Source organism: Coturnix japonica, chromosome W, assembly GCF_054131305.1.
Source record: "Coturnix japonica strain WE chromosome W, WE-NBRP24, whole genome shotgun sequence".
In the NCBI taxonomy this organism is placed as follows: Eukaryota; Metazoa; Chordata; class Aves; order Galliformes; family Phasianidae; genus Coturnix; species Coturnix japonica.
In genome coordinates, this window is record NC_140701.1 from 2,896,685 (window position 1) to 3,038,008 (window position 141,324).

General features: G+C 43.8%; 6 protein-coding genes, 4 long non-coding RNA genes and 2 pseudogenes across 15 annotated transcripts; 8 read left to right on the top strand and 4 right to left on the bottom strand.

Annotated features, from left to right (window-relative positions):
• The first annotated feature begins 4,537 nt into the window (after positions 1-4,537).
• LOC146754226 (myosin-binding protein C, fast-type-like) lies at positions 4,538-14,788 on the top strand. The gene is made up of 3 exons (XM_085527488.1): positions 4,538-4,541; positions 13,305-13,439; positions 14,340-14,788. Exons 1-3 carry the CDS (start codon positions 4,538-4,540, stop codon positions 14,729-14,731), a joined length of 531 nt encoding a protein of 176 aa, XP_085383614.1. The 3' UTR covers positions 14,732-14,788.
• A 421-nt stretch (positions 14,789-15,209) lies between these two features.
• Positions 15,210-17,692, top strand: LOC146754227 (immunoglobulin superfamily member 22-like). Its single transcript, XM_085527489.1, has 4 exons — positions 15,210-15,235; positions 15,648-15,934; positions 16,594-16,860; positions 17,507-17,692. The coding sequence occupies exons 1-4, from the start codon at positions 15,210-15,212 to the stop codon at positions 17,521-17,523; spliced, it is 597 nt and encodes a 198-aa protein (XP_085383615.1). The 3' UTR covers positions 17,524-17,692.
• Positions 17,693-18,415: 723 nt separating this feature from the next.
• On the top strand, positions 18,416-107,413 carry LOC146754228 (uncharacterized). The gene is made up of 2 exons (XM_085527490.1): positions 18,416-18,677; positions 107,108-107,413. The coding sequence occupies exons 1-2, from the start codon at positions 18,597-18,599 to the stop codon at positions 107,411-107,413; spliced, it is 387 nt and encodes a 128-aa protein (XP_085383616.1). The 5' UTR covers positions 18,416-18,596.
• On the top strand, positions 36,708-38,240 carry LOC146754229 (uncharacterized). Its single transcript, XR_014938862.1, has 3 exons — positions 36,708-36,730; positions 37,206-37,542; positions 38,103-38,240. It is a non-coding gene; the product is annotated as an uncharacterized LOC146754229 (long non-coding RNA).
• LOC146754230 (uncharacterized) lies at positions 48,757-50,737 on the bottom strand. Its single transcript, XR_014938965.1, has 3 exons — positions 50,559-50,737; positions 49,725-49,919; positions 48,757-49,407 (listed from the first exon to the last, which is right to left on the bottom strand). It is a non-coding gene; the product is annotated as an uncharacterized LOC146754230 (long non-coding RNA).
• Positions 50,937-52,150, top strand: LOC146754231 (maestro heat-like repeat-containing protein family member 7). Its single transcript, XM_085527684.1, has 4 exons — positions 50,937-51,126; positions 51,278-51,379; positions 51,497-51,599; positions 51,838-52,150. Exons 1-4 carry the CDS (start codon positions 51,010-51,012, stop codon positions 51,903-51,905), a joined length of 390 nt encoding a protein of 129 aa, XP_085383810.1. The 5' UTR covers positions 50,937-51,009; the 3' UTR covers positions 51,906-52,150.
• On the top strand, positions 52,203-56,023 carry LOC107307787 (uncharacterized). 3 transcript variants are annotated; one of them, XR_014938967.1, is made up of 4 exons: positions 52,203-53,892; positions 53,975-54,221; positions 54,861-55,055; positions 55,373-56,023. It is a non-coding gene; the product is annotated as an uncharacterized LOC107307787 (long non-coding RNA). The 3 variants fall into 3 exon arrangements; XR_014938966.1 differs by having other exon boundaries at positions 52,203-54,221; XR_014938968.1 differs by having other exon boundaries at positions 52,203-54,221; positions 55,376-56,023.
• LOC146754232 (uncharacterized) lies at positions 64,597-67,854 on the bottom strand. 2 transcript variants are annotated; one of them, XM_085527688.1, is made up of 5 exons: positions 67,432-67,854; positions 67,239-67,340; positions 66,387-66,530; positions 65,529-65,670; positions 64,597-65,343 (listed from the first exon to the last, which is right to left on the bottom strand). In XM_085527688.1, exons 2-5 carry the CDS (start codon positions 67,255-67,257, stop codon positions 65,247-65,249), a joined length of 402 nt encoding a protein of 133 aa, XP_085383814.1. In that variant the 5' UTR covers positions 67,258-67,340; positions 67,432-67,854; the 3' UTR covers positions 64,597-65,246. The 2 variants fall into 2 exon arrangements, with proteins under 2 accessions (XP_085383814.1, XP_085383813.1); XM_085527687.1 differs by lacking the exons at positions 67,239-67,340; positions 67,432-67,854 and having other exon boundaries at positions 66,387-66,694.
• LOC146754233 (uncharacterized) lies at positions 72,789-74,988 on the bottom strand. The gene is made up of 3 exons (XR_014938864.1): positions 74,763-74,988; positions 74,083-74,225; positions 72,789-73,071 (listed from the first exon to the last, which is right to left on the bottom strand). It is a non-coding gene; the product is annotated as an uncharacterized LOC146754233 (long non-coding RNA).
• LOC146754234 (kinesin-like protein KIF20B) lies at positions 84,318-95,750 on the bottom strand (annotated as a pseudogene). Its single transcript, XR_014939036.1, has 13 exons — positions 95,745-95,750; positions 95,602-95,685; positions 93,930-94,016; positions 93,691-93,807; positions 93,360-93,498; positions 91,875-92,059; positions 90,434-90,482; positions 89,607-89,744; positions 88,843-88,954; positions 88,319-88,390; positions 87,710-87,856; positions 85,741-85,903; positions 84,318-84,496 (listed from the first exon to the last, which is right to left on the bottom strand). The product of XR_014939036.1 is annotated as a kinesin-like protein KIF20B (transcript).
• Positions 95,763-106,927, top strand: LOC146754235 (kinesin-like protein KIF20B; annotated as a pseudogene). The gene is made up of 12 exons (XR_014938847.1): positions 95,763-95,772; positions 96,066-96,193; positions 97,780-97,866; positions 97,989-98,105; positions 98,298-98,436; positions 99,741-99,925; positions 101,313-101,361; positions 102,051-102,188; positions 102,841-102,952; positions 103,405-103,476; positions 103,939-104,085; positions 105,789-106,927. The product of XR_014938847.1 is annotated as a kinesin-like protein KIF20B (transcript).
• A 7,101-nt stretch (positions 107,414-114,514) lies between the features above and the next one.
• Positions 114,515-116,226, top strand: LOC146754236 (kinesin-like protein KIF20B). The gene is made up of 3 exons (XM_085527492.1): positions 114,515-114,760; positions 115,199-115,279; positions 116,026-116,226. Exons 1-3 carry the CDS (start codon positions 114,515-114,517, stop codon positions 116,224-116,226), a joined length of 528 nt encoding a protein of 175 aa, XP_085383618.1.
• The last annotated feature ends 25,098 nt before the right edge of the window (positions 116,227-141,324 follow it).

Consider the following 141,324-nt stretch of genomic DNA (forward strand, 5'->3'; position numbering starts at 1 on the left):
GAGGGCATTCCAAACCAGACCAGTTTGGACAGATTAACAACTGCAAGTAGTGGGTTCCAAAATTCCAGACATCTCTCAGTTTTTAGTACACTGTGCATTACAATGGAAACAAGTCTTCACCTACAACTTGGAAGCTAAAGACACGTCTGACAAAACAGACTGCACAAAAATGATGGATAATTAACAGAGCAAATTGCTCTTTCAAAAACTTAGTAATAGAAAGAGATCTCTGAAGCTGCTGTTCTGTAGAGCCCCAAAGCAGTCGCTTGAGGCAGTTCAGGATTAGCCAGAGACAAACCAGCCAGCTGTGTGAACTGAGACCAATTGCACTTTTCTAGTCTGTGGCCACTGACAGCTTCTGAGAGCTACCAAGCAATGCAACCTAGCAGAATTCAGAAGGGAAACCAAGAGAGCCTACCTGAGCTCCACTGCCTTTAAATGCTCTGTGCAGAGGGAAGGGAAAGAGGGGAAAACAAACACCGCTCTACATCCCTCTGAGCCAATAGACGCTTTGCCCTGGATTAGCTCTGGTGCTGCATAAGCTGGGCTTCCACAGCATGTGTTCAGGCGGTAATCAAGGCCTCCCTGGAAGAACACAAAAAAGAGAGAGAAACGTTTGCTTTAACAGAGTTTATGTCTTCTGGTCATAACACTTCAGAAGCCTCAGAGGCTTCTTCTCCTCTGTATATTTTCATTCATCTTAGATTTTGCTTTCATTCAATGTGACCTCACTAAGCAAATATTGTCTAAGACCATGAGCATCACATGAATGTGCAGATCTCAAGCTGCTCACTTATCTAGTACCCTTGGCATGATGCTTTCTTTTCCTCAGCTGATCATCTCGATTGTGCCTGTTGATTGTGCAACAACAGCCTGTTGGTCTCGATTACCTGTGAGAGGCTCTAAATTTGGCCAGGAAAAATCATTTGATGATAAATAATTCTCTTGGAATCAGTAAGGCAGTCTTCCCATTCTTTCTTACCAGCACCCATCTTACATGTTAATAAAGGATTCTGGAAATCAGTTTGAAGATCAAGAAACAATTCAGTTCAAGCATATGCAATCACAGGATTTGTACGTCACCTGCAAAAGTCATTTTATTCTATCCACAATCTCATCCTACATACAGATCCTTAGAAGGTTCCTTAGGCACACCAACCCCATGCTCCTATTACAGACCCTTGCATAACACAGGTGACATACCTACAAGATTATCTACAGCTTAGACTACAAAAACAGGGAGTCTAGCTAGAGAAAATAATCTACCTGTGCTTCTGAGCAATCTGTTAACCACTCTCACACAGTTCAGGCCATTCCAAACAAGATGCAATGACATGTCAGCCACAAAAACAGCTTGATTTTAGGGTGTTTGTTTGGACAAGCCCCTGTTGCATACGGTGGTCAAACATGCATTACTTGGGGGCACATTGTATTTGATTTAACAGATACTCTTACCTTTGGGTTTGCACAGAGTCCAAAGTCTATCAGCTTCAAATTGTCAATCAGCAGATTTTCCCGGTGGATGAGAAAGCAGTCAGGAATGATTTCCACCCAAATGCCCAAGGAAACATCTTTTCTCTTCTCTTATTTCCTGCTGTAGACAGTGGTTCCCAGTCTACTCAAAGCTCGCTCGCTCTCGCTGTCTCAGAGATCTTCACTGACTGCTGGCAAGTTCCCATCTTCCAATATCCCAGGTGGGAAATACTAGCTTGTATCTGTTGGAAAGGACCTGGGGACTAGGAGGACAAGTGGTGAGAGACCACAGGCTGAATGCAAGCCAGCAGTGTGCTCTGACAGAAAAGAAGTACAACAAGATCATCAGCTGCATTAAAAAGCAGCACAACCAGACCAGGACAAGTCATTCCTGCTTCAACACTCATTGCACCACATCTACAATACTGTATCTGGTTTTTGGCCAGGAAGGATAACAACCTGAAACAAACTCTGAAGCAAGTTCTATGGATGACCTCCAGCCTGTGCAGGGGGCTGAAGCTCCCACTCAGAGAAGAGAAGCTGGGGAGAATGATCTTTGTTCAGAGTGCCTTCCAGTAGCCTTAGATAGAGGGATTTCATAAGATGCCTAGGAAAATGCTCGTGCTGTAATGATTTGCTTTACTCCGAGATACCAGCAGCTTACAAAATGCAAAGCTCTAACCTACTGGTGAGGAAATATTCAAGCCTTCTAGTACCTAACCTGTGCTTCAAGTCTTCAGTGACAGAAAATCCATTGGATGGGGCCAGAGGAATGCATCTCACCCCATACCCTCTGTACAGCCACCATTTGTTTAAAGGATCACTCTTCCTTGAGGCACAAAACTAGAGCAGGTTACACAACAGACTGACACCACAAGGGCTTCTCTCGAGATACAAACTGCAGCAAAGAGCATCACAAAAATGTGAAACCAACACTCAGATCAGATCTGTGTCTCTGCTCCGCTCATTAGGAGCATCATGTTTTACTCCCCTTTCAGAGGAAGATACTTCTTCAAGGATAACAAAATCCAGCTCGGCTACAGAACATAGTACCAAATAGCAATAATTACCTCACATTTCCTGTAGGGAAAGAATCCTAAGCACAAGATAATGAAGGATGTCTGAGCTTCAGCTGGGACTGAATTATTTTCTTCACTGTCTGATACAATACAACGTTTTCATTCTAGAGAAACAATGGAGATAGCGCAGTGATGCTTACAGCTGCTGCCAGGCAGCGTTGTACAGAACCACAGTCAATCTCAGCTGAGAGCCCAAGGAAGTGAGAAGAAACAGAACTAGGACAGCTGACTTAAACTGGCCAAAGGATATTCCATACTATATGACATATTGTGGAAGGAGTTTTGAAGGGGGTAGAACTTCATGTAAATCTCTTCCACTACTAGGAGGCTAACTGGACACTGATTGGTAGGTGGTGAGCAATTGCTTTGGCATTCATCATAACTCTGAGGGAAGAAAAGACACATTGCTGACACATTGCAGCCCCACATCCCCCTCTGCAGCCCCACATCCCCCTCTGCAGCCCCACAGCCCCACACCCCCCTGTCCTCCCCGCACTCCCCATCAGCCCATCCCACCTCAGTGCTGCCTCTGTCTCTTCTCTCCTCTCCCCATCCCAGCGCCGGCCTCCCCCGGCCTCCCATTGGGCAGCGGCAGCTCCGCCGGCTCCGATTGGCTGAGCCGCAGTGCGCGGGAGTGGCCATTGTGGGGGGGGCAGAGGGGGATGTGGGGCTGCAATGTGTCAGCGTCAGGAGCACAGGTGAAGGCAGCTGAGCTGTGTGAGCAGTTGTGTTTGAGTCTGGCTGCAGCTCTCTTAGACCCCACTGAAGGGCTGAGTGCCACTGGGAAAGGATCTCTGTGTGGAGATTGCTTCTACTAGAGGTAGTTCTATCAGACTGTTCTATAGAGCTGTGCAGGGGCTGTAAAAGGAGCTGAGGGGGACTGTAGGGGGGATATGGGGCTGTGGTGGGCCATAGGAGGACTAGGGGCTCTAGGGGGCTCTGAGGGTGTGTAGGGGTTGTGGGGAGCTATTGGAGGATATGGGCAGGTCTGGGGCTTTAAGGGGTGGTGTATGGAGAGATAGAGGGTTGTGGGGGCCTTAGGGTGATATGGGGCTACTGGGGGCTGTCGGGGACTGTGGGGAGGAATATGAAGTTGTAGCAGATTGTGGGGGTGTAGGTGTGGTATATATATGTACATCTATGGGAATATACATATGAAAAAGATAGATCCATGTGTGTTCTGGGCTGCACTGAAAAAGGGGTGGCCAGCAGGAGAGGGAGGTGATTGTCCCCTCCTGCTCAGCTCTTGTGAGGCCCTATTTGCAGCACTGTGTCCAGGCCTGGGAAGGATGTGGAGCTGTTGGGGTGGGTCCAAAGGAGGGCCACTGTGATGATCAGACGGAAATTTGGGTGAAGCTGCCTGATTTTATGAAGCTATTCCTGTTATTTTCTTGGTGCTGTGTTTCCCAAATGAGTGGTTTCTGGCTGTGCTGCAGCACCAGTCTGCATGTGAACATCAACTCTATTCACCATCTGGGAAGATCACGACTTCTGTTCTCCCACCAGCACCACTGAATTACAGTTACTCTAAGGAATCCTTAAAGAAGGGTTTATAGCTGTCCTGTTATCTGAAGTGCTTGGGGCATTCTGATGCTATTAAGCTCTATGTATTAACAAGTTCAAAAAGAAAAGGTAGGCATCTGATTGTTGTGCCAGTTTCTAAGTGATTTGGAAAGCTGTACCACCCAACCACTCCTTCTATTTGATGGAGGTGACAAAGCTCAGTTTAATTTCTGACTGCTGTTTAAATTCTGGAGCTCAAGCTGGTTCCTGGAGCAGAAAAAGCTCGGTAGCTGTCCCTCCTAAAAGCAGGCACCTCTGAGCAAAATATGACATCTCAATTTCTGATGGTAAGGTCAGGAGATCTGATTCCAGCGTCTAGCTTTTGGCTTCATGCTATGTTAGTGGGACCTTTGGCATCCAGCACTGACTAACAGCAACTGACAGGCTGGTAACAGTGCACATCAAAGCAGTTATGTGTCAGGATGGGTCAGGAAAATTGTATGGCATTGAGATTTCCTGTCTTTGCACTTTGCAGATCTAACTAGCTGCTGGAAGAATACTGTACGCCATGTTCACACCATTTTCAATGAGCTGGATGAGTCTGTTGTTGGCATTTTAATGCAATTGACCAGGCAGGCAATATGTATGGAGTATTTGGCTCTCTCTACAGTAATGAATATTTCAGTGTCTTCAACGTGTGGCTCATTGCTTCCATTTCAGGCTGCCCAGAGAAGCTGTGGATGCCTGTCCTTGGTGTTGAAGGCGAGGTTGGATGGGTGATGGGCAGCCTGAGCTGGTTAGTGGGCAGCCAGCCCATGGCAGGGTGTTTAGAACTGGATGATCTTGAAGGTTTCTTCCAACCCAAGCCCTCCCGTGATCCTATGATTCTGTGATTTCATTCAGGTTTATTGAGATGAGATGAGTTCTCCTAAATGCGCTGTTCTCCATATGATTATAATTGGAGTCTTAAATTATAATTGGGTGACTTAAAGCAGACACCATACTTTCTGATGGCTAAAATGAAATGAAATCAATCCTTGACTGTGTCAGTAGTCTGTAACTAGAGCCCATCAGGTAATTCCCAGCCTCCTGCCTGTATCAGTGGCTGCACACAGTGAAAAAGTCTGATGGGAATTTAACCTCTAAAATGTTCAGAAGCAACCAGAGGGTGAATATATTCATTATGCAAATACCTGCAGGAATAAGCTTGTCATGTATGTCCTCAGGTAGCACAGTAGTTAATGGTGGGACTCAGTAGGTCATGCTGAAAGTTGAGTCTGCTGATCTTGAAGGTCTTTTCCAGCCTACATGACCTTATGCTAATATTTCTGTATTTCTTTCTGTTCAGCTCCCAGAAAACCTCCCACCCAGCCCCCAGTTGACTCCGTGGTGAAAAATAAAACAGAAACCTCAGTGACGCTGGCATGGTCCCCTCCGAAGATGCAACCCCCATTCCAATCGATGGCTACATTGTGGAACGCAATAAACTAACTGGCTTCACCTGGGTGAGGTGCCACGAGTCTCATGTCCCCGTCCCAGAGTTCATGGTGAGCAATCTTTCTGAAGAGGCTGATGATCAGTTCCAAGTGTCTGCAGTCAATGCGCATGGACAGAGCCCGTCTCTGGAATTCCCAGGGAGCGTGCACCTTGGTAAGCACAAAAGCCCGAATGGAAATGGGTCAGTGTGTGCTGAGCAGCTGTGTTGGTTCCCTAAAGATGTTTCCTTTGACTTGAAGGATAGTAGTGCATTAACACACCAAAGGCTTTCCTTTATTCCTAGTTCTCCTATCTCCTATCAACCTCCAGCTACCACTAAAGTGATACAAGTTATGTTTCTGTGACAGAGACATGAATATTATTATCTTTTGATATCTCACATGTGCAAGAGGCAGAACTTTCTGTAACAGATTTGAAGCATAGAAGTGCTTCTTCCAGCACTCATGCAAAGGGTGAAGTAGAAATGTACCTATGATTTAATCTTCCATCTCTAAATGAGATCCCAGACTTGCATCTAAAGAGCATTAAGACATCCATGTTGTTCTTCCTCAGAACCAGTCCTGGCTGTGAAATCCCCACTAACAACTGGTGAAGCTGTACCTGGAAGGAATGCCATGTTTACTATTGACCTTACAACAACGTGTTGCGGCACTTGGTACATCAATGGTAAAGTCTTACAGGAAAGCGAGACCTGGATCATCAAGAGAACCCAAACTACTCACAGCCTAATGATAAAGAACGTCACCAAGAACGATGATGGAGCAGAAGTGAAATTTGTTGCCAAAAATGTTGATGTCAGCACCAAGATGAAAGTGAGAGGTATTTGCTTTGATCCTTCTCCTTTCCTCTTCCAGTCAAGGCATAGTTGCTGTGATCTGCTGATTAGAACTGGGGCTGCAGGCATTCACTGACTGTACCAAATACCTGAAATTGCATCCCATGGACTGATGTGAGTCCTGGTAATGACCTAAACATGATAGCACTGAGTGTAGGGTAAGCCAATCTACCCAGCTGCTTGGTATCTGAACCAGATTGCTTCATGCCAGCTGATGAATGTCTGCAGTTCACAGCTATTGGCCAGTGCATTCAGTCACCAGGTTTACCACTGCATCACCATAGAGCAGTACTTTCAGCTCCAGGTTCAGACAGCCTTTCTGATTGCACTGGAATAGTTTAGAAGTAGGGGAGCAATCATTCCAATAATATCAATCAGCGTTGCATGACCAAATATAACAAATAAACATTCGTGATGGGAGGAGCTGTTTGTCACTGGGTGGAAACCTCTGCAGAAGCATGTTTAGAGCATTCTTAATCAGTAGAAGGAGATGTTTGGTTGATTTTTACTTAGTAAATCTGGCAAGAAGACCAAATTAAATATCTTGAATTGCTCAGCACTGACATGTAGAAGAGACCTGTGATGAGTCACAGGGATGTTTACTTAGCTGTCATTCCATGGTGGGCTTTTTCTTACACAGATGTAGGGAGAAACTGAACTTTCCCACGCAGGTCTCTGTTTTGCTGCAGGGTTTAGGTCTGATCTCTGAGATCCACACGCTGGGCCTTGATTGCAGTAAATGAGAGCCCTTTGTTTGCTGCAGTGGAAGACTTTCCATTTCTGCAGTACCCTCTGCAGAAGACACAAATGCAAATGCACCTTCTTCCCAGCAACAATTGCCTTGTTCTTTTTTACACTGAGTATGCATGAGGCTCTTCATCATATTCTTCTGGCTTGTCACCCTTGTTGATCCATGGAGAAACAACATAGCCCTAGAGTAGTGTATGCACTTTGGCATTGGAGAGCTTACTTAATTGCTTCTTCTCAATGAACAAACTCCAGAGAGGCATGGAGACAGCTCCAAACAGAATTGAATAACGGGACTAAACTTATGGAGAGCAGAACTTCCTGCCAAGGCTTGTCAGCTAGTCTTAATTTTGCTTTTCTTCTCCCTCTTTGTCACGTTAGCATAATATTTCATACTGGCAGGTCTGCCCTCAGAATTAACTGGCACAGGCTGCTCAGGGAGGTGGTGGGATCCCTGGAGGTGTTCAGGAACTGTGGAGATGTGGCCCTGATGGATGTTATCAGGGGGCATGGTGGGGTGGGTTGGGGTTGGAATCAAAGGAGGACCCCCATGTATTTCAGCAGGAAGCACTACTGGTAATAAGACTTTTGGAGCAAATCCTGGTAGGGCCACGCTCAGCTGGTCCAGTCCGGAGGCTGTTCCTCCTTCCTGCTATATCTGCAGTGAAAACCAGCAGCTGCTTTTGTGTGGCTGGGCTCACATCCAGCAGTGGTGAGGTGACTACAATTATTCCACTGTGTGTTAATAGAGGCCAGTTTCATCATCTAACTTTTGCGCTCCAATTAACTTCCATAAAGGAATTCTGTTTTTCTTTTCAGTCCTAAGTGTTGTCTCCATCTTTTAGGCTCGATTTGTTTTCCAGGGGGTTACAATGCAGTAATAGAACACCCTGCATTTATTTCCTTCTAGTTTGCTTGTTCCAATTCTTTCCTCAGTTTTCCGAGTTTAGACATTTTCTTTAAGCCCTGGGCTTCTTCCTTTGGCTCTGTCCCCTGTACAGTGTATGTCTTTCAACTTGTGGAGATAAGGTAATCTGGTACGTGGTTTATAAAAGCTGCCAATTTGCCAGCTTCTGAATTAGAATCTAGCAATTAGAACTAGGATTAAACGTGTATGTTTGGCCTTATGATAAATGAATGCCTCATGGTCAGCAATGTCCCTGCAGTTCTTTACCATCGTACATATTTTGTGTGCCCATATTTTGTTTCAGCACTGGCAAACTTCATAAACAAAGAGACAACTGGAGTCACGACTTGAGCCCTGACATCTGGGCTTCATTCTTCTAGTTCATGAATTGCCTCAGCACTTACATCATATTTAAACCTATGACTGAAACGGTCCTAAGTTCTTAGCATGGGAATCCAGTCTCCTCTTTTGACAAATTAAACTCCACATTTGGAGAGTTGAGTGTCTCCTGCTGTACCCGAAGGACGTTGTGATCTCTGAGGTGTCTCCCTGAGGTGCTGTAAGCACAGCCATTAGCTCATAGTACAAGTAAAGCACTGTCAGGTCAAGCCTGGAGGAGTAATGCTTGTCACTGACATGTTCCTGTTCAGGGTGGAGCTGGAGGGTAAAATAACACAAGAAATTGTCATTGAAAGTCAATATCTGTGAAATTCAACTGGCTGCATTCACAGAACCTGGCGTTAAGATCTGGTTTCTGGTTTCTATCTTGAACCTCTTTTCCATAACCCAGTCCTCATTTATGAACTGAAGCTCTACTGAAAGCCTTTTGCTGTGTATGCTCATGCTGCAGTGCAGCGCTTGTGACCTTTAACAGCACATTCACGTTCCTCTGATCACAGGCTCCTTAAGGTTGATTAATACCCTCTAGTCCAACTGCTCACCCATCACCACCATGATGCTCACCATCAGCAGGCTAAAAACTCAGCAGAGATGATAGATCAAGCACAACACTGGATTTGGGATGGCTAGAGATTCCTAAGATATTGAAGGGTTGCTTGCAGGTGGTGTTGGCTCAGGTATTCACCCTGCATCCCACCTCCCGTTCTGTTTGGTTGAGAATCATGCATTCTGCAATTTCACTTTGTAATTCAAAGCCCCTTTCTTTATCTGTTGAAAAACTGATCTAAAACAAGCCAAGAAGACTCCGTTGGAACTGGTGGATGCAGAACAAAGGCATCCCCAAAGGACAAGTTGCACTGTTTGATGAACATTATTGGATGAGAGTTTAGCTAAGATTTAAAAAGTTCTGGGGCTGTCTCTGAGCATCAAATCCAGAGGAAGCCTGCATGATTCCCTGAGAATGGATACCTCCTACTTTGGTGTAGGGTGAAGGGAACACTAGCAGTAACTCCTATCACAAAATGTCACGTGGCTCAGACAAAAATGCCATCAAGAGGGCTTAATTAGGAGCACCAAATGGTCACAAGATGGTCTTAGGGCAGGGAAGTAATCTATCTATGTGATACTGATTGATGCTATTAGTTCTTAACAGCTTGACTCTAGAGGGGCTGTTCTTCTTTGGTCACCTAGTTTTAAAAGAAGAGATGGCTCCTGTCTATTACAATTTTTAATGCATTATTTGTTCACTGATGCCATAAATGTGCCTGGCATAGCAATTGGCCACCTAGTTTTAGTCACCTAGTTTTGGTCACCTAGTTTTAAAAGAATAGATGGCTCCTGTCTATTACAATTTTTAATGCATTATTTGTTCACTGATGCCATAAATGTGCCTGGCATAGCAATTGGCCTTGGTATATCCAGTGACTGAAAGCAACAGTTGTTGCTGTAAGAAATGCAATACTAAGCTTGGTCTGCCTGTAGCTGACAGCCATCAGCTTGCTCCTCAGGCAGGTTCTGTCTGGATGGAATGAAGGGCATGAAATACTGATGTGCTCATCAAACGCTGCTTGTTAGCTTAGAGACAAGGTGTTGAATAGGTTTGTTCATGCATTGAAAACACGTTACTTAGCTGCCTTCATTTTAGCTACAGAAGAACACGTGCAGAATACAGAATTGATTAAAAGAAATAAGAACTGTCTGCATAGAACTTACTCTTTCCTTACACAGGAGAATCAAGCACACGTTTGTATGTGAGTATCTCCAGAGGTGAAACTCGATCACCCAAATGTAATGAGCAGAGACATTACAATCAGTTCTAACTGTATCTTCATGCTGTGCTGAATAAGCCTGAGTCAGGATGTAAACCACTTTCTCTTTTTTTCTTCAGATGAAGCCAATAATGTTGTCAACAAGCCCAAAATGACTCCAGAAATATCAGTCAGTCCTTCTGAAGACCTGGAGCTGGTGTGTGAGGTGTCAGCTGCAAGCGGAGCTGTTGTATGGAAGAAAGATCAAACAGAGGTGAAGCAGGACCAGAAGACAACCATCATCTCCCAGGGGACGCACCGCAACCTCATGGTCAAAAATGTGACCCTGAAAGACCAAGGGAGCTACAGCTGTGAAACAAAAGATGACAAAGCAACATTCCAAGTGAAAGTCAGAGGTGAGAAAATGCTTGGAATCCCAGAGATAAAGGAACGCTTCATTTGGTGTGTCTTGCATTTGGAGGATCAACTGACAGCCTCTCTGGTGCAAAACATTTTGGCTCTAGGACTTTCTCTGTCATCTAGTCTCATAGCAACACTTTTCTACATGTGCTTTTCCATCCAGGAATGAATTACTGCAACAAACCATAGGCAAGGAGGGTAACTTGTGCAGCTCTTGTAGTCAGCTGGTGTCTGCAGGGTTACAGTGCAAGAACACACCAGGCATGCAAGGAGTGAGAAAAGGGGAGGTGTTTGAAGAGATCTGGTTACAAAATTTGAGTGACACAATTAGCTGGAAAATGCCAATAATCAGACTCATAAATGGCCTGGGTTGCAAAGGCCCACAGTGCTCATCCAGTTCCAACCCCCTTCTTTCTATGTGCAGGGTTGCCAACCAGCAGCCCAGGCTGCCCAGAACCACATCCAGCCTGGCCTTGAATGCCTGCAGGGATGGAGCATCCACAGTCTCCTTGGGCAACCTGTTCTAGAGGGCCGTTCCCTTCTGATTTACTGGAAATGTAGAGAGACATCAGAAGAAAAAAAGATAAGATAGGAGGTTCAGCAGTGCATGCAGGTGTTCTAAATCTCATGTCCAAATCTGCTATCAGACTGCAAAATGTTTAGCTTTGTGATATGATGTGATATGATATGATATGATATGATGTGATATGATATGATATGACATGAAATGATATGTCTATCATTTCCCAAGGCGAAATAGAGGGGAAAGTATTTTCCTGTCTTAGTGAGGCATCACGATGCTCCCTGTGAAGTGCAAGTATAATGAAAACGGGCAACTGGAGTAAGCTCTGCAGCAGACTACAGCAAAACTGTGTGACTCTTGTGATGTCCCTGCAGAGAAAGAAGACGTGTTTACAGAGAAGGACAAGATACAAAAGGAGATGAAGGCTGCACCAACAGAAAATGCCACGCTGAGCTGCGAGGTGGCCCAGGAGAAGATGGAGGTGAAGTGGTACAAGGAGGGGAAACTGATCACCTGGAGCAAGAAGTTCAAGGTGGAGTCAGAGGGCAAACAGCGTCGGCTGGTGGTGAGCCAGGTGGAGAAGAAAGATGCAGGGGAGTACAGCTGCGAGGCTGCTGGCCTGAAACTCACCTTCAAGATTCATGTCACAGGTAAGACAGGTGTTGTATGAAATACAGCAGAGAACAGTAAAGTAAAATCTAGTTTCTATTATACAGTGATCCAGTTGCAGTAGTCTGTGCTGAGGTTTTTTCCCTAGACTTGATTGCCTGGGTTTGTAGAAAGTATTTGGTTTTAGTATGGCACAAAGACCTGTTTCAGTCTGTCTGTAGAATAATAATTACTGATATATGTACAATGGAAGCAATATTCAAGATATTATTCAAATCTCTCCTGTGCCTGAGATCCCAAACTGTAATTCTTGTTCACCGAAACATTTGACTAAGATAAGTATGTGCAGTGAGGCTGGAGTGCATGTTGTACGTGCAGGCTTTCATGGTAGGAGAAGCAGGAACTTCTCCTAGTAGTACACTGCCTTTTTCCTATGCCTTTATGTTGGAGGCTGCATCTGGATAGGTGAGTCTGCTACTCACAGTAAGAGACCTGGTAGAGCTGACTATTCCCAGAGCTCAAAGTAAAATAGATATCTGCAAATCACACACAAAGAACAAAGGACTGCATTGGTGAGCATATTTCCTTTGTGTCTTTGACAGTCACAGTTGTGGCAATGGTAGAGGCCATGAGGAGTCTGTTCAGGAAGCCAGGAGTACTGTTCTGGGTCATGAAAAGGCAGCCAGTGATTTGACTATCACACGTTTATGTGTTTTGATGTTTCACAGTGGGTCTGAAGTAAAAGGAACTCAGGTTCTGGTTGCCTGCAGGACAGATGTTCTTTTGGGTTCAATATGTTTGCATAGTGACTTGCAACCATGGGACTGGTGTTCAAGGACCCTCTTGGTTCCTTCAGTTCCTAGGTTCTTTCTTGCCTAGATTTGACACTTAGTTTCAACAGAAGAGCTGATATTCTCTAGTGAAGGCTATTAGTTTGGGCACAAGTGGTAACCTAAACCTGTTCCAACCTGTACATACAAACCTGCAAGATGGTCTCATTTCAGTCCCTCAGTCAATACTTTTTCTTTTCTTCCCTCAGAGCCAAAACCTGTGTTTATAAACCAGGAGAAGGTGCAGAAAGAGGTGAGTGCTGCCCTGGCAGCAAGTGCCTCCCTCAGCTGTGAAGTAGCACAGGATCCAATCTAAGTAAAATGATCCAAGGATGGAAGACTGCTTGCCTCCTCCAGAAAGTTCAGAATGGAATCTGTGGGCAAAACACGGCGTCTGGTTGTGGAGCAGCTGGAGAAGAAAGATGCTGGAGAATACATCTGCGAGGCTGCTGGCCAGAAGATGACCTTCAAGTTGGAAACAACTGGTGAGCATTTGCTTTGGGAACACTAAGCAGCTTTGGTGGGATGTGGATGTGGGGGAATGGCTGGTTTCATTGACATGAGAGAACAGGCAGTGATGCTGTGAAACCAGATGGATGATGCTCAGCCTGGCCATGTGCCTCAGAGCTGTTTGCTCAAGGAAGCCAAGTGTAGTTGTGGGTTTGCTCTCAAGAGCACAGTTTGGTAGGGATGAGTTGGCGGTTGGACTAGATGACCTTAGTGGTCTTTTCCAGCCTTAGTGACTCTGTGGTTCTCTGCTTCAGGAAAGACCTACTCGCTGACTTACACACGTGTCCAAGTCAAGGATGCCGCAGAAATAAAATCTGTAGCAGAAAAGGCAGAATCTCGTGCCCATCTTACAGTGAAAGGTAATTATGCTTCTGATGACGATTTTGCTTAAATTATCTTATGTTATAAACCAGCTAACATCCTTTGCTTTAATGTCAAGGAAGTTAAACACCACCATGACCTTTCACAGAAATAAAAGCTCCAACCTACCTGCCTTTCTGCCCACAAAATATCCAGCTTGTCTTTTGGGATTTACTTTGCTAAGTAAAACAGGCGATTTTCTTAGGAAGCTGATTTTCTACCTTTAGACTTCAGATTTGTGTTTGAACGTTGAGGGATAAAAACATTGCTTGAATTTTTCTTCATCTTCTCTGTATGTTTGAAATGAGCACAGGTTGTGTTTTTTTTTTTAATATATACAATGTTAGGGTATATATATGATGTTAAGTGTGGTAAAGAAAAGGGAGACATTTGAGTTAGCACAGTACTCAAGAGTTCAGTCCCCAGCTTTGCCACTGTTACAATTATAAGGGCAAGAACATCCTGGAAAATGAATTTCTCCTAAGTAGAGTCATTACATTTGAGCTACAGAGACCTTTACTAGGAGAAAACTTGTTGTTCAGAGCTACGTTGCTGTATTTAACCAAAGTAATTATCAATGTCTGTGTTTCACTGATCCTCTATTCCATTTCGTAATGCGAGGAGTTTGATATCGAGATGGGAAGGTCATGATTTGATTTGGATGTTGGACTGGGAATCAGAAGATCTGGGCTCTCTTCAGGTTGTCAGTCTTATTGTCTGACTTCTTAACAACTTTCCTTTCTTTCTACTACTTTTTTAATGATGTTTTAAGGCATTTTGAGCTGATAGGTGTAGTGTTCATGTGCAGTAATGCTGACATGAGTAAGTAGGGTGATAATGTATGGGTTTTTTATATTCCTTCTAAATCTCTGCTTTCTCTTGTTCCATCCTTCTTAAAGAGCAATCCATTAATCTAGTAAAGGAGCTGTGTGATGAGGATGTGACTGAGCCTGAAGAAGCCAAATTTGAATGCGAGATATCCATTCCTTCTATGAAACCTCCCAAGTGGTATCTGCGTGAAGAAATCTTACAGGCTGGCAGAAACTTGATTATGCAGCAAGAAGGCACCATCCACCGGCTGACCATACCGAAAACCACCACTGATATGACAGGCACCATTCAGTTCTCAATTGGCAAATCCAAATCCACAGCCAATCTGCTCATCAGAGGTAACGTATCCTGGCTTGATTTACATCATGAAGATGAAGAATTAATTAACGTACAGTCTTCCTTCACTGGAGTCTTTGAAATATTGTGTGTTTTCTGGAGGGTCTGCTCCATTTCCTTTTAAAAGTCGTTGGACACTAAATAAGACAGCTGCATCTCAGTAAAAGATCTGTTTGAATAGTTGTGATGTGCTTACTATTCAGACCTACAGAGCTGAGGTTTTGTCCTTGGCTATACCAAAGAAGTCAAATCCGGTGGAATTAATTGTATTTCTGAACTAGACAAGTTTAAGTTTGGTAGCACCTAAATTTGATGCAGTTTGTCATTGATTTCATCTGAAGGAAACTTCCAGGCTTCTTATCTGCTGTTGTCCCCAGTGTAAGAGTCTCCATTCACATCCTAAAGTACTTGTTATATTTTCAACTCACTCTTATTTGAAAAAAAGCCTCAACTGGGAGCAATTTAATAAGCACAGAACAAGAGCTGGACCTTGCATTTAGTAGATAATATACAGTATTACTTTATAGAAATGTAGTCAATGGCATTCCCTATAGGAAATCGTTTGTTTTATCTTTAGAGTGGTTCAAAGAACAATTGTGAACATGGAATTAATTGGAATGGAATACACGCAAGAGACTTTCCTCTTCTTCCAATTGTCCTCATCCTTTCTTCTCTTCCACCCCTGTTTTGCAGATTACCATTTACAAATCACCAGGAAGTTGGAGGACAAGACAGCTTTGGAACGTCATTCTGTCATCCTGTCCTGTGACTTCAGGCCTTCTCCAAAGGTTGTGAAATGGTTCAAGGGCCACCCACCCATCGAGCCCTCTGAGAAGTACAAGATCAAGAGGGATAAGCATTCAGCAGAGCTCAAGATTCTGAAGCTGAAGCCCGATGATGCTGGTGTGTACAAGTGCAAGGCAGAAATTGCAGAGACTTAGGCCACGCTGACAGCTGAAGGTATGAGCATGGAGGGTGGCCTCTTCCATGTCCTATTTCACCTCAGATTTCTCTTCTTAAGGTTCTTATTTTTGTAACAGTTCACCTTGTTTCCCCACAGCTCGCAATGTAGAAGTGACGAAACACCTGCATGATGTGGAAACTGAAGAAGAGAGCTCTGCTGTCTTCTCCTGCGAGCTGTCCCATGATGACGAGGACGTGGAATGGTTCCTGAATGGCAACCTCCTTTACACCAACAATTACAATGACATCAAGAACGTTGGCAGTTGCTGCACACTGACAATGAGTCAGGTTAAGCCTGAAGATGCTGGCACAGTGACAGTGAAGTCAGACAAGGTGTCAGAAAGCGCGCGCCTGAAGGTGATAGGTGGGTCTGGTCACAACCCTCCTGGATGTAAGAGATGCTAAGGAGCTCCAGTTCATTCTATTGTGAAGCAATCCTGCTTCTAAAGCTCACCTCTCTGGGGTGACAAGTCATCAGGGGCTTTCTTCCAGTGGAAGGTTCCATTGCAGCAGATATCAACGAAGGAGGATGGTTTTGGTGTCCTGCCAAAGCATTCCATTGCTTTTTATCATCATTTTACTTAACACAAGAAGAGTTACAGGAGCAATTTTTTTACTGCTTCAGTGCCATGCAGTGTCAATGCTGTTGTCTCCAAGGATTTATGACTGCAGGGAGAGATCAGCTTATCCTCTTAATCCTGTGGCCTGCTGTATGAGCTCTGCTCCATGTGAGGGCAATGCCAGCTCTCCAGCTTTAGAAGAGCTGCATCCCAATAACTTCATATGATATCAGTCCCACCCAAAGCAATGCAGGCTGTCCCTCCTGTTCCCTGTATTCTCCTACTGATTAGTTCAGAATTCCTTAAAGCGCATTCTGTCAAGAGACATGAAACCGCTTTAGGTTCTATATTGGTGTTGTCAGTACTGGTAAAGATTTATTGATCTCTCCTTAAAAAGCTGAAAGCAACTGGAAATGTCACAACTTCTGTATCACGTTGTTCTGTTTTGCCTGTTTAATTGCAGAGAAGCCTGCTGTCTTCATGAAGTCCTTGGATGATGTTTTTGGTGAGGAGCGGGGTGTGATTAAATTGGAATGTGAAGTCTCTAAAGAGAAGGTCAAACCAGTGAGGAAAAAGGACGGTGATGTGCTCACTTCTGGCAACAAGTATGAGCTGGTACAGTCTGGGAAGACCCTATGTCTCCTTCTCCATGACCTCGAGAAGCCAGATGCAGGTTTCTATACCTGTGATATTGGCACTGATGTTGCCAAGTCAAATGTCGGCGTTCAGGGTAAGTACTGTGGAAAGTGAAGGAGTGCTAAAAGCACATTCAGTGTGGTCACTATGTCTTACACCTATTCCCCCACGAGCCTTAATAGTTTCTACAATAGAACAGTATTTCTGCAATTTAGCGCAGTGATGTCTGGAAAATTCCCATTGCTTTTGAAGTAAATGTATCTCCTTTTGCCATGAAAATCACAAAAAACGTCAAGAATGTCCTGGAAATGTTTCCTTTCTAAACATCCCTAAAATGGAGAAATGGTTTGAACACCAGTAGGGGTAGGATGGTAACAAATTAGCTAATAGAAACATTTAATGTCTTGTCGTAGGCAAAACCCTTTTTCTCACGCAGCATCCTAGAGTTGTCCTCTCTGTTAGGTTTTTCCCTCTGTAGCTCATTGAATCTTCATTGTGCTCCATGGACTGAGCTGCTCTCCTTGTAGTTCTTCCAGAGCAAAGACAAGAGATTCACGTCTCTTTTTTTTTATAGCTTTCTGGTAATTCTGAGTGGAGAATGTCTTAGAGAATACATCAGTGAGGAACGCAGCCATGATCTGCAAATCCTGAGTTCAAACACCAGTACTGCTACTCACATTGGTCACGAATGCCTTTTCTCCATCTAAACCTCATACTAACCTATCTCTTATCTTCCAGAGCTGAATATTGGCATTAGCAAACGGCTGAAAAACAATGAAATCCAGGAGGTAGAAGATTGCACTTTTGAATGCATTCTGTCCCATGAAAGCATTGATGAGTTCAAGTGGACACTGAATGGAAGCAGAGTGGAAAGTGGTGGGCGATTTAAAGCTTCTAACGTGGGTTGGTAAGAGACTCTCCTTATCAAAAGTGTGACTCCTACTGACTCTGGGGAAGTCGTTTTTATTGCCCGTGGTCTAACCTCCAAAGCCTCTCTGTCTGTGAAAGGTAATGAGATGGGAGAGATTCTGGGGTCTGATTCCTTCAACTGTCTTCTGATAAGATTGTCATGAGAGCTAACTCATAATATGGTTAAAGTGAATAGCAACCTTCTACTTGAACCTTGAAGCACTGAGAATTTCTCTTAAAAATAAGTAAAAGGAGGAACCATTTGTCAAAAATGTGAGAACTACCCAAAGCACTGGGGTAGTGTTGGAAATGGGCATCTCACTACAGCTTGTTCCATTAACAGTAAATCAGGAATGATCTGTTGAGGGAACTGTGGGAGCAAATATCCTCTAAGTATAAGCTGAAGGGATGGCCTTCACATCATCTAGCTGTACAACAAATTCCTATCTAGAACATGTGCATCTGAGAGCATCATCTGAGGCTCCCAGTGTGATCAGTGGAGAGAAGGAAGAGGCAGTTTTCAGACATGGTTCATCATCCTCAATGGGGTAGATTTAAGAGAGAATTAATGGTGCCTGGAATTCTATTGTCTGTACTTTACAGATTACTGCTGGCTGTAGGATGGCGTCTGTTGCAAGTGCCTCTCTAACTTATCTCCAGCATGTAGATGCGTGTATTTTGAGAGAGGCATCCTACCCTAAGTGTATGTTACTCAAAAAGCATGTTTTCTTTCAGAAAAACCTACTGAGGTAACAAAACAGCTGGAGGATAAGACAGCAGCAGCAGGGCAGGACATCAGCCTGAGCTGTGAGCTGTCGAAACCAGATGTGAACATCAGGTGGTACAAGGATGGCAAAGCAATCAGAAAAAGCCAGAAGTACGACTTGCAGCAGGAGGGAACTGGGGCCATTCTGATCATCCATGACTCTACCGCCAAGGACAGCGGGGAGTACACCTGTGAGACAGAGGACTCTGAAACAAAAGCCAGGGTCACTGTGCAAGGTGAGTTGAAAAGCACACTGGGGAAGGCATGTAGAGAAGTCGAGGTAAATATCTGCAGCCTGTGGGTGATGTTTTTCTCTTCTGTTTCCTTGAGCGGGATCAATTCTTAGTTTTCAGAAAATATGGTGGATTAAAATATTTTAGTTAAAATAATCTCTAAACTGAATGATAAATGGCATGAGAAAGCAAAGCTGAGAACTAAGCTCCAGAAGAGAAAACAAAGTCAAGTATGGCATATTTAGAGACAGGTGAAGAACCCTTGAGCTCACTGAGGAGTACTAGCATACTCTGGAATGTCTCTTGGGCTCCCTACAGCACACATACTTGCTCTGGGGCATGTCTGGATGTCTGTAGAGCTAATTGCAGGGCCCTGAGAAACCTCTGGGGCACATTAGGGGGCACTGGTTTCCATGTGAGTGTTTCCAGGTTCCCAGAAGTCAACAGGGAAGCCTTTGGAGACCCCTTGGGAAGACTCAGTGGGGCCCTAGAGTGATGTAGCAGCTTGTGTTGGTTGCATCTGCTTGGCAGGGAAGCGAGTTCCCTGGTGGGAGCTGACTGACTGGGAGGTGATTCCCTTGGTTTAATTAATTTAATTACCTGGATTATAATTAAATAACACTGTTCAGCGTTCAATCAAGATTATATTTTTCCAAAGTACTGCAGTCATGCATCTGTAGCAGCTTTCCTAAAATATATCGAGTTTATTCAAAATTCCAGTGATGCTCCTAAAGCACTTGAAGTGCATTTGAGGTGGCGAGTGACAAAACAGCTCTGAGAGAATCATCATCAAATCAGAACATTGGAACGGTAACTAATAGCAGAGATTCTGATAAGAATATTTAAATTTTCAAATTACCTTTTTCTAAAGTTGTATTTCACCAAGTTTCATCAATATGCACACTGAAGAGCTGACTTGCTATGTTTCTTTTTATAAAAAATCATGTGTTACAATTGAGAAAAGAAGGTATAGCATGTAACATCCTCCAAGTAAAGTGCAAAAAACATTTCTTCACAGTTCCAATTAATGTCTTATGTTTTGTTCAGACTCACTAAATGATGTATTTCAGGGTACATCACATGGGAATATAAGAAGACTATTCAGAACAGGAGCTGCAGAGCAAGATGAACAGCATGTGAAGGTAAGGCCGGGAACCAAGGACACAGCTTTTGTGTCACTCAGCCACCTGTGGCAGAGGTCAGGATTTCAGCAGGGATTTCTGCAGACGTTCCTTGAACACCCCCAGGGTGGGTGACTCCACCACCTCCCTGGGCAGTCCATTCCAGTGCCTGGCCACCCTTTCTGAGAAGTAATATTTCCTAATGTCCAGCCTGAACCTCTCCTGCCGCAGCTTGAAAACATTCCCTCTAGTTCTATCAGTAATGACACGAGAGAAGAGGCCGACCCCCAGCTCACTGCAACCTCCCTTCAGGAAGTTATAGAGAGCAATGAGGTTTCCCCTGAGCCACCTCTTCTCCAGGCTGGGCATTCCCATCTCCTGCAGCCTCTCCTCATATGGCCCCATTGTGCTCCAGACCCCTCACCAGCTTTGTTGCCCTTCTTTGAACACGTTCCAATGCCTCAGTTTCTTTTTCTCAGTGAGGGGCCACAAACTGGACGCAGAATTCGAGTTGTGGCCTCACCAGTGCTGAGTACAGGGGGACAGTCACCTCTCTGCTCCTGCTGGCGTCACTGTTTCTGATGCAAAATGTATGTAAGTGTCACATGTGTGACATCCTTTTTGATGGAGTTCTGTGACTGGAGTTCAATGGATTTGAGAGCTGACTTGAAGCCTGTGGGCATCACCCAGGAGTTGGGGTGAGAGGATGAGGCGTAGGAACAGGAACCTCTTTGGTCGTTATTAACTCCCAACTTTTTGGTCAGGAATCTCTGTGTGTTTCTTTATCATGTAAAGAACAGAGTCATTGTGCAGCTTGTGAATGAATTGATTCACGCCTGCTGATTGGTGCTGTTCTCTACAGGGAGCTGCAATGGAAATGGACACTTGTGGTCCACTGTCCAGCCCCCTCCCGTGTTGGATTTTCTGGGCTTTGAGACACGTCTTCCAGATGCACTTTGTGTTATTTCTGATGTGTTGACCTGTTGAGCTCCAGCCCCAAAGGAGGATTCAAGTACTACCATTGGGAATGTAGTATTTCTTGCTAAACAGAATTCGTGTGCACCCTTGTCTTTCATCTGCACAAAGGATCTTGTAATCATCTCTGTCTGTGTTTCTTTTAGAGCCAGAGATGGAGCAGAGAGGAACACAGACTTGGGTGAATCTTCATTCAGGAGCAGGGACACGTCATGCTCATCTGAGGTGTCTGGCTGACAGCAAGAGCAGAGAGGTAAGTTTCATAGGGTCGCGTTCCCATTTTATTTTATTTTTAATTCATGATGCATAGAGGCGTTCCCCAGAGAAAGTGAGCATTTCTCAACTGGACTTTCTAGAAATGAGCTAGGCAGTGAAAATGGGTTTGAAGCATTCCTAAGAGCCCGCAAGAGAATGCTGAGAGTTAATCTGGCACCCTCCTTTGGAAACGTCCGTTGTCTGTCAGCTCTTCAGCTGTGCCCTAACACCTCCCATTGCGCTGCCACACCAGGATAGAATTCCAAGCCCACACTGAGTCCTGGAATGTTGTGGTGCCGTGTTGGAATCAGATGTGACCACGTGGTCTTGGCTCCCCGCCTTGTGGGGGGTCATGGTGGACCAGGCTGTTGGCCGTTGGTGATGTCATAAGCGGCTGGAATGAGGGGAGGAGCGGTGCATTCTGTGTTCCTTTGTGGGTGAGCTAGTGGTCGGAGTGGTTGGTTGTCTTTTTGTTCTTGTGCCTTTTGTGCCGTTAGTTAGTTAGTTTTGTTAGTTAGTGTTGTTAGTTAGCGTTGTTAGTTAGTTACTGTTGTTAGTTAGTGCCGTTAGTTCGTTAGTTCCGTTAGTTAGTTAGTGCCTTTAGTTAGTTAGTGCCGTTAGTTAGTTAGTGCCTTTAGTTAGTGGCTTTAGTTAGTATCTTTAGTGCTTTTTCTTCTCACCGTCGTGTGCAGCAGCTTGTAGGTAAGCTGAGCTGACGTGGGATGGATGGGTGGGCAGTGAGGTGTTGAGAACTGCTGGCTGTTTGAGCTCACAGCACCGTATTGCTTACTCTTGACCATCAGACGTAATTTTCCCCGGTACACACGTTCCAAAGGGGGTATCAGTAAAGTTGGCACCTGTCCCGTGCTTCTTCCATTGTCTTTGCTCAGTAGTGGAAGCATTGTAAAGTTGCTGGGCGGACAGGCATCACGTAGCCTGAGACTCAGCATGTCTTGCAGCAAGTGGGTGGGACAGTTGTGCTGTGTGTGTTATTCCATGACTGTCTTAGCCCTGCTCACTGACCTGCTCTTTCTCTCTCCTCTCCTCACCCTCCGCCCACTGCCTCGGTGCAGCTTTTGCTCTCATTTCATCCGAGCAAAGCGACAAGGAACTGCTGCAGATAGCTTGAGGTGATCTCACTGCCAGGTATGTGCCATGTTTTGTCCCCCCGCATGGTTTTGCCGCAGGGTATGCGCGGGTAGCTCTGAAGAAGTCTGTCCATACTGTGCTGTGTGAATAGAGAAAACAGAAGTGTGTTTCTGCTCTGTTCCAGCTGTTCACACTTGCTGTGATGGGTGCTGCGTGCAGTGGGATCAGCCGTGAGCCTGAGTTGGCGGCGACGGAGGTACAGTATGAAGCTCTGGCCAGTCTTTTTTCCCTGTGTTGAGCCATTAGAAGGAGCTGCAGGTGTACTCTCCTGCAGGAAAGAATGGGCCAAAAAGGGCCTGGCCACCTGTCTGTGCCAGTGCCATTGCTGATTAGTCTGGGTAGAGAGAGATGCATCTTTGCATGGCCTGGCAATGCACGCCAGAAAGGGAAATAACTGTGATGAGACGTGCAGCTCCTTCTGAAGTGCTCCTGATAAGGACGGAGCGCATTTGCTGCAGCTTTCTTTGCAGATGTGCTCCTCACCTTGAAATCCTCCTGGTTTGTCCTCATCTCCTGACCACGGCCTGTGCTCTGTTTTGCAGGCTGATAACATGCGGGAGCCGCAGCTGGTGCGTGCTATGTCATCTTTAAACGTACCAGCGATTGCGGCAGCCCATGTTATTAGGAGCCACGTCGCCCAGGGGCCGGATGAGCTCTCTCTGGAGGTAAGCAGTTCCAGGCGTTCCTTGTTGTTGTGCACAGAATTAGTATAGAGTGTGAACGCCTCGGGAATACTCTCATATTTTGTGTCGTAGAAGAAGGCTTTTGTTTTAGCTGTGCTGAAGCTGGGATTGATGTTTCAATCTTTTGCAGGTTGGAGACATCGTGTGCATTGTTGATATGCCACCAAAGGAGACGAGCCCCTTTTGGAGAGGCAAGCATGGCTTTGAGGTAGGCACACATTTTTGACTAGAGAGCACAGCTTCAGTAGAGTCGGGAATCTCCGGTTGGAGCTGCTCTGCCTGCACAGGATGGCTTCTGGATGCAAACAGTTGCCCTGTGTCGGTGTCAGAGGACCTTCCCTTTGGCTCTGGGCTTGGGCTAATGCCCACCTGTCTTTTTGTTCTTATTACAGGTTGGTTTTTTCCCTGGTGAGTGCGTGGAACTCATCAGGGGAAAGCTGCCCGAGTCCATCCTACATTCATTGCCAAAGCCAGGTGCGTATTTTACATTTGACAATGCGGGTTAGTAAAATGGGGTCTGAACGTGGCTTTCAGGGGGTTCATTAATGCCCGAGTTGAGCAAGCTTAGAAAGAGAACTGCATTAAGCTCCTTGGGCACCTCCAGGGATGGGGAAAATCCGTTCTTGCGTGTCTTTGTTGGGAACATGCTTTCTGTTGTTACGTGTTCTGTTGAATGTGTTGCACTCGGCCTCGTCCAACCGAGCCAGGGCTGAAATGAACTTGTTTTTTTGTTTTGTTGCGCAGAGCCAAAGAAACGGGGCAAGTTCATCTCCTGCCTTCGTTCCCTGTTGAAGGCCTGCCCCAGGAGAGCGAAGCAGCCTGAGCCTCCAACATTCTCGGGATCCATGTCCCTGCTTGACATCGTTGAGAGGTATTTAGCCAACAGGACTTGAGGGCTGAGCTGTAGGAATGGAAGCATCCTCTGCTGTTTGAAACAGAGCGCTTTTCTAAGCTGTGTTTCAGCAGAAACCAGGCATTGCCCGGAACAGGCAACTATTGGCAAGGGTTCGGTGCAGCTCTTCCCTCACCCTGCACCACGACTGACAGCATGCTCTGTTTTCTCTGCAGAATGAGTTCTCCCAGTAAGAGGGCAGAGTCAGCAGCTTGCAGTTGGCGTTCCTGCTTCTGCCTGGGCAAACCATCCCCTGTGGCCAAACGCCAACTGCAGAGCAGTGCCAGGGAGCCCTCTGAAGCTGAAGTCTTGGTCCTGGCAGGTAAGCATGCAAATCCAGCTTTCAAATCACTGCTTGTCAGCAACACAGGTAGAATTCATGCTTTCAGTGGGCTTGTACATCCTTCTGGCATTCAAGCCTGTGCCTGACATCTTCAGTTGACCCCTGTCTTTCCCAAATGAGTCTCTTGTCAACACAAGAGCTGGACCTGCACGAGGATCACTTTCAAGACAGTGACACTGTTGCTAGAAGCCTATTTGCTTCTGCCCACCATCACTGCATAGCCAAATGTCAAGAACCTGTTTCATGATTCATCTTGTGAAACTTTGACACTAACTGCTGTGCGTCTACTCCTTCCTAGGTGACCCGAGCCCTTGTATATCTCCAAGACGCCAGGCATGTTACGATGCAGCATCCTGTGATTCCATCAATGAAGAACTAAGCACAGGATGCTGCAGTTCAGATGAAAGCCTTCCGTATAACATCAGTTATAAAGAGAAGAATGCCATCATCGTTGAAGCTCTCGTTCATCCCATACCTGTTGAAGCTGCTGACCTGAGCCTGCCAGACTCCTCAGGCACCAGCCTGAACCGAGTGCCTTTCGAGGACAGCCCAGCCCAAGCACAGCACGAGTGCCCCGACAGCAGCAAAACCATGCAGGCTCAGGTCAGCATTACAGAGGAGAAGCCAAACATCTTGGAGGGGGAGGTAGAATCAGGCCAAGAGTCCCAGGCTCCGGGCAACAGCACGACTTCTGAGACACTCTCGTCAGACAACAGAGAATGAGTCCCATCTTTCCTCCAGACCTCACACCCCCTCCTTTTTCCTATTGAATAAAGGCACGCTCGTGCTCAATCAACGCCTTGACTGAATTCTGAGTTTTCATTCGCAGAGATTGGGATGAGTACAAGAAACAGCAAGACAGCTCAGCTTGCAACGCTCTGGCTGTGGGGTGCGTGCAGGGACACTGTAACCATACAGGGAAAGGCTTCCACTGCTTCCTCAAGCTGTAGTCCAGCCCTGCTACTGCTCTGTGGCACAAAGCCCTGAGGGATGTTCCATATTGTTAACCTAAGTGAAGCCAGCTTCATGCACTGTGTTTTGTTGTTGCTGGGTGAGAGGGGGATGCACGTTGGTGAGAAGATGAGCATTGCTGGATCTGCCACGAGTGTCCCTTCTGCCTCTAAGAATATGTCCTAAGTAGGATGTGAACACTGCTGGCACTTCCTCATTGCACGTGCTTGGAGGATCTTCAGTTCTTGCACATTCAGGATGTCTGTCAGTGACTACGAGGAAATTCTCAAGTACTAGGAATTCCATGAAACAGTTGGAACGGGTAAGTGTCATCTTTGTACAGAAACAGCACGCCTAACAGTCTGTCTCACCACTCTAGAATTAATCTGAGAATAGATTAACAGCTCTTGTCAGTTCTCTAAGTCAGGTTTCATTTGTATAAATTTGGAATTCGTTTTTTAAACTAGTTGGAAATTGTAATATTATATTAGAGAAGAATTCACACTCAACTTTAAGCATCTGTGTTTTGATTTGTAGGTGGTTTTGCCAAGGTAAAACTCGGGCGGCATCTTCTGTCTGGTGAAAAAGTTGCACTAAAAATCATGGAGAAAGTTACTGTAGGGGTAAGCCAAAAGGCATTTAAATATGATAATATCTTCTGTTGGAGTTGTGGAGTTCTCAAGAACACGGGGGCAGGTGGGATGGTACATACGAATGCAGCCTACTGGTCCCATTGCCTTTTGAAAGATGCTGTAGAGCTGGAAAAAGTTTAACAGAGCACCACAAATCTTGTTGCTGGTTGTTCAGAGGGCAGTATTCTCTGGCTTTAAAATGGAGGAAGTTATTACATCATTACATTACATTACATTATTGTTACATTATTACAGCAACTTTACCAAAATGCCAATGAAAATGCTGAATGTTTTACTTTTCATTTTTCACAGCTCTGTTTCAGAATTTCTATGGGAGTGATGTCAGTCATTGCTGAGTTGATGTTGAATTGTGTACTGTCCCATATGTGCTTGTTCTGTTCCACAGCAGTCAGATGTGGTACCTGGTATGTCACAGTAGTTAGCGATTTCATCGCTTGCTTTTATGGTCTCTTAAGGATGACTTGCCTCATGCTAAAACAGAAATTGATGCCATGAAGAACTGAAGTCATCAACATGTTTGCCCATTGGATCACGTAAGAGAGACATCAAAGAAATATTTATAGTCATAGAGGTAAGAAATAGTTTCTGCTTTCTGTGCTGTCTTTCTTACTTATCTTTCTCTGATACTCTCTAAATGCATTTTCAGATAACCTTATCTTACAGGGAAGCTGTTTGATTGCATTGTTTCTAAGGACCGCCTTTTGGAAGAGGAAGCTCCAGTCTTTTTTTGACAGACTGTTTCAGCAATTGCTTCTGTTCACAGTCAGGGTTATGCCCAGAGACCTCAAACCAGTGAGCCTGAACTGCAGTCAGTCTTCCATAAATAATAATGAATGTGTTTTTATTTTTCTGTTGGCAGAGAGAGTTACAGTACTCCACTCCATTCCAGTGGATTGCAGGAGAGAACTGAAGGGGGGAGAAGTAACACAAAGTAGAACTCATGGGTTGAGATAGAATTATGTACTGAGACAGAGAAAAGGATAATAGTTATGATGAATGCAAAAGCAATTGCTCACCACCTACCAATCAGTGTCCAGTTAGCCTCCTAGTAGTGGAAGAGATTGACATGAAGTTATACCCCTTTCAAAACTCCTTCCACAATATGTCATATAGTATGGAATATCCTTTGGCCAGTTTAAGTCAGCTGTCCTAGTTCTGTTCCTTCTCACTTCCTTGGGCTCTCAGCTGAGATTGACTGTGGCTCTGTACAACGCTGCCTGGCAGCAACTGTAAGCATCACTGCGCTATCTCCATTGTTTCTCTAGAATGAAAACGTAGTATTATATCAGACACTGAAGAAGATAATTCAGTCCCAGCTGAAACTCAGACAATAACTTGTGCTTAGGATTCTTTCCCTACAGGAAATGTTAGATATTTATTGCTATGTGGTACTGTGTTCTGTAGCTGAGCTGGATTTTGTTATCCTTGAAGAAGTATCTTCCTCTGAAAGGGGAGTAAAACATGATGCTCCTAATGAGCGGAGCAGAGACACAGATCTGATCTGAGTGTTGGTTTCACATTTTTGTGATGCTCTTTGCTGCAGTTTGTATCTCGAGAGAAGCCCTTGTGGTGTCAGTCTGTTGTGTAACCTGCTCTAGTTTTGTGCCTCAAGGAAGAGTGATCCTTTAAACAAATGGTGGCTGTACAGAGGGTATGGGGTGAGATGCATTCCTCTGGCCCCATCCAATGGATTTTCTGTCACAAAGATCATTCTCCCCAGCTTCTCTTCTCTGAGTGGGAGCTTCAGCCCCCTGCACAGGCTGGAGGTCATCCACAGAGTTTGTTTCAGGTTGTTATCCTTCCTGGCCAAAAACCAGATACAGTATTGTAGATGTGGTGCAATGAGTGTTGAAGCAGGAATGACTTGTCCTGGTCTGGTTGTGCTGCTTTTTAATGCAGCTGATGATCTTGTTGTACTTCTTTTCTGTCAGAGCACACTGCTGGCTTGCATTCAGCCTGTGGTCTCTCACCACTTGTCCTCCTAGTCCCCAGGTCCTTTCCAACAGATACAAGCTAGTATTTCCCACCTGGGATATTGGAAGATGGGAACTTGCCAGCAGTCAGTGAAGATCTCTGAGACAGCGAGAGCGAGCGAGCTTTGAGTAGACTGGGAACCACTGTCCACAGCAGGAAAGAAGAGAAGAGAAAAGATGTTTCCTTGGGCATTTGGGTGGAAATCATTCCTGACTGCTTTCTCATCCACCGGGAAAATCTGCTGATTGACAATTTGAAGCTGATAGACTTTGGACTCTGTGCAAAGCCAAAGGTAAGAGTATCTGTTAAATCAAATACAATGTGCCCCCAAGTAATGCATGTTTGACCACCGTATGCAACAGGGGCTTGTCCAAACAAACTCCTTAAAATCAAGCTGTTTCTGTGGCTGACATGTCATTGCATCTTGTTTGGATTGGCCTGAACTGTATGAGAGTGGTTAACAGATTGCTCAGAAGCACAGGTAGATAATTTTCTCTAGCTAGACTCCCTGTTTTCATAGTCTAAGCTGTAGATAATCTTGTAGGTATATCACCTGTCTTATGCAAGGGTCTGTAATAGGAGCATGGGGTTGGTGTGCCTAAGGAACCCTCTAAGGAACTGCATGTAGGATGAGATTGTGGATAGAATAAAATGACTTTTGCAGGTGATGTACAAATCCTGTGATTGCATATGCTTGAACTGAATTGTTTCTTGATCTTCAAACTGATTTCCAGAATCCTTTATTAACATGTAAGATGGGTGCTGGTAAGAAAGAATGGGAAGACTGCCTTACTGATTCCAAGAGAATTACTTGTCCTCAAATGATTTTTCCTGGCCAAAGTTAGAGCCTCTCACAGGTAATCGAGACCAACAGGCTGTTGTTGCACAATCAACAGGCACAATCTAGATGATCAGCTGAGGAAAATAAAGCATCATGCCAAGGGTACTAGATAAGTGAGCAGCTTGAGATCTGCACATTTATGTGATGCTCATGGTCTTAGACAATATTTGTTTAGTGAGGTCACATTGAATGAAAACAAAATCTAAGATTAATGAAAATATACAAAGGAGAAGAAGCCTCTGAGGCTTCTGAAGTGTTATGACCAGAAGACATAAACTCTGTTTTTGAAAGAGCAATTTGCTCTGTTAATTATCCATCATTTTTGTGCAGTCTGTTTTGTCAGACTTGTCTTTAGCTTCCAAGTTGTATGTGAAGACTTGTTTGCACTGTAATGCACAATGTACGAAAAATTGAGAGATGAAAATGTGAAGAGTTTTTCTATCTTTGATTTCATGTCTGGAATTTTGGAACCCACTACTTGCAGTTGTTAATCTGTCCAAACTGGTCTGGTTTGCAATGCCCTCATACTTCTTGAAAAGCTCTGCTGTTAAAGGCAGAACAATTCCTACAAGTGCCATGGCCCCACTGTTGTTCTAATTCTTGTTTCTTTGTTTTCCACACGCTGCTTTTCAAGCCTCCTTTTTCTTTACAGTCCAAGTGAGAATTGCACTGTGAGGTGTCTGAACCTTGTTGTGCCTCTACATAAAGAGAACAGCAGCAAAGCCTGACAGGTGACTGTGCTGACAGCTCTCGTAGCCAGTAACACGTAACTGTGCTAAATCCCTTGTGATGGCTTTGATTTAATTTTTGCCAGTGAAATCCTTGTAAAAGGAACTGCAGCAGTGTGATGAGCTAAGGTGAAGATGCTGGTTTTAGTAGTGCTCTAAGCTGAGTGGAAGGGCAATTGAATGAGGGTTATATGCTTTCTGTGGACAATAAGGTTGTGGTGCTGTTGGGGTGGGTCCAGAGGAGGGGCCACTGTGATGATCAGAGGGTTGGAGCAGCTCTCCTATGAGGAAAGGCTGGATTGTGGCTCTGGGCAGCCTGGTCTGGTGGTTGGCGACCCTGCACATAGCAGGGGGTTGGAACTGGATGATCTTTGAGATCCTTTTCAACCCAGGCCATTCTATGGCTGTACAGTTCCATACTGGAACTAATATAAAATGCTAACTATGTAAAACATGGAGTCAAACCTGTGTGATTTGTCCACACCAGGAGGTGATTAGAAAACAATTTTTTAAGCTTCAAAGCTGCTTGCATGAAAGGAAAAGAAAATAAAACTACAAGAAAAAGGGAAAACCTTTCTTCCTGAAAATAGGAAGAATAATGGACCTGACATGAAATTTGGGTGAAGCTGCCTGATTTTATGAAGCTATTCCCATTATTTTCTTGGTGCTGTGTTTCCCAAATGAGTGGTTTCTGGCTGTGCTGCAGCACCAGTCTGCATGTGAACATCAACTCTATTCACCATCTGGGAAGATTAGGACTTCCCTTCTCCCACCAGCACCACTGAATTACAGTTACTCAGTGGTTAAACAAAGGAATCCTTAAAGAAGGGTTTACAGCTGTCGTGTTATCTGAAGTGCTTGGGGCATTCTGATGCTATTAAGCTCTATGTATTAACAAGTTCAAAAAGAAAAGGTAGGCATCTGATTGTTGTGACAGTTTCTAAGTTATTTGGAAAGCTGTACCACCCAACCACTCCTTTTGTTTGATGGAGGTGACAAAGCTCAGTTTAATTTCTGACTGCTGTTTAAATCCTGAAGCTGGAGCTGGTTCCTGGAGCAGAAAAAGCTCGGAAGCTGTCCCTCCTACAAGCAGGCACCTCTGAGCAAAATATGACATCTCGATTTCTGATGGTAAGGTCAGGAGATCTGATTCCAGCGTCTAGCTTTCAGCTTCATGCTATGTTAGTGGGACCTTTGGCATCTAGCACTGACCAACAGCAACTGACAGGCTGGTAACAGTGCACCCCAAAACAGTTATGTGTCTATTTATGTTATGAGGGAAAATTGCATTGCATTGAGATTTCCTATTTTTACACTTTGCAGATCTAACTCGATGCTGGAAGAATCCTGTACGCCATGTTCACACCATTTTCCATGAGCTGGATGAGTCTGTTGTTGGCATTTTAATACCATTGACCAGGCAGGCAATATGTATGGAGTATTTGGCTCTCTCTACAGTCATGAATGTTTGAGTATCTTCAACATGTGGCTCATTGCTTCCATTTCAGGCTGCCCAGAGAAGCTGTGGATGCCTGTCCTTGGTGTTGAAGGCGAGGTTGGATGGGTGATGGGCAGCCTGAGCTGGTTAGTGGGCAGCCAGCCCATGGCAGGGTGTTTAGAACTGGATGATCTTGAAGGTTTCTTCCAACCCAAGCTCTCCCGTGATCCTATGATTCTGTGATTTCATTCAGGTTTATTAAGATGAGATGAGTTCTCCTAAATGCGCTGTTCTCCATATGATTATAATTGGAGTCTAGATGGATGACTTAAACCAGACTCCAAACTTTCTGATGGCCAAAAGGAAATGAAATCAATCCTTTACTGTGTCAGTAGTCTGTAACTAGAGCCCATCAGGTAATTCCCAGCCTCCTGCCTGTATCAGTGGCTGCACACAGTGAAAAAGTCTGATGGGATTTTAACCTCTAAAATGTTCCAAAGCAACCAGAGGGTGAATATATTCACTATGCAAATACCTGCAGGAATAAGCTTGTCATGTATGTCCTCAGGTAGCACAGTAGTTAATGGTGGGACTCAGTAGGTCATGCTGAAAGTTGAGTCTGCTGATCTTGAAGGTCTTTTCCAGCCTACATGAACTTATGCTAATATTTCTGAATTTTATTTCTGTTCAGCTCCCAGAAAACCTCCCACCCAGCCCCCAGCTGACCCCGTGGTGAAAAATAAAACAGAAACCTCAGTGACGCTGGCATGGTCCCCTCCGAAGATGCACCGCCCCATTCCAATCAATGGCTACATTGTGGAAGGCAATAAACTAACTGGCTTCACGTGGGTGAGGTGCCACGAGTCTCATGTCCCCGTCCCAGAGTTCACGGTGAGCAATCTGTCTGAAGAGGCTGATGATCAGTTCCGAGTGTCTGCAGTCAATGCGCATGGACAGAGCCCGTCTCTGGAATTCCCAGGGAGCGTGCACCTTGGTAAGCACAAAAACCCCAATGGAAATGGGTCAGTGTGAGCTGAGCAGCTGTGTTGGTTCCCTAAAGATGTTTCATTTGACTTTAAGGATAGTAGTGCATTAACACACCAAAGGCTTTCCTTTATTACTAGTTCTCCTGTCAACCTCCAGCTACCACTAAAGTGATACAAGTTCTGTTTCTGTGAGAGAGACATGAATATCCTTATCTTTTGATATCTCACATGTGCAAGAGGCAGAACTTTCTGTAACAGATCTTAAGAATAGAAGTGCTTCTTCCAGCACTCATGCAAAGGGAGAAGTAGAAATGTACCTATGATTTAATCTTCCATCTCTAAATGAGATACCAGACTTGCATCTAAAGAGCATTAAGACATCCATGTTGTTCTTCCTCGGAACCAGTCCTGGCTGTGAAATCCCCCCTAACAGCTGGTGAAGCTGTACCTGGAGGGGATGCCATGTTTACTACTGATCTTACAACAATGTGTTGCAGCACTTGGTACCTCAGTGGTAAAGTCTTACAGGAAAGCGAGAGCTGCATCATCAAGAGAACCCAAACTACTCACAGCCTAATCATAAAGAACATCACCAAGAATGATGGTGGAGCAGAAGTGAAATTTGTTGCCGAAAATGTTGATGTCAGCAGCAAGATGAGAGTGAGAGGTATTTGCTTTGATCCTTCTCCTTTCCTCTTCCAGTCAAGGCATAGTTGCTGTGATCTGCTGATTAGAACTGGGGCTGCAGGCCTTCACTGCCTGTACCAAATACCTGAAATTGCATCCCATGGACTGATGTGAGTCCCGGTAATGACCTAAACATGATAGCACAGAGTGTAGGGTAAGCCAGTCTACCCAGCTGCTTGGTATCTGAACCAGATTGCTTCATGCCAGCTGATGAATGTCTGCAGTTCACAGCTCTTGGCCAGTGCATTCAGTCACCAGGTTTACCACTGCATCACCATAGAGCAGTACTTTCAGCTCCAGGTTCAGACAGCCTTTCTGATTGCACTGGAATAGTTTAGAAGTAGGGGAGCAATCATTCCAATAATATCTCTATCAATCAGCTTTTCATGACAAAATAGAACAAATAAACATTCATGATGGGAGGACCTGTTTGTCATTGGGTGGAAACCTCTGCAGAAGCATGTTTAGAGCATTCTTAATCAGTAGAAGGAGATGTTTGGTTGATTTTTACTTAGTAAATCCGGCAAGAAGACCAAATGAAATATCTTGAATTGCTCAGCAGTGACACAATGATGAGTGCAGGAACAGAAGGTGATACTTTTTCAGAGATGTTGCAGCAAACATTGACCACGTTAGCCTGATATCAATTGAACTAACGAGGCCTTTGCTCCTGACAGGTGCTGCAGTGAGATTTACCAATAAGAGCAAAGATGTAGAAAAGATCTCCGCTCGGCTGCGTGAGGAAGCCAAACTGCAGGCTGAGCTTTCAGACACAGGCGCTACTGTGGAGTGGATGAAGGATGGGAAGGAGCTCAAGGCCAGTGAAAAATATGAACTGCACATTGTGGGGAAGAAACACACCCTGAAAATTCACAACGTCTCAATGGATGATGCTGTAAGTTGTCAGTGCATTTGTGAGGGGGATAAAATGCATGAGTTTGCATGATGAGGCTCTTCATCATATTCTGCTGGCTTGCCACCCTTGTTGATCCATGGAGAAACAAGAAAGGCCTAGAGTAGTGTATGCACTTTGGCATTGGAGAGCTTACTTAATTGCTTCTTCTCAAAGAACAAACTCCAGAGAGTCATGGAGACATCTCCAAACAGAATTGAATAATGGGACTAAATTGATGGAGAGCAGAACTTCCTGCCACGGCTTGTCAGCTAGTCTTAATTTTGCTTTTCTTCTCTCTGTCATGTTAGCATAATATTTCATACTGTCAGGTCTGCCCAAAGAATTAAATGAATTAGCTGATGGATGTTTCCATGTGCTTTGCACTGTAATGTGACTATCAAATGAGTAATCAATGCTGTTATTTTAAAATCTGTGTTGGCAAGCTGTAAGACAAACAGCTGCTGTTGGTAGCTTGGTTACTGCAGAATCAGCTTTTGTGTATCTCATAGATAGGGAAGAGACCCTTAAGGGTCAGCTAGTTGGACTCCCTTGCAATGAACAGGGGCACCGCAGCTCCATCAGGTGCTCTGAGCCCTGTCCATCCTGACTTTGAACATCCTCAGGCTCACAAATCTTATACCTATGCCACACACTTGCAGTATTTCACCATTCAGCATCACCACTTGTATCTTCTCTTGCTGTAAATCAGAGCTAGCTGGTAAATCATCTGCTGTGCGGGTCAGCTGTGTCTCTCCCATGGGCATCACGTGGCTGCTGGGAGGCTCTGAAGAGCTGCAGCCAGAGGTGTGTCACCCGCTGGGCCTCGTGCCCAAAGGAGCCCACAGGAAAGGGTTGTTGCAGTTTGTCATGCACTGCACTGCCATGAGACTTGACGTGCCAGACATCCTCTGACACGTGAGCTCCTGCATCCAGGCAGGACATCTGAGACGTCTCCTTCAGCCTGACGTGGCTGCATTTTCACACTGGTTTTACTAAGGAAGGAGAAGGCACGTGGATGAAACTCTTTTCCTGCTCTTCCTGGCATTGGCTCATAGTACAAGTAAAGCACTGTCAGGTCAAGCCTGGAGGAGTAATGCTTGTCACTGACCTGTTCCTGTTCAGGGTGGAGCTGGAGGGTAAAATAACACAAGAAATTGTCATTGAAATTCAATATCTGTGAAATTCAGCTGGCTGCATTCACAGAACCTGGCGTTAAGATCTGTTTTCTGGTTTATTTCTTGAGCCTATTTTCCATAACCCAGTCCTCATTTATGAACTGAAGCTCTACTGAAAACCTTTCGCTGTGTATGCTCATGCTGCAGTGCAGCTCTTGTGACCATTAACAGCACATTCAAGTTCCTCTGATCACAGGATCCTTAAGGTTGATTAAGACCCTCTAGTCCGACTGCTCACCCATCTCCACCAAGATGCTCACCATCAGCTAGCTAAAAACTCAGCAGAGATGATAGATCAAGCCCAACACTGGATTTGGGATGGCTAGAGATTCCTAAGATATTGAAGGATTGCTTGCAGGTGGTGTTGGCTCAGGTATTCACCCTGCATCCCACCTCCCGTTCTGTTTGGTTGAGAATCATGCATTCTACTATTTCACTTTGTAATTCAAAGCCCCTTTCTTTATCTGTTAAAAAACTGATCTAAAACAAGCCGAGAAGACTCCGTTGGAACTGGTTGATGCAGAACAAAGGCATCCCCAAAGGACAAGTTGCACTGTTTGATGAACATTATTGGATGAGAGTTAAGCTAAGATTTAAAAAGTTCTGGGGCTGTCTCTGAGCATCAAATCCAGAGGAAGCCTGCATGATTCCCTGAGAATGGATACCTCCTACTTTGGTGTAGGGTGAAGGGAACACTAGCAGTAACTCCTATCACAAAATGTCACATGGCTCAGACAAAAAAGCCATCAAGAGGGCTTAATTAGGAGCACCAAATGGTCACAAGATGGTCTTAGGGCAGGGAAGTAATCTATCTACGTGACATTGATTGATGCTATTAGTTCTAAACAGCTTGACTCTAGAGGGACTGTTCTTCTTTGGTCACCTAGTTTTACAAGAATAGATGACTCCTGTCTATTACAATTTTTAACGCATTATTTGTTCACTGATGCCATAAATGTGCCTGGCATAGCAATTGGCCTTGGTATATCCAGTGACTGAAAGCAACAGTTGTTGCTCTAAGAAATGCAATGCTAAGCTAGGTCTGCCTGTAGCTGACAGCCATCAGCTTGCTCCTCAGGCAGGTTCTGTCTGGATGGAATGAAGGGCATGAAATACTGATGTGCTCTTCAAACGCTGCTTGTTAGCTTAGAGACAAGGTGTTGAATAGGTTTGTTCATGTATTGCAAACACGTTACTTAGCTGCCTTCATTTTAGCTTCAGAAGAACACGTGCAGAATACAGAATTGATTAAAAGAAATAAGAACTGTCTGCATAGAACTTACTCTTTCCTTACACAGGAGAATCAAGCACACGTTTTTATGTGAGTACCTCCAGAGGTGAAACTCAATCACCCAAATGTAATGAGCAGAGACATTACAATCAGTTCTAACTGTATCTTCATGCTGTGCTGAATAAGCCTGAGTCAGGATGTAAACCACTTTCTCTTTTTTTCTTCAGATGAAGCCATTAATGTTGTCAGCAAGCCCAAAACCACTTCAGAAATATCAGTCAGTCCTTCTGAAGACCTGGAGCTGGTGTGTGAGGTGTCAGCTGCAAGCGGAGCTGTCGTATGGAAGAAAGATGAAACAGAGGTGAAGCAGGACCAGAGGACAACCATCATCTCCCAGGGGACGCACCGCAAGCTCATGGTCAAAAAATGTGACCCTGAAAGACCAAGGGAGCTACAGCTGTGAAACAAAAGATGACAAAGCAACATTCCAAGTGAAAGTCAGAGGTGAGAAAATGCTTGGAATCCCAGAGATAAAGGAACGCTTCATTTTGTGTGTCTTGCATTTGGAGGATCAACTGACAGCCTCTCTGGTGCAAAACATTTTGGCTATAGGACTTTCTTGGTCATCTAGTATCATAGCAACACTTTTCTACATGTGATTTACATCCAGGAATGAATTACTGCAACAAAGGGGAGTACAGCTGCGAGGCTGCTGGCTAGAAACTCACCTTCAAGATTCATGTAACTGGTAGGAAACACATTTTGGTTGATATTCTTTGATTATTCCCTAATCTGGCTGTGGAAATGTCTGTGTGAACGTGTCCTCTTTATTCTGCCATGAAACTGTTTTGAGAAGGATGAAAAGAAATGCTTACAAACGTGCAGCTAAAATGATTATTTGTTTTTAACAATATTTCATCCAGCTCTTCCCCTACAATTACTTTTATCATCAGCTGTCCATGGATGTCCAACTGTGATTTGTACAATGCGCAACACTGCTCTACCAGTTGATATTTCAACAGTACTATTTACACAGACGTCCTTTTCTGCTCCAAATCCAGCCATGGGAGAGGGAGTAGGTGAGCATCTTCCTCCATTAGCTTGATCTAAATCTGACAGCTTCATCCAATCCAGGGCTTCTCCAAGACCTTTGAAAATTCTGTTACTGTTGAGGAGACAGCAGGCTTCTGGGCTTAGGTTAGAATATGGTGCCCTGTTGATGGGTCCTGAGAGTGTCCAAGCCTTACATGGAGAAAACCATCACTGCTCTTAAGATGTTTTGCAAGCAGGTGAAACTTGATTGAAGTGTGGCAGTGATGCTTTCTGAGATCTCTGGCCCCTAGTTTTTCTAGGCTTTTTGTTTGCCTCTTAAGATACAGTGAGCTGCTCTTAATTGTGGCTGTGTCCTTTGCCACGAGCATACCTCTGAGCACACAGTTATTTTGAGCTCCTCTTCTTCCAGTGGCTCGGATGAGCAATTCTGAGAGATATGCAGAATGGGGATGGCTGTGCTGCTGCTTCCTTTTCTGTCTTAGCTGTGGTTTTCCCTTGCAGGGCACAGTTCTCTGCCTGGGCCCAAGTCTGTGTGGGTCTCTCCATCCACAAAGCTGCTCACCGTGCAGGCGGCACAGGCTGAGAGGAGAGGCCAGAGCAGCTCTCCTGTTGCAACACGGAGCAGCAAGATACAAGTGGAGGAAGGGCCTGCAGCTGTCCTGAGGAACTTCAACGCAATCATTGATTTTCCATCTGAAAGATAAAGAAAGAGGAATTCCCTTTCCAGCCCCTACCATCATTGTTCGGATGATTTTTATTGGTTTATTTTTTGTCCATTATATCTTTGAGGATTCAACTAACACACAGTTGCCCTATGGCCTCAGTGGAGCCACACAAGGTGCCTTTCCTTCCTGGTTGGGCAGGCAGTCACGAGATGCAGAAAGCCATGCTGGCGTCTATCCTGTTCTGTGCTGGCTGTACATTGAAATCTTGGGGTTTTCCAGATTTCAGGGCCATGTGCCTGAAACCAATTGTGCTTCTCCTGTAAGCAGAGCTGTTGGTCAGACTTGCTGGCACTAGAAATTAAAGGTGGCAGTGAGCTGAGGCCAAGGAGGTGTTAACGTAAGAGTCAGGGATGCTTTTGAGCTTCCCTTATAACTGTACGGTTCCTCAGAAAGCAGTTACGCCTGCCAGCTCCTTTCCTGTCCGGCTGTGGAGCCTTTGCTCACATGCTCCGAATCTTGCTTGAAATCATTGAGAGGAATGTAGCCAGCAGGACTTGAGGGCTGAGCTGTAGGAATGGAAGCATCCTCTGCTGTTTGAAACAGAGGGTGTTTCTAAGCTGTGTTTCAGCAGAAAGCAGGCATTACCAGGAACAGGCAACTATTGGCAAGGGCTCAGTGCAGCTCTTCCCTCACCCTGCACCACGACTGACAGCATGCTCTGTTTTCTCTCCAGACCAAGTTCTTCCAGAAAGAGGAAGGAATCACCAGCTGGCAGTTGGCGTTCCTGCTTCTGCCTGGGCAAACCATCCCCTGTGGCCAAACGCCAACTGCAGAGCAGTGCCAGGGAGCCCTCTGAAGCAGAAGTCGTGGTCCTGGCAGGTAAGGGTGCAAATCCAGCTTTCAAAACACTGCTTGTCAGCAACACAGGTAGAATTCATGCTTTCAGTGGGCTTGTACCTCCTTCTGTATTCCTGCATTCGAGCCCGTGCCTGACATCTTTGGTTGACTCCTGTCTTTCCCAGATGAGTCTCACAAGCTGCTTGAAACCTGCTTGACAGGCAGCACCAAGCCTTTGCCTCCTTGGACAGTGAAAGTTTGACGCTAAATGCTGTGTATCTACTCTTTCCAGGTGAATCGATCCCTTGCCAATACAGGAACCCACCAGCAAGTTGCAATGATGCACGTTGTGCTTCCATCAATGGAGTGCAGTTAGGATGCATGAGTCACTGCAGTTCCAAGGACAGCCTTCCACGCGACAGCAATGATGGAGAGAAGGATGTTTGACCTATTCAGTTTTGGGCCCCTCCCTGCAAGAAAACCTTGCGGTTCTGGAACGTCTTCAGCTACGAAGGTAGTGAGGGGTCTGGAGCACAAACCTTACGAGGAGCTGCTGAGGGAACTAGAATTGTTCAGCTTGGAAAAGAGCAGGCTCAGGGGAGACCTTATAACTCTCTATAACGTCCTGAAGGGAGGTTGTAGTGAGCTGGGGTTTGGCCTCTTCTCTCGTGTGATCAGTTATAGATCTAGAGGGAATGGTTTTAAGCTGTGCCAGGAAAGATTCAGGCTGGACATTAGGAAATATTACTTCCCCTAAAGGGTATTCAGGCATTGGATAGCACTGCCCAGGGAGGTGGTGGAGTCACCGACCATGGGAGTGCTCAAGAAACGTTTGGATGTTGTGTTGAGAGGTATGATTTATCCGGGAAGTATTGGTAATGGTTGGACCAGATGATTTTGTAGGTCTTCTCCAACCTTGATAATTCTGTGATTCTGAGCTGAGAAACTTTTCTTGCTCAAGTCCAGCTTCCAAGCTTAACCACCTACAATGAAGTTGATGTTGTTTTTCTGGTAGCCCTCAAGACAGTGTCCGCATTTACCCAAAATCAGGAGGTAACCAGCTGCAGTGAAGTGAGCGATTTCAGTGCCTATTTCTGATGGTGGCAATGAGTTCAGAGGTCACACTTAATTGACGGTGCCTGTTTCCATTCTGACAAAGGATGTAGTTGCAGCTGACTTCCCGAGGCTGCCATACGAGGTGGTGACGCAGCCTCGGGCTTCTGCGTTTGCATGACTCCCACCTTTCCTTTCTGTGTCTTGCAGGTCAGCTGGTGCTGGAAGCGGCCGGTATCTGAGTAGGAATGAAGGTGAGTGCAGGAGCAGCTGCTGAGGGGAGGAAGGAAGTCCATGCTAATGAGCTCTGTAGCATCTGCCGGTACGGAACACGAGGAGGCAGCAGTGATGCAGGGGGCTCCCCAGCAGGAAGCTGTCTGATCCAAATGCTTGCTGAGATTTTGGAAGCCCAAGCCCTTATGGTCTCTGTAAGGGTGGCTAGTAAAAAGATGTTAACCAAGATGGTGGTAAATAGTCAAAGATTATTAGCAAAGGAAAACTGACCAATGTTGATGCCTTGACCAGAAAGCTGAGGCAGTCTCAACTGGGGAGCAGTCTCCAAGAGATTCTGCCTTAGTGGTGGTCAGCGTTTAAATGAGGTGAGGTCTCAGAAGAGGTGCAGTCGAGGTCCACCCCTTCTGGGAGCACAGCTAGATTACTCTCACCTGTGCTCCCGCAGCTGGCCCAACACTTGCCTCAGCTGATTAATCAGAGGTTCAAGCTGTGATTTCCCATACAGTCTCTAAGCTGAAGGCAGCATCTCCTTGATCTGATGGTGGTGTGCCTGAGTGAGGGAGTGATCCAAGCTGGATGCAAAAGAGTCATCTTAATTTCTCTGCTATTTTACTTCAGATGACACCTATTGGGTGTTGGTTTCTTAAAATTTGGATCTAGGAGGTGGCCTCTCCCTTTGCTTCTGGTGAAAGCTGCAGCAGGAGTAGAAGACAAAGAGGTTTTCTTGGTGACAGCAACACCAATTATTTGATTCAAATGTAGAACTGTGATGAAGATGGTGAAGAACAGATCTGCCTCAAAGACATGCTTGATCACATAAGGAATGAGCATGTGATCCAAGACAGTCAGCGTGGCTTTAGCAAGGGAAGGCCATGCCTAACCAATCTGGTGGCCTTCTATGATGGAGTGACTGCATTTGTGGACAAAAGGAAGGTAACAGATTTCATTGACCTGGACTTGAGCAAGATCTTTGACATGGCCCTCCACCACATCCTTATCTCTAAACTGGAGGGATGTGGATTTGACAGGTGGACCACCTGGTGGATAAGGGATTGGTTGAAAGGCCACAGACAGAGGGTGGTGATTCATGGTTCTGTGTCCAGGTGGAGGCCAATAACAAGTGGTGTCATCCAGGAGTCTGTCTTGGGACCAGTGCTTTTTTACATGGTTATCAGTGACACCAATGATGCAATGGAGTGCACCCTCTGCTGTTTGCTGAGTGGTGGTGCTGATGCAGTGGAAGGAAGGGATGCCATTCAGAGGGAGCTGAACCGAGAGGTTGGCCTAGGTGAATCTAATGAGGTTGAACACAGCAAAGTGCAAGGTTTTGCACTTGGGCTGGAGGAATCCCAGGCATCTGTACAGCCTGGGAGGAGCAGTCCTTAAGAGAAGCCCCGCAGAGAAGGACCTGGGGGTCCTGGTGGATGAAAAACAGAACGTGAGCCATCAGCGTGCTCTTGCAGCTCACAGAGCAAATGGTCCCCTGGGCTCCATCAGAAGAGGGGATGGCCAGCAGGGACAGGGAGGCGATTGATCTTCATGATCCTTGAGGTCCCTTCCAGCCCGGGCCATTCTATGATTCTGTGATTACACTCGCTGTCAGAAATAACGGCAGCTGTACAGAAGCTTGTTTTTTCTTTCTTTTTCTGGCTTTGAAGGAGAAGGGGTGGAGCAAGGGGAGACCCACTGGTCATTTGTCACCTCATGAACAGGATGGATTCTGCATTGACTGTGAAAAACCTGGGCTAGTAGCATGGGCATGTTTCAGGCTGGACTCTTCTTTTGCTGCTTGGTTTCCTTTTGGCTACAGGGAGACAGCTGTCTAAAGGTGTGTTTTCAAACCCACTCTCCAAAACCATGTTTCATTGTTGCAGGTGGTTCAGTGAGCTCTTGCAGTGCAGATGCTGTAGTTTGCTGTAGAATCTGAATGGTTTCTGTTCCTAGGGGAGGACTTGGAGGAGGTAGTGAGAAGAGAATTCAATGCCTAAGGGGAGGGGAGATCGGGGATTGGTGGGAGAGGGAGCCAATAGGAGGGAGAGAGGAGTTGGGCGCAGGGTGATGGTAACACCCCTTTGTGATGTCATAATGCCCCTTTGTGACGTCATAATGCTTCTTTGTGATGTCATAATGCCCTTTGTGATGTCATAATGCTCCTTTCTGACATCACGATGCCCCTTTCTGACGTCACGATGCCCCTTTGTGATGTCATAATGCCTCTTTGTGACGTCATAATGATCCTTTGTGACGTCACAATGCCCCTTTGTGATGTCATGATGCCCTTTGTGACGTCATAATGCTTATTTGTGATGTCATAATGCCCCTTTTTGACATTATAGTGCCCCTTTGTGACATCATAATGCTTATTTGTGACGTCATAATGCCCATTTGTGACATCATATCACCCCTTTGTGATGTCATACTGCCCCATATGAAGTCCAGGCAGAGTCAAAACTTATGGACCTGCACGAGGATCACTTTCAAGACAGTGGCTCTGTTGCTTCAAGCTTATTTGCTTCGTCCTGCCGCCACTCTATTACCAAGTATCAGCAACCTCTTGCATGATTGAACTTGCAAACGTTTGACACTAACCCTTGTGTTTCTGTGCCTTCCTAGATAATTCGAGCCCTTGTCAACCCCAAAGATCCAAACCAAGTAGTGATGTGCAGTGTGTTTCCATCAATGGAGAGTTCTTATTAAGCACAAATCGCTGCAATTCGGATGACAGCCTTCCACATGGTAACAGTGATGGACACAAGGGGCTCATCCACGTTCATGCTCTCATATCTCCTGGCTCTGCTGAAGCTCCTGACCTGAGCCTGCCAGACACAGCAGTCACCTGCCTGGATTGTGACCCAGCGCCTTTGCAGTGCTGCCCATCCCAAGCACAGCCCGAGTGCCCCAACAGCAGCACCACCATGCAGGAGCAGGGCAGCATCAGTGAGGTGAAGCTGAGCATCTTAGATGGGGACTTAGAGTCAGGCTGCCAGTCCCAGGCACCAGGCAGCAGCACCAGCTCTGAGCCACTCTCATCTTGACAAGAGGAGTCCTATCTTCACCCTTGACCTCTCAAGCCCTCCTGTCTTTTATTGAATAAAGTCACTCTCATGCTCAATCATCGCCTTGACTGCATTCCGAGTCTTCATTCACAGGGATTGGGATGAATGCAACAAACAGCAAGGCAGCTCAGCTTGCAATGCTATGGCTGTGGGGTTCGTGCAGGCAGAGCTCTGGGTTCCCATTTTGCATGGCTTTGGGATGTCAGCAGCAAGATCTCTACCATTTTGTATGGCAGCAAATAATCTCTAGCATCCAGGTTGCTGCTCATGATAATCCCAGTCTTCCTGGCTGTCGCTTTGTGATACCTTTCAAAGCCTTTTGATACTCTTTGATGCCTTGGCTGCTCCCTAACACCTCTGTCCTCCTGCCATGTTGACTCACGTCTCCCACTTTTAAGCTGGCTTTGCAGATCATCTCCAGCCCTGTCATCATCACGCTGCAGCAGGAGGTGCTCACCTGGCCCAGTGTCTGGCAGTGCTGCTTGTTCTGCAGATGAGCAGCTGCCTCCTCATCTCTTCAGCTACAGTAGTTTTTCTCAGGGCAGTTAGATGCAGTCACGCTCCTCTGGATTTGGTGTGTTAAATCCATGCTGCATGGCAGCAGTCAGTGCAATACAAAGGCGTTCTGTGTGCCACAGCATTTCTCCAGGGGCTGCCAAAGGTAGAAGCACAACACAGCACCATCCTTCTGACAGTAATGTCTGTGAGTGTTAGACATGTGAGCACTGCATCATCCCCAGCGTGTCAGTGCTTTTCCACACCAACCTGACTCTCACACTCTGCACTGAATGTAACTCTGCTCTTGTGGAGACAAATGCTTTCTGTCACATCCTCCATCCCTGCAACCATTTGCCAGTAGGCAGCTCTTGCAGAAGAATCAAGCAGCAGAACCTTTTGCTCACCCTACAGCATGCAAATGCTATGAAAGCAGAAATAACCTGGCGTGCTCTGGGTCTGCAAGGCTGCACAGATGGGAGAGGTAGATTGTGTTTTTGCAGTGGAAGTTTCCAGTATTTTCAGTACATAGTGTAGGCCCTAACTGAATGTATAACCCTCTTGTAAAACAGCTGTATAAGTAGTTTTTCCACCAAGAAAGTTGCTGAACAGAGTTAAGTTCAGACTGGGGGCATTCTGACATGGGTAGAATTGAGACAAGCACAAGATAAATACGCAGGGTGGGTAGAGCCCAGCACAGCACAGAATGAATGTACTGACTTTTGGAAACATTGCCCTTCTCTCTCCACAGAAAAGTACAAGGCAGACCTAAAAACAAGAGGTTGGTAATTGACCTTCTATGGAAATGAATCCTAGCAACAGTCTGGAGGAGTCTGTGAGCCTGAGATGCTCAACCAATGAGAGCCATGAGAGCATCACCTGCATTGGGTTTAGGGCATAGAACAGAATTAATGTCACTGACTGGTGTGCAATTTCTCCCTTGCCAACAGGGGATGTGCGCGCAGTATTGCAGTAATGAATAAGCACTGCTGCTATCGCTGCCATCTTTGCCTAACTAGAAATCTTTGACTTTGAGAGTTTCTCACACAAGGGGAGAGGGTAAGAAAGTAAAGAGGCACAGAAAACTAAGGAAAACTGCTCTTCTTTATTTTATCTATAAAAATTGATACAATTGATGCTGTCGTGCATTTTTTTATTATTTTTAATTTTTTGCCAATGTCAGTTAGATTGTTTTAAAATATCCACACACCAAAATCTGACTACAAAGCAAATTTAATGAAAATGAAATGAAGGTGAGTTAGCGGAAAGCACAAGGCCATATTATATCAGGCTCTAGCAAATTTACAGGCAGTCACTGCACGAAGAGGTAGATTTGAGTTGCACATTATATGATTCCCACAAAGATTAATGAAATCTGAAGCTTTCAATATATTTCCCCTATAATCAAAAGAGAACGGATCCCCAGGGTCTGTCCCGCAGACGTTCTTTCCGTGGTCTCTGCTGCCACCTGCTGGCCAATACACGGAACTGCCACTGTTGGGCGTTTGGTGCCGCAGGAAGCACAACGCAGATCTGAGTTCTGACCGGTCTACGCAGCAAATCCGCCAATCTTTATTGTGATAAGCCCTCCACATGGCATTGCACACGCACTCGAACACGCAACAGGCACAGATTTCTCCTAACTCCTCGAGGAGCAGGCAAGCAGAACAACTGAGCGCAGCACTGCTTGTGATTGGGCCACCCCCATCATAGAGATGTGTGTTAGATCTTTTACCCACCCCTGGCTTTTTTGGCTACAAGGGCACACTGCTGGCTCATGGTCAATCTGTCGTCCACCAGGACGCCCAGGTCCCTCTCAGCAGAGCTCCTCTCCAGCAGCTCTTCTTTCTGCTTACACAAGGAAGATAGTCTTGTCAATGCAGAGAAATGAATCACAGAATCACAGAATGACCCGGGTTGGAAGGGACCCCAAGGATCATGAAGCTCCAGCCCCCCTGCCTGGAAGGGCCACCAAACTTCCATGTTTACTAATGAAATAAATGAAATAAATGACAAAATTGCCTTTCAGAGAGTTGCATTCACACCTTGACTTAGGTTTGTACAGCTTGGGCATTTGGTCAGACGTGTACTGAAGTCAGGTTTTTCTTTGATTGAGAAAGCATTGAACTAGTTCCTCATTGATGTACAGTTCCTTAGAAATGGAGTAGTCCCCACTTCAGACCAGCTCCTACTGGATCCCATTTCCTGAGAGTCCCCCAAGAAATTCTGGAGGAATCAGTTTGCTTTCTAATCTACCAACTGTCTGATACTTTCAACACCTTGAATAAATTGCCAGTTGCTGACTTGTTTCTTTTTGTAAATCTGTTGATGCACGCACAAAAAATGGATCAGAGCACGGGGTCTTATCTGGAGATGGGAAAACAATTGGATAAACAGAAAATTGTTTTTTGCAAGTTTTGCAGATCTAGAAGTGGCTTTTCAAGAGATTGTACCACTTCTGCACATTGATTGTCTGACAGTTTCCCTATGATTTTACTTAAAAATGAAGAAGCAATGAAAAGCTCTGTGCTCTGTGGGTGTGCATGGCTGGCTCTGCCCTTCTCATAGAGGAGAAAATCAACATTTTCACCCCTGGTTCCTACACTTAGATAAAATCCCCTCCACTTACCTGCAATTTTCCTATGTGTGGAAACAGCCTGACCTCAGATGGGGTGAAGCAGCTTCTATTTGTCCTTTCCCATTATTGAGGGAATAATCTGTATTCTTTTATCGTAAGAAGAAAGGAAATTTTGGATGAGGGAAGTACCTACAACATGTAGAGACTCTTAGGAAACAGAAAAATAAAAATAATAAAAAAATAAAAACAGTATCACAAAGAAAATCTTGAAAAGAGCCAAATAATAAGGGAAAATAGCTGACTGCTGCAGGTGCACTTTGAAGACCCACAACAGAGGAAGCTGAGGTCTCTCCTTCTTGTCCCTTCACTGTTTCTCAGTGTGCCTCATTGTGCCCAGGCGATGGCTTTTTTTATTATTTTACTTCTGTTATTACAGCAATTCACCTGCCAAAGAATTTAATTTGCTATGGAACTATATAGAATATCAGAGGAAAGACAGTGACAGTGCATGGACCCCCTTCTCTCTCCTCCTGGTATCTACATGTGCTGGAGAACTTCGCTTTTACCATAATATGCCTTGAAAGTGTTTGCAGCCTCATGATCTTTCTGGCTCTGCACAAACCTGCCTTCTCCAAGAGATTTTACTTTGAGATGTTGATGGCAGCTTGTAGTTTCCCCTTTTGGGAACCCTACTTGTCCTGGGCATCCTGATGTCTGAGTGGAGTCAGTCCTTGCTCTACAGCATCTTTCAACACCAAATATGCTGACCCCACTGCCAAGAGAACATTTCCTTGTAAAAAGCAACACAAAGAATTGAAGTCAGGGGTCATATTTGATATGGTCAATAAATCCATCCCTGGCTGACTTTCTTTATTAAGTTTCAGACATTTTTAATGAAAGAGCTATAATCCCTGTAATAAATTTTCTCTTGGTTTCCTATGTATTCAGATCTTAGTCTATGAAGAAGTAAAAGTGAATACAACTGAATTTACCATTGAATTGTAATATTTATTTCTTCTTCTGGTAGTATGTAGCAAATCATCTGTGCCTTACTGACTTCCCTTACTGACTGTGTTGCTAAATATCCTAATGGAAATCTCTTTTATTTGTATTTCTTTCTACTTTCCCCTGTTAAGGATTTCATGGCTGCTCTCAGGTCACCGTGGAGCCTTTTGTACTCCAGGCTGAACAGCCCCAGCTCTTTCAGCCTGTCCTCATAGGAGAGGTGTTCCAGCCCTTGAATCAGTTCTATGGCATGTATCAGTGACCTGTACATGCTCCAACAGGTCCATGTCTCTCCTGTACTGAGGACTCTGCATCTGGATGCAGTACTCCAGATGAGGCCTCATCAGCACAGAGTAGAGGGGCAGGATTGCCTCCTTTGCCCTGCTGGCCGTGCTTCTTTTGATGCAGCCCAGGATATGGTTAACTTTCTGTGCTGTGAGAGCACACTGCTGGCTCATGTTCAGCTTCCCACCAACAGGAACCCCAGGTATTTTTCGCCAGGACTTTGCTCAATCCTTTCAGGCATTTCCCTTCCACTGAAAGCTTGATCCAGGATCTTGCCTTGTTCATGTGCACGGTGCTTTCTCACTTCATTGTGTGCACGGTGATTTCCCAAATAAGTCCAGATTTGCAGCATTTCCTTTCCAAAAAGAATTGAAGGTGGGGAATAAAGTGGGGAGGAGAGAGATAGATTCCAGCTGTATCTGCTGATCCATCTTTGCCTCATAGCAGGAAATAATCAAACACCTGTCTTAGTTCCTGGTGCTGTTCAAAGAGGAGCTCCTCATGAAAGATGAATTTCTTCCTCAAGTTCTATTGATCACAATACCGGTCTGTTTATCAGTGTTCTGTTTTGGACCCCTCACTATAAGAAAGATATTGAGGCCCTAAATCTTGTCCAGTGAAAGGCAACAAAGCAGTGAAGGATCTGGAGCAAAATTAAGCTGGGCAGTTCTTTTTTTTTTTTTTGAGAACCAAAGCAATAATATTTTTATTTTATTTCTTTATTTATTGCTTACATCCCACTGAATGCAGCAAGAATATTCAGAAATATAAGTGTGAGGTGCCACTTCTCTCTTGCTGGTGCAAAAGCAGATCAAACCTCTGCACATCAGGAGCAAAAAGAGACAGATTTTGCAGAGCACTCCATAGCTGGGACTGCAGGAGGGCTCAGCCTGCTGTGCATAGCAAAGTTTCTCTTGTGTCCCTTGTCTCACTGCAGCTTTAAGGAATTCCCGAGGGGAGCTGCCTTAATAGCAAGTTGTACCACTTTTAAAGCTACATTTGTATCGCTCACACAGCAAGAGCTCTTGTCACATGGAAGCCATCGAATGAAAACACTGACGTGGCAAGAGAATAAGGCGAGATAATGAGAAATTAAGAGCATGAAAAGTAAATGCTCTAGAAAAGCTGACACTTCATAACACTTCAAGTGAACACTTGCCTGAATTTCAAAGTCGACCGATAAAAAATTATTTGCTTTTCTTATGTAACAGAAATAGATAAAGAATTCTGTTTGGATAGGAAAAGATTCCACTAGGCTGCAATTTACGTATGGATGCTCAATATTTAAGGAAATTGATTCTTTTACTTTGTAAAAGTGCTGTGCGTCACAGGGCAACCATGGGTCCTGTGATCCATCCTGCCCAGCCCCACAGCACGGGGCTCAGCTGTGACCCAGGAGCAGCCACCATCCTGTCCATGGCAGGGTGACCCTGCGCATGCCATCGTGCCCTCCACCAGGCCATGGAAACTGCATTTTCTTCTTCCCCCCCCCATCCCCAGAATGATAAAAGACAGACTCCATCAAGTCAATAGAGATGCTCCTGTTTCAAGGTGTGCAGAAATTCCCACCCTGCAGTGGTTTGAACAAGGACTGGTGACACGAAACAAACGGGGCTGCAGAAAGCAGAAAGAAATTGGTCTGTGCTTTATGGGGCACATCCTGGAGCTCCTCTGAGATCCGAGTTCAGCACCAATGGGATCATGCAGAGAAATCCTTAAGTCCGAGTTCAAAAGTCGTTTCTTCAGTGACCAAAGGGAAGTGAGAGCGCATAAGGAGAGAATACCACTCCCAGGGCTCAACGCAGCCATTCCCCTGCAGCATTTGAAGCACGGACTCAGATGTGAATGATCCAAATCCTTTATTACAAGTTCTCACATCCATTATAAACCTTCACAAGTTTTTTTTTTTCTAACATATCCAATCAGAGCCGTGAGTCCCTTCTTCTCCTTCCAGAGGTGTCCTTGGTTCTCAGGCTGTTGATCTGGCTCCACAGCTGCTGCTCTGAACAGCTTTTCTTGTATTCCCACATTCCCCCACGAGCCCAGCGCGGGGCAGGGCAGGATGGAGCAGGGGATGCTCCAAGGGACCACAGGAGAGGTAGAAGAAAGCTCCAGTGTGAGACCAGGGCCTCGTCGGCCCCCTGAGCAGAGAAACATGAGCAGGGCAGCTGGAGAGGCTGCGTCCTCATTGACACTCCTGGGCTGAGCCTTCAGCCTTCTGAAGGGCTCCAGCCATGCACCATCGTTCTCTGTAGGATTGTCCTTCAGGTGTGCAGCCGTGGGGGAGTCGTGCAGGATCAGGGTCCAACCCGTCCACACTCCGCTCCTGGCACAACCATCTCCATCCTCACCCATCTGCAGCCCTTCCCCACCCCACTGCAGAGCAAAGTGGGTACCCAGGGAAGAGCAGAGGGTCAGCAGACGTTGCAGTTGGGATTCAGAGATCTCTGCAGGGAAGCTCAGGGTGAGCCAGGTCAGATGCGCAGCTCCGGCTGCTGCACAAACAAAAGAGAGTGGATTTCAGAGTCTTGCTGCCAAAATGCTCCCCAAGAACAGCAGGGGATGCCCAGCGCCAGGGAAGAGGGGACCCTGCATGGGGATATCCCAGAGAGCGGGCAGGGGACAGACTAAGACAGCAAGGTGAGAGGAAGGCACTGAGGGACCAGAAAGCTGCAAGATCCCCTCTGCCCTCTTCGCCCTCCAGGCTCCTGGCCCCACTCAGTGCAAACCCACCCAGGCCCAGGGATGACAAGTCAACACAGGGCACTCTCACCTCCTGCAGGATCTGGGGAGCACCAAGCCCGAGGCTCACCTGGAGGCAGTGAAGATGTGCTTGGAGTTGGTGCAGATGGCGTTGATGGGGCTGCCCTTTGATCTCCCCAACTGGGCCGAAGTTATCCATGTTCCAGACTTTGATCACACCTCCTTGGTACGCACTCAACAACATGGGGCAGCCAGGGATGAAGGCCAGGGTACAGACCCAATCTTTGTGTGCTCTTGGGATTTGCTGTAGGTACATGGCAGAGCAGAGATCACAATCAGCCTCATGCACTCAGCTGCAGGGCTGCAGATCATCCACTGCTGCCCCAGAGTCAATCCAAATCACCAAGCTGGACGCAAGACTTGGGGCCTGAATCCTCTTCTCAGAGAGTAACATAGCAACTGATGCTCCAAGCCTATGTCCCAAGGGGAAGTGGCAGTTCTGGGTGCCCTTCAGTACACACCCATAGGCACACAGAGCCACTTGGCACACACACTGCCAGATCCCCAGGCTGCCTTTCCAGGATAGCAGGACCTAGACCAGGTCCCTCAGCCTTCCTCCTTCCACACTTCCACATACCCTCGATCACAATTCCACATACCCTCTATTACACTTCCACATACCCTCAGTTACACTTTCTTATACCATCAGAACAGTTTGTCCCATTCAGACACCTTTAATACCATATAACGTTCCCTTAGCAATCCGTATTGTTCAGTTATAAACAAAAAGTTACTTTCTCTTTAACCCTTTTTCCTTTGTACATGATTCCACTATTTATACCCTCAATTAATGATTCATATTGCATGTGATGTTATGATGTGGAATATGGACAGCAACAGCACAAAACCATGACACAGTGTTACCGACCCAACAGGCTCCGACCTTAGAGCCGCTCAGGGCTTTGCTAGCAGATCTCAGCAAGGAGGCTCCCACCTCCGTCTTCGGCACTCCATGGGAAGATTGTCGGGGTCACTGAGCTGCAGCAATACAACAGGGCTGGCAAAAATGTTCTTGGTTGGTGTGAGAGAACCTGAGCTGGGGCTCATCCAAGGAGATTCAGCGATCACAGGGTGGGTGCTTGACAGGAGCGTCTTCTCCTTTCTTTCCTTCTCTGGGCTCTCAGGAATGACATGTCCTGTGGGCTCTGTAGCACTGCTGGCCGTGTCACTGCTAGTGCAGCTTGGTTGTTCTTGGTGATGTCAGGCCCCTGTGCTGGGGCTCAGCCTACACTCATGCTCACCATGGGCAGTGAGAGTGTGCTGCTGAGGTCTGAGGTCCTCCTGTTCTCCCTCAGGCATCATCTGAAGTGCGAGAAGGTTCCATCCGCCTCTTCATGGATGTGATGGATGCTGTGCTGTGGTCTCAGAAGGGAAGCATGAAGAAGATCGTGCGCAGGGCCCTGCACCCTCTGCTCTTTCACATGAGTGACGAGACCCTGAGCGTAGCACAGGTACGAATTTCAGAGCTGAGCAGTGTGCAGGCAGTGGTGTGCTGACAGTTCAGCTGTGATGTGCAATTGAGAGCAAGTTCAGCAAGCATTCAGACACTGGGATGTGTGTCTGTGTGTGTGGTGCCATGTCCCTGCATCTGTTGTTCTGCAGGCATCTGGGGAAGCCCTTGTGTCCTGTGCAAAGTTCCTGAAGTGGAAGGAGCTCAAGCAGCAGACCCAGCAGAAGAACACAGTGGGGATCATGAAGTGTTTGGTGAGGACAATCTCACAGCCCCCACCTTTTTGCTGGGGGAAAGGGGATGCTGGAGGAGGGGTTGCAGCAGCAGCTGTGGCTGCTCTGCAAGCCCCATGCTCTTGTTCTCTTCTTCAGCTGCAGCAGGACAGAAAGGGAGTGGAAGGGTACCTGCAGCAGAGCCTGCCATACCTGGAGGATTCTCAGGCCTCCTTGCGATGCGAGGCTGTCAGATTCATTGGTGAGCCCAACCCCTGCGTCCCTCTTTGGGCCCTGCCCTGGCAGGAAGGCACAGCCCTGAAGCCCCCAGGTACAGCCTGCCCATGCCGGTAGCCACAGTGGGTGCCTTGCTCAGGTCCCCCCTCAGGTGCCGTCCCTGCCTGCAGCATGGAAGGGGAAGCAGCTGGGCTGGCGGGGTTGGGGTCTGAGCTTCTGGCAGCATGTTGGGGAGTGGGTGTCTGACAGAGCTCTTTCCCTAGGGCTGATTGGGAAGCACGCCAGGGAGCAGAGTGAGGAGATGCTGAATGAACTCTGCAGTGGTGAGTGAGGGCAGTGCTGTGTGTGTTGGGGCTGGGGGCAGAGCTGGGCAGCATGCAGCTGTGCTTTGCCCTGCTGCAAGGAAATGCTGCAGGGGCAGAGGAGCATTCATGGCAGTCCTGAGCAGTGTCTTCCACTGACCCGTCAGTCTCCCGTGCTCCTCCTGGCCAGGAAAAGCAAGGAGTGGGGCTGGCAAGGCCCAGAGTGGAAGCTGGTGGCTCTCTGTAGACTGGGGGTCCCATCTCTGCTCTGTTTCCTTCTGTTGCAGCCCTTCAGCCTTTGGAAAATGACCCCCATCTAACAGTCTGTTCTATGGCATCTGAGACCATCCAGAAGCTGAGACACCAAAGGCAGAAGGCGGCACCAGCACGGAGAAGGCTCCCAGCACTTTTCCGCTGGTCCTGCATAGCCTTCTGAGGGATAATTCTTGTTCATTAATGTTGCTAGGACACCTGTACAGCAACGTTGCTGGGACATGTGTTCCTGTCACGCAAGACAGACCCCCTGAACAACAGCGGGAGCCTTGGAGCACAGACATCTTGGAAGAAAGAACAGGAACCAAGCTGGTTAGAACTGGGTCTGTAGTTAGCGATTAATTAAATTGAAAAGCACAATTGAAAGCCTTTGGAAGGAAGATCTGGAGAATATGACCACTAGAGAGCGGCACGTATGCACACAGATGCAGAACTGATCATAATTACACTGACTAAATTGTAACTCCTCATATGAGTTCTTGGAACTTAAACAAGCAAGCAGAAAAGTTGTGTTTTATTCTAGCTTTTGCAAAGCCGGAATGCTAGGCAGCAAAGCTCCTGCTTGCTTATAGTGCTGTGTGCCTGGACATAAGTGTCATGTGGAAAAAGACAAAGAAACACATTTTCTTTGCCTATGTCTTGGAGAGCCAGGAATCCAGAATTCAAGATCTTTGCTTTTGAGTTTGCAATTCAAAACCGGATTAGAAAGGATTCTGCAAACTTTCTTTGATGACATTAGACTCTTCATTAACAACAATACTGTTTCTAATACTACTAATAACAGCAACACAACAACAAAATAATGGAAGATGAAGGAAGACATGGGGACAAGAGTCACTGGAGGAAATTTCTCCTTTGAACTGAATTGGTGTTAGTGTCCCCGTGCACAAGAACCAAGGAGAGAGCAAGCATGTTTTGTACTCTTCAGAATGCAGTGTGGTTCATCTTATTGTCATCCAAATGAGACCGGGATTTCACTGCATTGTTGGAAATGGGAAAACAGTGCCAAAGTTGCATGTTTTGAAGCGGAAAAATAGTAATTTTTAAAACCCACAGCAATAGAGTAGAGAAGATCACCAGCAAAGCCTGTATCACTTGACCTCAGAGTAAAAGCAACAGTCAACCAAAGAAGAGGATGCTGATCCATTTCATGCACTTTTGTAAGGATGTGAAAGCGAGCAGACTTACCTGAAGGTGGTGTAACGTTAGTGGTAAACATCACCAAGCTCCCTCCAAAAGTGGACTTGACCTTTTGTCTCTGCGACCATCTACGTACAGAGGGAGCTACTGGAGAGCTGTGCTCGGATCCTTCAGTTTTCATGTCTCTTACCATCTCTCTTCCAGGAGATCTTGCGAAGAAAGGCTTTTCCTGTGAGGATGAAACACAGATAGGAAATGTTACATCTAGTTTTGCTGTGGGAGTTTACCTCTGTGTGTGACACATTCATTCTTCTGACAGCTGCTAACACTCAGTTTATTAATAAAAATCATACCTTTATTACTTTGTGCCTTGCAGATTAATCTGAATGTAAGAAAATCGGGTTGACTTTGTTTGCTTCGCTCAACACTGGCCACATCAAGATAACAAAGGACATTGTTTTCAAGAATAATTGCAGCTATCTTCCAGTTGGCTTGTGCTTCTGTGTTTCTGAGAAACACCATCTAGCAATTTCTTTTTCTTCTTTTTTTGCACGAGTCCTGGATGCTGGTGTGTGTTGTGCTCTGTTGTTTGCTGACCAGCAGGTGAGAGGACTGTGTTTTGTGTTGGGTGTTGAGTTTTGTCTATCTCAGGGGCCATCCAATTGGATCCATCCTCTTTTTGCAGTGTTTAGGGACAGTTAATTTGCTGTTGCCTGGAGCTATGTGTGAAGTGCAGGACTAGAAGCTGTGATCGCTGAATCTCCTTGGATGAGCCCCAGCTCAGGTTCTCTCACACCAACCAAGAACATTTTTGCCAGCCCTGTTGTATTGCTGCAGCTCAGTGACCCCGACAATCTTCCCATGGAGTGCCGAAGACGGAGGTGGGAGCCTCCTTGCTGAGATCTGCTAGCAAAGCCCTGAGCGGCTCTAAGGTCGGAGCCTGTTGGGTCGGTAACACTGTGTCATGGTTTTGTGCTGTTGCTGTCCATATTCCACATCATAACATCACATGCAATATGAATCATTAATTGAGGGTATAAATAGTGGAATCATGTACAAAGGAAAAAGGGTTAAAGAGAAAGTAACTTTTTGTTTATAACTGAACAATACGGATTGCTAAGGGAACGTTATATGGTATTAAAGGTGTCTGAATGGGACAAACTGTTCTGATGGTATAAGAAAGTGTAACTGAGGGTATGTGGAAGTGTAATAGAGGGTATGTGGAATTGTGATCGAGGGTATGTGGAAGTGTGGAAGGAGGAAGGCTGAGGGACCTGGTCTAGGTCCTGCTATCCTGGAAAGGCAGCCTGGGGATCTGGCAGTGTGTGTGCCAAGTGGCTCTGTGTGCCTATGGGTGTGTACTGAAGGGCACCCAGAACTGCCACTTCCCCTTGGGACATAGGCTTGGAGCATCAGTTGCTATGTTACTCTCTGAGAAGAGGATTCAGGCCCCAAGTCTTGCGTCCAGCTTGGTGATTTGGATTGACTCTGGGGCAGCAGTGGATGATCTGCAGCCCTGCAGCTGAGTGCATGAGGCTGATTGTGATCTCTGCTCTGCCATGTACCTACAGCAAATCCCAAGAGCACACAAAGATTGGGTCTGTACCCTGGCCTTCATCCCTGGCTGCCCCATGTTGTTGAGTGCGTACCAAGGAGGTGTGATCAAAGTCTGGAACATGGATAACTTCGGCCCAGTTGGGGAGATCAAAGGGCAGCCCCATCAACGCCATCTGCACCAACTCCAAGCACATCTTCACTGCCTCCAGGTGAGCCTCGGGCTTGGTGCTCCCCAGATCCTGCAGGAGGTGAGAGTGCCCTGTGTTGACTTGTCATCCCTGGGCCTGGGTGGGTTTGCACTGAGTGGGGCCAGGAGCCTGGAGGGCGAAGAGGGCAGAGGGGATCTTGCAGCTTTCTGGTCCCTCAGTGCCTTCCTCTCACCTTGCTGTCTTAGTCTGTCCCCTGCCCGCTCTCTGGGATATCCCCATGCAGGGTCCCCTCTTCCCTGGCGCTGGGCATCCCCTGCTGTTCTTGGGGAGCATTTTGGCAGCAAGACTCTGAAATCCACTCTCTTTTGTTTGTGCAGCAGCCGGAGCTGCGCATCTGACCTGGCTCACCCTGAGCTTCCCTGCAGAGATCTCTGAATCCCAACTGCAACGTCTGCTGACCCTCTGCTCTTCCCTGGGTACCCACTTTGCTCTGCAGTGGGGTGGGGAAGGGCTGCAGATGGGTGAGGATGGAGATGGTTGTGCCAGGAGCGGAGTGTGGACGGGTTGGACCCTGATCCTGCACGACTCCCCCACGGCTGCACACCTGAAGGACAATCCTACAGAGAACGATGGTGCATGGCTGGAGCCCTTCAGAAGGCTGAAGGCTCAGCCCAGGAGTGTCAATGAGGACTCAGCCTCTCCAGCTGCCCTGCTCATGTTTCTCTGCTCAGGGGGCCGACGAGGCCCTGGTCTCACACTGGAGCTTTCTTCTACCTCTCCTGTGGTCCCTTGGAGCATCCCCTGCTCCATCCTGCCCTGCCCCGCGCTGGGCTCGTGGGGGAATGTGGGAATACAAGAAAAGCTGTTCAGAGCAGCAGCTGTGGAGCCAGATCAACAGCCTGAGAACCAAGGACACCTCTGGAAGGAGAAGAAGGGACTCACGGCTCTGATTGGATATGTTAGAAAAAAAAAAACTTGTGAAGGTTTATAATGGATGTGAGAACTTGTAATAAAGGATTTGGATCATTCACATCTGAGTCCGTGCTTCAAATGCTGCAGGGGAATGGCTGCGTTGAGCCCTGGGAGTGGTATTCTCTCCTTATGCGCTCTCACTTCCCTTTGGTCACTGAAGAAACGACTTTAGAACTTAAGGATTTCTCTGCATGATCCCATTGGTGCTGAACTCGGATCTCAGAGGAGCTCCAGGATGTGCCCCATAAAGCACAGACCAATTTCTTTCTGCTTTCTGCAGCCCCGTTTGTTTCGTGTCACCAGTCCTTGTTCAAACCACTGCAGGGTGGGAATTTCTGCACACCTTGAAACAGGAGCATCTCTATTGACTTGATGGAGTCTGTCTTTTATCATTCTGGGGATGGGGGGGGGAAGAAGAAAATGCAGTTTCCATGGCCTGGTGGAGGGCACGATGGCATGCGCAGGGTCACCCTGCCATGGACAGGATGGTGGCTGCTCCTGGGTCACAGCTGAGCCCCGTGCTGTGGGGCTGGGCAGGATGGATCACAGGACCCATGGTTGCCCTGTGACGCACAGCACTTTTACAAAGTAAAAGAATCAATTTCCTTAAATATTGAGCATCCATACGTAAATTGCAGCCTAGTGGAATCTTTTCCTATCCAAACAGAATTCTTTATCTATTTCTGTTACATAAGAAAAGCAAATAATTTTTTATCGGTCGACTTTGAAATTCAGGCAAGTGTTCACTTGAAGTGTTATGAAGTGTCAGCTTTTCTAGAGCATTTACTTTTCATGCTCTTAATTTCTCATTATCTCGCCTTATTCTCTTGCCACGTCAGTGTTTTCATTCGATGGCTTCCATGTGACAAGAGCTCTTGCTGTGTGAGTGATACAAATGTAGCTTTAAAAGTGGTACAACTTGCTATTAAGGCAGCTCCCCTCGGGAATTCCTTAAAGCTGCAGTGAGACAAGGGACACAAGAGAAACTTTGCTATGCACAGCAGGCTGAGCCCTCCTGCAGTCCCAGCTATGGAGTGCTCTGCAAAATCTGTCTCTTTTTGCTCCTGATGTGCAGAGGTTTGATCTGCTTTTGCACCAGCAAGAGAGAAGTGGCACCTCACACTTATATTTCTGAATATTCTTGCTGCATTCAGTGGGATGTAAGCAATAAATAAAGAAATAAAATAAAAATATTATTGCTTTGGTTCTCAAAAAAAAAAAAAAGAACTGCCCAGCTTAATTTTGCTCCAGATCCTTCACTGCTTTGTTGCCTTTCACTGGACAAGATTTAGGGCCTCAATATCTTTCTTATAGTGAGGGGTCCAAAACAGAACACTGATAAACAGACCGGTATTGTGATCAATAGAACTTGAGGAAGAAATTCATCTTTCATGAGGAGCTCCTCTTTGAACAGCACCAGGAACTAAGACAGGTGTTTGATTATTTCCTGCTATGAGGCAAAGATGGATCAGCAGATACAGCTGGAATCTATCTCTCTCCTCCCCACTTTATTCCCCACCTTCAATTCTTTTTGGAAAGGAAATGCTGCAAATCTGGACTTATTTGGGAAATCACCGTGCACACAATGAAGTGAGAAAGCACCGTGCACATGAACAAGGCAAGATCCTGGATCAAGCTTTCAGTGGAAGGGAAATGCCTGAAAGGATTGAGCAAAGTCCTGGCGAAAAATACCTGGGGTTCCTGTTGGTGGGAAGCTGAACATGAGCCAGCAGTGTGCTCTCACAGCACAGAAAGTTAACCATATCCTGGGCTGCATCAAAAGAAGCACGGCCAGCAGGGCAAAGGAGGCGATCCTGCCCCTCTACTCTGTGCTGATGAGGCCTCATCTGGAGTACTGCATCCAGATGCAGAGTCCTCAGTACAGGAGAGACATGGACCTGTTGGAGCATGTACAGGTCACTGATACATGCCATAGAACTGATTCAAGGGCTGGAACACCTCTCCTATGAGGACAGGCTGAAAGAGCTGGGGCTGTTCAGCCTGGAGTACAAAAGGCTCCACGGTGACCTGAGAGCAGCCATGAAATCCTTAACAGGGGAAAGTAGAAAGAAATACAAATAAAAGAGATTTCCATTAGGATATTTAGCAACACAGTCAGTAAGGGAAGTCAGTAAGGCACAGATGATTTGCTACATACTACCAGAAGAAGAAATAAATATTACAATTCAATGGTAAATTCAGTTGTATTCACTTTTACTTCTTCATAGACTAAGATCTGAATACATAGGAAACCAAGAGAAAATTTATTACAGGGATTATAGCTCTTTCATTAAAAATGTCTGAAACTTAATAAAGAAAGTCAGCCAGGGATGGATTTATTGACCATATCAAATATGACCCCTGACTTCAATTCTTTGTGTTGCTTTTTACAAGGAAATGTTCTCTTGGCAGTGGGGTCAGCATATTTGGTGTTGAAAGATGCTGTAGAGCAAGGACTGACTCCACTCAGACATCAGGATGCCCAGGACAAGTAGGGTTCCCAAAAGGGGAAACTACAAGCTGCCATCAACATCTCAAAGTAAAATCTCTTGGAGAAGGCAGGTTTGTGCAGAGCCAGAAAGATCATGAGGCTGCAAACACTTTCAAGGCATATTATGGTAAAAGCGAAGTTCTCCAGCACATGTAGATACCAGGAGGAGAGAGAAGGGGGTCCATGCACTGTCACTGTCTTTCCTCTGATATTCTATATAGTTCCATAGCAAATTAAATTCTTTGGCAGGTGAATTGCTGTAATAACAGAAGTAAAATAATAAAAAAAGCCATCGCCTGGGCACAATGAGGCACACTGAGAAACAGTGAAGGGACAAGAAGGAGAGACCTCAGCTTCCTCTGTTGTGGGTCTTCAAAGTGCACCTGCAGCAGTCAGCTATTTTCCCTTATTATTTGGCCCTTTTCAAGATTTTCTTTGTGATACTGTTTTTATTTTATTATTATTTTTATTTTTCTGTTTTTAAGAGTCTCTACATGTTGTAGGTACTTCCCTCATCCAAAATTTCCTTTCTTCTTACGATAAAAGAATACAGATTATTCCCTCAATAATGGGAAAGGACAAATAGAAGCTGCTTCACCCCATCTGAGGTCAGGCTGTTTCCACACATAGGAAAATTGCAGGTAAGTGGAGGGGATTTTATCTAAGTGTAGGAACCAGGGGTGAAAATGTTGATTTTCTCCTCTATGAGAAGGGCAGAGCCAGCCATGCACACCCACAGAGCACAGAGCTTTTCATTGCTTCTTCATTTTTAAGTAAAATCATAGGGAAACTGTCAGACAATCAATGTGCAGAAGTGGTACAATCTCTTGAAAAGCCACTTACAGATCTGCAAAACTTGCAAAAAACAATTTTCTGTTTATCCAATTGTTTTCCCATCTCCAGATAAGACCCCGTGCTCTGATCCATTTTTTGTGCGTGCATCAACAGATTTACAAAAAGAAACAAGTCAGCAACTGGCAATTTATTCAAGGTGTTGAAAGTATCAGACAGTTGGTAGATTAGAAAGCAAACTGATTCCTCCAGAATTTCTTGGGGGACTCTCAGGAAATGGGATCCAGTAGGAGCTGGTCTGAAGTGGGGACTACTCCATTTCTAAGGAACTGTACATCAATGAGGAACTAGTTCAATGCTTTCTCAATCAAAGAAAAACCTGACTTCAGTACACGTCTGACCAAATGCCCAAGCTGTACAAACCTAAGTCAAGGTGTGAATGCAACTCTCTGAAAGGCAATTTTGTCATTTATTTCATTTATTTCATTAGTAAACATGGAAGTTTGGTGGCCCTTCCAGGCAGGGGGGCTGGAGCTTCATGATCCTTGGGGTCCCTTCCAACCCGGGTCATTCTGTGATTCTGTGATTCATTTCTCTGCATTGACAAGACTATCTTCCTTGTGTAAGCAGAAAGAAGAGCTGCTGGAGAGGAGCTCTGCTGAGAGGGACCTGGGCGTCCTGGTGGACGACAGATTGACCATGAGCCAGCAGTGTGCCCTTGTAGCCAAAAAAGCCAGGGGTGGGTAAAAGATCTAACACACATCTCTATGATGGGGGTGGCCCAATCACAAGCAGTGCTGCGCTCAGTTGTTCTGCTTGCCTGCTCCTCGAGGAGTTAGGAGAAATCTATGCCTGTTGCGTGTTCGAGTGCGTGTGCAATGCCATGTGGAGGGCTTATCACAATAAAGATTGGCGGATTTGCTGCGTAGACCGGTCAGAACTCAGATCTGCGTTGTGCTTCCTGCGGCACCAAACGCCCAACAGTGGCAGTTCCATGTATTGGCCAGCAGGTGGCAGCAGAGACCACGGAAAGAACGTCTGCGGGACAGACCCTGGGGATCCGTTCTCTTTTGATTATAGGGGAAATATATTGAAAGCTTCAGATTTCATTAATCTTTGTGGGAATCATATAATGTGCAACTCAAATCTACCTCTTCGTGCAGTGACTGCCTGTAAATTTGCTAGAGCCTGATATAATATGGCCTTGTGCTTTCCGCTAACTCACCTTCATTTCATTTTCATTACATTTGCTTGGTAGTCAGATTTTGGTGTGTGGATATTTTAAAACAATCTAACTGACATTGGCAAAAAAAAAAAAAAAAATAATTAAAAAAAAATGCACGACAGCATCAATTGTATCAATTTTTATAGGTAAGATAAAGAAGAGCAGTTTCCCTTAGTTTTCTGTGCCTCTTTACTTTCTTACCCTCTCCCCTTGTGTGAGAAACTCTCAAAGTCAAAGATTTCTAGTTAGGCAAAGCTGGCAGCTATAGCAGCAGTGCTTATTCATTACTGCAATACTGCGCGCACATCCCCTGTTGGCAAGGGAGAAACTGCACACCAGTCAGTGAAATCAATTCTGTTCTGTGCCCTAAACCCAATGCAGATGATGCTCTCATGGCTCTCATTGGTTGAGCATCTCAGGCTCACACACTCCTCCAGACTGTTGCTAGGATTCATTTCCATAGAAGGTCAATTACCAACCTCTTGTTTTTAGGTCTGCCTTGTACTTTTCTGCGGAGAGAGAAGGGCAATGTTTCCAACAGTCAGTACATTCATTCTGTCCTGTGCTGGGCTCTACCCACCCTGTGTATCTATCTTGTGCTTGTCTCAATTCTCCCCATGTCAGAATGCCCCCAGTCTGAACTTAACTCTGTTCAGCAACTTTCTTGGTGCAAAAACTACTTATACAGCTGTTTTACAAGAGGGTTATACATTCAGTTAGGGCCTACACTATGTACTGAAAATACTGGAAACTTCCACTGCAAAAACACAATCTACCTCTCCCATCTGTGCAGCCTTGCAGACCCAGAGCATGCCAGGTTATTTCTGCTTTCATAGCATTTGCATGCTGTAGGGTGAGCAAAAGGTTCTGCTGCTTGATTCTTCTGCAAGAGCTGCCTACCGGCAAATGGTTGCAGGGATGGAGGATGTGACAGAAAGCATTTGTCTCCACAAGAGCATAGTTACATTCAGTGCAGAGAGTGTGAGAGTCAGGTTGGTGTGGAAAAGCACTGACACGCTGGGGATGATGCAGTGCTCACATGTCTAACACTCACAGACATTACTGTCAGAAGGATGGTGCTGTGTTGTGCTTCTACCTTTGGCAGCCCCTGGAGAAATGCTGTGGCACACAGAACACCTTTGTATTGCACTGACTGCTGCCATGCAGCATGGATTTAACACACCAAATCCAGAGGAGCATGACTGCATCTAACTGCCCTGAGAAAAACTACTGTAGCTGAAGAGATGAGGAGGCAGCTGCTCATCTGCAGAACAAGCAGTACTGCCAGACATTGGGCCAGGTGAGCACCTCCTGCTGCAGCGTGATGATGACAGGGCTGGAGATGATCTGCAAAGCCAGCTTAAAAGTGGGAGACGTGAGTCAACATGGCAGGAGGACAGAGGTGTTAGGGAGCAGCCAAGGCATCAAAGAGTATCAAAAGGCTTTGAAAAGAATCACAAAGTGACAGCCAGGAAGACTGGGATTATCATGAGCAGCAACCTGGATGCTAGAGATTATTTGCTCCCATACAAAATGGTAGAGATCTTGCTGCAGACATCCCAAAGCCAGGCAAAATGGGAACCCAGAGCTCTGCCTGCACGAACCCCACAGCCAGAGTGTTGCAAGCTGAGCTGCCTTGCTGTTTGTTGCATTCATCCCAATCCCTGTGAATGAAGACTCGGAATGCAGTCAAGGCGATGATTGAGCATGAGAGTGACTTTATTCAATAAAAGACAGGAGGGCTTGAGAGGTCAAGGGTGAAGATGGGACCCCTCTTGTCAAGATGAGAGTGGCTCAGAGCTGGTGCTGCTGCCTGGTGCCTGGGACTGGCAGCCTGACTCTAAGTCCCCATCTAAGATGCTCAGCTTCACCTCACTGATGCTGCCCTGCTCCTGCATGGTGGTGCTGCTGCTGGGGCACTCAGGCTGTGCTTGGGATGGGCAGCACTGCAAAGGCGCTGGGTCACAATCCAGGCAGGTGAGTGTTGTGTCTGGCAGGCTCAGGTCAGCATCTTCAGCAGAGCCAGGAGATATGAGAGCATGAACGTGGATGAGCCCCTTGTGTCCGTCACTGTTACCATGTGGAAGGCTGTCATCCGAATTGCAGCAATTCGTGCTTAATAAGAACTCTCCATTAATGGAAACACACTGCACATCACTACTTGGTTTGGATCTTTGGGGTTGACAAGGGCTCAAATCACCTAGGAAGGCATAGAAACACAAGGTTTAGTGTCAAACGTTTGCAAGTTGAATCATGAAAGAGGCTGTTGATACTTGGTAATAGAGTGGCGGCAGGAAGAAGCAAATAGGCTTCAAGCAACAGAGCCACTGTCTTGAAAGTGATCCTCATGCAGGTCCAGCTCGTGTGTTGTTTCACTGTAATCTGCTTCTTTGGGTCTACCGAGTGGGCAGCAACACTCGAGCTGTTACTGATATCACTGAAAAGAACTGGAGACAATTGTTCTATTCCTAAGAGCTTCAAGGTGCCTAGAAGCACAAATAGAAACCAGCAGTATTTCATCACTTCATCAAAAAGAAGGTCAAACACCTGAGCTGTGAAGAGCAGTTACAGAACCTATGCATAAGATCACACCAGGCATAGTTTGTTCTAACAACAGTTATGGCACATAGTCCATTTCCTTCAATATTCCCAAAATGAAATGATGTGGAGCATTACAGGGAAAGAAACACTGCACACAGACACTATGACCCTGAATAGACTCAAGCAGCAGACTTAAAACAAGTCAGAGTTTTAGATTACAGGATATTTCAGGACCTATCATGTGTGAAATTCAGTTACACAACAGTGCCGAGGTGCCTGCGTTTCAAGCAACTTTCAGATCACAGCCATGTAAAATAAAAACAAATTCAGTGCAGAAATAGCAATCCTGTACCTTAATACTCATGAGATTATCCATTTTTTACAGCACTCTGACTAAGTTCTAAAACTTGCTCATCCCAGTTCACTTCAACAAGTTCCACCAGTTCAAGCAACGCAGTTCTGAGATCCTGTGTATGTTATGCAGATAGAATTGAACAGTGCAGAAATAATCTCTGACAGCTTTAAGAGCTCCGTTCTGCTTACAAACTCTCAGTCCAAAACTATTCTCAGTTTTAAGGAAATGAACACCTGAAGCAGTTGGATCATCTGCCATTTGCTGCATTCTGCTTCTTGGCATCATGATTAGCACAAAGGGTTTTCTGCTGTCCTGCAGAGATGGACGAAGTCCTGCTTACAAATGGACCAAGTTTCAGTGTACAGCAGAGTTTGTACCAGACTAACAAGCCACGTCATTCAATTCATTTGCTCAGGTTGTTATGCACTCAGAAAGGAAACAGAACTAACTGTTGAATTCTGAAGGTAATCTGTGGGGTCCTGTAGAGAGTGTTTTTTACAGCTAGTTAGCTGAGAAGGGTCGTAAACACGGTGCGGTTAATCAAGCAGCCATAACACCTGCAAGGACAGTGAGAACATCAGGATGCCCTGTGATGGTTAGAAACTAGCCATGGTTCTGGGAACTCAGCAAGGGAGTAGCATTCAGGATGATAACAACAAGCTGTTAAGATACTCGGGGATAGTATGTAATTGGGAACCAATGATGAGCTCCACTTTTGCAATATGTATGAGCTAATTATCCGTATTATAAAGGTACACGCAGCCAAGGAATAAACGAGATTCGCTGATCATGTCAATGACAGGTGTGGTCGTCTGCTTTTCTCCCGCCGTTCTGCAACATCGTTGTTGCTTAGTGTCACTGGGTTCGTTAAACTGCTGTTCATTCTCAGATCGTTGGTTTTTTTTCATTTTTTCCCTCCTAGACCCATTCACAATCTCCCTTCCCTTCCCCTCTCGGCCGCGCCGCACCGCGCTGTTAGAGAGGGGAGGTTCTTTGTTCCTTCTCTCCCTGGGTTTGTTCCCACTGTCACCGAGTGAGCTCTAGAGAGAACTCCGTGACACAAACTCATTGCAAAGTCTAAGCTAGAAGAAGCGTCACCTCAGTGTATCCCAGAAAAAGAACAGCGTTGAGATTTTAATTGGTTTTGGTTTTTTGTTTTATTGGGGGTGGGTTGTTTTTTGTTGGTTTTTTAGGGTTTATTTTTGTTTTTTTTGTCTTTTTTTTTGGGGGGGGGGGGGGGGGGGGAGGGGTGGAGGGGTGCGAGGGGAAGGGAGAGGGAGGGGACAGTTGTTTGGTTATTTTTAATATACAATAAAGCTATGCAGTTCCGCTGTCAGTCGCCTCAGAGAGTTCCCGAAGGAGCTCAACCACATTCTGCTCAACATCGAGTTGTTCCATTGAGTGGAGCAATGGTAGTCTTGCAGATGGAGCAATGCAGGAATTCTGACAGGATCTCCAGGTGTATCCAGTTCATCAACTGAAAGCTCCGCAACCAAATTGGAAGGGACCAGTCCTCTTGTGCCATCTGTCAGCTCTCCCTGAAACCAGCCATTCTCACCCACATCTCCAAAGACATTACGCATTGTCCGGCAGTCAGAGGAAGCTCGTTTTCTGGGTCCTCATTAGGACCCTCAACAGGAATGTAGCTGTGTCGAGCTAAGAATCTTCAAACTGCTGGTGATACCTGTCCTGGAGTATGCAGGATGAAGGACAAAAGCTCTGCTCTCACATTCAGGGCCATCCTCTGACAGAAGGCAGCACTCAGGACTGTTCCCAAGGATCTCTTTCATGGCTTTCAGTTCAAGCTCCTGGTCTTCCAGATGACCTTGAAGACTTCGGGCCTCTTCAATGGCAGAATGGAACGGACTGGAGCTATTATGGAGATTCTTGTTTGACTGGGTCAGAGTCTGTCTCGTTGCCTTCCCCAGCTCCATCTGCTGCTTCTGCTGCTCTCTTTTCCCTCTTGCGTGCTCTGTGAGAATGAGTTTCAGAAAGCACTACTCAGTGACAGGAAATAAGGGGAAACTTGAAAGACTTTGCAACCTAAGTCCTGGCAGTGTACTGCCAGTGGCTGATTTGGCCGTCCAGGATCCTGGCACCACAAATGCTTCATTGCCAAATGCAGCAATAAGGTGTTCTGGGGAACGGCCAACTCACAGGTAGTCTTTGAGCACCCATATCACAACACCAACAGCCAGCACCAGCGCAGGCAGCAGCATCGCTGAGACCGTCACCGGAATGTGGCGCTTCCGCACAGATGTGTGAGCAGCAGCCTCTGTGCTTTTGCCTGTGTTCATCCCTGGAAAAAATGAGACAATGTCCCACGTTACCTTCAGCTGTGCTACAGATAATCTCTCAGTGTGCTTCATGGACCCAAGAGGTCATTTTGTCAGTGGGTGCCTCCGTCTCTGGTGCCGAAGCACCGGAGGACAAGAAGGATTGCTTCCACCTCTCGTTGGGTACGGAGAGGCTGCACAGGCACTACCCGTGTCCTCCTCTGGGCCGAGAGCTGGGGCTGTACTCTGGGGTCTGGGCTTGGTCTGTGGGGAGAGCTACAGAGCAGAATCCCTCACGCTTTTCCCGGCATGCGTGTCCTGAGCTCCCCCTGTGGGACGCCCCCCAGGCTGAAGGTCAGGCTTCAGCCAGCACAGGGCACAGCGAGAGCCAGCCCAGGGGAGAAACACTCCAGCAGGCTCCTAGCATACAAGACCCTGCTCATCACCCTCAGGTGGCTTCGTTCCAAAAGGGCAAACTCTGCGATCTGGGAGCGGTGGGAGCTGAGCAGGGTCACAGAGGTCTGCAAGTACCTTCCCTGGCACATTGCTGGAACAACTCTCCACACCCCACGAAGGCCAGCCATTTTCAGAGAGCCACCCCTGGCTTCTTTTACATGTGCTCTATGCTCACACGCTCAGGTCTGGCTGCTGACCTGGTGTGCAAGAGCTGGCAGCAAGAGCCTGCAGGCATGCAGTGACTCTGGTTCGTGACACCGTATGATCATAGGACAGAAATTACCTGGCATGCCGGTTGGTGCTGCCTGCATTCCTCTGTCCGGGACGGGCAGTGTGGGATATCCACCTTCCTGCAGCGCATCCGGGACGGGCAGTGTGGGATATCCACCTTCCTGGAGTGCATCCCGCTCACTTTGTTGGTCCGTTCCTTTAGAAAGAAAGCAGGGCAGTAGGATTGGGATGTCACGTGCCCTCATCAAAAACTGAGCTTCTCCAATCCCGAGCTCAGGTAAAGTCCAGCCCCCCCCCCAAGTACACTGTGAGCCCCTCTGTTACCCAAGGGCATTTGGGCCCTCCCAGCTATTTGACAATGCTGACTCCCTCACACCTCTTGAGAAATCAGCTCCTGTGCAAGGCCCTCACATTCTGTGCTGTCACCAGCCCGTCACAGCCAGGTAGCTGCAGGCTGAAATCCAAGATCTAACACACAGTCCAAGCCTTCAAAATCAGCATCTCCACCTCATTTCCAGCATTAGCAAAGGCAGCCAACCCTGCTCGGGATGCTCCTCCTGCCTTGAACTTGCTCAGCTGCACGGAGGGCTTTGGATGAACAGAAGCACAGCGCTTGCCACTTTGCCACTTGCTGCCATCTGGGTGCCAATGACTGCACAAAGCAGCTCTGACAAGTAATGGTTGTGCTGGGGGAGCAGCTGCCTCTGGGTCTTGGCTGGATGCAGACCATCTGGCAGCAGACCAGCTCTGGTGCTTGACAGCACCTGCAAGGTGATACACGGAACACGGCTGCAGCACGGCTCTGACCCATCCCTTCCTGCTGTGCAGGCTACAGCCTGCCCACACCTGTATATCACACCTCAGCTTCCCAGGTCCCACAGTGAACAGACTGAAGTATACCCACCACGCTCTGCCTTCTCCATTTCCTTCAGCAGTCGCTTCAGGAGATGGGATGAGCCCTGAGAGTATTTTCCTCGATTGGATTCATCCTCTTCTCTTTCCGGACCTTAACAGAATGTATGAAGTTAAATATCATGTGCATGAAGATCTGAAGATCAGCGGCGAGTCAGCCAAGTCAGTGAAGACAGAGTACTCACTGCTGGGATTCCAGCTGGGCTCCAGCACAGGAGGAAACCGATGACCGGGCAAGGCCCACACTGGGGGCACTTCTGCAACCAAAGACCCATGAAAAGTTTTAGTCACACACTACAGCATCAACTGAGTAGCAGAGCATACAGGGGGCAGGGCCTGCAGACACAAGTGTGATCAGACACAGGTGAGGAGAGCTTCCGGCACATGTGGGGGCCTCCTTTTCCCTGAGTGACCTGTAGGGTCTGGCGGTGGTTGGGGAATGCCACAGCCCAAATACAAAGGTCTGGGCTCCCTCAGCTGCAGAGGGGCAGCGGTAACCTTCCCACTGAAACGTGGCAGCTCTCTGAGAGAAAAAATACTCATGGCTCATCTGTGCAAACCCTTCCGGGCACAAACAGGCTTGGAAGACCTGGAGAGGATCTCCAGTAAAATTGCACCCAGGTAAACCATGAGAGCATGAACGTTTCAGCCTCCAAGGAAACAGACACTCACAACTTACCCCTGGGTTGTCCCCCAGGCACAGGCATGAAGTCTGGATCCAAAGGAGCATCCGGAAAGGGAGCACGAAGCTCATCATCTAGAATCAAGAACAGATGAGATAAGTTCCCACTTATATGCACTATATGGTGTGATCTCCTTCTCCCTCAGTAACTGGATGTGGGGCATGGGAGAATAACTCAGGTCATGATTTCCAAAGTTGCAGGGTGGACGGGATGACCCGTAGGCTGGCACCTGGCAGCGTATGCAGTGCTCTCTCCGGGCCACGTGCCACATCTCTCACAGATTACGTGGAAGAAGATGCAGCCCCCCAGGGCTTTCTTACTGGGAGGCCTCTGATGGACAGCAAGGTCACACTGAGGCACTGGAGGAAAGCACACCTGTCTCTTCCCCTGGGCTGTGGACTGGGGCTCTGGCTTGGAAACTGGGGAGTGCCATGAGCCTGAAGCAGAAATGCTCATGCACGCCCAGCATGCCTCTTCTGAACTCTCCCCGGGCATCTCCCAGGACGAAGGCTGTGCTGCAGCCAGCAATTAGCAGAGCTACAGCCTGGCATGGCTGGAGCCAGCCCTGGGGAGCAGCACAGCCACGGGCTCTTACCTGGCTCCTGCAGTGCTGCCCATCACCCCCTACCCAGCAACACCCCCATGGAAGGCAGGCCCCAGGCAAGTGTACTACAGGGCCGTGGGGACACAGCCTGACTTCTTGCTCCCAGAGCTGCTCAGTTTGGGTCCCATCTCTACCCACTCACCTGCTCCCCGTGCTCGCCACGGAGCAGCACAGCTCTCCTGGAAACTCATGGCCACCAATAGGAGGAAGAGGACAAGGCGGGCAGGGTCCATGGCCGCCCCCACACTTGCACCACACTTCCAACACCACCACTGCAGCCACAGTGAGTGTCGCACTGAGCCAAGCCTGCGGCCAGGCCTTGTGAGCTCATGACGCAGCTCAGCACAGTCATAGGATGGGGCATTGTGACCTCACATCTCTGTGATTCCGGGTGGCGGCTCCCCGCAGGCTGCTGCTCTTGTGATGCACTGCACCAGGGCTGTGGGGCTGGTGCTTACATCATAGAAATGCAGAATCATAGAATGGCTTGGCTTGCAAGGGACAGTGAAGAACTCAGAACCCCAGCCCCACTGCCTCGGGCAGAGATGCCACCCACAGAGTCTTGCTGCCCAGAGCTCCATCCAGCCTGGCCTTGAACACCTCCAGGGATGGAGCATCCACAACTTTGCTTGGCAAACTTTTGCAGAGCTTCAACAACCCCAAGAAGGCATTATTTCCAGCCTGGTGCACCACCTCAGGCCACACGGGTAGTGACGCAATATGCACAGGTTATCCACGCGTGTGAAACGTGCTGCAATTAAGCAAGCCAAGCGGATAAATCCTCTCCAGTGTGGAGGATGATGGCTGAAATACAAACACGGAGAAGCTGACCTTCCCACAGACCCGCCAAGTCAAGTGTCACGTGCTTACATTTTTGTTGATAGATCTGCAGTTTCATCTTTTTTTGATGGCTAAGGAAATCCCCTTTCCTGCACCAAGTGTATTTCCCACGTGTAACGTGCTTCCAAGTCTGATTTTAGTAGCAGATATTGAAGGCTTGCTAGTTGGCACCTCCCATCCCCAAAGTCCCAGTGAACTCACCCACTGCTGGCAACTGGATGCTTGGTGGCGAGAGAACCATCACCTATAGGATCCCACCTGGGTTTCCAGAAACTGTTGCACCTTTGGATACATGGCGATAAATACTGTGTCCATACAACACCCTCATTGAATCAGAGCCTGCCACCTTCCCTACAACCAGGCAAAGGGCGCAAAGGAAGCTGAACTGCTGAACCAGGCACCAATGGGGCTTACGTGTTTGCATCAAAAGACAAAATACCAAGCAGAGAGCATGGGAATCAGATGTTGTTTCTGAAGCAGAATTAAGATTAAAAAAATCGATTTCACAGTCTGACATCAACCCTCCTCCACCCCTCCCATTCCCCCCCCAGAGCACCCCTCCCTTCCTTCCCTCTTTGTTTAAAGGAAACAAGGGGCCTGGGAGAGCAGGAAGGATGCAGATAAGGAGTGAGACCTCACGGAAGACATCAGGCAAGGAGGAGAATAGATGTTGTAAATACCAGAAGAGGAGTTGCATCCCCCTGATAAGAACAAGAGGGGTCTGCATGCTAAACAACTATTGAATATGTATCAGAATTCAGAGAAATCATTGACTATGTATGAGATGTACCTATATCTGTGTCACGATTTTACAAGTCCGTGTGCAAGTCTGGTGGAGCTATCCCCCTTGCACCCAGCGCTGGAATAAACATACCTGCTTTATAACCCATCTATGTGTTATACAGTTTGATTCCGCAAGTCACTTACACCCCATATCTTCCCTAACAGCCACACTGGGTTATCTGGATTTGTTACATTTATCCATAGTTGCTGGCAGATGTTTCTCTCTCTCTCTCTGTCTTTAATCCCCACACAGCCCATCTTCCCAACTGTGGGTTTCGGTTAGGAGGTATGCACCCATAGGGTCCATGCCCTACTTGTAGATATTTATCCTGCCCAGCCCCAGGTGCCCAATCTGAGGCAATAGTTTCACATCCCTAATAGGCACAGTAATATGAGCCTGGGTGGTTACAGTATCCCCTCCCTGGGTTTGAGCTTAGGCAAAAATAGTAACCCTTTTGGTTTAGACTGGGCTGTATAGGTACCAGGTCACACAGGGATGTAAGGAAGCTTGGTGTGGGTGGCGTTGTGCTGCTATACAAAATGTGATCACTGTGAGAATCCCCAAGTACCAATGGATACCCCTAAGGCCCATCTTTCCCCACAGTTCACTCCTCTGCCTCACTCGTCAACTGGGTTGCAACCAGCTACGAGGGGTTTTTTTAGTTCTTCTCAGCAGCAGTAGTGTTCTTCAGGGGAAGCCTTTACCTGGAATACCCATTGGGCTTGTCGCAGTGTGAGTTTCAAGTCGTCACCCCCGGGAGCTACCTCCCACTTCTCGTCACCGATGGGTCCTTTAACACGGCTGGCATGAGTCCATCCTCTCTCTGCGGTTCGAATAGCTGTTTCTGCAGTAAATAGAACAACATAGGGTCCTTCCCCTTGTGGTGTTAGTGTAGCTTCTTTCCAAGTTTTTATTAGGACCCCATCCCCTGCCTGTATCCTATGGATTGCTATCTCCAATGGGGACTGCTGTGCAATCAGATCCTTCTTGTAGTTCCTTGCACCCATTCATTAATTGTATAAGATTTTAATTGATCATCTTGTAAATGGGGGTGACCAAGAGGTATTTCAAGATTATAGGGCATACCATAATCTTCCCTCTTTGTTTAACAAAGACTTTGAATAAAATCATCATATCAATACTACAATTGCTGGCCTGGGATTATTATCGCCTCTTTGGGGTTCCTGGACAGGAGAGGTGCACCCAATTGATTTCAGCGGTCCTGCCTGGGTGGTGAGGTGACTTCTTGGGATGGCTGATAGGAAACTGTTACATAAAGGATGGGCTCTATGAAAGCTAAGGCACAGGTGTTGACTCCTGCAGTCCCGGTAATTTCGTGCACAGACAGAGGCAAGGGAATTTAATTCTTGCCTTGGGGGGTCTCTTGAGTCTCAGGTGAGTCTTGGGACTCAGGTGAGTCTGGGAGCGCGCTGTTGCTGTATGGTACCCTGTGCACTTGATGAAGTGCCAGCAGCACACCCCTAATAATCCGAGAATCAGAGCGAGGTACTCCAGAGGGAATGGGCCCTAAATCCAAGAATCGTGTGAGCTGAGTAGTTCGCAGCATCATTCTGGAGATAAGGGGAATAGGAGCTGCCAAGTACAAGGGAAAAGCATCCCCAGAATTGTGCCTGAAGATAAGCCCCTTGGGGAGAAGCTTCAGAATTGGAAAAATAATCCCAAAACTGGGGATAACGAAAAAGATGTTTAAATACTGTATACAAAAAGCCTAGAGAGCCACTATAGGGAAAATCATTATTTTGACCAAAATAGGGGTCTGACAAAGATTGGGTTTGTCAGACTTTGAATTTATATGTAAACAGTAATACTCCTTTCTCTGAAAAAGAATTGGCTTATGACATTGAATGGGTGCAAGAAGTAACAGTTCCTCACAAGGAGTCAAAGTTCAAAAGAAAAAAAAAGCAGAAAGATCATAAATGGGATCCCTTAGATACATTCCCTCTCCCCCCCCTCAACCCCCACAATTTCTAGATCAATGCAAGCAGCAGCAACCCCTCCAGAGAAGGGGACTGGCTGAGCTGCTGATCCCATGCAGGGCCCTAGAGGGAGGATGCACTCTCAATTACTGAGGGAACTGGAACAGCGTAAACAGGACCTGGAGAGTTCACCTTTCCCTAATACTAATCTTACAAATACTTCACATTATCCTCTTAGGGAAGTCTCCTTAGGTCAAAGGAAAATAGGGAATGCTAAGCTGCCATTTTTACTAGCAGAGAAGTCAGGAGATTCAAGGAGGAAATTGATTCCTTAACTGGGGATCCCGTAAGAATAGCAGAGCAATTAAATCAATTACTAGGACCTAATTTCTAATCATGGACAGAAATGATGCTTATCATGTGTAGAGAGTGTTTTTTTACAGTTAGTTAGCTGAGAAGGGTCGTAAACACGGTGCAGTTAATCTAACAGTCATGCCACCTGCAAGGGCAGTGAGAATAACAAGATGCTCTGGGATGGTGAGAAACTAGCCATGGTTCTGGGAACTCAGCAAGGGAGTAGCTTTCAGTTGATAACAACAAGCTGTTAAGATACTCGGGGATGGTATGTAATTGGGAACCAATGATGAGCTCCACTTTTGCAATATGTATGAGCTAATGATCCGTATTATAAAGGTACACGCAGCCAAGGAATAAATGAGATTCGCTGATCATATGTCAATGACAGGTGTGGTCGTCTGCTTTTCTCCCGCCGTTCTGCAACAAACACCTATATACAAATTTAAGAACACAACGGAGTAACTGTTACTGTTTATTAACAACCAGTTTTAATAATACGATAAAAGTATGTCCTGAGAAAGGGGAACAAACATGCTTCTTCAAGGTTTTTTAGCTGTTCTGGATCTCAGCCGTCGCTTGATGATCAGATGATCACTTTCCTTCTTTTGTTCCTCAGATTCCTGAAGAAAACATTTCAAAAGTTACTCATCTTTTCACACAAGACTGACAAGCTCTTCTTGACCCACGCAAACATATTTCTTCCCCTAAATGGATTTCAGAATGGCATTTGCTTATTATATTTTATTCAGAAAACTATGGGATACCGAGATCATTTTAATGCAGCTTAATCACAAGGAACAAATATGGAGAATGTACAAAATCCTGTTTATCTTAAAAAAGCACACACATCTGAGGAAAGCCTGAAGGCAGCTTTCATTTTGAAATACTTGTTTTCAAAAGAGTATTATAATACTTGTTTTGTGAAACAAGCGTTCAGAAAACATTTTTAGCCTCAATCCCTGTAGCTATGACTTGCCCAGAATTTCAGTTCTCGGTTCAGTTCCATGTTCTCAGAACTACAGTGAGAAAAGAAATTGTCTCATCTTCTTCATCCTCTAACAAAAAAAATATAACATTTTGGTTTCTGCCCCTATCATTTGTCAAATCATCAAAAAATTCAGAGGGATATTACAGTATGGGCAAATGATCACTTTGCTGAACAGAAAAAGGACTCTAATATAATTAAAAGATGCAGTTCCAACAGAGCAAGAATGTTCTTAGCACAATAGCTGCCGACAGAGTCATGAAACTGGCACATCAGATCCTTTGCAAGTTGGCTTAGACAGGAGATCATAGTTTAAGCATACCTAAAAAGCTGTGTAAGTTGTGCTCTAGAAAAGCGTGTAGTAGAATAATCCCACTCCGACACATTGAAATTATCTATGATTCCAAATTAGAAGACATCTCCGTGATTGCTACATCACCTACTTAGTAAACTGTAAGCCAGCCAAACACAGAGATCTTTGAGGACAAAATAAAACAGAACAGCAGGAAGACCAACAAGAATGACTTAGTAGAATAAAGAAATACCTCAGTACTTTCAACCTCCTCCTGCAAATAGATGAAACCTCCAGTCTGTTTGGACTCCTTAGTAGTTTATTTTAAGCCAAGACTACAGTATAATCGCTTACCGAAGAAGCAGGTATATCTAGAGGGCCAGAAACGACAGTGGAATACAGCTTCCTTTTGGATCATTTTGGCTTGGTCTCTCCTTCTTCGAGACTTTCAGGTTCGTTTGATTTAGGAGAACTTACTGCTGACATCAGCTTCTTGGCTAGAAGAAATTTGTTTTGATACATAAACCAATCAACTTACTGTTTTTGTGAGTCTTTAAATCACTGAATGCAAAAAAAGCTTCGTAACAAACTTGGTTTATAAATGACACGTAAAATTTAAGTGAAAATACTCAAAAATTGTATTTGTTCATCGAGGTTCTTTATTGCTTCTATAGCTGAAACTGTTTATAGGTTCAGGTACGGCAGCTTAAAGCACGCATTAAAATGGAGTATGAAAGACAATCATGGCTCAGAAGTCGCTGGAAGTCAGAAACTTCAGCAGGAGTTAAACAACAGGCCTAACTTTCGTGCTGACAGAAGCACAAGACAGAACCAACTTTCTCTGTATACTTGTAGGTTTTCACAAATGTAATAATGAATCTCTGAAGAGACGAATAAATGCATTTACTTCATAAATCAAAGGACAACTTAACATGGCAGACAAGTCTAAGAACACATACATTAATAGCCTACAGCAGAAACAAGCCATTCTACAATGTCTAGAAAACATGGAATAAAACTTATTCTACACCAACCTTTAGAGTGTATAATAGAAGGAGAGCTTTGAATAAAATCTCCAACTTTTTGCAGTGTTTCATCCTTCTTTTTAGTCAGTCTTGAAGCATGTACTCGCTTTCTCAGGAAGTAGTCTTTTCCGGATTTCTGTTCAACAGAGATGTGAACATGTGAAACAACAGATGGGAAAAATCTACTACTCATACTCTGACCATGCCAAGGATACTGCTATCACATGTGAACATCTGTTTTTAATAACTGCCATTCATATTAATGATATGAACCTTAGTTTAATACAAGGGCTTCGCTTACAAAAGCACACGATAATACACTAAAGCTTCTCTTCCCAACTATTCAGTGTGCAATATCCTTCCCTCCAAATCATTACACAGTACAGCCATTACACGCTCTGGGGACAGACTGACTTGCCCTTTGTTAGCTTATGGAATTTAATAGGAAGAGCTCATAAGCATGTAAGATTCCCATTCAGGTATACACATAAGGATAAGACACTGCTTCTTTCGTGTGACCACACAATTACAGGAAGTCCCAAGCTAGCTTCAAAACTAGAACAAAAAACAACCATTTTCTCGTCACTTGCAGAGGGTGAATTAAAAGCCATGACAGATTTTGTATTTTTCGTGTTCTCACTTTTCACAAAATCCTGGGAAAATAAGACAAGTTTCAGCCATGATTCTTTTGGAAAGAACAATTGATGTCACAATAGTGAACACTTTAAACACTTTTGCTAATAGTAGGGAAGTATCTGCTAGTGGTAACTATCCCACTGTAAATCAAATAATAAATAAGCATTCAATTATAAAAACAGGACAATAAGATATCAGTATTAGACATCTCATGATGTCTAAAAAGCTGATTTATGTCTACAGGTTTCAAAGAAAATACACAACGGAGTTAAGAGAAATTCCCTTCTCTTAAACCATTATCACTGAGCTTGGCTGTTAGTTTTGTTCATTAAAGCAGTTCATTGATTAAATTCTTCAACTACTTTACTGAGGTAGAAATAGCATTTTTTTAATGCTTAAATGAGAATGGTAAAAAGGCATCAGATATTTTGTTTTCTGTTGGGTCTAGGTCATACCTCATCCATGTCATCACTTCTTTTCTTTTTTGCCTTAGGCATTTTCACTCCTAAAGGTATCATGCTGCCGTGCTGCTTTATCTCCGTCTTATCAGGTTGCAGAGGTGTCAGTGGGATTTCCAGCTCCGGTTTTGGGAACTGACTAGTTTTGCCATTTTCTGCGGACACTCCAGAAGAGTCGAGGACAGTTTCCAAATGCTCCTGATAGCACAGAAGAATTTTAAGTGCAAGTGTTAAGGTAGCCATGAGATTAAAAAGCTATAAAGCATCTGGAAAAGGATATGTAAGCATTCGATTTTCCTGCTGTAAGAACACTTGTAACAGAAGGAGTCTATTTCAGTTACAGCAGAGTTTTACCCCTCTTTCCTAGAACTTGTTACATTTAAAATTATTTCCAATCTATGATCACAAAAAAAGTTCTCCATGTTAAACTGAGCCTGATACTTTACAAGTCATTTTTTCTCAAGGGCACAGACAACTACACTTTTTTTTAATAGAGAATGGTGGTAGAACTGACACGATTTTCTTCATCTCAACTCTGCTGTGTCAGAACTGGGCAGGAACAGGAGCATTTGATTGAAGTGTTCGATTAACTTCCAGCTTAATCTTAGGGAATTTGCCCTTCCTCTTCTACACTAGAGATGTTATTTACATAAGTAAGGTCCAGCTGGCAAGGTGCAAGCCCAGTACAAGTCATTAAAGAACTCCATTGCTATCTTTTCCCTGGAGAGAATACAGACATTCAAGCAATGACACCGTACTTAAGCTGAAGGCTATCATGTACCTGCTCATGGTCAAATGGCAGCAAATGCACAGCTAAGTGACAGGGAAATGTCAGTATGCATTTCCCCAGCAGCACTTCCTGTCCACAATCCACCCAATCCTGTTTTTCTCAACAGGAACAACAAAGTCAGAACTGAGATCACCTGGACTCCTCCTTCTCTATGGCAGGAATTCAGCTAGCATATCAAAAATGAGTTCAGATGCTGGTTGAACACATGGAAGACAGGCTGCTGGGGACATCAGAAAATGGTAGATGGCTGCTTCTACTACTGCTAGTAACTAGCAAACTCCAGTGTCCCAAACACAGACTAGCAGCTTTTACTACTTACACTGTTCCGACCCCCTGAGGGGAGTCTTCTTCCTCTCAAAAAGTTACCAAAGATTGTAGAAAGACAAAAAGTAGTCAGAGCCACTTTATCAGGCTCTGCTAAGAATCTGAATGGAGTATCACCACCCACTGTATTTCCAAGAATTAAGTTGGTTAATAAATACTTTGTTTTTAAAATATATGTAACTGCTATTTTATGAAAGTTAGCAATTAAAAACTTATATAGGAATGATTAACATCATTTGCTAACAAAACAATATCCAGAAATCCCGCAGAGGAAGAAAATAAGTTCAATTTGCTGTGCCCGTTTCAGTGGCTCCATGAATTTTTTCCAAGTAACTTATCTAATCATGAGCCACTTCATAAGCATTAACATGAGGAGAGTTTTCAACAGCACCTGACTAAAATTCATCACACAATTATTTCAACAGCTTTTATTCCTATCAAAGGCTATAAAAACAGGTGATCTGATCACCTTGAAAGAGATAAATAAATTAAAACTTGGGAATTGTTTAGAGAACATGAGATCTTTTCCTATTCATTCCTTATCAAACGCAATACAATCACAACATTTTCAGATCTGAAGTTTCATACTAACCTCAGATTCATTTAATGAAGTGAGGCTCCTAGTACATCGACGTGACAAATAATTGTCTTCAGCTTTGCATCTTAATGGAATACTTTCTCCAGTTTAATTTTGCTTTGTTGTTTCCTAGGCTGTAAATATTTAAAAGGAGTAAAGATTAGGCTATGCATTAGACCTCCAAAATATCTCGAGTTTTCTAAAGTTACAGTGTAAAACCTCAAGCTCAGACGCCACATGAACACGTAAGCTGAAACACAGCACAAGTGTGGGAAGGTAGTAACATCTATTCATTGTGTGATCTTCAGATACACCCTACTGGGTCTCACTAACAGTCTCAGGAAGTATTCTGCCTCCAAAAGAGAGAAAGCGAGACATTATTTAGGGACAAAATCTGTAACGCTGGTCGTTTTGTCATCCATTCCCCCCATACTCTGCACGCTCACAGCTGCTATGTTAGAACACCAAAGGCTAAACCTCTGCCTAATCTTCAGCATCCACATACGAATACAAGGAAAACTGCATGGAAAAGTTCCATAATGTACACAGAGAGATGGTGTTCTAGTAAATAAAATATTTTTGAGAAGATGAGAGCTCATGTTTGAGTGGAAGACAAAAAGAACCAACAAGTACTCATCACTGAATATGTAGTTAAAGGACTGTATGCTAAGAAAAATGATTCTAGCTCCAGTATCTCCTAGGAAAACAGAAGAACAAAAAGGGGTTAACAAGATGTTAAGTACTGACTGTCTATAAATATAATCATACCTTTTCATTCCTTCTACTAGAGTCATTCCTTCTACTTTGTCTTTCTTCAAGTAAAGGTATTTCTGGCAAACACTGAGGGCTACTGTGGTTAATGCGTTGTTTTAATTCCTTTATAAAGTCATCTTTGTCAGCCAGTTCTTTTCTTAACTCTTCTATCACAGTTGCATTATCCTAATAAACAGTAAAAACTGCTGAGTTGTGGGATTGGCAAAAGGAATTAACACACAAGCAGTATTGCAATTACTTAGTAGCATCAGTTTTAGAATTGCAGGCTACAACACTTAACTATTCAAGAACAGTAACATTTCACGGATTTGTACGGTCACTGTTACAAGTGCAGTAGTCACAGAATTGCCTGGGAAGTTGTAATACAATATATTTTGATTCTTCTATTTTACTTATGTGCTTCAGCCTTCATCTCCCTTAAGATATAATAACCCGAGCTTTTATTTGTTCCCAAATCCTCGGTACTGTGAGAAAGTCGGCAGTTGTAGGGGAAGTTTTGCTATGAGAACATCTTTCTTCTCAGAGAAAGTGAATCCAAACATTCTCAAAAGAGCACAACTCATTTAGTCTTCTCTTTAGCTTCTGAAATTCTATGCTACGGCTTAGATTGGCTATCCTGATTAAAAGCTGGATGTTGAAATAAGAAATGCAACTTCCAGAGATCATCCCCCCTCTGCTTTTTGATGCTTCCCTTAATCTCTCTCCACGTCCCCTTCTGTCTTTTCATGCCATTGTAGATACTACCTCAGAGAAAGCAAAGAAAGTAAGAAACCTGAGACAGAGCTACTGTCTGAGTATTGAGCCTAGCTTGGGATCCGGAAATGCTGTGAATTATCGGAAAAAGCTACAGATGTCCAGTCTGATTGTAGGATCATAAGCATCAAACTGACATCTGCTTATCTGAACTACTGAAAAAATTGAAATTTTAGTAATTAACAGAAATTCTGTTTCTGAAGAACAAAAATAAAAGCTGGTGCTTTTTTTGGTTAGTTGCACATGATGTCAATACGACAGTGTTCAAGAACAGAAGCACACCCAGAATACAAAGAGCAGGTACAGGAGTCTTACAGAATTTATGGGTAGCTAATCAGGTAGGAGGAAAGGAGAGCTGACCTTGCTTGAATCCTTTAAGGCAGATTGTCTCAGTTCTGCTATTTCTGTCTCTTTTTGTATGGCAATAGAAGCCAAAGTTTTGAGCTGTTTTTCCAAAGCTTCTACTAACTGATCTCTCTCATCACGCCACTTTTGAATATTATGGTCCTTTTCCTCCAGCTCCTATATTTCATGATGAAAGAAAAGCATACACAGTAGAAACAAGCAGAATCTTTAAGACAGCCTAGAATTAATAAGTTTTTCATATAGCATAAATAAGGACTCAAGCTGATAAAAAGAGTTTATGGTAAGACATTTCAATTAACATATCGTGATGTCACTCAACAAGATCAGGTTACATGCATGTATAACATATGTATTTACTATGCAGATTATTGTATTTAAAGCAATCTGCCAGTGCTCTGTAGTGACTAATTATTTGAATATCTTTCATGGTCTACCACTAATTTCAGTTGGCCACTTTCAGTTTGCTCCAATTTTTTTTTTTTGACCTTTTTCCTGTTGCTTGGAAAACCTGCATCATTCATTTAATAAAAATTAAGAGCAAGTAAAATACCCGTTTAAGTTGTTGGATAGTATAGTCTTTATAATCCAGCTCATCCTTAAACTGGTTATTAATCCTTTCAAGTTCATCCATCCTGTTCCTGAGGGATTCCTCCACAGAACGCATCGTGGACACCTGTAATGTAAGCACAGCTCACGGTTCATTAAAAGACTTCTGTAATCCAACCTGGCCAAATACTTCTTTGTTAAATAAAGAGGAATTCACAAACAAGTGCTGAGTAGGAAAACGACAGCAAGTGCAAGGTTACCAAGGAAGACATGAATTCATTTTTAAGCTTCAATTTTCCACCCCAAGCACACCCAATAAACTTTCAGACTAAGATCCTGCAAAATGGGTTTTAAAATATCTACTTGTTTAATAATTAAATTTTAACTATTAACATCACTGAAGCTGAAATTGAAGAAAAAAAATATACATGCTTATATTAAAGAGCCTCTGGAAATTAGTCTATTTCTCTTCAAGTAAATAGCATTCTTCTTCCCAGTTATCAGCGTTTTTTCACAAGACTTAGGTTTTAGGCTTTGGAGTTACCACGGATACCAATGGCAAGTCACCAGTAACGTAGAGATAATAACAAGTCCCCTCCAGAGGCAGATTAGCTATTCTCTTCACAAACCTTATTCCAGACTACCAACCAACTTTACTTTCCTCTGTTCATTATCTATGCGAAACCATGTTTTAACTTCTGGTCCCCTCTAGAGCTTCAATGGCAACTTTACCTAAGATTTGCTGCTAGCCACACTAGTGTGAAATTTCCAGCTTCATAGTTAAAGTTTGAGAAGTTTTAACAGCAGAAAGCCAAGCATAATCTTACAGAAAAAAATAGCTCAGTTGACTACAAACCTCGCTTTGTACTTGCTGAATTTGTTTCTCGGCATCAGAATGTTTGTCTTTTAGATCTGCATACTCTTCTTCTTTCCTCTGCAAATCTTTTTTCAAATTCAGTACAAGGGCAGAACTCTCAGAAAGAATATTTTCTAGCCTTATGTTAAAAATAAAGACACAAAGAACATTACTGTTACACATCTCATGGAAACAGCAATTACAGCTTAATCCATGCCCTGCCTGTTGGTTTCTATTTGTAAATAGACTCTTAAATCTATCTAGACCAGTGACAAGATTTAAACAATTACTTTTGAATTTCAGCTTGCTTCTCATAATCAGATGCTGAAGCAATAAATTATTCAGATGCTATTCTGAGGGATATACAACAAAACCACCAGAAATCCCCATATTATTCTTTATTTCCTTGCACACTCCTGTTTTCCCTTGGAACTCAAGTAGCATACCAAAGCATCCTAAAGTAGTAGTTTGGCCATTGATAAGCATGCAAATGCATTAAGTCGAAGGGATGTTCCCATTAACTATTTTTAACTCTAGTTCATTCTCAAAGGGCTCTAAGTTAACTCAGTGGTTACTTACGATTCTATACGTTGCACTTTCTCCATTTCACTCTTTTCCTTTTCCCGAAGAGAGTGTTTCATCTGCTCCAAGCTGTTTTTCAGCTGCAGAACTTCTTGAATCAGATTTGCTTCTTTGCTACTTAACTCTTCAAACTTTTTGTCTGCATTTGTAGACTTCTTTGGTCATATGATTAGAACAAACCCACTACTATTTGGAGTATGGAGGAGTCCACATCCCTCCCTCAGTCTCTGGTAAGATGCTTATATGTGATGCCATTCAGTGGTCACAGTAGGATTCAATATTTATGCCAAATAAAGGCAGCAGGGACAAATCATCCAAGAACAGCATCTCATCCAAAGAAGGCCTTGACTTTCTCCCTTGCACATATTTTGCAAGAGGAATACAAGAAAGGAAGGGACTACAGCTAAGTTTTAGATTTTCCCTTCTACATTGTATATGCCTTCCGTAATTCAAGGAACACTGATACTCAGCTGTGCCCAGAAGTGAAGTTAAATGCATCAGAGCTTATCCAAACCATTTTGCTCAAATATTGCCCATGAGCGAGCAATTAGCAGGTATATATTCCTATCCGGAATAGGAAGCAATTTATTGTTTTGGAAGACACCCTGTTCAACAATGGAAGAAACTGTACCTTTCTTTGGAGGTGGCTCTTCCACAGTAGGCTTATCTTCATCAGTACTGCGCTTTCTTCCCACTTCCAACTCAGTTTTCTCTTGTTTCAGTGCTTTAACTGAAAGCACTGAAAATTGGCTGCTTTCAGTTCCTTTATTAGTGTTCTCTTCTGCCGGTTCTGCTTTAATGGTAGTTAAATGGTAGGTAGTCTTTTCCTGTATTGATATAAGATCAGTTACATTGAAGCTTAACAAAAGGAGCACTTAAGTCTCAGTAATCTTCTGTAGGCAAATATTTACACAAAACCATACAGCTAAAATATTTACCCAGTGACTCTATAGACATCAGTTACAAATCTCAATAGCAGACAGAACAAGTACACCTTCAGATAATGACAAGTGCAATACTCGGTAGAGTATACAAGGGAAAGCAAGAGCCTAGCAGGTTACAAAGTAAAAGACTTGCACACAATCAAGAGTTTACCAGTTTATCAAAGAATTTCCTGTTTCCAAGAAGTCAACAAAATTACAAACATGGTCAAAAAGCAAATGGTCAGCTCTCATACAAGCTCATCACATCACACTTCTGCTAAGCTGCTAAAATCACTTTCATCGTGACAGATATAATCCAACCTTAAAGCTTACTCAGCTCTGTCACGCATATTTTAGATTGTGTCCTTGACCACAAGTGAAGCTTCCTTATTTACAAGATGACGATTGTTAAGCCATGCTGGCACTGCCAAGGACTGATTATTCATCTTTAGTAGCTTATGAAAAGAAAAGCCTCAGAAGTGTTCAGGCCACACAATCTTACAGATAGAGTTGGAGCCTTGTTCTTGGAAGAAGTAATAGGTGAGGACATGACTACTCATCACAGTCAGCTTTAATACCATGGAAATACTAAGTTGCAGTGATGCAGACAGTCAAAGACTAAGAAGGGTCAAGTTGCTAAGCTTACAAGGTTAGAGATCTGAGTGACAGAATTAACTATAAATGTTTTCAGAGCTACTTCAGGCTACCAAACATCAAAAAATGAACAAAAACCACCAGAAGTGGTATGCACACATACTTAATCAAGCTAGTCTTCACATATTCAGTAGCTCGCAGTACATTAGTCAGGATAAAGTTTTATGGACTGCATAGAACGTGGAAATATCCTGACCATTCATACTCGTACTTCCAACTCTACTCAACATACTTTTACTGTTGCTCTTCCTCTGATGTAGGAGTGTGAGGCAGGAGTTAGTGGAACACGCTGATATTTTTGTTGTTTGTGTTAACAACAACTACCTTCAGATAAATTTGAATTGTTTACAATTTCAAGCGAGTACCAGCTACATACAGAAAATCAGTTTTCCAAAAATGTGTTGATTACAAGCATAGAATTAGTGTTTTTCTTTTTTTGTATAAGGGTACGGAGATGTGTAAAACTCACATAATCTTTTACTTTTTCTTCTAAATGAGATTTTAAGTCTTGTAGCTCTGTAATAATGTCATCTTTCTGCACCTTGATTGAGATTGGAAATAAAAAATAAAAAAAATTCAGTCATCAGTTTCTAATGGAGTGTTAAGTACCTGAATTACACAATGCATTAAAGGCAAATTCAGTTAAGCTAAGCTCGGTAAGAAATCTATTAATTGAGCCTACTGGAATAGCATTTTAAGCTACCATAAGTTGGTATTAATTAATTAATTAAAACAATTTTACACAACATCTTGATAAAGTTACCTCAGTTGCTTCTTTAAGTTGCTCAACAGACTCATCCAATTTAATCATCTGCATTTCAAAGTCTGTAACACACAGAAAAGGTTGTATTACATAAGTAGCCAATAGATAGTTTATTAAGTAATCAATTTTTCCAGATATTCTAATGTTTAGGTAGCTTTTGAACAGATTAATTAATTTGCATGTGGTCTTCACTTATTGGGAGTGATTCAAAAGTTTTCTATATTTCTTGGAATGAAAACATTGCATCAACAAGACATAAAGAAGAGTAGAGATTGCAATATAAAAGTAAAAATCAAGATATAGACATTTAACCCCATACTTACAAAAGCGTAAAGCTGCTAGTTGCAGTTTAAAGGAGAGGGGAAAAAAAAAAAAGAAAAGAAATAACCAAAAACCGTGGAATTGCTGAACCTGAATATACACAAGGAACAAACTATCATTTATCTACAGGCTATGGTTCCAAAGGTAGAACATCTCCTCTAATTCCTACTCAAACTGGTTATTTCTATTTTAGATTAATGAACTATTTCTGTCTTCTACCTTTCACATTGCATAACTCACCTTTGTTCTTCTGCATCAGCTCTTCTTCAGTTTTAAGTAGTTTGCTGTTTTTCTCTGTTAGCTCTTCTTTGGTCTCCATCAGTTCAAAGTTAGTTTTCTCCAGCTGCTTTTCAAACCAGCCAATATCTTCCTTCGGGTCCTCCAGGGATACAATGGAACTATGTGCTGCCTCAGCTTGCTCTTTAATATCCATGACATCATAATGCACAGAATCAAGAATGCCCTCAGGATCAACACAGGTGTCAGGCACTATGCTATGTTCTCCACCCTGAAACGTAATTTATAATCAGTTAAAACTGGTGAATAGCTGACTACATAATAGCTGTTATTTCTACACATATTCTGGATAGCCACTATGAACACAGCCATACAAGAAGTTTTTAATTTCAGCTTCAAAACCCACCTCACAAATTCACATACAACATGACAGTGATTCATATGGGGGGAAGATAAGTGGCATTCTAGTAACAGCTAATATATTTTATAGTATTTGATGTTTGGTCACTACTTAAACCAGTTTTCAAGAAATTACAAAAGAGTTATTGCAGACTCCAATCCTGCTTTTAACCTCAAGAGTTTCACTAGGCCAACAATGTACAAGAACTGCCACTTCATGCAGCCATACATTTCTGCTTTTTTTATGTTTTGAGTTTCCAGTTGCATTCAATGCAACTGATCATCATCTTTTCAGTTCTTTGTCTTGCAGCGCCACATCACCCTCATAGGCTGCTCCCTCTACTTTCACACTTAACCTCTTTCAGATAAGGCCACAATCCAAGGGCACACATCCATCAATTGTGCTTCAAACACAAACTCTCAGCACTTCCAAGTTTTCCATCAAGACTGTAGCACTGATCTGACAGCTTAACTTCTTCAGTGTTATATCATAGCACTCACTCCTACCCATTCCGCTTAACCCCCACTTTCCCACTGAAGCATCTGATGGCCATAACACAGCTTTTCAAACTCTTTACTGCTCCACTTCTTTTGTCAACACTTGAACTGGACAATATTCAAAATTACAACAGCAGCAACATATGGGGTAGCTGGATTTGCTTTCCTACATGGGATCATATTTTGAGAAGAGAGAAAAATTAAGTAAATAGCATAAAATCTCCTCCAGATGTAACAAGTTGCTTCTTGTTAGGTTGAATACTTTTTAGGAATGAGATTCTCAGAAGATGCTTCTGCCCTCACGCCCCAAAGAAACACAAAGACCCCAGTAGAGATTTTTAGAAAACTCTGTAGGAAAATTAAGCTCAACTAAAACACTAAATTAAAAATCCTGACTGCTGTATGGAGACAAACACCCAGATTCACTACAGATACTACACAAATAGATTCATATTCTTAGAAGAACAGAATTTTTTCTTTAAATGCAAATCATAAGTACTGATCAACAAAATAGACTACAACATACTCACTTTTTGTGCAATAGCTGAGAATCTTAGCACATTGAGTGTTTCTTCATAGGTTGAAGCACACTGGCTGAAGTTTGCTAACATGTATATCTTCCCTTTTCCACTGAAGAATCCCTGAAGAAAGTGTGTTAACTTACTTTCACGAAACGGTATGTGCTGCTGCACCCTTTGAATACAAAAACCACAACAAATCCCATTAGCAGAAGTTAACAGCTTCATTTCAATGTGAGAGCTATCCAAGTGGAAGACAACACATTAATAACTGCACTAGTCTTTAAATCATTTTGAGTTGTGGGTTGTTTTGAATTTAATCTTTTTGCTAGATTGCAGACAGGTTGTATGATTGTTCCAGCTACTATGCAGCCATTATCTTCTTAGACAACCCACGAGAACATTTAAAACAAAAAGTACATTCAACATCCAGCCTAAGATAGGTCATACAGCCTCACGTTAGCTTAAATTCTCTCTCACCTTTCTCTTTCCCTTACCACATCTGGCAAACTGACCTATCTACTTCTAAGAAAACAGTACCCAACAAAATCAGAGATAACCACTCTCTCAGTATATTGTCTCTAGGAAAGGACGATAGTAAATACTTTGGAAATAAAGAAGCATATACTTATCACAACATCTCTGGTGTTTCCTAAACCAAGGTTAAGCCACTGAATCAAACAGCTGGTGATGTACAGAAAATTAGGAGAGAACTCCTAAAGCGTGACTAAACACACTGTTCTCTAGTGAGGTTACCTGCTGGACTCTTTACAGCTACTGAATTCTGCCAACAGAGCTAAAAGCTTCACATAGCTACGCTCCTGTCACAACACATGTGACCCATAAGTAGCTTTAGTGCAGGAGTGGTAAATGAGTTCTTATTTTAAAGAAAATTACTATCAAAGTCATCACTACATTTCCCCCATATTGTTAAAATTTCAAGTGATCAGGACCAACAAATAAAACAGTTCTGAATAAATCAAAGCACTTTAAGCAGCAGCTAATTTTAAGGAATCCTTCTTCCCTAGAAAGGACAGACAGATAAGAGACTAATCCAGTAGCAAGGCCTATTTTCATCTACTTTTAAGCATAACAGAATTTGAATAGGCTACCAGGCACAGTGTGGCATTTCATGAACACAGAGCTCACCTAATCTTTGGGACAGAAAGACACCTTCAAATGAGAATCAGCAGAGAATTCTGCAATTATATCCAGCTGTGACTGTAAATAAATACTACATTGTTTAAAATACAGAAAGCTCTGTCTGCACTCATTTAGAGCACAACCTCAGACAGAAGTAGCAAGCAGGCTTTCTTCTCTCTGAATTTGGTTAGCTAGATCAGAAAGAATGATGAAGTTGCATCAAGGTTTGGAAAAAAATATATATATATGTATATATGTAATTATATATATCTATATGTATATATGTAATTATATATATCTATATATAATTTTTCTTTTCCAAATTATATATATATAATATATATATTCTGACCATGTCTCTTGGCTAGGACAAAGCACAGCAATATCCCTGAGGAAAGCTGTTACAGCAGAACTAAATGATAAATGCAACTAACTAACAAAGGAGGAAAAGGTCTAACATTTCACACATTTAAAGTGAAAATAGTGAAAACAAATTTTATAATCTGCCCCAGGACTTGTTTGAGAAGGCAAGGCCAGAAAAAAAAACAAAAAAAACCCACAACGCTAATTTGCTTAAGTCTATGATAACACATTCAGAAATTTAGAACTGGAATGGTTTTATTTGAAAAAACAAACAAACAAACAAAAAACAACAACAAAAAGAAGGCAAGTTTATAGATCACTTTCTTAGATCATTAAGTCTTCACACATCTGCAGAAGCCTACAGATAGTTTTCACTCATAACATAGTTTCGTACTCTGCATTTTAAACAATAGTTTAAACATTGTACATGATATCTGAAATCTACAACTAGTTTACAGTTTGTACAAGGACTTACTTTGACTGCTGACTGATCTTGAGTGCACTAATACACTTGCTTAGAGTTAGGAGAGATGCACTGATATTTCCACTCTCTTTCAGTCTGTCACCTTCATTGCACGTCTTGGTATTCCTTTCTGAACCAGCAAGATCACACAGTGATAATCTGAAGGCAGATAAGGAAAATTAAGTTTTCTTGCCTTTGAATGTACATTGATTATTTATCATTTCCAACACAACCACTCCTCCTAGGGGAACAATTTCTTGAACCCTTTCATGCTTTTTAATGTTGCTTTCCTAGTGAAGTTGCACACTACTTCCTGCCAAACTCTTTTCCAACACAGCTTCCATTTTTCTGCCATATTCTTCCTTCTGAGGATTTACATTAGTTCAGAAGTTGAGTGAGAAGGATAAAGGAACACTGTGTGGAACAGTGGGCACAAGATATAGAACAGCATTACAACTCGATGGTTTAGTACTGCATAATGACAGGAAATGGGGAACCACCACTCATACAGGAGGCTGTATCAGGGAACCTAGTGTCCGTAGCCCAATATCAATACATCAATACTGAAAGTAACTGACAATTTCATCCTAAAAGAAGAAGGGAACTCTGCTCTGAACTTACTCATTGACTCGTGTCACTCGTGGCATTTCAAGGTCTTCAATTCTTAGTACCTTAATTGTAAATATACTGTGGCTAAAAGGAGAAATGAAGCAAGGTCAATAGCCAGAAATACACACATTTTCTAAAATCTGTAACATCTGTTCAAAACACTGCTGGATTTATTCCAGATTCAATTAACAATAATTCTACTAGATGCATTAAACCTTTTAAAGAGACATTCCGTCTTGGTTTATTTTGCTTTTCTTCCCCCTCATGAACCACCATTACTTACATGGAAGAAGGCTTAGTTATTTTGTTGAGAGTTTTTGATAAAACACTTAGCTTTTGTATGCACTTATCTGCTTGAAGGACTAATCCTTCTAGTTCAAAGCACTAGAATCACAAACTGTCACAAAATATCACATGGAACACTAGATATCAAGCCTTTTTAAAGCCTCTTCCCCGAAAAAAAGCCATAAACAATATTTTCATTCATCCCTCTTCCCCACACTATGTTACACCCAATGTTAGTGAAAGTTTCCCACCTTCAGCTGGAGCAAGTATTTAGCTTTGTGCTTGCAAAACTCCGGTGTTTCTTTCCCAGTTTAAAAAGTCTGAAAGCTTCTTTAGAATCAGAAATCTGAACCCACTGCAAACCTTTCAAAAGAAGGAAAAGTGATTTTTGCAAGCTTCGCTAGCAAAAGAGAAAGTGAACAAGAAATAAGGTATACAAACTAAGAACATTTAGTTAAGACAATAAAATACTTCATTAACTCTGCCTCAAACATACGACAAGCTGATGGCAGATAAGACTAAGATTCTTCCTCCCACAGAAAAGGGCAAGGTATAGTATAGCACAACAGTTTATCCTACCAGTATACTAAAGTATGCTCCATCCAAATTAAGCAAGCAGCCTTAGTACTGAAAGTACAAAAGCTAAGTTCTTAAACTACAGAAGCCGAAAGTTTGTATTCATTGGTGCAGAAGTCAATCTGAGAAGTTTTTTGTTTTAGCTTGTAGTTTTTATTGGGGATGGGTTATCTGGATTTTGTCTGCATTATAACGACTGTATGGCTCTCATTTTCAAGGATGATGAAGGCAGTGGAGTTCACACAGGCTTTATGGGCAAAGTACAGGAATAAGGAGAATACTGTTGAAGATGCAGATACGTACATGTAGCTTGTTGCCTTCACATTCAAGCAGACACTTCTAGAGCTACACTGAACACATTTAAGAGTTTTCTATCTCAGAAGAAACATGTTACACTATTCCATGACAAGCTTGGCAGTTTGCAAAGTATTCTAGTTACCTTTTACGTAAGAATATCCCTTGATGTCTTGAGCAAGGCAAAGTGTCCTTTTTTTTCTGTCATTTGATAAAGGAGCCAGTAAATCATAAAAACATTCATTGTAAATCTCAAAAAATGAAACCCAGAGAACTTCACAAAATCATCTATAGATAATCTGCTAAGTTGGTCTGATCCTTCTGAGAGATTTTCTGCACCTGCAAAGTAGAAAATATTACAAGTCAATGTAGAGACAGTAAAACTAGCTGCATTTAAAAATAAGTAATAGTTAAGCTTACAGCTTAAAACTTTTCCCAGAACATAAACACAGAGAATCCCCACCTCTCATACAAACACCAAGTATCTGGAAGTCAAGACGCTTGCCCTACACACTTGCAAAGACACGCCTGCTATAAAGCTTGCTTTTTCACTTCCAAAACCCAATCTAACATCTATAGTTGGGTTAGAAATATTCAGAACTCTTCAGTCTTTACAATATAGAGAACTGAACTAGTAAGGACACTTCGTTCTGACTTTTTAGGGAAAAAAAAGTATTTAGTGAGTTCTTAAGTGCCCTAAAGGCCTGTCGGAAAACCACTAGGGATCTTATCAGAAATCATACTCTTTTTCTTTGTTTTACTTTCACCTCATAAAACCAGGTTATGATAGATGTCCCAGTAGTCTCCTAGCCATTTTATTCCTTCTGTTTTCTGCCCAGATGTCCTGCCCATTATTCCGTTCTGTTACAAATAAAAGCTAAATAATCCTTTTATTATCAGCATTAGCCAAAAAAGCCAGTCGTTGACCTTACAGAAGCTTTTCTAATTGCTACTGTTTAATATAAAACATACCCTTAGAATCAGCTGGGGATTTGTCATTAGTGCTGTTGTGATGGTCTACCTACGAAAGAAAACAGAGACTTTAGGATTTATTATTGATGTACAGCACCAATACACCACTGGTTGCTTTTATTTATTTATTTATTTATTTATTTATTTATTTTAAAAGCAGCTGTATTGCTCTACCAGAAAACAATACAGTATAGTTCCAAGGTGCCAACACAAAAATCCTGGCTACACGTTTTGACTGGTTTCACCTTTACTACTCATTTCTGACAATTCCTTTACTATAAGATCTGATGCATTTCAGCTTCCTGATTCAGAAAGAAAAAGAACAAATAGGGAGAGAATCCCCAACAGGAAAAGGAGTTATTTAATAAGATGATTTTCAATAGCCCATTTATAATCTGCATTTTACCCTTCATGAATCTTGGACTCCTGAAATATTTTTCTTATTGGGATTTTCTTAATTCAGGACTTCCATATCCTATGGCTTATTAGGTCAACTCTCAGAAAAGGAAGTTAAGGTAGAATACTTGATCACTTAATGTAGATAAGCAGCTTATTATTTCTTAACTCAGGCTATCAAAGTGTTACACAAATGAAGTTATGACTAAATTTTGTAAATATAATATTTTTAAGTAGTTTGGTCAAAGAAAATACAGAATAGCTCCCAACATGTAGATCTCATGATGTTCATAGATGTATACTCAGTTCCCAGGCTTCAGGTTGTGTTGCTTTTTTATAGAGCACAAAAGTAGAAAGAAATTCTCATCTACTGAAGAGGAGGAATCTCACCTACCAGATACAGTATGCTTAGAAGTAAAACTTTTAACATAGAAGTTTTCATCTACATGACACTCACCCAGATCTGGCTTTGTATAGTCAGCAAAGCTTGTACCTACTTAGCTTATAAGGTCAAGTATTTTACCTAGGAACACGGGTCTTGAAACTAGAGGAGGCATCTATATCGCACGATCACATCTTAACTCTCTAATGGAGTAGGATGAGATCAGCATATAGCTGTTCACTGCATTTTCTTTCCACATACTCACTAAACCTAGAACAGTTTTACACATCTTTGGTTCATGTAGAAGACAGGTGTTGTTTTTCCCCGAAATACTTAAATATCATTGGAGCCAGACTTCATACTCAGCTGTGCTCTTGAAATAATTCAGAAGGAATTTTACTGCCACCTGCCTTTCACACTGTGAAGTCCACACTTAACCACCTCATCAGTAAGATCAAGTTAACATACTCCACAACTAAAATACCCCAGTGTGGTGTAGCACACCACTAATAAGATGCTTCATTCTTTTTCAGCAGGAACAGAAAGACAAATAGAAAACTGTGTGTAAATACAGAACCCTCTTTCATTACAGAATGGAAAGGATAACACTGAACTATCACAAGATGCATGTACTCATCATTTCTTTATAAAGTAGTTTCCTACCTCTTTTGTCAGACGAAGCAACGAATTTTTATAAGCAATTTCTTCTCTCACTTTGTCATTAGTCAGTTTTACGTAATCTCTCCACCGAATAGGTTTCAGATCCATTTTTGTGTATAGCCTTCCTCCAACAGTTTTAAAACACATATCCATCGTCCTTGGCAAAATACCAACATCATCTTCTGTCCCTGTAAGCAATACACAAAAGAAGGGCCAGGTTACTATTGTAAGCAACATATAAACATAAATGAAGACAAAGATAACTGATTCTAATCTCAAAGTATACACAAAGAATTTAGAGGCCAGTAACAGTCTGAAGCAATGTTTGCAGTGTTACTAGACTGTTCCCTGAAAAATACTGGCTTTAAGCAACAGCTCACATCCCATTCCTTAGACATTACAGGGCATCACTTTAAAACAGCCAGAATATTCTGCATAAGCTTAGCCTTAAGAAGAAAAAATAACCCACAGCAAACTCCCACATTTAACAGACGTGCAGATTTTCAACTGTTTACCAGGCTCCCTTCCCGCTCTGAAACAACCCTGAAATAACAACCAGAGTGATGTCTCTGCTACAACATTCCCTTCGTCCCACAAACCCTATTTAGAAATATCTACAAGTCTCATAAAAACTGTTAGAGTAACTCAGCTCCTTTCCCATTGCCTTTTCTTGGAGCACACAACTACCTCCACATCTTGCCTACTTCACGCCTTAGTTTTTCCACTGTCACTAAATACCAAGCAAGCTTCAGTGTTTTAAAGTCAGTCATGAACACAAGAGAGGACAATACGCAGAAGAATTTCTATAGTGCTGTATGGAAGGTGCATAGAAAGATAATTTTTGAACATACTACCCTGTTGATTCTTAATATTTAAGTCCTAAAAAGGTATTACTATGGGAAAGTCTTCAGCTCCACGCATATAAAACTATTGGAAATACATAGTAACAGAACACTAAATAACAGAAATAAGGGGAACTTGTTTCCTGTGAACCCAATCGTTTCATTTGTTATGACAATATTAAACATAAAAAACAACTGCTCCCAGCCAGAAAGGACATTTATGTATTATTTCTGTACTACTAAAGCTCAGGGAACACAATCTTCTATGCTGCTGTTATTACTAAAATCAGAAATTTGAAAAAAGATTGAAATACCTTGATCAAATGTTTCAGAATGTTTAATTTCTGCCTACAATAAATCAAACTCAGACATACTTTGCCTTCAAATAAAGAACAGCATTTAAGATGCACGCATTTATAGTAGGAACAAAAACCAAAGTTATTGTAGTGTATGCTGTCTTACACACTTGTAAATTTAGTAATATTTGTTATGGAAGAAGACGACTTTTCAAGGCTACTAGTATTCAAAAGAAGGCAACGTACAAGGCCTGTTGAGTAACTAGGTAAGAAGTCATAACATCTCTCTCTTCTAGAAGTAGTTCTCACTTTAAGAAATTAATTCAAGGAAAAAGCATTTCTGCTCATACCTTGGAATGTGTAAGTTTTCCCAGCATTTGTAACGCCATACGTAAAATCAAGGCAATTACATCCTTCTAAGAACTCTTTCACTGGTTGCTTCACAGTACCTTCAAAGAATTCTTCTTGAGTTGCTTCAGGTCCAAACACCTGAATGTTACCAAGAAGCTGGTTAATCTCTTTATTTTGTTTAAGCAATATTTAGGTACTTGTAAGGAGTCAGATACACGTTGATAATTCTAAAGACAGTTAAGAAAAACTTGTTTGCTTTATATGAAGTAACAGAAGACAAGCAACTTTTTCCATAAATAACTTAAAATCATTTAAAGACAATTAATTTACCCGTGAAAAGGTGAACTTCTGTGTTGCCTGTCCTAAAGTTTTATCGCTCATTCTTCCCAATGAGCTCTTAGGGGACTTCAGTATAATGCTTGTTGAGTCCTCAAGTGAAACACATCCCTATTACAAGGAAGCACAAGTAATGCAGGCATGAAAAAAGTTTTAAAAGGTCATCTTACAGGAAAGAAAACATATATACTTTAAGGGTTGTTTTTTTGTTTATGATTAAATAAATGCCTTACCTGTGACCCATTTGCTCTCTCCCGTGCCGTAAAGGGTTTAATACGCAGGCAAACTTGTATGTGTCCCCTAGGCTCCAAACTAGACCTCTAAAATTAAAGAGCTGGAAGTTAGAAATCTGACTAGATCCTCTGTTTGATGATTAGCACATTAAAGCAGCATTATTTTCATCATCCTATTGTAACAGACTCATTTGTTAACACAGGAAGTAATAATATTTTACTGTTGTCACAAGTGCTTTGGACCCTGCTAAACTTCTTAGTCAGAGCCTAGAATTTCAGAACAAGTACTACTGCAACACACTCCTGTACTGCATTCAGGCCAACTATAAACAAAAGTACTCCATTATTGTGCTTCTGAGACAATGTGAGCTTCATCCACTGATACCGGTGCTCCTCATAAGGTATCAAAGCAACACCACACATCTTGGTCTAGTCTATGCGCAGTCTAAAAGCATAGTGAAGATGATTTTCATCTTCTCTGTAAGATTCTAATGCTTCTTATAAAGAAAAGAATTAAGTTTATTTTTTTTTTGGAGAAACAAGCTGCCTTTGTGGTCCTGAGGGCCCCTTTTTGTCACCTGTTGGGCACAGCAAGAGAGCTTTTCTTGTACAAATCTATGCCCTGTGTACCTTTCTCGATCCCAAAACCTAGAGTTGTGGTGCAGACACTGGATGCTGACCAGAGCAGTAAAAGAACAGAAGAGGGGAAAAGCAGATACAGGTAAGACACCTAAAAGAAAGAAAAAGAGCAGAAGAGAAGGAAGGATACGGTTAAGAACAAAGGACAGAAGATGGAAAGTGCTATAGAGGATTGGACTGGACATGAGCAGATCAGAGCTACACCAAGGTGTGGCTTCTCCCTGTGTCCCTATCCACCACTGGCAACATCCCCCAATGACAGGGATGCTGTTGCCCCAGCAGCTGATGGGGTTGTGGTCTGGGGTTATGTTCTATGCAGAGCCTCCACAACCTGCTACAGACCCCCAGTTCCCTGACACTTCTTTTTTTTCCAGGTGCCTGCACACAAGGAACAGGTGTTCCCCATGCCCTGCATGCTGGTAATTAGTATGGGCAATTACTGTGTGGGAATTGGGGGAGGGAAATTCAGGGGTGGGATAGTGAGGATGAATTGGAGGGGGCTGGGAAATTGTTTGGGTGGGACTGTAGAGATCAGGCATGACTGCTAGGATGGGGGATATTTGGTTGGAAATACTGTCATTTCTATTACTCATTGCTTTGTATGATAAGTTATTAAATGCTTTATGTTCCCTCTGCTACATCTTGCTTGCAGTCATTTGTGCAGTGACAAAGGTCCTCAGCTCTACATGCCCCTCCAGGGCAGGATGGAGCACCACAGATGGCAGTGTTCCACAGCTGCCACCAGCAGCCCCAGCTCGTCCCTCCACACCTGAGGTGTGAGTGGCTGTGAGAGGAATGTCTCTGTGGAAGTGCAGCTCATTCCTCCCCTCTGATGGGGGCAGAAGGCATCTGCATTTCCCTCATGGCTCTTATTTCCTGTGTTACTGTGGGAAATGAGCTGAGCCACTGTGCCTCCCTACTATGGCAAGATCTGCAGCTCTGCCACTGTCTTTATACTCAGCTGTTCCTGTGTGTAATGCTCCACACTTGGACCCTGCAGAGCCCAAAGGCCTCCTTGGCTGCTGTTACTCACCTGGACATTGAGGGTGCTGTGTCTCCAGTCTGTACCTGCTTCCAGGTGGCACTTGCAAGACACTGCAAGTCCACCTTGTTGGAACTGCAGTCAGCAAACACAAATGTGAAAGAAATAAGAAAGGATTCTTTCATTTCACAGGCTTTCATCTCAATTGAGAGATGTTCTGCTGTGCAGCACAGCTGGGAGCATTTCATATGTGCAAAAAAGGGGGATAGGCCCTGGCTGTGCCGGGCCCCAAAGCAGCCCCGACTGTGCTGGGTTCCCCTCTCACCTGGGCCCTGCAGTGGCCTCAGCTGTGCCTGGTCCCCCTCTGCTCTGGGCCCTGAGCTGGCCCCAACTGTGCCTGGTCCTCCTCCATCCTGGGCCCCAAGGCCCTGCCTCTGCCTGCTCCCCCTCTGCTCTGGGCCCTGAGCTGGCCCTAACTGTGCCAGGCCCCCCTCTGGCACAGGCCCTGCCTCAAGCCCCGCCCCCTGTGGGCAGCAGTGCTAGTGCCTGTTGGTTTTGCTCTCTTCCCTCTTCTTTCCCTGTGTCTTGCAAGTGCCACCTGGAAGCAGGTACAGACTGGAGACACAGCACCCTCAATGTCCAGGTGAGTAACAGCAGCCAAGGAGGCCTTTGGGCTCTGCAGGGTCCAAGTGTGGAGCATTACACACAGGAACAGCTGAGTATAAAGACAGTGGCAGAGCTGCAGATCTTGCCATAGTAGGGAGGCACAGTGGCTCAGCTCATTTGCCACAGTAACACAGGAAATAAGAGCCATGAGGGAAATGCAGATGCCTTCTGCCCCCATCAGAGGGGAGGAATGAGCTGCACTTCCACAGAGACATTCCTCTCACAGCCACTCACACCTCAGGTGTGGAGGGACGAGCTGGGGCTGCTGGTGGCAGCTGTGGAACACTGCCATCTGTGGTGCTCCATCCTGCCCTGGAGGGGCATGTAGAGCTGAGGACCTTTGTCACTGCACAAATGACTGCAAGCAGAGATGTAGCAGAGGGAACATAAAGCATTTAATAACTTATCATACAAAGCAATGAGTAATAGAAATGACAGTATTTCCAACCAAATATCCCCCATCCTAGCAGTCATGCCTGATCTCTACAGTCCCACCCAAACAATTTCCCAGCCCCCTCCAATTCATCCTCACTATCCCACCCCTGAATTTCCCTCCCCCAATTCCCACACAGTAATTGCCCACACTAATTACCAGCATGCAGGGCATGGGGAACACCTGTTCCTTGTGTGCAGGCACCTGGAAAAAAAAGAAGTGTCAGGGAACTGGGGGTCTGTAGCAGGTTGTGGAGGCTCTGCATAGAACATAACCCCAGACCACAACCCCATCAGCTGCTGGGGCAACAGCATCCCTGTCATTGGGGGATGTTGCCAGTGGTGGATAGGGACACAGGGAGAAGCCACACCTTGGTGTAGCTCTGATCTGCTCATGTCCAGTCCAATCCTCTATAGCACTTTCCATCTTCTGTCCTTTGTTCTTAACCGTATCCTTCCTTCTCTTCTGCTCTTTTTCTTTCTTTTAGGTGTCTTACCTGTATCTGCTTTTCCCCTCTTCTGTTCTTTTACTGCTCTGGTCAGCATCCAGTGTCTGCACCACAACTCTAGGTTTTGGGATCGAGAAAGGTACACAGGGCATAGATTTGTACAAGAAAAGCTCTCTTGCTGTGCCCAACAGGTGACAAAAAGGGGCCCTCAGGACCACAAAGGCAGCTTGTTTCTCCAAAAAAAAAATAAACTTAATTCTTTTCTTTATAAGAAGCATTAGAATCTTACAGAGAAGATGAAAATCATCTTCACTATGCTTTTAGACTGCGCATAGACTAGACCAAGATGTGTGGTGTTGCTTTGATACCTTATGAGGAGCACCGGTATCAGTGGATGAAGCTCACATTGTCTCAGAAGCACAATAATGGAGTACTTTTGTTTATAGTTGGCCTGAATGCAGTACAGGAGTGTGTTGCAGTAGTACTTGTTCTGAAATTCTAGGCTCTGACTAAGAAGTTTAGCAGGGTCCAAAGCACTTGTGACAACAGTAAAATATTATTACTTCCTGTGTTAACAAATGAGTCTGTTACAATAGGATGATGAAAATAATGCTGCTTTAATGTGCTAATCATCAAACAGAGGATCTAGTCAGATTTCTAACTTCCAGCTCTTTAATTTTAGAGGTCTAGTTTGGAGCCTAGGGGACACATACAAGTTTGCCTGCGTATTAAACCCTTTACGGCACGGGAGAGAGCAAATGGGTCACAGGTAAGGCATTTATTTAATCATAAACAAAAAAACAACCCTTAAAGTATATATGTTTTCTTTCCTGTAAGATGACCTTTTAAAACTTTTTTCATGCCTGCATTACTTGTGCTTCCTTGTAATAGGGATGTGTTTCACTTGAGGACTCAACAAGCATTATACTGAAGTCCCCTAAGAGCTCATTGGGAAGAATGAGCGATAAAACTTTAGGACAGGCAACACAGAAGTTCACCTTTTCACGGGTAAATTAATTGTCTTTAAATGATTTTAAGTTATTTATGGAAAAAGTTGCTTGTCTTCTGTTACTTCATATAAAGCAAACAAGTTTTTCTTAACTGTCTTTAGAATTATCAACGTGTATCTGACTCCTTACAAGTACCTAAATATTGCTTAAACAAAATAAAGAGATTAACCAGCTTCTTGGTAACATTCAGGTGTTTGGACCTGAAGCAACTCAAGAAGAATTCTTTGAAGGTACTGTGAAGCAACCAGTGAAAGAGTTCTTAGAAGGATGTAATTGCCTTGATTTTACGTATGGCGTTACAAATGCTGGGAAAACTTACACATTCCAAGGTATGAGCAGAAATGCTTTTTCCTTGAATTAATTTCTTAAAGTGAGAACTACTTCTAGAAGAGAGAGATGTTATGACTTCTTACCTAGTTACTCAACAGGCCTTGTACGTTGCCTTCTTTTGAATACTAGTAGCCTTGAAAAGTCGTCTTCTTCCATAACAAATATTACTAAATTTACAAGTGTGTAAGACAGCATACACTACAATAACTTTGGTTTTTGTTCCTACTATAAATGCGTGCATCTTAAATGCTGTTCTTTATTTGAAGGCAAAGTATGTCTGAGTTTGTTTGATTTATTGTAGGCAGAAATTAAACATTCTGAAACATTTGATCAAGGTATTTCAATCTTTTTTCAAATTTCTGATTTTAGTAATAACAGCAGCATAGAAGATTGTGTTCCCTGAGCTTTAGTAGTACAGAAATAATACATAAATGTCCTTTCTGGCTGGGAGCAGTTGTTTTTTATGTTTAATATTGTCATAACAAATGAAACGATTGGGTTCACAGGAAACAAGTTCCCCTTATTTCTGTTATTTAGTGTTCTGTTACTATGTATTTCCAATAGTTTTATATGCGTGGAGCTGAAGACTTTCCCATAGTAATACCTTTTTAGGACTTAAATATTAAGAATCAACAGGGTAGTATGTTCAAAAATTATCTTTCTATGCACCTTCCATACAGCACTATAGAAATTCTTCTGCGTATTGTCCTCTCTTGTGTTCATGACTGACTTTAAAACACTGAAGCTTGCTTGGTATTTAGTGACAGTGGAAAAACTAAGGCGTGAAGTAGGCAAGATGTGGAGGTAGTTGTGTGCTCCAAGAAAAGGCAATGGGAAAGGAGCTGAGTTACTCTAACAGTTTTTATGAGACTTGTAGATATTTCTAAATAGGGTTTGTGGGACGAAGGGAATGTTGTAGCAGAGACATCACTCTGGTTGTTATTTCAGGGTTGTTTCAGAGCGGGAAGGGAGCCTGGTAAACAGTTGAAAATCTGCACGTCTGTTAAATGTGGGAGTTTGCTGTGGGTTATTTTTTCTTCTTAAGGCTAAGCTTATGCAGAATATTCTGGCTGTTTTAAAGTGATGCCCTGTAATGTCTAAGGAATGGGATGTGAGCTGTTGCTTAAAGCCAGTATTTTTCAGGGAACAGTCTAGTAACACTGCAAACATTGCTTCAGACTGTTACTGGCCTCTAAATTCTTTGTGTATACTTTGAGATTAGAATCAGTTATCTTTGTCTTCATTTATGTTTATATGTTGCTTACAATAGTAACCTGGCCCTTCTTTTGTGTATTGCTTACAGGGACAGAAGATGATGTTGGTATTTTGCCAAGGACGATGGATATGTGTTTTAAAACTGTTGGAGGAAGGCTATACACAAAAATGGATCTGAAACCTATTCGGTGGAGAGATTACGTAAAACTGACTAATGACAAAGTGAGAGAAGAAATTGCTTATAAAAATTCGTTGCTTCGTCTGACAAAAGAGGTAGGAAACTACTTTATAAAGAAATGATGAGTACATGCATCTTGTGATAGTTCAGTGTTATCCTTTCCATTCTGTAATGAAAGAGGGTTCTGTATTTACACACAGTTTTCTATTTGTCTTTCTGTTCCTGCTGAAAAAGAATGAAGCATCTTATTAGTGGTGTGCTACACCACACTGGGGTATTTTAGTTGTGGAGTATGTTAACTTGATCTTACTGATGAGGTGGTTAAGTGTGGACTTCACAGTGTGAAAGGCAGGTGGCAGTAAAATTCCTTCTGAATTATTTCAAGAGCACAGCTGAGTATGAAGTCTGGCTCCAATGATCTTTAAGTATTTCGGGGAAAAACAACACCTGTCTTCTACATGAACCAAAGATGTGTAAAACTGTTCTAGGTTTAGTGAGTATGTGGAAAGAAAATGCAGTGAACAGCTATATGCTGATCTCATCCTACTCCATTAGAGTTAAGATGTGATCGTGCGATATAGGTGCCTCCTCTAGTTTCAAGACCCGTGTTCCTAGGTAAAATACTTGACCTTATAAGCTAAGTAGGTACAAGCTTTGCTGACTATACAAAGCCAGATCTGGGTGAGTGTCATGTAGATGAAAACTTCTATGTTAAAAGTTTTACTTCTAAGCATACTGTATCTGGTAGGTGAGATTCCTCCTCTTCAGTAGATGAGAATTTCTTTCTACTTTTGTGCTCTATAAAAAAGCAACACAACCTGAAGCCTGGGAACTGAGTATACATCTATGAACATCATGAGATCTACATGTTGGGAGCTATTCTGTATTTTCTATGACCAAACTACTTAAACATATTATATTTACAAAATTTAGTCATAACTTCATTTGTGTAACACTTTGATAGCCTGAGTTAAGAAATAATAAGCTGCTTATCTACATTAAGTGATCAAGTATTCTACCTTAACTTCCTTTTCTGAGAGTTGACCTAATAAGCCATAGGATATGGAAGTCCTGAATTAAGAAAATCCCAATAAGAAAAATATTTCAGGAGTCCAAGATTCATGAAGGGTAAAATGCAGATTATAAATGGGCTATTGAAAATCATCTTATTAAATAACTCCTTTTCCTGTTGGGGATTCTCTCCCTATTTGTTCTTTTTCTTTCTGAATCAGGAAGCTGAAATGCATCAGATCTTATAGTAAAGGAATTGTCAGAAATGAGTAGTAAGGTGAAACCAGTCAAAATGTGTAGCCAGGATTTTTGTGTTGGCACCTTGGAACTATACTGTATTGTTTTCTGGTAGAGCAATACAGCTGCTTTAAATAAATAAATAAATAAATAAATAAATATAAAAAAGCGACCAGTGGTGTATTGGTGCTGTACATCAATAATAAATCCTAAAGTCTCTGTTTTCTTTCGTAGGTAGACCATCACAACAGCACTAATGACAAATCCCCAGCTGATTCTAAGGGTATGTTTTATATTAAACAGTAGCAATTAGAAAAGCTTCTGTAAGGTCAACGACTGGCTTTTTTGGCTAATGCTGATAATAAAAGGATTATTTAGCTTTTATTTGTAACAGAACGGAATAATGGGCAGGACATCTGGGCAGAAAACAGAAGGAATAAAATGGCTAGGAGACTACTGGGACATCTATCATAACCTGGTTTTATGAGGTGAAAGTAAAACAAAGAAAAAGAGTATGATTTCTGATAAGATCCCTAGTGGTTTTCCGACAGGCCTTTAGGGCACTTAAGAACTCACTAAATACTTTTTTTTCCCTAAAAAGTCAGAACGAAGTGTCCTTACTAGTTCAGTTCTCTATATTGTAAAGACTGAAGAGTTCTGAATATTTCTAACCCAACTATAGATGTTAGATTGGGTTTTGGAAGTGAAAAAGCAAGCTTTATAGCAGGCGTGTCTTTGCAAGTGTGTAGGGCAAGCGTCTTGACTTCCAGATACTTGGTGTTTGTATGAGAGGTGGGGATTCTCTGTGTTTATGTTCTGGGAAAAGTTTTAAGCTGTAAGCTTAACTATTACTTATTTTTAAATGCAGCTAGTTTTACTGTCTCTACATTGACTTGTAATATTTTCTACTTTGCAGGTGCAGAAAATCTCTCAGAAGGATCAGACCAACTTAGCAGATTATCTATAGATGATTTTGTGAAGTTCTCTGGGTTTCATTTTTTGAGATTTACAATGAATGTTTTTATGATTTACTGGCTCCTTTATCAAATGACAGAAAAAAAAGGACACTTTGCCTTGCTCAAGACATCAAGGGATATTCTTACGTAAAAGGTAACTAGAATACTTTGCAAACTGCCAAGCTTGTCATGGAATAGTGTAACATGTTTCTTCTGAGATAGAAAACTCTTAAATGTGTTCAGTGTAGCTCTAGACGTGTCTGCTTGAATGTGAAGGCAACAAGCTACATGTACGTATCTGCATCTTCAACAGTATTCTCCTTATTCCTGTACTTTGCCCATAAAGCCTGTGTGAACTCCACTGCCTTCATCATCCTTGAAAATGAGAGCCATACAGTCGTTATAATGCAGACAAAATCCAGATAACCCATCCCCAATAAAAACTACAAGCTAAAACAAAAAACTTCTCAGATTGACTTCTGCACCAATGAATACAAACTTTCGGCTTCTGTAGTTTAAGAACTTAGCTTTTGTACTTTCAGTACTAAGGCTGCTTGCTTAATTTGGATGGAGCATACTTTAGTATACTGGTAGGATAAACTGTTGTGCTATACTATACCTTGCCCTTTTCTGTGGGAGGAAGAATCTTAGTCTTATCTGCCATCAGCTTGTCGTATGTTTGAGGCAGAGTTAATGAAGTATTTTATTGTCTTAACTAAATGTTCTTAGTTTGTATACCTTATTTCTTGTTCACTTTCTCTTTTGCTAGCGAAGCTTGCAAAAATCACTTTTCCTTCTTTTGAAAGGTTTGCAGTGGGTTCAGATTTCTGATTCTAAAGAAGCTTTCAGACTTTTTAAACTGGGACAGAAACACCGGAGTTTTGCAAGCACAAAGCTAAATACTTGCTCCAGCTGAAGGTGGGAAACTTTCACTAACATTGGGTGTAACATAGTGTGGGGAAGAGGGATGAATGAAAATATTGTTTATGGCTTTTTTTCGGGGAAGAGGCTTTAAAAAGGCTTGATATCTAGTGTTCCATGTGATATTTTGTGACAGTTTGTGATTCTAGTGCTTTGAACTAGAAGGATTAGTCCTTCAAGCAGATAAGTGCATACAAAAGCTAAGTGTTTTATCAAAAACTCTCAACAAAATAACTAAGCCTTCTTCCATGTAAGTAATGGTGGTTCATGAGGGGGAAGAAAAGCAAAATAAACCAAGACGGAATGTCTCTTTAAAAGGTTTAATGCATCTAGTAGAATTATTGTTAATTGAATCTGGAATAAATCCAGCAGTGTTTTGAACAGATGTTACAGATTTTAGAAAATGTGTGTATTTCTGGCTATTGACCTTGCTTCATTTCTCCTTTTAGCCACAGTATATTTACAATTAAGGTACTAAGAATTGAAGACCTTGAAATGCCATGAGTGACACGAGTCAATGAGTAAGTTCAGAGCAGAGGTCCCTTCTTCTTTTAGGATGAAATTGTCAGTTACTTTCAGTATTGATGTATTGATATTGGGCTACGGACACTAGGTTCCCTGATACAGCCTCCTGTATGAGTGGTGGTTCCCCATTTCCTGTCATTATGCAGTACTAAACCATCAAGTTGTAATGCTGTTCTATATCTTGTGCCCACTGTTCCACACAGTGTTCCTTTATCCTTCTCACTCAACTTCTGAACTAATGTAAATCCTCAGAAGGAAGAATATGGCAGAAAAATGGAAGCTGTGTTGGAAAAGAGTTTGGCAGGAAGTAGTGTGCAACTTCACTAGGAAAGCAACATTAAAAAGCATGAAAGGGTTCAAGAAATTGTTCCCCTAGGAGGAGTGGTTGTGTTGGAAATGATAAATAATCAATGTACATTCAAAGGCAAGAAAACTTAATTTTCCTTATCTGCCTTCAGATTATCACTGTGTGATCTTGCTGGTTCAGAAAGGAATACCAAGACGTGCAATGAAGGTGACAGACTGAAAGAGAGTGGAAATATCAATGCATCTCTCCTAACTCTAAGCAAGTGTATTAGTGCACTCAAGATCAGTCAGCAGTCAAAGTAAGTCCTTGTACAAACTGTAAACTAGTTGTAGATTTCAGATATCATGTACAATGTTTAAACTATTGTTTAAAATGCAGAGTACGAAACTATGTTATGAGTGAAAACTATCTGTAGGCTTCTGCAGATGTGTGAAGACTTAATGATCTAAGAAAGTGATCTATAAACTTGCCTTCTTTTTGTTGTTGTTTTTTGTTTGTTTGTTTGTTTTTTCAAATAAAACCATTCCAGTTCTAAATTTCTGAATGTGTTATCATAGACTTAAGCAAATTAGCGTTGTGGTTTTGTTGTTTTTTTTTTTCTGGCCTTGCCTTCTCAAACAAGTCCTGGGGCAGATTATAAAATTTGTTTTCACTATTTTCACTTTAAATGTGTGAAATGTTAGACCTTTTCCTCCTTTGTTAGTTAGTTGCATTTATCATTTAGTTCTGCTGTAACAGTTTTCCTCAGGGATATTGCTGTGCTTTGTCCTAGCCAAGAGACATGGTCAGAATATATATATTATAATATATATAATATATATAATTCATTCTTTCTGATCTAGCTAACCAAATTCAGAGAGAAGAAAGCCTGCTTGCTACTTCTGTCTGAGGTTGTGCTCTAAATGAGTGCAGACAGAGCTTTCTGTATTTTAAACAATGTAGTATTTATTTACAGTCACAGCTGGATATAATTGCAGAATTCTCTGCTGATTCTCATTTGAAGGTGTCTTTCTGTCCCAAAGATTAGGTGAGCTCTGTGTTCATGAAATGCCACACTGTGCCTGGTAGCCTATTCAAATTCTGTTATGCTTAAAAGTAGATGAAAATAGGCCTTGCTACTGGATTAGTCTCTTATCTGTCTGTCCTTTCTAGGGAAGAAGGATTCCTTAAAATTAGCTGCTGCTTAAAGTGCTTTGATTTATTCAGAACTGTTTTATTTGTTGGTCCTGATCACTTGAAATTTTAACAATATGGGGGAAATGTAGTGATGACTTTGATAGTAATTTTCTTTAAAATAAGAACTCATTTACCACTCCTGCACTAAAGCTACTTATGGGTCACATGTGTTGTGACAGGAGCGTAGCTATGTGAAGCTTTTAGCTCTGTTGGCAGAATTCAGTAGCTGTAAAGAGTCCAGCAGGTAACCTCACTAGAGAACAGTGTGTTTAGTCACGCTTTAGGAGTTCTCTCCTAATTTTCTGTACATCACCAGCTGTTTGATTCAGTGGCTTAACCTTGGTTTAGGAAACACCAGAGATGTTGTGATAAGTATATGCTTCTTTATTTCCAAAGTATTTACTATCGTCCTTTCCTAGAGACAATATACTGAGAGAGTGGTTATCTCTGATTTTGTTGGGTACTGTTTTCTTAGAAGTAGATAGGTCAGTTTGCCAGATGTGGTAAGGGAAAGAGAAAGGTGAGAGAGAATTTAAGCTAACGTGAGGCTGTATGACCTATCTTAGGCTGGATGTTGAATGTACTTTTTGTTTTAAATGTTCTCGTGGGTTGTCTAAGAAGATAATGGCTGCATAGTAGCTGGAACAATCATACAACCTGTCTGCAATCTAGCAAAAAGATTAAATTCAAAACAACCCACAACTCAAAATGATTTAAAGACTAGTGCAGTTATTAATGTGTTGTCTTCCACTTGGATAGCTCTCACATTGAAATGAAGCTGTTAACTTCTGCTAATGGGATTTGTTGTGGTTTTTGTATTCAAAGGGTGCAGCAGCACATACCGTTTCGTGAAAGTAAGTTAACACACTTTCTTCAGGGATTCTTCAGTGGAAAAGGGAAGATATACATGTTAGCAAACTTCAGCCAGTGTGCTTCAACCTATGAAGAAACACTCAATGTGCTAAGATTCTCAGCTATTGCACAAAAAGTGAGTATGTTGTAGTCTATTTTGTTGATCAGTACTTATGATTTGCATTTAAAGAAAAAATTCTGTTCTTCTAAGAATATGAATCTATTTGTGTAGTATCTGTAGTGAATCTGGGTGTTTGTCTCCATACAGCAGTCAGGATTTTTAATTTAGTGTTTTAGTTGAGCTTAATTTTCCTACAGAGTTTTCTAAAAATCTCTACTGGGGTCTTTGTGTTTCTTTGGGGCGTGAGGGCAGAAGCATCTTCTGAGAATCTCATTCCTAAAAAGTATTCAACCTAACAAGAAGCAACTTGTTACATCTGGAGGAGATTTTATGCTATTTACTTAATTTTTCTCTCTTCTCAAAATATGATCCCATGTAGGAAAGCAAATCCAGCTACCCCATATGTTGCTGCTGTTGTAATTTTGAATATTGTCCAGTTCAAGTGTTGACAAAAGAAGTGGAGCAGTAAAGAGTTTGAAAAGCTGTGTTATGGCCATCAGATGCTTCAGTGGGAAAGTGGGGGTTAAGCGGAATGGGTAGGAGTGAGTGCTATGATATAACACTGAAGAAGTTAAGCTGTCAGATCAGTGCTACAGTCTTGATGGAAAACTTTGAAGTGCTGGGAGTTTGTGTTTGAAGCACAATTGATGGATGTGTGCCCTTGGATTGTGGCCTTATCTGAAAGAGGTTAAGTGTGAAAGTAGAGGGAGCAGCCTATGAGGGTGATGTGGCGCTGCAAGACAAAGAACTGAAAAGATGATGATCAGTTGCATTGAATGCAACTGGAAACTCAAAACATAAAAAAAGCAGAAATCTATGGCTGCATGAAGTGGCAGTTCTTGTACATTGTTGGCCTAGTGAAACTCTTGAGGTTAAAAGCAGGATTGGAGTCTGCAATAACTCTTTTGTAATTTCTTGAAAACTGGTTTAAGTAGTGACCAAACATCAAATACTATAAAATATATTAGCTGTTACTAGAATGCCACTTATCTTCCCCCCATACGAATCACTGTCATGTTGTATGTGAATTTGTGAGGTGGGTTTTGAAGCTGAAATTAAAAACTTCTTGTATGGCTGTGTTCATAGTGGCTATCCAGACTATGTGTAGAAATAACAGCTATTATGTAGTCAGCTATTCACCAGTTTTAACTGATTATAAATTACGTTTCAGGGTGGAGAACATAGCATAGTGCCTGACACCTGTGTTGATCCTGAGGGCATTCTTGATTCTGTGCATTATGATGTCATGGATATTAAAGAGCAAGCTGAGGCAGCACATAGTTCCATTGTATCCCTGGAGGACCCGAAGGAAGATACTGGCTGGTTTGAAAAGCAGCTGGAGAAAACTAACTTTGAACTGATGGAGAGCAAAGAAGAGCTAACAGAGAAAAACACCAAACTACTTAAAACTGAGGAAGAGCTGATGCAGAAGAACAAAGGTGAGTTATGCAATGTGAAAGGTAGAAGACAGAAATAGTTCATTAATCTAAAATAGAAATAACCAGTTTGAGTAGGAATTAGAGGAGATGTTCTACCTTTGGAACCATAGCCTGTAGATAAGTGATAGTTTGTTCCGTGTGTATATTCAGGTTCAGCAATTCCACGGGTTTTGGTTATTTCTTTTCTTTTTCCCCCCTCTCCTTTAAACTGCAACTAGCAGCTTTACGCTTTTGTAAGTATGGGGTTAAATGTCTATATCTTGATTTTTACTTTTATATTGCAATCTCTACTCTTCTTTATGTCTTGTTGATGCAATGTTTTCGTTCCAAGAAATATAGAAAACTTTTGAATCACTCCCAATAAGTGAAGACCACATGCAAATTAATTAATCTGTTCAAAAGCTACCTAAACATTAGAATATCTGGAAAAATTGATTACTTAATAAACTATCTATTGGCTACTTATGTAATACAACCTTTTCGGTGTGTTACAGACTTTAAAATGCAGATGATTAAATTGGATGAGTCTGTTGAGCAACTTAAAGAAGCAACTGAGGTAACTTTATCAAGAAGATGTTGTGTAAAATTGTTTTAATACCAACTTGTGGTAGCTTAAAATGCTATTCCAGTAGGCTCCATTAATAGATTTCTTACGGAGCTTAGCTTAACTGAATTTGCCTTTAATGCATTGTGTAATTCAGCTACTTAACACTCCATTAGAAACTGATTTTTTTTTAATTTTTATTTTATTTTTTATTTCCAAGAAAATGAATGCACAAAATGAAAGGATTCGAGAGCTAATGGACATCGTGGTGCAGAAAGATGACATTATTACAGAGCTACAAGACTTAAAATCTCATTTAGAAGAAAAAGTAAAAGATTGTGTGAGTTTTACACATGTCCGTATCCTTATACAAAAAAAGGAAAACACTAATTCTATGCTTGTAATCAACACATTTTTGGAAAACTGATTTTCTGTATGTAGCTGGTACTCGCTTGAAATTGTAAACAATTCAAATTTATCTGAAGGTAGTTGTTGTTAACACAAACAACAAAAATATCAGTGTGTTCCACTAACTCCTGCCTCACACTCCTACATCAGAGGAAGAGCAACAGTAAAAGTATGTTGAGTAGAGTTGGAAGTACGAGTATGAATGGTCAGGATATCTCCACGTTCTATGCAGTCCATAAAACTTTATCCTGACTAATGTACTGCGAGCTACTGAATATGTGAAGACTAGCTTGATTAAGTATGTGTGCATACCACTTCTGGTGGATTTTGTTCATTTTTTGATGTTTGGTAGCCTGAAGTAGCTCTGAAAACATTTATAGTTAATTCTGTCACTCAGATCTCTAACCTTGTAAGCTTAGCAACTTGACCCTTCTTAGTCTTTGACTGTCTGCATCACTGCAACTTAGTATTTCCATGGTATTAAAGCTGACTGTGATGAGTAGTCATGTCCTCACCTATTACTTCTTCCAAGAACAAGGCTCCAACTCTATCTGTGAGATTGTGTGGCCTGAACACTTCTGAGGCTTTTCTTTTCATAAGCTACTAAAGATGAATAATCAGTCCTTGGCAGTGCCAGCATGGCTTAACAATCGTCATCTTGTAAGTAAGGAAGCTTCACTTGTGGTCAAGGACACAATCTAAAATATGCGTGACAGAGCTGAGTAAGCTTTAAGGTTGGATTATATCTGTCACGATGAAAGTGATTTTAGCAGCTTAGCAGAAGTGTGATGTGATGAACTTGTATGAGAGCTGACCATTTGCTCTTTGACCATGTTTGTAATTTTGTTGACTTCTTGGAAACAGGAAATTCTTTGATAAACTGGTAAACTCTTGATTGTGTGCAAGTCTTTTACTTTGTAACCTGCTAGGCTCTTGCTTTCCCTTGTATACTCTACCGAGTATTGCACTTGTCATTATCTGAAGGTGTACTTGTTCTGTCTGCTATTGAGATTTGTAACTGATGTCTATAGAGTCACCGGGTAAATATTTTAGCTGTATGGTTTTGTGTAAATATTTGCCTACAGAAGATTACTGAGACTTAAGTGCTCCTTTTGTTAAGCTTCAATGTAACTGATCTTATATCAATACAGGAAAAGACTACCTACCATTTAACTACCATTAAAGCAGAACCGGCAGAAGAGAACACTAATAAAGGAACTGAAAGCAGCCAATTTTCAGTGCTTTCAGTTAAAGCACTGAAACAAGAGAAAACTGAGTTGGAAGTGGGAAGAAAGCACAGTACTGACGAGGATAAGCCTACTGTGGAAGAGCCACCTTCAAAGAAAGGTACAGTTTCTTCCATCGTTGAAAAACTGAGAAACTGAGAAAACTCAGGAGTTTGAAGAAAAGACTGCAGAAGATCAGAGAGTGATTGCACAATTTCAGGAGGAAGTTGCCAACTGTGAGGTAAAAATAAAAGAGCTTGAATATCGCCTGGAGGCTTACAAGACAATGGAAGACAATGTGTCAAAACTCAATGAATTACTTAAAGAAAAAGAATCTATTATTGTGAATCTGGAGACAGTTACAGCAACTCTGCAGGAGAAGTCTGCAAATGCAGACAAAAAGTTTGAAGAGTTAAGTAGCAAAGAAGCAAATCTGATTCAAGAAGTTTTGCAGCTGAAAAACAGCTTGGAGCAGATGAAACACTCTCTTCGGGAAAAGGAAAAGAGTGAAATGGAGAAAGTGCAACGTATAGAATCGTAAGTAACCACTGAGTTAACTTAGAGCCCTTTGAGAATGAACTAGAGTTAAAAATAGTTAATGGGAACATCCCTTCGACTTAATGCATCTGCATGCTTATCAATGGCCAAACTACTACTTTAGGATGCTTTGGTATGCTACTTGAGTTCCAAGGGAAAACAGGAGTGTACAAGGAAATAAAGAATAATATGGGGATTTCTGGTGGTTTTGTTGTACATCCCTCAGAATAGCATCTGAATAATTTATTGCTTCAGCATCTGATTATGAGAAGCAAGCTGAAATTCAAAAGTAATTGTTTAAATCTTGTCACTGGTCTAGATAGATTTAAGAGTCTATTTACAAATAGAAACCAACAGGCAGGGCATGGATTAAGCTGTAATTGCTGTTTCCATGAGATGTGTAACAGTAATGTTCTTTGTCTCTTTATTTTTAACATAAGGCTATGTTATTCTTTCTGAGAATAAAATATTCTTTCTGAGAGTTCTGCCCTTGTACTGAATTTGAAAAAAGATTTGCAGAGGAAAGAAGAAGAGTATGCAGATCTAAAAGACAAACATTCTGATGCCAAGAAACAAATTCAGCAAGTACAAAGTGAGGTTTGTAACTCCAAAGCCTAAAACCTAAGTCTTGTGAAAAAACGCTGATAACTGGGAAGAACAATGCTATTTACTTGAAGAGAAATAGACTAATTTCCAGAGGCTCTTTAATATAAGCATGTATATTTTTTTTCTTCAATTTCAGCTTCAGTGATGTTAATAGTTAAAATTTAATTATTAAACAAGTAGATATTTTAAAACCCATTTTGCAGGATCTTAGTCTGAAAGTTTATTGGGTGTGCTTGGGGTGGAAAATTGAAGCTTAAAAAAGAATTCATGTCTTCCTTGGTAACCTTGCACTTGTTGTCGTTTTCCTACTCAGCACTTGTTTGTGAATTCCTCTTTATTTAACAAAGAAGTATTTGGCCAGGTTGGATTACAGAAGTCTTTTAATGAACCGTGAGCTGTGCTTACATTACAGGTGTCCACGATGCGTTCTGTGGAGGAATTCCTCAGGAACAAGATGGATGAACTTGAAAGGATTAATAACCAGTTTAAGGATGAGCTGGATTATAAAGACTATACTATCCAACAACTTAAACAGGTATTTTTCTTGCTCTTAATTTTTATTAAATGAATGATGCAGGTTTTCCAAGCAACAGGAAAAAGGTCAAAAAAAAAAAAAAATTGGAGCAAAATGAAAGTGGCCAACTGAAATTAGCGGTAGACCATGAAAGATATTCAAATAATTAGTCACTACAGAGCACTGGCAGATTGCTTTAAATACAATAATCTGCATAGTAAATACATATGTTATACATGCATGTAACGTGATCTTGTTGAGTGACATCACGATATGTTAATTGAAATGTCTTACCATAAACTCTTTTTATCAGCTTGAGTCCTTATTTATGCTATATGAAAACTTATTAATTCTAGGCTGTCTTAAGACAGAAGGGGACGTGGAGAGAGATTAAGGGAAGCATCAAAAAGCAGAGGGGGGATGATCTCTGGAAGTTGCATTTCTTATTTCAACATCCAGCTTTTAATCAGGATAGCCAATCTAAGCCGTAGCATAGAATTTCAGAAGCTAAACAGAAGACTAAATGAGTTGTGCTCTTTTGAGAATGTTTGGATTCACTTTCTCTGAGAAGAAAGATGTTCTCATAGCAAAACTTCCCCTACAACTGCCGACTTTCTCACAGTACCGAGGATTTGGGAACAAATAAAAGCTCGGGTTATTATATCTTAAGAGAGATGAAGGCTGAAGCACATAAGTAAAATAGAAGAATCAAAATATATTGTATTACAACTTCCCAGGCAATTCTGTGACTACTGCACTTGTAACAGTGACCGTACAAATCCGTGAAATGTTACTGTTCTTGAATAGTTAAGTGTTCTAGCCTGCAATTCTAAAACTGATGCTACTAAGTAATTGCAATACTGCTTGTGTGTGTTAATTCCTTTTGCCAATCCCACAACTCAGCAGTTTTTACTGTTTATTAGGATAATGCAACTGTGATAGAAGAGTTAAGAAAAGAACTGGCTGACAAAGATGACTTTATAAAGGAATTAAAACAACGCATTAACCACAGTAGCCCTCAGTGTTTGCCAGAAATACCTTTACTTGAAGAAAGACAAAGTAGAAGGAATGACTCTGTAAATGAAAAGGTATGATTATATTTATAGAAAGTCAGTACTTAACATCTTGTTAACCCCTTTTTGTTCTTCTGTTTTCCTAGGAGATACTGGAGCTGGAATCATTTTTCTTAGCATATAGTCCTTTAACTACATATTCAGTGATGAGTACTTGTTGGTTCTTTTTGTCTTCCACTCAAACATGAGCTCTCATCTTCTCAAAAATATTTTATTTACTAGAACACCATCTCTCTGTGTACATTATGGAACTTTTCCATGCAGTTTTCCATGTATTCGTATGTGGATGCTGAAGATTAGGCAGAGGTTTAGCCTTTGGTGTTCTAACATAGCAGCTGTGAGCGTGCAGAGTATGGGGGGAATGGATGACAAAACGACCAGCGTTACAGATTTTGTTCCTAAATAATGTCTCGCTTTCTCTCTTTTGGAGGCAGAATACTGCCTGAGACTGTTAGTGAGACCCAGTAGGGTGTATCTGAAGATCACACAATGAATAGATGTTACTACCTTCCCACACTTGTGCTGTGTTTCAGCTTACGTGTTCATGTGGCGTCTGAGCTTGAGGTTTTACACTGTAACTTTAGAAAACTCGAGATATTTTGGAGGTCTAATGCATAGCCTAATCTTTACTCCTTTTAAATATTTACAGCCTAGGAAACAACAAAGAAAACTAAAACTGGAGAAAGTATTCCATTAAGATGCAAAGCTGAAGACAATTATTTGTCACGTCCATGTACTAGGAGCCTCACTTCATTAAATGAATCTGAGGTTAGTATGAAACTTCAGATCTGAAAATGTTGTGATTGTATTGCTTTTGATAAGGAATGAGTAGGAAAAGATCTCATGTTCTCTAAACAATTCCTAAGTTTTAATCTATTTATCCCTTTCAAGGTGATCAGATCACCTGTTTTTATAGCCTTTGATAGGAATAAAAGCTGTTGAAACAATTGTGTGATGCATTTTTGTCAGGTGCTGTTGAAAACTCTCCTCATGTTAATGCTTATGAAGTGGCTCAGGATTAGATAAGTTACTTGGAAAAAATTCATGGAGCCACTGAAACGGGCACAGCAAATTGAACTTATTTTCTTCCTCTGCAGGATTTCTGGAGATTGTTTTGTTAGCAGATGATGTTAATCATTCCTATATAAGTTTTTAATTGCTAACTTTCATAAAATAGCAGTTACATATATTTTAAAAACAAAGTATTTATTAACCAACTTAATTCTTGGAAATACAGTGGGTGGTGATACTCCATTCAGATTCTTAGCAGAGCCTGATAAAGTGGCTCTGACTACTTTTTGTCTTTCTACAATCTTTGGTAACTTTTTGAGAGGAAGAAGACTCCCCTCAGGGGGTTGGAACAGTGTAAGTAGTAAAAGCTGCTAGTCTGTGTTTGGGACACTGGAGTTTGCTAGTTACTAGCAGCAGTAGAAGCAGCCATCTACCATTTTCTGATGTCCCCAGCAGCCTGTCTTCCATGTGTTCAACCAGCATCTGAACTCATTTTTGATATGCTAGCTGAATTCCTGCCATAGAGAAGGAGGAGTCCAGGTGATCTCAGTTCTGACTTTGTTGTTCCTGTTGAGAAAAACAGGATTGGGTGGATTGTGGACCGGAAGTGCTGCTGGGGAAATGCATACTGACATTTCCCTGTCACTTAGCTGTGCATTTGCTGCCATTTGACCATGAGCAGGTACATGATAGCCTTCAGCTTAAGTACGGTGTCATTGCTTGAATGTCTGTATTCTCTCCAGGGAAAAGATAGCAATGGAGTTCTTTAATGACTTGTACTGGGCTTGCACCTTGCCAGCTGGACCTTACTTATGTAAATAACATCTCTAGTGTAGAAGAGGAAGGGCAAATTCCCTAAGATTAAGCTGGAAGTTAATCGAACACTTCAATCAAATGCTCCTGTTCCTGCCCAGTTCTGACACAGCAGAGTTGAGATGAAGAAAATCGTGTCAGTTCTACCACCATTCTCTATTAAAAAAAAGTGTAGTTGTCTGTGCCCTTGAGAAAAAATGACTTGTAAAGTATCAGGCTCAGTTTAACATGGAGAACTTTTTTTGTGATCATGGATTGGAAATAATTTTAAATGTAACAAGTTCTAGGAAAGAGGGGTAAAACTCTGCTGTAACTGAAATAGACTCCTTCTGTTACAAGTGTTCTTACAGCAGGAAAATCGAATGTTTACATATCCTTTTCCAGATGCTTTATAGCTTTTTAATCTCATGGCTACCTTAACACTTGCACTTAAAATTCTTCTGTGCTATCAGGAGCATTTGGAAACTGTCCTCGACTCTTCTGGAGTGTCCGCAGAAAATGGCAAAACTAGTCGGTTCCCAAAACCGGAGCTGGAAACCCCACTGACACCTCTGCAACCTGATAAGATGGAGATAAAGCAGCACGGCAGCATGATACCTTTAGGAGTGAAAATGCCTAAGGCAAAAAAGAAAAGAAGTGATGACATGGATGAGGTATGACCTAGACCCAACAGAAAACAAAATATCTGATGCTTTTTTACCATTCTCATTCAAGCATTAAAAAAATGCTATTTCTGCCTCAGTAAAGTAGTTGAAGAATTTAATCAATGAACTGCTTTAATGAACAAAACTAATAGCCAAGCTCAGTGATAATGGTTTAAGAGAAGGGAATTTCTCTTAACTCCATTGTGTATTTTCTTTGAAACCTGTAGACATAAATCAGCTTTTTAGACATCATGAGATGTCTAATACTGATATCTTAATGTCCTGTTTTTATAATTGAATGCTTATTTATTATTTGATTTACAGTGGAATAGTTACCACTAGCAAATACTTCCCTACTATTAGCAAAAGTGTTTAAAGTGTTCACTTTTGTGACATCAATTGTTCTTTCCAAAAGAATCATGGCTGAAACTTGTCTTATTTTCCCAGGATTTGGTGAAAAGTGAGAACACGAAAAATACAAAATCTGTCATGGCTTTTAATTCACCCTCTGCAAGTGACGAGAAAATGGTTGGTTTTTGTTCTAGTTTTGAAGCTAGCTTGGGGCTTCCTGCAATTGTGTGGTCACACGAAAGAAGCAGTGTCTTATCCTTATGTGTATATCTGAATGGGAATCTTACATGCTTATGAGCTCTTCCTATTAAATTCCATAAGCTAACCAAAGGGCAAGTCAGTCTGTCCCCAGAGCGTGTAATGGCTGTACTGTGTAATGATTTGGAGGGAAGGATATTGCACACTGAATAGTTGGGAAGAGAAGCTTTAGTGTATTATCGTGTGCTTTTGTAAGCGAAGCCCTTGTATTAAACTAAGGTTCATATCATTAATATGCATGGCAGTTATTAAAAACAGATGTTCACATGTGATAGCAGTATCCTTGGCATGGTCAGAGTATGAGTAGTAGATTTTTCCCATCTGTTGTCTTCTGTTTTGTATGTTTGTTTATTTTATGTAATTAGAACAGCTTATGTAAGAAACAACTCCACAGCTTGGGAGCTACTTTTAAAGAAACTACTGCCTTATTAAGAAACTTTCAGAAACGTATGCCTTGAAATAGCTGAGATTTTGACAACTCCCTAAAGGGTATAAAATTGTCTACATTACTTGCCGTTGTGGTATCATCAGCATAATGAACAGAGGTGTCAGTAGTAAAGCTCAAAATGTCAACTTCAAATAACGTTGAACTAAAATGAAGTTGAACTAAAATTAAAAGTTTAAACAATGCTCTTGTTTCACATGTTCACATCTCTGTTGAACAGAAATCCGGAAAAGACTACTTCCTGAGAAAGCGAGTACATGCTTCAAGACTGACTAAAAAGAAGGATGAAACACTGCAAAAAGTTGGAGATTTTATTCAAAGCTCTCCTTCTATTATACACTCTAAAGGATGGTGTAGAATAAGTTTTATTCCATGTTTTCTAGACATTGTAGAATGGCTTGTTTCTGCTGTAGGCTATTAATGTATGTGTTCTTAGACTTGTCTGCCATGTTAAGTTGTCCTTTGATTTATGAAGTAAATGCATTTATTCGTCTCTTCAGAGATTCATTATTACATTTGTGAAAACCTACAAGTATACAGAGAAAGTTGGTTCTGTCTTGTGCTTCTGTCAGCACGAAAGTTAGGCCTGTTGTTTAACTCCTGCTGAAGTTTCTGACTTCCAGCGACTTCTGAGCCATGATTGTCTTTCATACTCCATTTTAATGCATGCTTTAAGCTGCCGTACCTGAACCTATAAACAGTTTCAGCTATAGAAGCAATAAAGAACCTCAATGAACAAATACAATTTCTGAGTATTTTCACTTAAATTTTACGTGTAATTTATAAACCAAGTTTGTTATGAAGCTTTTTTTGCATTCAGTGATTTAAAGACTCACAAAACCAGTAAGCTGATTGGTTTATGTATCAAAACAAATTTCTTCTAGCCAAGAAGCTGATGTCAGCAGTAAGTTCTCCTAAATCAAACGAACCTGAAAGTCTCGAAGAAGGAGAGACCAAGCCAAAACGATGCAAAAGGAAGCTGTATTCCACTGTCGTTTCTGGCCCTCTAGATATACCTGCTTCTTCGGTAAGCGATTATACTGTAGTCTTGGCTTAAAATAAACTACTAAGGAGTCCAAACAGACTGGAGGTTTCATCTATTTGCAGGAGGAAGTTGAAAGTACTGAGGTATTTCTTTATTCTACTAAGTCATTCTTGTTGGTCTTCCTGCTGTTCTGTTTTATTTTGTCCTCAAAGATCTCTGTGTTTGGCTGGCTTACAGTTTACTAAGTAGGTGATGTAGCAATCACGGAGATGTCTTCTAATTTGGAATCATAGATAATTTCAATGTGTCGGAGTGGGATTATTCTACTACACGCTTTTCTAGAGCACAACTTACACAGCTTTTTAGGTATGCTTAAACTATGATCTCCTGTCTAAGCCAACTTGCAAAGGATCTGATGTGCCAGTTTCATGACTCTGTCGGCAGCTATTGTGCTAAGAACATTCTTGCTCTGTTGGAACTGCATCTTTTAATTATATTAGAGTCCTTTTTCTGTTCAGCATAGTGATCATTTGCCCATACTGTAATATCCCTCTGAATTTTTTGATGATTTGACAAATGATAGGGGCAGAAACCAAAATGTTATATTTTTTTTGTTAGAGGATGAAGAAGATGAGAATTTCTTTTCTCACTGTAGTTCTGAGAACATGGAACTGAACCGAGAACTGAAATTCTGGGCAAGTCATAGCTACAGGGATTGAGGCTAAAAATGTTTTCTGAACGCTTCATGTTTCACAAAACACGTATTATAATACTCTTTTGAAAACAAGTATTTCAAAATGAAAGCTGCCTTCAGGCTTTCCTCAGATGTGTGTGCTTTTTTAAGATAAACAGGATTTTGTACATTCTCCATATTTGTTCCTTGTGATTAAGCTGCATTAAAATGATCTCGGTATCCCATAGTTTTCTGAATAAAATATAATAAGCAAATGCCATTCTGAAATCCATTTAGGGGAAGAAATATGTTTGCGTGGGTCAAGAAGAGCTTGTCAGTCTTGTATGAAAAGATGAGTAACTTTTGAAATGTTTTCTTCAGGAATCTGAGGAACAAAAGAAGGAAAGTGATCATCTGATCACCAAGCAACGGCTGAGATCCAGAACAGCTAAAAAACCTTGAAGAAGCATGTTTGTTCCCCTTTCTCAGGACATACTTTTATCGTATTATTAAAACTGGTTGTTCATAAACATTAACAGTTACTCCGTTGTGTTCTTAAATTTGTATATAGGTGTTTGTTGCAGAACGGCGGGAGAAAAGCAGACGACCACACCTGTCATTGACATATGATCAGCGAATCTCATTTATTCCTTGGCTGCGTGTACCTTTATAATACGGATAGTTAGCTCATACATATTGCAAAAGTGGAGCTCATCATTGGTTCCCTATTACATACCATCCCCGAGTATCTTAACAGCTTGTTGTTATCAACTGAAAGCTACTCCCTTGCTGAGTTCCCAGAACCATGGCTAGTTTCTCACCATCCCAGAGCATCTTGTTATTCTCACTGCCCTTGCAGGTGGCATGACTATTAGATTAACTGCACCGTGTTTACGACCCTTCTCAGCTAACTAACTGTAAAAAAACACTCTCTACACATGATAAGCATCATTTCTGTCCATGATTAGAAATTAGGTCCTAGTAATTGATTTAATTGCTCTGCTATTCTTACGGGATCCCCAGTTAAGGAATCAATTTCCTCCTTGAATCTCCTGACTTCTCTGCTAGTAAAAATGGCAGCTTAGCATTCCCTATTTTCCTTTGACCTAAGGAGACTTCCCTAAGAGGATAATGTGAAGTATTTGTAAGATTAGTATTAGGGAAAGGTGAACTCTCCAGGTCCTGTTTACGCTGTTCCAGTTCCCTCAGTAATTGAGAGTGCATCCTCCCTCTAGGGCCCTGCATGGGATCAGCAGCTCAGCCAGTCCCCTTCTCTGGAGGGGTTGCTGCTGCTTGCATTGATCTAGAAATTGTGGGGGTTGAGGGGGGGGAGAGGGAATGTATCTAAGGGATCCCATTTATGATCTTTCTGCTTTTTTTTTCTTTTGAACTTTGACTCCTTGTGAGGAACTGTTACTTCTTGCACCCATTCAATGTCATAAGCCAATTCTTTTTCAGAGAAAGGAGTATTACTGTTTACATATAAATTCAAAGTCTGACAAACCCAATCTTTGTCAGACCCCTATTTTGGTCAAAATAATGATTTTCCCTATAGTGGCTCTCTAGGCTTTTTGTATACAGTATTTAAACATCTTTTTCGTTATCCCCAGTTTTGGGATTATTTTTCCAATTCTGAAGCTTCTCCCCAAGGGGCTTATCTTCAGGCACAATTCTGGGGATGCTTTTCCCTTGTACTTGGCAGCTCCTATTCCCCTTATCTCCAGAATGATGCTGCGAACTACTCAGCTCACACGATTCTTGGATTTAGGGCCCATTCCCTCTGGAGTACCTCGCTCTGATTCTCGGATTATTAGGGGTGTGCTGCTGGCACTTCATCAAGTGCACAGGGTACCATACAGCAACAGCGCGCTCCCAGACTCACCTGAGTCCCAAGACTCACCTGAGACTCAAGAGACCCCCCAAGGCAAGAATTAAATTCCCTTGCCTCTGTCTGTGCACGAAATTACCGGGACTGCAGGAGTCAACACCTGTGCCTTAGCTTTCATAGAGCCCATCCTTTATGTAACAGTTTCCTATCAGCCATCCCAAGAAGTCACCTCACCACCCAGGCAGGACCGCTGAAATCAATTGGGTGCACCTCTCCTGTCCAGGAACCCCAAAGAGGCGATAATAATCCCAGGCCAGCAATTGTAGTATTGATATGATGATTTTATTCAAAGTCTTTGTTAAACAAAGAGGGAAGATTATGGTATGCCCTATAATCTTGAAATACCTCTTGGTCACCCCCATTTACAAGATGATCAATTAAAATCTTATACAATTAATGAATGGGTGCAAGGAACTACAAGAAGGATCTGATTGCACAGCAGTCCCCATTGGAGATAGCAATCCATAGGATACAGCCAGGGGATGGGGTCCTAATAAAAACTTGGAAAGAAGCTACACTAACACCACAAGGGGAAGGTCCCTATGTTGTTCTATTTACTGCAGAAACAGCTATTCGAACCGCAGAGAGAGGATGGACTCATGCCAGCCGTGTTAAAGGATCCATCGGTGACGAGAAGTGGGAGGTAGCTCCCGGGGGTGACGACTTGAAACTCACACTGCGACAAGCCCAATGGGTATTCCAGGTAAAGGCTTCCCCTGAAGAACACTACTGCTGCTGAGAAGAACTAAAAAAAACCCCTCGTAGCTGGTTGCAACCCAGTTGACGAGTGAGGCAGAGGAGTGAACTGTGGGGAAAGATGGGCCTTAGGGGTATCCATTGGTACTTGGGGATTCTCACAGTGATCACATTTTGTATAGCAGCACAACGCCACCCACACCAAGCTTCCTTACATCCCTGTGTGACCTGGTACCTATACAGCCCAGTCTAAACCAAAAGGGTTACTATTTTTGCCTAAGCTCAAACCCAGGGAGGGGATACTGTAACCACCCAGGCTCATATTACTGTGCCTATTAGGGATGTGAAACTATTGCCTCAGATTGGGCACCTGGGGCTGGGCAGGATAAATATCTACAAGCAGGACATGGACCCTATGGGTGCATACCTCCTAACCGAAACCCACAGTTGGGAAGATGGGCTGTGTGGGGATTAAAGACAGAGAGAGAGAGAGAAACATCTGCCAGCAACTATGGATAAATGTAACAAATCCAGATAACCCAGTGTGGCTGTTAGGGAAAATATGGGGTGTAAGTGACTTGCGGAATCAAATTGTATAACACATAGATGGGTTATAAAGCAGGTATGTTTATTCCAGCGCTGGGTGCAAGGGGGATAGCTCCACCAGACTTGCACACGGACTTGTAAAATCGTGACACAGATATAGGTACATCTCATACATAGTCAATGATTTCTCTGAATTCTGATACATATTCAATAGTTGTTTAGCATGCAGACCCCTCTTGTTCTTATCAGGGGGATGCAACTCCTCTTCTGGTATTTACAACATCTATTCTCCTCCTTGCCTGATGTCTTCCGTGAGGTCTCACTCCTTATCTGCATCCTTCCTGCTCTCCCAGGCCCCTTGTTTCCTTTAAACAAAGAGGGAAGGAAGGGAGGGGTGCTCTGGGGGGGGAATGGGAGGGGTGGAGGAGGGTTGATGTCAGACTGTGAAATCGATTTTTTTAATCTTAATTCTGCTTCAGAAACAACATCTGATTCCCATGCTCTCTGCTTGGTATTTTGTCTTTTGATGCAAACACGTAAGCCCCATTGGTGCCTGGTTCAGCAGTTCAGCTTCCTTTGCGCCCTTTGCCTGGTTGTAGGGAAGGTGGCAGGCTCTGATTCAATGAGGGTGTTGTATGGACCCAGTATTTATCGCCATGTATCCAAAGGTGCAACAGTTTCTGGAGACCCAGGTGGGATCCTATAGGTGATGGTTCTCTCGCCACCAAGCATCCAGTTGCCAGCAGTGGGTGAGTTCACTGGGACTTTGGGGATGGGAGGTGCCAACTAGCAAGCCTTCAATATCTGCTACTAAAATCAGACTTGGAAGCACGTTACACGTGGGAAATACACTTGGTGCAGGAAAGGGGATTTCCTTAGCCATCAAAAAAAGATGAAACTGCAGATCTATCAACAAAAATGTAAGCACGTGACACTTGACTTGGCGGGTCTGTGGGAAGGTCAGCTTCTCCGTGTTTGTATTTCAGCCATCATCCTCCACACTGGAGAGGATTTATCCGCTTGGCTTGCTTAATTGCAGCACGTTTCACACGCGTGGATAACCTGTGCATATTGCGTCACTACCCCTGTGGCCTGAGGTGTTGCACCAGGCTGGAAATAATGCCTTCTTGGGGTTGTTGAAGCTCTGCAAAAGTTTGCCAAGCAAAGTTGTGGATGCTCCATCCCTGGAGGTGTTCAAGGCCAGGCTGGATGGAGCTCTGGGCAGCAAGACTCTGTGGGTGGCATCTCTGCCCGAGGCAGTGGGGCTGGGGTTCTGAGTTCTTCACTGTCCCTTGCAAGCCAAGCCATTCTATGATTCTGCATTTCTATGATGTAAGCACCAGCCCCACAGCCCTGGTGCAGTGCATCACAAGAGCAGCAGCCTGCGGGGAGCCACCACCCGGAATCACAGAGATGTGAGGTCACAATGCCCCATCCTATGACTGTGCTGAGCTGCGTCATGAGCTCACGAGGCCTGGCCGCAGTCTTGGCTCAGTGCGACACTCACTGTGGCTGCAGCGGTGGTGTTGGAAGCGTGGTGCAAGTGTGGGGGCGGCCATGGACCCTGCCCGCCTTGTCCTCTTCCTCCTATTGGTGGCCATGAGTTTCCAGGAGAGCTGTGCTGCTCCGTGGCGAGCACGGGGAGCAGGTGAGTGGGTAGAGATGGGACCCAAACTGAGCAGCTCTGGGAGCAAGAAGTCAGGCTGTGTCCCCACGGCCCTGTAGTACATTTGCCTGGGGCCTGCCTTCCATGGGGGTGTTGCTGGGTAGGGGGTGATGGGCAGCACTGCAGGAGCCGGGCAAGAGCCCGTGGCTGCGCTGCTCCCCAGGGCTGGCTCCAGCCATGCCAGGCTGTAGCTCTGCTAATTGCTGGCTGCAGCACAGCCTTCGTCCTGGGAGATGCCCGGGGAGAGTTCAGAAGAGGCATGCTGGGCGTGCATGAGCATTTCTGCTTCAGGCTCATGGCACTCCCCAGTTTCCAAGCCAGAGCCCCAGTCCACAGCCCAGGGGAAGAGACAGGTGTGCTTTCCTCCAGTGCCTCAGTGTGACCTTGCTGTCCATCAGAGGCCTCCCAGTAAGAAAGCCCTGGGGGCCTGCATCTTCTTCCACGTAATTTGTGAGAGATGTGGCACGTGGCCCGGAGAGAGCACTGCATACGCTGCCAGGTGCCAGCCTACGGGTCATCCCGTCCACCCTGCAACTTTGGAAATCATGACCTGAGTTATTCTCCCATGCCCCACATCCAGTTACTGAGGGAGAAGGAGATCACACCATATAGTGCATATAAGTGGGAACTTATCTCATCTGTTCTTGATTCTAGATGATGAGCTTCGTGCTCCCTTTCCGGATGCTCCTTTGGATCCGGACTTCATGCCTGTGCCTGGGGGACAACCCAGGGGTAAGTTGTGAGTGTCTGTTTCCTTGGAGGCTGAAACGTTCATGCTCTCATGGTTTACCTGGGTGCAATTTTACTGGAGATCCTCTCCAGGTCTTCCAAGCCTGTTTGTGCCCGGAAGGGTTTGCACAGATGAGCCATGAGTATTTTTTCTCTCAGAGAGCTGCCACGTTTCAGTGGGAAGGTTACCGCTGCCCCTCTGCAGCTGAGGGAGCCCAGACCTTTGTATTTGGGCTGTGGCATTCCCCAACCACCGCCAGACCCTACAGGTCACTCAGGGAAAAGGAGGCCCCCACATGTGCCGGAAGCTCTCCTCACCTGTGTCTGATCACACTTGTGTCTGCAGGCCCTCCCTTGTATGCTCTGCTACTCAGTTGATGCTGTAGTGTGTGACTAAAACTTTTCCTGGGTCTTTGGTTGCAGAAGTGCCCCCAGTGTGGGCCTTGCCCGGTCATCGGTTTCCTCCTGTGCTGGAGCCCAACTGGAATCCCAGCAGTGAGTACTCTGTCTTCACTGACTTGGCTGACTCGCCACTGATCTTCAGATCTTCATGCACATGATATTTAACTTCATACATTCTGTTAAGGTCCGGAAAGAGAAGAGGATGAATCCAAACAAGAAAAATACTCTCAGGGCTCATCCCGTCTCCTGAAGCGACTGCTGAAGGAAATGGAGAAGGCAGAGCGTGGTGGGTATACTTCAGTCTGTTCACTGTGGGACCTGGGAAGCTGAGGTGTGATATACAGGTGTGGGCAGGCTGTAGCCTGCACAGCAGGAAGGGATGGGTCAGAGCCGTGCTGCAGCCGTGTTCCGTGTATCACCTTGCAGGTGCTGTCAAGCACCAGAGCTGGTCTGCTGCCAGATGGTCTGCATCCAGCCAAGACCCAGAGGCAGCTGCTCCCCCAGCACAACCATTACTTGTCAGAGCTGCTTTGTGCAGTCATTGGCACCCAGATGGCAGCAAGTGGCAAAGTGGCAAGCGCTGTGCTTCTGTTCATCCAAAGCCCTCCGTGCAGCTGAGCAAGTTCAAGGCAGGAGGAGCATCCCGAGCAGGGTTGGCTGCCTTTGCTAATGCTGGAAATGAGGTGGAGATGCTAATTCTGAAGGCTTGGACTGTGTGTTAGAGCTTGGATTTCAGCCTGCAGCTACCTGGCTGTGACGGGCTGGTGACAGCACAGTATGTGAGGGCCTTGCACAGGAGCTGATTCCTCAAGAGGTGTGAGGGAGTCAGCATTGTCCAATAGCTGGGAGGGCCCAAATGCCCTTGGGTAACAGAGGGGCTCACAGTGTACTTGGGGGGGGCCCTGGACTTTACCTGAGTTCGGGATTGGAGAAGCTCAGTTTTTGATGAGGGCACGTGACATCCCAATCCTACTGCCCTGCTTTCTTTCTAAAGGAACGGACCAACAAAGTGAGAGGGATGCACTCCAGGAAGGTGGATATCCCACACTGCCGGTCCCGGATGCGCTGCAGGAAGGCGGTTATCCCACACTGCCCGTCCCGGACAGAGGAATGCAGGCAGCACCAACCGGCATGCCAGGTAATTTCTGTCCCATGATCATACGGTGTCACGAACCAGAGTCACTGCGTGCCTGCAGGCTCTTGCTGCCAGCTGTTGCACACCAGGTCAGCAGCCAGACCTGAGCGTGTGAGCATAGAGCACATGTAAAAGAAGCAGGAGTGTTTCTCCCCTGGGCTGGCTCTGGCTGTGCCCTGTGCTGGCTGAAGCCTGACCTTCAGCCTGGGGGGCGTCCCACAGGAGAGCTCAGGACACGCATGCCGGGAAAAGCGTGAGGGATTCTGCTCTGTAGCTCTCCCCACAGACCAAGCCCAGACCCCAGGGTACAGCCCCAGCTCTCGGCCCAGAGGAGGACACGGGTAGTGCCTGTGCAGCCTCTCCGTACCCAACGAGAGGTGGAAGCAATCCTTCTTGTCCTCCGGTGCTTCGGCACCAGAGACGGAGGCACCCACTGACAAAATGACCTCTTGGGTCCATGAAGCACACTGAGAGATTATCTGTAGCACAGCTGAAGGTAACGTGGGACATTGTCTCATTTCTTCCAGGGATGAACACAGGCAAAAGCACAGAGGCTGCTGCTCACACATCTGTGCGGAAGCGCCACATTCCGGTGACGGTCTCAGCGATGCTGCTGCCTGCGCTGGTGCTGGCCGTTGGTGTTGTGATATGGGTGCTCAAAGACTACCTGTGAGTTGGCCTTTCCCCAGAACACCTTATTGCTGCATTTGGCAATGAAGCATTTGTGGTGCCAGGATCCTGGACGGCCAAATCAGCCGCTGGCAGTACACTGCCAGGACTTAGGTTGCAAAGTCTTTCAAGTTTCCCCTTATTTCCTGTCACTGAGTAGTGCTTTCTGAAACTCATTCTCACAGAGCACGCAAGAGGGAAAAGAGAGCAGCAGAAGCAGCAGATGGAGCTGGGGAAGGCAACGAGACAGACTCTGACCCAGTCAAACAAGAATCTCCGTAATAGCTCCAGTCCGTTCCATTCTGCCATTGAAGAGGCCCGAAGTCTTCAAGGTCATCTGGAAGACCAGGAGCTTGAACTGAAAGCCATGAAAAAGATCCTTGGGAACAGTCCTGAGTGCTGCCTTCTGTCAGAGGATGGCCCTGAATGTGAGAGCAGAGCTTTTGTCCTTCATCCTGCATACTCCAGGACAGGTATCACCAGCAGTTTGAAGATTCTTAGCTCGACACAGCTACATTCCTGTTGAGGGTCCTAATGAGGACCCAGAAAACGAGCTTCCTCTGACTGCCAGACAATGCGTAATGTCTTTGGAGATGTGGGTGAGAATGGCTGGTTTCAGGGAGAGCTGACAGATGGCACAAGAGGACTGGTCCCTTCCAATTTGGTTGCGGAGCTTTCAGTTGATGAACTGGATACACCTGGAGATCCTGTCAGAATTCCTGCATTGCTCCATCTGCAAGACTACCATTGCTCCACTCAATGGAACAACTCGATGTTGAGCAGAATGTGGTTGAGCTCCTTCGGGAACTCTCTGAGGCGACTGACAGCGGAACTGCATAGCTTTATTGTATATTAAAAACAACCAAACAACTGTCCCCTCCCTCTCCCTTCCCCTTGCACCCCTCCACCCCTTCCCCCCCCCCCCCCCCCGACCCCCCCCCCACTCAAAAAAAAAAAAAGACAAAAAAACCCTAAAAAAACCCTAAAAAACCAACAAAAAACAACCCACCCTCAATAAAACAAAAAACCAAAAACAATTAAAATCTCAACGCTGTTCTTTTTCTGGGATACAATAAGGTGACGCTTCTTCTAGCTTAGACTTTGCAATGAGTTTGTGTCACGGAGTTCTCTCTAGAGCTCACTCGGTGACAGTGGGAACAAACCCAGGGAGAGAAGGAACAAAGAACCTCCCCTCTCTAACAGCGCGGTGCGGCGCGGCCGAGAGGGGAAGGGAAGGGAGATTGTGAATGGGTCTAGGAGGGAAATAATGAAAAAAAACCAACGATCTGAGAATGAACAGCAGTTTAACGAACCCAGTGACACTAAACAACAACGATGTTGCAGAACGGCGGGAGAAAAGCAGACGACCACACCTGTCATTGACATGATCAGCGAATCTCGTTTATTCCTTGGCTGTGTGTACCTTTATAATACGGATAATTAGCTCATACATATTGCAAAAGTGGAGCTCATCATTGGTTCCCAATTACATACCATCCCCGAGTATCTTAACAGCTTGTTGTTATCAACTGAAAGCTACTCCCTTGCTGAGTTCCCAGAACCATGGCTAGTTTCTCACCATCACAGGGCATCCTGATGTTCTCACTGTCCTTGCAGGTGTTATGGCTGCTTGATTAACCGCACCGTGTTTACGACCCTTCTCAGCTAACTAGCTGGAAAAAGCACTCTCTACAGGACCCCACAGATTACCTTCAGAATTCAACAGTTAGTTCTGTTTCCTTTCTGAGTGCATAACAACCTGAGCAAATGAATTGAATGACGTGGCTTGTTAGTCTGGTACAAACTCTGCTGTACACTGAAACTTGGTCCATTTGTAAGCAGGACTTTGTCCATTTCTGCAGGACAGCATAAAACCCTTTGTGCTAATCATGATGCCAAGAAGCAGAATGCGGCAAATGGCAGATGATCCAACTGCTTCAGGTGTTCATTTCCTTAAACCTGCGAATAATTTTGGACTGAGAGTTTGTAAGCAGAACGGAGCTCTTAAAGCTGTCAGAGATCATTTCTGCACTGTTCAATTCTATCTGCATAACATACACAGGATCTCAGAACTGCGTTGCTTGAACTGGTGGAACTTGTTGAAGTGAACTGGGATGAGCAAGTTTTAGAACTTAGTCAGAGTGCTGTAAAAAATGGATAATCTCATGAGTATTAAGGTACAGGCTTGCTATTTCTGCACTGAATTTGTTTTTATTTTACATGGCTGTGATCTGAAAGTTGCTTGAAACGCAGGCACCTAGGCACTGTTGTGTAACTGAATTTCACACATGATAGGTCCTGAAATATCCTGGAATCTAAAACTCTGACTTGTTTTAAGTCTGCTGCTTGAGTATAATCAGGGTCATAGTTCTGTGTGCAGTGTTTCTTTCCCTGTAATGCTCCACATCATTTCATTTTGGGAATATTGAAGGAAATGGACTATGTGCCATAACTGTTGTTAGAACAAACTATGCCTGGTGTGATCTTATGCATAGGTTCTGTAACTGCTCTTCACAGCTCAGGTGTTTGACCTTCCTTTTGGTGAAGTGATGAAATACTGCTGGTTTCTATTTGTGCTTCTAGGCACCTTGAAGCTCTTAGGAATAGTACAATCGTCTCCAGTTCTTTTCAGTGATGTCAGTAACAGCTCGAGTGCTGCTGCCCACTAGGTAGACCCAAAGAAGCGGATTACAGTGAAACAACTCACGAGCTGGACCTGCATGAGGATCACTTTCAAGACAGTGGCTCTGTTGCTTGAAGCCTATTTGCTTCTTCCTGCCGCCACTCTATTACCAAGTATCAACAACCTTTCATGATTCAACTTGCAAACGTTTGACACTAACCCTTGTGTTTCTATGCCTTCCTAGGTGATTCGAGCCCTTGTCAACCCCAAAGATCCAAACCAAGTAGTAATGTGCAGTGTGTTTCCATCAATGGAGAGTTCTTATTAAGCACGAATCGCTGCAATTCGGATGACAGCCTTCCACATGGTAACAGTGATGGACACAAGGGGCTCATCCACGTTCATGCTCTCATATCTCCTGGCTCTGCTGAAGATGCTGACCTGAGCCTGCCAGACACAGCAGTCACCTGCCTGGATTGTGACCCAGCGCCTTTGCAGTGCTGCCCATCCCAAGCACAGCCCGAGTGTCCCAGCAGCAGCACCACCATGCAGGAGCAGGTCAGCATCAGTGAGGTGAAGCTGAGCATCTTAGATGGGGACTTAGAGTCAGGCTGCCAGTCCCAGGCACCAGGCAGCAGCACCAGCTCTGAGCCACTCTCATCTTGACAAGAGGAGTCCTATCTTCACCCTTGACCTCTCAAGCCCTCCTGTCTTTTATTGAATAAAGTCACTCTCATGCTCAATCATCGCCTCGACTGCATTCCGAGTCTTCATTCACAGGGATTGGGATGAATGCAACAAACAGCAAGGCAGCTCAGCTTGCAACACTCTGGCTGTGGGGTTCGTGCAGGCAGAGCTCTGGGTTCCCATTTTGCCTGGCTTTGGGATGTCTGCAGCAAGATCTCTACCATTTTGTATGGGAGCAAATAATCTCTAGCATCCAGGTTGCTGCTCATGATAATCCCAGTCTTCCTGGCTGTCGCTTTGTGATACCTTTCAAAGCCTTTTGATACTCTTTGATGCCTTGGCTGCTCCCTAACACCTCTGTCCTCCTGCCATGTTGACTCACGTCTCCCACTTTTAAGCTGGCTTTGCAGATCATCTCCAGCCCTGTCATCATCACGCTGCAGCAGGAGGTGCTCACCTGGCCCAATGTCTGGCAGTACTGCTTGTTCTGCAGATGAGCAGCTGCCTCCTCATCTCTTCAGCTACAGTAGTTTTTCCCAGGGCAGTTAGATGCAGTCATGCTCCTCTGGATTTGGTGTGTTAAATCCATGCTGCATGGCAGCAGTCAGTGCAATACAAAGGTGTTCTGTGTGCCACAGCATTTCTGTAGGGGCTGCCAAAGGTAGAAGCACAACACAGCACCATCTTTCTGACAGTAATGTCTGTGAGTGTTAGACATGTGAGCACTGCATCATCCCCAGCGTGTCAGTGCTTTTCCACACCAACCTGACTCTCACACTCTGCACTGAATGTAACTCTGCTCTTGTGGAGACAAATGCTTTCTGTCACATCCTCCATCCCTGCAACCATTTGCCGGTAGGCAGCTCTTGCAGAAGAATCAAGCAGCAGAACCTTTTGCTCACCCTACAGCATGCAAATGCTATGAAAGCAGAAATAACCTGGCATGCTCTGGGTCTGCAAGGCTGCACAGATGGGAGAGGTAGATTGTGTTTTTGCAGTGGAAGTTTCCAGTATTTTCAGTACATAGTGTAGGCCCTAACTGAATGTATAACCCTCTTGTAAAACAGCTGTATAAGTAGTTTTTCCACCAAGAAAGTTGCTGAACAGAGTTAAGTTCAGACTGGGGGCATTCTGACATGGGTAGAATTGAGACAAGCACAAGATAAATACACAGGGTGGGTAGAGCCCAGCACAGCACAGAATGAATGTACTGACTTTTGGAAACATCGCCCTTCTCTCTCCGCAGAAAAGTACAAGGCAGACCTAAAAACAAGAGGTTGGTAATTGACCTTCTATGGAAATGAATCCTAGCAACAGTCTCGAGGAGTCTGTGAGCCTGAGATGCTCAACCAATGAGAGCCATGAGAGCATCACCTGCATTGGGTTTAGGGCACAGAACAGAATTGATTTCACTGACTGGTGTGCAGTTTCTCCCTTGTTAACAGGGGATGTGCGCGCAGTATTGCAATAATGAATAAGCACTGCTGCTATCGCTGCCATCTTTGCCTAACTAGAAATCTTTGAGAGTTTCTCACACAAGGGGAGAGGGTAAGAAAGTAAAGAGGCACAGAAAACTAAGGAAAACTGCTCTTCTTATCTATAAAAATTGATAAAATTGGTGCTGTTGTGCATTTATTTATTTATTTTTAATTTTTTGCCAATGTCAGTTAGATTGTTTTAAAATATCCACACACCAAAATCTGACTACCAAGCAAATGTAATGAAAATGAAATGAAGGTGAGTTAGCGGAAAGCACAAGGCCATATTATATTAGGCTCTAGCAAATTTACAGGCAGTCACTGCACAAAGAGGTAGATCTGAGTTGCACATTATATGATTCCCACAAAGATTAAGGAAATCTGAAGCTTTCAATTTTTTTTTTTTTTATTATTCTTTTCTCATTTCATTTTTAAACACCTGACCCAGACCCCAACCCTCACAGGAGCTGTAAAGATAACAGCATTAACCAGCAATGTAACTCTAATCCTAACCCTTACCCTGATTCTAAAATCGTCCCTAACTCCAAATGTAACAACAAAAATGATGCTAGAAGTTTGTAGCAAAAGGAACCTTAACCCTGATCATAATCCAAAAAAAAAAATCATTATGGTAACAATAATCTTTACCTTAAGAGTAATATTAATCAGAGCCCAGATGATGCCTGCATCCAATCAGAAGCATGCTTTGCATTATTTAAGAGTTGTATTTTTTCCAATGAACTCTCTCTATTATCACGTTTATAAAGTAACAGAGTCTGTTCTTTTTCTCCTGACACTGTGCCTTACTCCTGACATCCCCTGGAAATGACCCAGATAGGGCACCATCAAAGTAATGCTAATAGTAATGTCAACCCTAAGGGTATCTCTAGCCTCAGTGTTAATGGGACGCTAACAACAATCCCAACAGCCTTAAACATTCTGGTGGTGTGAAAGAGGTGCTGCCTTGCACATGCTGGGCAGTCCCATTGCCTGTTAAATGCAGGCGGCAGCGTAGAAACATGATGCCCGTGGTCAGAATGCCCTGTGGCAGATCCTGGCACCGGAGAACTGACCGGAGAACCAAGAGAGAACTGACAGCAAATCACGCGACATCAGAACCGACCCAGTGGTTATTTACAAGCCTTGGGTGACCCAGACAGGATCTCAGAGTGGTGAATGTAGGTACAGAAGTTGTTACTACTCTGTTTTCTTCTAAAAGCTGCTCAGCTGCTTTGCGTTTCAGACCATCCCTGGCTTCACTGTGTGCATCTGTCCAATTGATACCAGGTGTTTTTTTTTCATCTCAGAAGTTGGGGGGGGTGGGGGGGGTGGGTGGGAAAGGGACATCAATTCAATTACTCATTTATTTATTGACAGACATTCACGTTTGCTACGTTTGGAGAAATTTTTATTTGTTTGCTGTGGTTTGGTTTTTTCTTTTTTTCTTTTTTTTTCCCCCTTCCCTCCTCTTCCATCTTTGTGTTCTTCCCCTATAATCAAAAGAGAACGGATCCCCAGGGTCTGTCCCGCAGACGTTCTTTCCGTGGTCTCTGCTGCCACCTGCTGGCCAATACACGGAACTGCCACTGTTGGGCGTTTGGTGCCGCAGGAAGCACAACGCAGATCTGAGTTCTGACCGGTCTACGCAGCAAATCCGCCAATCTTTATTGTGATAAGCCCTCCACATGGCATTCCATTTGGAATGCCACATTCTTCCATAGGAGAATGAATGAATTAATTTTTTTTCCCCATCAAAACTGCCACCTGTCTTTCCAGTTTTTCAACACTGTCATTCAATAGCTGATTTGCATCAGCCTGAGCCTCTTCAGTTATGTTCAGACAGTCCAAGGCCATCAGCAGTGGCCATGCCACCATGAACGCAGCTAACTGTCATTCTCAAGTTGTAAGTATGTCTTTGCTAAGGCCATGGAAATACTCAGTCAGGTGGGCCAGGGACTCATGGACCCTCCCTCCGTCCCACACAGGGCCCCATTTTTCAGTGACAGAAGCAGTGCTGCATTTTGAGGATCCTAGGAATCTCAGGACATGCCCTGACAAAAGGTCATTCAAAGCAGTAGTCTTTCCCCATCCAAACCACCCCATGATATTCACAGAATCACAGAATTGTAGGGGTTGGAAGGGACCTCCAGAGACCACTGAGTCCAACCCCCCTGCCAAAGCAGGTTCCCTACACCACATTGCACAGCTCGGCATCCAGGCAGGTCTTGAATATCTCCAGAGAAGGAGATTCCACAACCACCCTGGGCAGCCTGTTCCAGTGCTCTGTCACTCTCACCATAAAGAAGTTATTGCACACATTAGTGCAGAATTTCCTATGGTCCAGTTTCTGTCTGTTTCCCCTTGTCCCATCTCCACACACTGCTGAAAAGAGTCTGGCCTCACCACTTTGCCCTCCACACCTCAAATATTTATAGACCTGGATCAAGTCCCCTCTCAGCCTTCTTTTCTCAAGGCTAAACAGACCCAGTTCCCTCAGTATCTCCTCATAGGGGAGATGCTCCAGGACCTTCACCATCTTTGTGGCCCTCCGCTGGACTCTTTCCAAGAGATCCCTGTCTTTTTTGTACTGGGGAGCCCAGAACTGGACACAATATTCCAGATGAGGCCTCACCAGGGCAGAGTAGAGGGGGAGGATCACCTCCTTTGACCTGCTGGACACGCTCTTTTTAATGCACCCCAGGATGCCATTGGCTTTTTTGGCTACAAGGGCACACTGCTGGCTCATGGTTAATCTGTCGTCCACCAGGACGCCCAGGTCCCTCTCAGCAGAGCTCCTCTCCAGCAGCTCTTCCCCCAACCTGTACCGGTGCATGCAATTATTTCTACCCAGATGCAAGACTCTACACTTGCTTTTGTTAAACCTCATCCGGTTTCTTACTGCCCAGCTCTCCAGCCTGTCCAGGTCTCGCTGAATGGCAGCACAGCCTTCAGGTGTATCAGCCAATCCTCCCAACTTCGCGTCATCAGCAAACTTGCTGAGGGTGGTCGTTGATGAAGATGTTGAACAAGACCGGACCCAGCACAGATCCCTGGGGGACGCCGCTAGTTACAGCCCTGCAGCCAGACACTGCACCGCCAACGACAACCCTCTGCACTCTGCCAGTCAGCCAATTCTCAACCCACTTCACTGTCCACTCACCTATCCCATACTTCCTCAACTTTGGTATAAGTATGTCATGGGAGACTGTATCAGTTATAGAGGTTATAGAGTTCAATTCCTGTAGTCAATTTGGCGGCCCAGGTGGGACCAGCTCTGTTCGCTGCAGGACCAGCTGAGAGGGAGACACTTTTGGCGCACCCTGAGATTTCTCTGAAGGACTCCCTTCCTCACCTGATCACTGCAGGGACAGACAAGGACCACCCATAGGTGGACCAGGTATGTGTATGGTAAGTGGAGCCCATATGTCTTGAGGAGACATCCTACACAGTTTACAGCCATACGTGCTGCTCCCAGGGAGGTGAGCTCATGGCTTTGGTTGCCAGCTGGGGTAGGAAGACTCCTTGGGTGAGTTCCTATGAAAGGGAACTGTATGTCATATGAATGGAAACAAGAACAAATACTCTCTCCCAGGTGGTTGGCAATAGGAGGGACCTAGGTTGGTCTCTCCTACGGGTATGGGATATAGAGGATAGCCTGTCAAATGGTAGCCTGGGTTCTCCAAGGTGTAATCATGGGGCTTATAGGTTGTATGTTCAATATTATCATCTGCTTTAAGTGTTTGGTACTGTGTGTCAAGCCGACTCTGGGAAAAACATTAACGTTTGCAACTGGTCGACCAGAGTATGAGTGTTATTAAGATTCCAGCTAGAAAACTTTGTCAGCATTGTGTAGTATGAATAAACCATGGTTTTTGATCTAAATGTCAGAGTGAGTGTGGTGTGAGTGAGACACAGAACAGCTGCAGGGTGAGTGCCGAGTCCCGATCCATGTTTCCTTCCTCCTGTGAGGGAAATGGCAAGACACGGACAAAGTGAAAGACTGTGTTGTGTGTCCACTCATAAGTACTTTCTGCTTGTATGTAAGAAGACGGGAGTTTGTACTCTGTAGATTAATAAGATGGTCCTGAGGAGAGGTGTACATTCCACCCGACCAATGAGTGTCAACCCATTTATGTAATACTATGTACTGCTTGCAAGGAAGTGTGTGAGGGAGGTGGTTCAATCAGTGCTGGTTCTGTGGCACAGTGTTTATAACTGAAGAATACAGACTGTATTAAGGGAGTTTATGTGAACTGAAGAACTGTACGTTTTGACAAACTGTTTTGATGGTATAAGAAAGTGTAATTGTTAATGATATATGAAAGTGTAGTTGAGGGAATGTGGAAGTGTATCTGAGCATAGAAATAGAGGAAGCATTTACAGAGGAAAAAGGATTAAAGTGAGTTTACCTGCACTGACATGAGAGCAACACCCTGCACCGCTGCCCTGTGAGCTGAGCAGAGCAGAGCAGAGACACAGTCCCCATGTATCAGGTAGTGTTATTCTGCTTACCAAATGAATGAGTTCACAACAGAAGAGGCAAATCTTCACCTCTGCTGCATTTGTGGCATACTCTGGAGTTCAAGGCATTACAAAGCTATGGCACATCTACTTTCTTTCAATGAGGAAAACTTAGTGTGCTCTGGGCTCTCATTTCAATTGCATCTAAAGAAGTCTAGGGTCATACCAGCTGACAGGAAGCTGGCAAATGTTGTCTCATTGTAAGGAAGAGCAAGAAAGATGACATGGGCAATTATGGACCTGTCAGTCCAGAGCCTGGTAAAATTATGGAGAAAATGATGGTGGGAGTTATGGAAAAACAGCTGAAGGACAATTCTGTCATTGGTCGCAGCCAACACAAGTTTGTGAGGCGAAGGTCCTGTTTAATTTAAGCTCATTCTGTGACACAGTTATCCGTTTAGTTGACCAAGGGAAGCCAGTTGATGTAATCCGTGAGGATTTCAGTGGAGATTTTGATACTGTTTCTCACAACAACCTTCTGGACAGAATGTTCTGCATATGGCTAGACAGAAACACAATGTGGTGGGTGAGCAGTTGGCCAGTAGGTCAGTCCCAAAGGATTATAGTCAGTTTTTTCCATCAGGCTGGTAGATGGTCACTGTCGGGGTCCCCAGGGTTCCATTTTGGGGCCACTTTCCTTTCATGTTTATGCAGATGACTTGAATGCAGGACTAGAAGATGTTCTGAGCAAGTTTGCTGATGAGACCAGATGAGGAGGTGCTGTTGCCTCCACTGAGGTTGGAGAGGACTTGCAGAGAGATGTGGACAAGTCAGAGAAGTGGTTATCAGTTGGTACTAAGCACCAAGTGCATAAAGTATAACAAGAACAAGTGCCTGATTGTGCACCTGGGTAGGGGCAATGCTGGACATACACACTGACTGGATATGGGACACTGGAGAGGAGTCTGACTGGAAAGGATTGGGGTGCTGGTCAGCATCACACTGAATGTGAGTCAGCAGTGTGCCAAGGCAGCCAGGAAAGACAACACTCCCCTGGAGTGCATGAAGCAACTTATTGCCAGCTGGGTGAGGGAAAGGATCATCCCTCTGCTCTGCATTGCTACTGCCTCACTATGTTCTGGGCACCACAGAACATAAAGGACTTCAAACTCTGGGAGAATGTGCAAACGAGGGCACTGGAACTGAGAGATCTGAAGTTCAGAGTTTCACAGGGATTGGCTGCTTGTTCAGACTGGGCCCTTCTCACATCCCTGCTCACATCCTGCAATGAAACATAGGTCTCATATGGGACATGAACCTCACAGCGTCCTTGCACCACATGTAGAGCCTGGGATCTTCTGTCCCCATGTCTTTCATTTAACATCATACAAAATTCCAACCCATTGCCCCAGGAAATGCCCGGAGCCAACATGACATACAGGACCTCTCTACCACTGGTCTTGCAATCAGGGCTTGACCTGTCTGCTTCGTAAGGCAAAGGAGAGGTTTCTTAGCATGCCAGTGCCTTTGCCTGCCTGTAGTCATGGCTTCCAGTTATCTTCTCTAACAAGTCCCTTGGGAAGCTTACTTGGTAATGTTCCTCAGCGGGCCCATTAATACTCCAAGAAACTTCACTGTTACTTCTGACTTTGTCTTGTTGAGCACTCTGTGCAAACTTCTCTCTGCACTAGAGGCTGATGAACTCAGCATCAAATGCACCCTGGGCCCATTATAACCTAAAGAATCTCCTGTGCCTTATGCCATCTTGTTATCTTCTTCAGGTTATCAGAACTTGTTCAGCAAAAAGGAGGGATATCTGGAGAGAGCTTAAAGAATCCAGTATAAATTTATTGTCTATTTATTTATAGTTGGGTTTAAAGAAGACATTAAAGCAGCACTGTGCAACTGATACCAATCCAGGTTGTCCCAATGAGTTCTGTACTGTTACTGTGTTGACAAAGGTCCTTCTCAACCTCCCCACCCAATTTCTGCTCACAATGGACCTATGGGACTTGCATCACTTTTCTTCACATCACTCTTCTCCTCTGCATTCATCCGCTCAGTGTTAAAACTGCTTTGCACCAACTCCCACTGGCTTTCCTCAGAGAACCAGCTACACATGGAAAAGGAAAGATTTCTCTTTTTTATTTGGCCAGCAAATGGAAAGAAAGGTGATGCAACTGAATGAACAGTAAAACACAGTGATCAACTGCATGCCATGTTCAAGCGGCATCTATTGAAGTTTGTCTTTCATATGGAATACTTTTAAAAGAAATGATTTATTCTGAGGTAGGATAGGATAGATTGAATCACAGTGAAGTAGTTGACATCAGAGGCCATCAGACTCTGGTAGATAGAGCAAATTCCAGTAATCTCCCTGGGATAGATCAGCCTGGTAGTTGAGAGGTATCAACTTAAAATTGATCAGGACTTCTGAGTATTTCACACATTGAGACGGGTTAACACATTCTCACTGATTCTCAGAATCTGGGGAGATGGAACAAATTCCAGTAATCCCCCTGAAAGTTAGAAATCAGACAGATAATTGGGAGGTATCTGACTGAACAAAGAGCAAGGGATGGAGAAATCTGGAGGGCAGTGGGAGTAGTTTGTGCCCAAATGGCCTGCTGAAAACATGCCCTTAACCATGGCCATTTCTTTAGGAGAGCTGAAAAAACTTGGAGGATGAGGCACATCAAATAGGCAGCAGGGAAGAGTAGTGCTGGGCACCAGGCTACAGTCACAGGGCATTGGCACTGGCACCGCTGTCTGTGTCTCTGAACCTGAAGGCATTTGTGTCCAGCGAACACAGTTCTGGAAAACATTGTAGTTTCAGTAAAAGAAAAAAAAAGACATCAAATCACCTCAAAGATTCATATTTACAACTTAAAATGGAACAAGACTCATGAGAATTTTTCATGTTGAGAAGGGTTAACACAATTTCAATGATTTCCATCTTTGTCTTCAATTATTTGTTTCAGTTTTATTGACATTTATGATCAACTATTAAGCTTACAGCCTCAAAATAAATAAAAAGAGATACATTTGCATCTTGCACGTGGCCTGATGCCCCTTTCACCTTCGCAGTTCCCACAAGTCCTTCCATGCCGGAGAGTATGAGATCCAGCAGAGCACCTCTCCTCTTTGGTTCCTCCATGGCTTGCTCAAGAAGCTTCCATCTGTGCTCTCCAGGGATCTGCTGGATGCCACATGCCCTGCTGTGCTGTCCCTGCTGCAGATAATGGAGTGACAAAGGCCACCAAATGGGACAAGGGACAGACAACATCAGATTCCCATCTGTCTGCAGAGGGCACCTTCCATTTACTCTCCCTGATCAGGAAGACAGGAAAAGACACTGATGGTCTCCTCTGTTTGCCATTTCCATTAGCTCTGACCTGTCTGCTCTTCCATCTCCAGGCAGAGCTCAGTGCACTCTCACAGAGGGTATTCACCCTTCTTTATCTCCTCACCCACCCATCCTAAAGACTCGGTATCCCCCTTGTGCTACAGTGCAGTTGTGGAAGCCATTAAACTGTGTCCCCATGGTCCAAACAGGAGCTCAGGCCTGCAGCTCTACCAAGATTTCTAGCTTCTTGTGTGTTGGTGTTTGCATTAGTGCAAAACCACAGAAGTAAACATCCTAATTGGAAAGCATCACTGGACATAGCCTGACTGGATAGCTAATCTATGGTATCAGTGTGCAGAAGGTGGCACACAAACATTAGACTGATCGTGGGCCTTGGAGTTGACACAGCAACATGGTCACACCATGGGCATGGCTTTCCTGAAGGCCCTGTGCTGCACTTGCAGCTGTGAGTGAATTCACCAGACAGCCAGTGCTATCCCCTCTCTGGCCCTCAGCTGATGCCCAGGAAGGAGCTGTCTATCTCAGGGATTTCCCACATGGTTTACAAGCACTGGCACACATCAGGAGCAGCCCAGGCACCTTGGGCATCACCCAGTGTCTGTGTGTGAGCAGCTGCCTCCCAGCTGAAAATCCGAGGACTCAGAGCAGGAGCTCACATGCAGGCAACTCCTTGTGCACTTCTGAACTGAACCAGAGGAATCCCAGCTCCTGTGGGTGTGTAGGGAGCTGAATCCCATTTCATCTCCAGGATTTCTGTCAAGGGATGAGACTCCTGCACTGCCTCAGCTGGATCACTGCCCTGCACAGGGAAAGTCCAAACCTTGCCTTCCTTGTCTGGTTGCCCTTATTGTTTCATCAAACGATCTCTGGGAGCACTCCCCATATGTCTCCAATCAGTCACTGACCACTGGACATGTGGTGGTTAATTGAGCGAATTTCAAAGCACAGTCATGATGCTGTTGTCTTTCAGGAGCTGTTGGCCATGAGGACCCAGGGACATGTCAGGGGAGACAAGTCGGAAAGATAAAAATGACATAATCTGCTGCTTGCCTGTCCAGGCTCCTGGGACACAGGGAGCTCATAAAAGTGTGCAGGGCTGCAGAGAGACAGCTGTGCCCAGGAGCAGCTCTTGTGCACAGCACAGCCTGCAGGTGACAGAAGGAGAGGAGAGAAACTGGAGAGAGCTTGCAGGATGTGTATGGTGTGAGCAGGCTGCATGCTCTCTGCAGGAGCATTGCTCACAGACCATGACAGGGTAAGTCTCACTGCAGACCATGAGCTGCTTTTCATAGAGGGTCAACTTAATTTGGGATATCCCATAGCAGATCTGGATGCAGGCAGTGCATGTTTCTTTACTGTGGAAAAAGCCTTCTGCTCCAGCTGAGGGCTTCCATACTGCAGTATGAAATCACAGCCCTGAGGGCTGCATGTCCCAGCACGGCTGCAGGCTGTGCAGCCGGGGCTGCAGGCGGGTGCCCAGGGCTGTCCTGCAGAGCAGGGTCCCTGCTGTGCCCCAGGGGCTGTGTGCTGGGTATGGGACTCTGCCGCCTGCCAGGCTCAGCACTCAGCCTGCCCGGGGAGCTGCCCAGGGCGCTGCGGGGAGACGGGTGGGGGGAAGGAGCCCCCCGGCAGGGCTTGTGCTGCCACAGCTGCTGCCTGGGGCAGGGGATCACAACTCCACTGCACAACGGAATGTTTCTGAGGGCACTTTGCAAGAGGAGAGCCAAGGCAGGGGGTTTCCATTTCCTGTTCTGAGGCAAAGAGGTTTGGAGTCAGAAATCTAAAAGGGGCAATAAGAGTTCTGAGAATTTTTCATCAATCAATTGCTTGTTTTGTGAACACTCACACATGATGTGCTTTCAGTCTCCCCTTTCTCGAAGGATGGAATTATCATCATTTTCTGTAGGCATGAATAATTCACTTATCCTACAAACAGGCAGCATTTTCTAACTGAAACTGAATGCCACAGAAGCTCGGGCAGGGGGCTCTAAGAGCACTTGGGGTAAAGATATGAGACATGAAACAGATGAAAATATCCAGGGAGAAGGCATAAGAAAATAAAAGGAAGGTTAGAGCTCCATATGCTGCTTCTGCTTAAGGAATGCTGAAATACATGAAATTAAATGCAAGTAATGGTGCTAAATGTACACTGTTGTAGGAGAATTAAAACATTTCATAGTATAGCAGGAGTAGTGCCTCTGAGAATGGTCTGGACTTGTCATTATCTTCTGCACTCTGAGCAGGACTCCAAGCCCAACAACAGCAGATGCCCAACAGCAGCTCCATCAGCGAGTTCCTCCTGCTGCCGTTGGCAGACACGCGGCAGCTGCAGCTCCTGCACTTCTGGCTCTTCCTGGGCATCTACCTGGCTGCCCTCCTGGGCAACGGCCTCATCAGCACAGCCGTAGCCTGCGACCGCCGCCTGCACACCCCCATGTACTTCTTCCTCCTCAACCTGGCCCTCCTCGACCTGGGCTGCATCTCCACCACTCTCCCCAAAGCCATGCCCAACGCCCTCTGGGACAACAGGGCCATCTCCTACACAGGATGTGCTGCACAGCTCTTTTTCTTTACCTTCTTCATGTCAGCAGAGTATTCCCTTCTCACCATCATGTCCTATGACCGCTATGTTGCCATCTGCAAGCCCCTGCACTACGGGACCTTGATGGACAGCAGAGCTTGTGCCACCATGGCAGCAGCTGCCTGGGGCACTGGGGTTCTCTATTCCCTGCTGCACACTGCCAGTACGTTTTCACTGCCTCTCTGCCAAGGCAATGTTGTCAACCAGTTTTTCTGTGAAATCCCACAGATCCTCAAGCTCTCCTGCTCTGGCTCCTACCTCATGGAATTTGTATTTCTCTTTTTTGGTGTCAGTTTAGGCTTTGGTTGCTTTGTTTTCATAGTTGTGTCCTATGTGCACATCTTCATGGCTGTGCTGAGGATGCCCTCTGAGCAGGGACGGCGCAAAGCCTTCTCCATGTGCCTCCCTCACCTGGCCGTGGTCTCCCTGTTTCTCAGCACTGGTGCTTTTGCCTACCTGAAGCCCCCCTCCATTTCCTCCCCACTCCTGGATCTGACAGTGGCAGTTCTGTATGCAGTGGTTCCTCCAACACTAAACCCTATTATCTACAGCATGAGGAACAGGGAGATCAAGCACGCTTTCAGGAAGGTGTTGCAATAAGCACTATTCCAGCTACAATAAAATGCACAACTTCCTCAATAGGATTCCCAGTGGTGGTTCTTTATGTTTTATGCATCTTTGTCTGTTTGATTATGTGAGATATAGGAATGTGCAAAAAAAAAATGTTATTGAACTTATAAATAAAAATGTATTTAAATTCTTTCCTACCTAATTTCCATTTTCTCACTCCAAGAACTCATGTAAACATGGAACCAGATTCCCTGAATATGTTATAAGATACCTAAAAAGCTTTCAAAATAGACTTACTTAGATTTTCTTTCTTCCTACTTTGCCTGGATTTGGGGAGGTACAGCGACAGACAGCAGCACAAAG

What these genes read in the sequence shown, in the direction of transcription:
- LOC146754227 (XM_085527489.1), top strand. Translation starts at nt 15,210, where the DNA reads ATGGAATTAATTGGAATGGAATACAC. An exon ending in TTAATTGGAATGGAATACAC is followed by an intron (nt 15,236 to 15,647) that starts GCAAGAGACTTT and finishes TTTTTGTAACAG; the next exon opens with TTCACCTTGTTTCCCCACAG. An exon ending in CGCGCGCCTGAAGGTGATAG is followed by an intron (nt 15,935 to 16,593) that starts GTGGGTCTGGTC and finishes GTTTAATTGCAG; the next exon opens with AGAAGCCTGCTGTCTTCATG.
- LOC146754232 (XM_085527687.1), bottom strand. Translation starts at nt 66,579, where the DNA reads ATGAGGGCACGTGACATCCCAATCCTACTGCCCTGCTTTCTTTCTAAA. An exon ending in AGCACCAACCGGCATGCCAG is followed by an intron (nt 65,671 to 66,386) that starts GTAATTTCTGTC and finishes CATTTTTTCCAG; the next exon opens with GGATGAACACAGGCAAAAGC. An exon ending in TGGGTGCTCAAAGACTACCT is followed by an intron (nt 65,344 to 65,528) that starts GTGAGTTGGCCG and finishes TCATTCTCACAG; the next exon opens with AGCACGCAAGAGGGAAAAGA.
- LOC146754231 (XM_085527684.1), top strand. Translation starts at nt 51,010, where the DNA reads ATGGATGTGATGGATGCTGTGCTGTGGTCTCAGAAGGGAAGCATGAAG. An exon ending in TGGGGATCATGAAGTGTTTG is followed by an intron (nt 51,380 to 51,496) that starts GTGAGGACAATC and finishes TCTCTTCTTCAG; the next exon opens with CTGCAGCAGGACAGAAAGGG. An exon ending in CGAGGCTGTCAGATTCATTG is followed by an intron (nt 51,600 to 51,837) that starts GTGAGCCCAACC and finishes CTCTTTCCCTAG; the next exon opens with GGCTGATTGGGAAGCACGCC.
- LOC146754226 (XM_085527488.1), top strand. An exon ending in TGCCCATCTTACAGTGAAAG is followed by an intron (nt 13,440 to 14,339) that starts GTAATTATGCTT and finishes TCCTTCTTAAAG; the next exon opens with AGCAATCCATTAATCTAGTA.
- LOC146754236 (XM_085527492.1), top strand. Translation starts at nt 114,515, where the DNA reads ATGGCTACCTTAACACTTGCACTTAAAATTCTTCTGTGCTATCAGGAG. An exon ending in GAAGTGATGACATGGATGAG is followed by an intron (nt 114,761 to 115,198) that starts GTATGACCTAGA and finishes TTATTTTCCCAG; the next exon opens with GATTTGGTGAAAAGTGAGAA. An exon ending in CTGCAAGTGACGAGAAAATG is followed by an intron (nt 115,280 to 116,025) that starts GTTGGTTTTTGT and finishes TCTGTTGAACAG; the next exon opens with AAATCCGGAAAAGACTACTT.
- LOC146754228 (XM_085527490.1), top strand. Translation starts at nt 18,597, where the DNA reads ATGACTCTACCGCCAAGGACAGCGGGGAGTACACCTGTGAGACAGAGG. An exon ending in AGCCAGGGTCACTGTGCAAG is followed by an intron (nt 18,678 to 107,107) that starts GTGAGTTGAAAA and finishes ATTACGTTTCAG; the next exon opens with GGTGGAGAACATAGCATAGT.